The sequence below is a fragment of the Oncorhynchus kisutch genome, linkage group LG15, assembly GCF_002021735.2.
Source record: "Oncorhynchus kisutch isolate 150728-3 linkage group LG15, Okis_V2, whole genome shotgun sequence".
Taxonomy (NCBI): domain Eukaryota; kingdom Metazoa; phylum Chordata; class Actinopteri; order Salmoniformes; family Salmonidae; genus Oncorhynchus; species Oncorhynchus kisutch.
The window spans coordinates 33,761,118-33,867,431 of NC_034188.2; the positions used below are offsets into that span (position 1 = coordinate 33,761,118).

General features: G+C 44.1%; 1 protein-coding gene across 9 annotated transcripts; it reads left to right on the plus strand.

The window, feature by feature from the left end:
- Nucleotides 1–7,222: 7,222 nt before the first annotated feature.
- LOC109905215 (transcription factor COE3) lies at nucleotides 7,223–105,630 on the plus strand. Of its 9 annotated transcripts, none has more exons than XM_031790183.1 (17): nucleotides 7,223–7,929; nucleotides 18,183–18,339; nucleotides 21,025–21,088; nucleotides 22,284–22,339; nucleotides 24,622–24,695; nucleotides 28,858–28,926; nucleotides 75,052–75,133; nucleotides 75,264–75,381; nucleotides 77,266–77,399; nucleotides 77,975–78,101; nucleotides 88,600–88,688; nucleotides 96,102–96,167; nucleotides 96,552–96,726; nucleotides 100,126–100,308; nucleotides 101,816–102,022; nucleotides 102,361–102,423; nucleotides 102,548–105,630. In XM_031790183.1, the coding sequence occupies exons 1-16, from the start codon at nucleotides 7,796–7,798 to the stop codon at nucleotides 102,417–102,419; spliced, it is 1,794 nt and encodes a 597-aa protein (XP_031646043.1). In that variant the 5' UTR covers nucleotides 7,223–7,795; the 3' UTR covers nucleotides 102,420–102,423; nucleotides 102,548–105,630. The 9 variants fall into 9 exon arrangements, with proteins under 9 accessions (XP_031646043.1, XP_031646047.1, XP_031646051.1 ...); XM_031790187.1 differs by having other exon boundaries at nucleotides 7,225–7,929; nucleotides 101,933–102,022; nucleotides 102,548–105,151; XM_031790184.1 differs by having other exon boundaries at nucleotides 7,796–7,929; nucleotides 77,269–77,399.
- The last annotated feature ends 684 nt before the right edge of the window (nucleotides 105,631–106,314 follow it).

The window sequence follows — 106,314 nt, forward strand, 5'->3', positions numbered from 1 at the left end:
TGCACAACATTACACATCTTTTCAGAGATGTGAGATAATTAACTAGCTTTGAAATCATACTTTCGAGGAAAATAGACAGGTTTCTCGACAAATGCCGCGTTCATGTACTAGTCGGAACCCGGGAATTTCCGACTTGATAATTGGTTGAAGGCACGGGTATAACTACAACCAGTTAGCAAGTCTGACATTTCCAAGTTTCCTACTTCTGATTAGTACGCGAACGTGACATCATACCCTGATTTTTAGAAGGGATTGCGTGACGATTAGTTTAGCAACAGCGTGATGCAGCATGACATGAACGCGATTGGTCGACAGTCTGCTGAGCGGGGCGACAGATATGTCGATATGCCCTTGAGCAGCACTAAAGTGGTTTTCGAACAGCAACACTCAGATTATTATGGCGGTGTTGCTATTGTTTATAAAAGTTTTTCTTTATAATGTCGAAATAAACATGTATCAAACCCCCATATCACACACTCACAAACTGAAATCCGAATAAAATAAGATATTATGTGTTTACACATTGTACTATCAATTAGTGAGAGATTTATCCAAAGCGTTTTACACGGTTGATCATGAAAATTGTTATTACGTTTTTTTAATGATTATACACATCATTGTTTATAATGTTATGTTTATGATAGAGGACAATGTGTTTATTTAAACGGCTGTGCATCTACCAGGGCCAAGATATCCTGTCGCGTGCCGCAGGGTTTGATAATTGGATCTTTGTTATTCCTTATCTATAACCATGACCTTGCTGCTGTGTCTACCGTACTTCCCATTCTCTTTACTGATGATACCAATTACATTTTTATCACACAATAATTTTGACTCACTAATTAACGAAGCCAACTCAAGCATGGCCACATTTTCTGAATGGTTCCAGATAATTTGTTTACCTTTAAATGTAAAAAAATAAATCAACTTTATTGTATTCACTTATAATGTTATCACTTATAATAGTCACAAAATATTGTTTAAAAAAAAGAGCCAGAATCATCAGAAAGATGAGTGGTTTGGTTCATCAGGCTTTCTTCCTAACTCTATACTATAGCTTTTTTGGCCCATATCTTATTTCCTGTAATATAGTTTGGGCCAGTATATATGACTCGTACCTACATAAATTACTCATCATACAAAATACATTTGGAAGACTAGCCACCTCCTCTAATTACCTGGCTCCATCTGCACCTTTGTTTAAGGAACTCAATGTCTTGTCTATTTATGACGTTAATGTATGCCAATTTTTCACTTTTATCTACAAAATACTCCTACCTCCCAGCAGCCAAATACATTTAAAAATGTCAGAATAATAGTAGAGAATGATTTATTTCAGCTTTTATTTCTTTCATCACATTCCCAGTGGGTCAGAAGTTTACATACGCTCAATTAGTATTTGGTAGCATTGCCTTTAAATGGTTTAACTTGGGTCAAACGTTTCGGGTAGCCTTCCACAAGCTTCCTACAATAAGTTGGGTGAATTTTGGCCCATTCCTCCTGACAGAGCTGGTGGAACTGAGTCAGGTTTGTAGGCCTCCTTGCTCGCACATGCTTTTTCAGTTCTGCCCACAAATGTCCTATGGGATTGAGATCAGGGCTTTGTGATGGCCACTCCAATACATTGACATTGTTGTCCTTAAGCAATTTTGCCACAACTTTGGAAGTATGCTTGGGGTCATTGTCCATTTGGAAGACCCATTTGCGACCAAGCTTTAACTTCCTGACTGATGTCTTGAGATGTTGCTTCAATATATCCACATACTTTTTCTCTTCATGATGCCATCTATTTTGTGAAGTGCACGAGTCCCTCCTGCAGCAAAGCACCCCCACAACATGATGCTGCCACCCCCATGCTTCACGGTTGGGATGGTGTTCTTCGGCTAGCAAGCCTCCCCCTTTTTCCTCCAAACATAACAATGGTCATTATGGCCAAATAGTTATGTTTTTGTTTCATCAGACTAGAGGACATTTCTCCAAAAAGTACGATCTTTGTCCCCATGTGCAGTTGCAAACCGTTGTCTGGCTTTTTTTAATGGCAGTTTTGGAGCAGTGGATTCTTCTTTGCTGAGCGGCCTTTCAGGTTATGTCAATATAGGACTTGTTTTACTGTGGATATAGATACTTTTGTACCTGTTTCCTCCAGCATCCTCCAGGTCCTTTGCTGTTGTTCTGGGATTGATTTGCACTTTTCGCACCAAAGTACGTTAATCTCTAGGAGACAGAACACGTCTCCTTCCTGATTGGTATGACGGCTGCGTGGTCCCATGGTGGTCATACTTGCGTACTATTGTTTGTGCAGATGAACGTGGTACCTTCAGGCGTTTGGAAATTGCTCCCAAGGATGAACCAGACTTGTTGAGGTCTACAATCAGCCTTGGCTGATTTCTTTTGATTTTCCCATGATGTCAAGCAAAGAGGCACTGAGTTTGAAGGTAGGCCTTGAAATACATCCACAGGTACACCTTCAATTGACTAAAATTATGTCAATTAGCCTATCAGATGCTTCTAAATCCATGACATAGTTTTCTGGAATTTTCCAAGCTGTTTAAAGGCACAGTCAACTTAGTGTATGTAAACTTCAGACTTCAACTGTATCTATGAGGCTTATTTTTATGTATTTTATTTATTTGCACCAAAGAAAACATGTGATTGACAGCAATACAGATAAAATATGAATTAGAACAAATTAAACGATGTGCAGGTGTTGTTGGAAGCTCAAAAGGCTTATGTGAAAACCACACCACAAAAAACAATATATACTGAACAAAAATATAAACGCAACACGCAACAATTTCAAAGATTTTTTATAAATCTGCAGTTTCCAGCTACAATAGTCATTTACAACATTAACAATGTCTACACTGTATTTCTGATCAAGTTGATGTTATTTTATTGGACAAAAAAATGTGCTTTCTTTCAAAAACAAGGACATTTGACCCCAAGAACACCTGGTCAATCTATGTCATGGAAAGAGCAGGTGTTCTTAATGTTTTGTACTCTCATATATATATATATATATATGACTACAAAACATTAAGAACACCTGCTCTTTCCATGACATAGATTGACCAGGTGAATCCAGGTGGAATCCCTTATTGATGTCACTTGTTAAATCCACTTCAATCCGTGTAGATGAAAAGGAGGAGAAAGGTTAAAGAAGGATTTTTTAAATCCGTGAGACATTGATTGAGTGTGTGTGCCATTCAGACGGTGAATGGGCAAGACAAAATATTGAAGTGCCTTTGAACGGGGTATGGTGCCAGATGCACCGGTTTGAGTGTGTCAAGAACTGCAACGCTGCTGGGTTTTTCACACTCAAATTTTCCTGTGTGTATCAAGAATGGTCCACCACCCAAAGGACATCCAGCCAACTTGACACAACTGTGGGAAGTATTGGAGTCAACATGGGCCATGATCCTTGTGGAATGCTTTCGATACCTCGTAGTCCATGCCCCGTGTAGTTCAGGCTGTTCTGACTGCAACTTCATTCATTGCTTATGATTCACAACTAGAAGTTGTTTCTTTTTCTGGCCACCAGGTGGCGGTCTGTGCCTTTTTATATGCTAAAGGAGTAACTGACTATTTTACAACTTGGTGTTAGATATTTCATTCCCCTGGAAGTAGTCTATGGACTAGCAGAAACTGTAATACATTAAACTCTCTTTAAACAGCCATTACAAACTTCAGATAACTTTAGCCACCGCTAGCTGGAATGCCCCATGGAAGTGATGGGGGCATGTGAGTATGTTGTTTTTTAAAATTATTATGGCCAAATCACCTTTAAGTATCATTAAACCAAATATAGAGTTGATGTCAGGTGATTTGGACATTATTTTTCAAAAAAATGCTCACATGCCCCCATCACTTCCATTGATTTTTAGCTAGCGGTGGCTAAAGTTAACTGAAGTTTGTAATGGATGTTTAAAGAAAACTAAACCTCTAAATAAGTGGCTTCCAAACCTTTTTTGCTGCAGAAACCTACTTTAAGCTCTCAGATTTTTCTAGTGACATCACAAAGTAAACTAATATTTCTTGTAACAAACCTGCAGTCTCCTTTCTCTCTGGCCATCCATATGGTGTGATGAGCCAGGACTATGTCAGTTAGACTTCAGAGTGCTGGAACGATAGGTCTTGCAGGCATCATTGGATTTAGGGTTGTGACCGTGCAATGTATAGGGGGTGCTCTGCTGTATAGGGGGTGCTCTGCTGTATTAGGGGGTGCTGTGCTGTATAGGGGGTGCTGTGCTGTATAGGGGGTGCTGTGATGTATAGGGGGTGCTGTGCTGTATAGGGGGTGCTGTGCTGTATAGGGGGTGCTGTGCTGTATAGGGGGTGCTGTGATGTATAGGGGGTGCTGTGCTGTATAGGGGGTGCTGTGCTGTATAGGGGGTGCTGTGCTGTATAGGGGGTGCTGTGCTGTATAGGGGGTGCTGTGCTGTATAGGGGGTGCTGTGCTGTATAGGGGGTGATGTGCTGTATAGGGGGTGCTGTGATGTATAGGGGCGCAGTGCTGTATAGGGGGTGCTGTGCTATGTTTCTGGGAGAGGGAGTATATGGATTCAAGAAGTGTGCTTAAATCAGGGTCCCCCAGGAGGAGCACATTTTTGTTCTAACCCAGCACTAACACACCCTTGATTAGTTGAAGTAAGTGTGTTCGTGGAGGATTTGAGAATATTGTATTCTCATGGAATTCGGCTCCTGCTCTATGGGCCATTCTGGTTCAGACAAGGATGACCAAAATATGGGGTTTGTTACATGTTCAAATGTAATCTTTTTGAATATGTTGCTGTTGGAAACATTTTGAGGATGTTTTTACTTTGAAATCATGAATATATGTACAAGTGCTATATGTTTGTAGATCATTTTTGCTTATGCACTAAAGAGGACAATAACACCTTGATTCATGCCCCAGTCCATCTTCCCCTGATAACGCATGTTGCAACTCATGCCCACTAGGTGACAGCAATCGCTTGCAAACGGAAAAATCAAGACCAGTGATCAGTGAATTTTCCGTGAAATACTCTGTCAATCTAACATTGAAAGAGAAAGCCTGAGCATATGACCAAAAAAAATTGGATGGATATCATTTTTTTCTATGAAAAAAATATAGTTTGTCAGCTTTTACAATAAGTACCACAAGTCTTAAGCTACTCAATTTGAGTGGTTTGTATGAATGCAGAAATATTTGGAACAAATTTGACTCCAAAGAAACGTGCTGAAATCTATGTAGTTCCCTTACCATAATTTACAGTAGCCTATAAACATTTCCATTGGAATCATACGTAGCCTAAATGGCATTAAGTGTACCAAGAGCCAGCTGCTGAGAAGACATTGCTTATTATTGTTGATACATATGGTTATGCGTTCGATGGTTACCTGTAGACCAACGAAACTTACACGCGAGGTCGGAGTTTCGGATTGTCTCCACCGCGTGTTTTGTGGCCTCCTGAATGTCCCGTCCTAGCCTTGTAGACGGCCTTGTTGACCGCTCTAGAAAGTGCAATTGAAATATGAATGTCACCCAAAAAAATTCTACCCATATTCTTGCCCTTGAGATTGGATATTTACATTAGTTAGTCGCAACATAGAATTTTATCCTTGAAGTGCCATAGGGGGTAAAAATGCAATAGTTATTTATTTTACTGTTTAAACAAACGTTTTGTTAGGCTATAGGCGAATCATTAACTTAATATTGCTTTGGTTATTTTTAATTGATAATAGTCCACCAAAATAATGATAAAGTTAAATAAATTGTATTCTTCTTCTTCTTCTTATTAATTATAACAGTTCATTTAAGTAACAGGAAAACCGTAGCCTATCTTTATTGAAGATTTTTTAGGTCCTATTGCGGTAATGTGACTTGCGATGACACGATATAGGCCACATGTGTCAAACTCATTCCACGGAGATCCGAGTGTCTGCGGTTTTCCGCTCCTCCCTTGTACTTGATTGACGACATAAGGTCACTAATTAATAAGGAACACCCCTCACCTGTTTGTCTGTCTTAATTGAAAGAAAAACCAAAAACCCGCAGACCATCCATGGAATGAGTTTGACACCCCTGAGTTAGACCTACATACCGTGTTTTGTTGTGAGAAATTATGGATCAGGTTATTCCATCTAAAAGTAGCATCGTATGGTAATTTATCAAAAGATTTAGAGATCTTTTTAAGTATAATCGAATTAATCGAGTCTACTTGTAGAGAAAGACATGTTGGCCTCCTAAATTGGAGAGGCTAAAGTTGTGTAAATATTTAATTGTGGTTGCTTTTGGGAGATTCCTTATTACTGAAATTGGAGTTGTCGTGGTAGCCATAGGCTACTGCGTTCACGGATCTGTCAAATTACCTGAAACAATTACATTGTTACGAGTTTTTATTATTAATAACTATGAGACAGCACTATTATGATTAATATTATTATTATTGGGCTGTTGGGATCAATTGTATTACCATTGCTGGACGCAAAGGACTGCAAGTACACGGCGCTGTCAAATCTCATTGAACACGTTCACAAATACCGTTCAACAATGCCAAGAGAAGCATGATTGCGAAAAATGCCTGCACGCTACGGACCCCTCAAGAAAGACATATGGCAACAATTGTTCTGTTCCCCATCATAAGATATTAGCAAATGTTCAATCATCATGAAATATATTTTAGTGTGTGTATGATGAGGGAGTGTGTCTATGTGTGCGCATGTTTGTGTGTGTGTTCATGCGCGCACGTGGGTATGTCTTTCTAAAAACAAATGACTTCTAAATGACCATGTTGTGGAAGTCTATTGCTCCTTACAAACATAATGGATTTTATACAATCCAATGCCACAACAAAATACAGTGAATATCCATCACAGACGTCCGTGCTCCTCAGTAATTCTGCACTCAAAGGACAGTATCAATGCTTTCAAATGAGAGGTCATCATTATGCCTTTATGAGCCAATTCAAAAAGTAGGCCAACATGCAAATCGACATATTAATCTGGTAAAGCAATACGCATATTTGCGTCCACGCGTACAGCCCAGCAAAGCGTGCAATGTTGTACAGGTAAACACTGGGAAAGATTTTGCCGCGAATTCAAAAAAATGACGTCATTGATGACTTCAGCCAATGAGAAGACAGAACCGCCATTGACGTTGAAATGATTTTTTCCATATAAGGACTAGTCTCCGCCCCTGTCAAATCCATGCTTGTCCCCCTCGAGAGCACTAGAGCCGCCGAACCCGAGAGAAGGTGCGCTCCGCTGGGACAGAGGAAGCATAAAGAGACGGGGAGGGAGGGAATGAGATTTCTTGCTACCCAATCCCCCTTTTCCCCTGGGAGAGCAAGCCTTCCATGGTCCGTCCCTCCCTCTTGTTTGGTAATCATTTCATTTTACTCCTTTTTGAAGCAGTCGCTTGTTTTATCCCACTTTTCATTTCACAATCCCGTACGCGTATGTTCGCCTTCTTCTGATCAACTTCGGCATCTCCCCTCTCTTTACTCACAACGAAAAGGTCTCCTAGATCCCGGCTGATTCTTCTCCTTCGAGATGCTTAACTGTTCTAGCGCTCACCCTCTCTCCACCCTCTTTTAACTTGAGACCGGTTAAGCTTGAGCGAACTGAACTGGGGTTGGAATTAAAAATAAAGCGGAAAAACCCAAAGGGATACGACGCTCGTCTTTGGATAAGGACCGCTATCGCTTTCCCCCTTGTTGCACTTTGGGGAAGATTCTTCCCTTTTCAGTTGCTCGTCGTTAATCCAGGTGGCCTTGTGAGTTGGTTAAGAGAGAGTTCCCAGAAGGTTACTTTCATGTTCTCCATCCAGGACAGCCTCCCGCGGGGAGCCTTGACCATGAAAGAGGAACCGCTCACGAGTGGCATGACACCGGTCCGCTCTTGGATGCAGAGCGCGGGGATATTGGACGCGAACACAGCAGCACAAAGGTAGGTTAAACATCAACTAGACGCACATATGATAATCGCTGGACAGGATGCTGACAGATCACTGCAGATTGCCCGACAGTATACACTCGTAGCCTATACGAGAACCGCTCACAGGAACGCTAAAGGTATAGGCTTACTGCGTTCCGGATAGAAAAGCATCTGTAAAGACGTTAACGGTTGGCCTTTTAAGTAGGCTACTGTATCCTGCATTGATTTGCAAAATAACTCTAGACTTAGTGCCCCAATACTTGTAAACATGTAGCAATGTGTAAACAGCCTAGCATCACAAAGCGTGGTGAATGGAAGGCATTGAGCGCGATGCGCTTTCACATGATATGCCCGAATGAGCTCCAAGCAATTTGCTGTTATTGAAAACTCTTGACGCCGATAAGAAAATAACTCAACTTTACAATACGCACCTACCGTCTAATAGAACGTCATCATATCTCTCGCATGAGTGACCTAATGTAAACCAAACACCGTTCCACAGTAGTGCTGGCTAAACAATAAGATCACCTCGAAGAGTATGCCTCTGTGCATACGTTGATTGGTTCAGGAAGCCCTTACATAGCCTAAATAAACCCCCAAATGATTTATATTAGACTTTGTGTTTAACAAGTGCCAGTCCACACTTACAGCCTAACACAACTCTCATATGTAGGCCTATGCCTATATGTGATCTAGGCGTAAAGTTGCATCCATTAAACTATGAGATTTGTGTTGGCCCATCCTATTGAATTCATATGAGCATCGTTGCTTTTCTATAATTTTAAACTATACCAAGACACATTCAATCGAATATTACTCATTTAGGCTATACGAAATAGTTGTGTATCCATCCAGCTGTGGGCAACTCGATTTTATGGACATACTTGCGCTATTGTAAATGATTGATGTGAAGATTGACAGCGTGTTAACAGTTCCACTATGCCACACAAGGAGAACATATCCTTTGTATTATTTAAGCCTACCTACAAGTGTAACTTTTAAGCTGTTTTGAAGTCATAATTAATTAGAAGGGCTTAATTAATAAAATGTCATATTTTCATAAATCAATTCGAATTGATAAACTATTGATTAATGTTGATGTTTGGGTCTAAAACAAATAAAACACGGTTTGTATAATATAAATAAATAATAGGGTAGGTGATCGTATTGAAAATATTGATGATGTGAGTGTATTGGCATAAATGGATTGGTTTCACTCAAATGTTTAAATACGTGACTTCTGCTGACCTGAAATAATCTAGACCAGTTTAAAAGCCTATGCTTTCTTTAAAATCTGATAATAATTCTGTATAGGCCTACCGACAAAATTACTTTTTGGTTTTAATGTTTCTGCGTGAACATCTTTAACCATCCAAAGTTGTCATCACGGAAAATAGTCACGACAAATCTCCCCTGTCTCTTGAATTAGGGTATCGCAGATTATATGATATACTATGTTTATTATTTATATTTACTCTTACAATGTAAACAACTAAAACCGTTGCTCCTGGGTTTAGGTCAATATTTACGTCAGTTTGCGGCATCGACAATTTGTTATGGTGCACGGTGCACATGGCCGACAGTTTGACACATCCCGTTGTCTGAACTAAAGAAATAAACAGCCAAAAAGGTTAACAAGAGCAAGCCTACTGAAGCTCACCTTTACCATCTTGCATGTTCAATATGCTATTCGTTTTTCAGTGCATTTTGAGCATGCAAGATGAGACTATATCATATGCTCAGAGTATAGGCCGATCGTGTAAGTGACCCTCAGCTCTTCAAGAGGCCGCGAGTGGTGGTGTCATGTTAAGACAACAGCAGTACGTTATAATGAACTAGGATAGATACGTTTATTCTGTGTTAGTTGTCATTCTATCGCACACACAGACATCCACCCGGGAGTTCAAGTCCGATAAGCGGGTCAATTGACATGTCCGCTCACGGGTGAGCGCGTCGACGACATGTTTGTAGGCTATACTGGTTTTCTTACGGTGTCAATCCATTTTTAAGTCCACAAACTTACTTTAATGTGTTCACAATTTTCCCTTCATCACAATGCAATGATATCTTTTGGGGAAAAATCGACCCGCAGCAGCACCTGCATAACTGCAAACGTCAGTTTTAATATTTGGTGTTCACTGAATGATGCTTCATTTAATGCGACGTTTAACTGACATGCAGTTGAATTTCGCATGAATTAAACCCATGTGTCACACATTTATCCTCTGTAACACAAAGAGAATTCATAGAACTGATATGCGTTGAGTGGTCGGCAGTATACAAGTTATTGATCAGTACTGGTTGACAGCTGCATTACTTTGCATTGGTAGCTACACTTCAATTTGGCTGAACAGATACAGGCTATACGGTGGGTGATATTATATATTGTTAAAGTGCATCACTTTACATTATGTGAAATATTGAACATGTAAAATGTACACTTATCTAGATTAAGATATTGCAAAAATAAGACAAGTGTTTTTTATTAGTGACAGTACATTTATTATTTATTATACTATTTGAATTGTTTCCAAAAAATCATTATCCGAGACCATTTGCTATATGATTTGAACACATGTTGTATTTTCTTTTTATAGCAGGTTGTCAGATAATTCTCCCTCCCAGTGCATTGAAAGATTATGCATAGCTCATCAGGCATGTCCTTTTCTGTGTGTTTGACTTGTGTGGAGTGCAATGCATTGTGTCTGTGTCATTTTGCAAGGTAGATTGTTGATTTAAATGTTTAATTCTCATGGATAAGTAGCTAATGTATAGTCCAGCTGCAAAAATGTCACTCCTATAGAGGAAATTCAGGTTTGACGCATTGAGAGATGAAATCTTACCAAAAATTGCATGTGAGTTACCCATACCCAACTTATACCATGCCACGAAAAGTTTGATTTAAAAAAAGTACATTCCCCAAACCTCCATTGAGTGGCAATGCCCAAACGGTGAGTTTCTATATGTCAAGTCACATTGCAGAAAATAGTTGCATTTGTGCGTGTAGATGAAGTTTCTTGTTATGGGGTAAGGGAAACGTACTCTGTAGAGCCTCTGGCCTTCTCTGGATTCTGGAACCCTAGTGTACGGAACTGGAGACTTAGAGTTAGTTTTGTTCAGCACTAGAATGTGGTTGTGGATAGATCTGTTATGGATAGTAAAGTGTTTCATTAAGAAATGGTCATTGCTGATTTAAATGTGCAAAGCATTGGTCTGGATCGCTTTCAGAGACACTCCCCTAGCTTATGCCCACCATAACGGCCTTTCCCGATCTAACCCCAAAAACAGCCATTCCACTGAGGCAGGGAGAGGAGGGGTATGTGTGTGTGTGTGTGTGACTGAGTGGTCTGCACAACTAAGGAACAGATTTAACTTGACCCTCCCCAGTTGCCACTGTAAAATCGAGCAAAGTGAATTATGTTGCCCCTGTCTTTGTCTGCTAGGAGGAGGAGGGGCGACTTAATAAAGTGCAAGTTCCCAAGCTTAGCAGAAGACTGAGTGTTCCGCGTTCACTGGCAGCAACCGATGAGACTGATAGCCCAGGATTCTATATCCAGAGCCCAATCCGTCACTGCCTCAATCATCGCCAGTCACTGGACTCAAAATATGGAGACAATACTCCCTATTGGCCTCAGGCATATGGGACGGAGAAACCCATTTGTACAGACAGACATATTTGTGCGGTGTGGCACTCACTCATATTTCACATCACCACCATGTCGTCTTGGGAGAGATTTTTGTCCAAGGTTCATTTCACTGTAACCTATCATCATTCACAATCCCTGAGGTCAATGAATATGTCTGACCTCTTATTTCTTATTTGTTAGAGAGCAAAATAGATATCGTGAAATGAGCACTTCTCCCCTATTTCCCCCTATTCAATTCAGCTACATTTGACTGAGCCTTGTGGAATAGTGTCAGATAGTTCAAACAAGGCCCTCACAGTGCATTCACCCTGTTGCAGCGTGTTCCTGTACATTCTAACACGTTGCGCGGTGGCGACAATACGGCGACCCGCGTCAACATATAGAATCGACCCTTCGTCTCACTGCTACATCTCAGCCACCAGTTCATTGGATCCCGCAACAGAAACAAGTGTTTCTCACCAGCTGCCCCTAAACGTGCAAACAATTAGTTGGCTTGAGCGAGGCCACCATCTTTACGACCCCCATTAGAAGTGTGCAGGTGACCAACTAATGGTTTCAGCTGTGGCCCACTCATTAAGTTTGCAGAGGTATGTGTGTTGCGAGGACCAGGGTGCTGCTTTGATTTTCAGTCTAGGGACAGGTGCGCCTCGGCTCAACCTGTAGTAAACACCGGACAGGGGAAAAAGTCTAGTAAAAAAAATACTGTTGCAACCTGAGGAAATAGCTGACACCAAACAGTGAAAAACTCAAGGTGAAGATATACTCTGCATTTTTTTGCCGAATTCACCAATTTTTATAGAGTATTTGGTGCGTGCTACAGTACATGCCAAATAAAGTAACTTATGGCTTAGGTCTTGATATACAGTACAAGTTGTCGTGCAATGATGGATAGAGCACTATTTTACCCTTAGTTGATGTTAAGTAGGTGTTTGCCCACATGTTTGGATTTGCATTTAAGTTTGAACTAAACACACCGTCTGTGTCCATCATGGCTGTTGCGTAACTTGTTCCACGTGTGTGCACTGTGCAATGCTTGTGTGAGAGAGGCAGCCGTTCTAGTTGAGGAAACTGTTGGTGTTTTGATTTTCATTCGTGAACCCTAATCGTCTGTGTCATTTTTTGATTTATTTACCCAGCCAGCTCAGAGAAACATTACCCCATTGGCCAAAAGTGGTGTAGTTGTCTTGCTGCAATTGCCAAACAATTGTACGAGTTTTTTTTACCCTATGATAATGCTCTTTTTACAGTTAGAGAAGAAGGTAGCAGTATTTCTGACAGTGTGCAAAACGAGTGTGAGTGTTTGTACAGTATGAGTGTGTACCAATTAGTACACAGTGAGCAGAGTTCCATGTGTGAGCGTGTCGTAAGTGTAAAAAAAAACAAGTTGTGCCGAGGATCCACAAGCATGTCTGTGTGGGTGTTAGCTGTAGACTTGTTTGTGTGGTTTTGTAGGCCAGTACTTTTCAAATCCCTTGTAGAAGTAGTATTTTATATTATTTGAAGAGATGCTCATTCCATTCTACTTCAATAGAAAGTACCACTTTTCTGCCACAGCATTACCTGTAGGGAGGGGAGATGAGTAGGAAGGGGGTGGAAGGGTAAAGGGGCTTCTGTATCATTCTTCTGAAGTGAGGTGTAAAAACAATGTTAAACTGTGATTTTCTTTTCAATATCCGTTTCCTGGCGAGGTAATTGATGCTTCTTACACGCCAATGTAGTGGCAACATCTCTCTTCTGATGACTGAATTCTGTTCAGATGTTATCGATGCAGAGTGACACTGACGTTTTTTCAATTGCGCTTGTAAGATTGTGATGTTTGATTGGTCACTGACTGGCCAAATCATTCACTGGGTTTTTTTAAATTCTAAAATGGCATAATGAGATTCCTGAAACCTGATTGCTCAAAGACTGACAGATGTTCAACTACGAGGCAGCTTATTGCTTTAGCGATGGGATAGTTCATTGGGGCAGATAGAGTAGACCGTATACGGGATTTGTTTCCCACTTTGATGGTGTTTTTGTTTTGGATTTCTTAAGTCAAAGCGTTGTCGTAGCGACATAACAACCTTGCAATATGTGGGTAATACTAAATGGTTGGTCGTATATTGTGAGAGGGGAGAGGAGAGATGTCTAAGGGAGTGCGGTGATAGGTTTCATCAGACATAACTTCAGACTGAAAGCATCCGAGACTACCCATCCTGCCTACCGAGGGTATAGTGTTTCAAAACACACACACAGGCGAGGGCTGTCCTCCTGCCGTGTTCCAGGCTTCCACTCATTAGCTCATATTACACGGCTAATAAGAGCTAACCAAACAAGCACTAGGGAGGGAGCGGCCCTGACTGGGCAAATGTATGCCGGAGTAATTGTGTATCGGCTGCATAAATTACACTCTTCCTTATGCGCGTGCGAGCACACACACACACCAACATTTGCATATATTTCATGTGACCCTCCCCCCAACATTTGCTGGTGCAATTAGTGTAAGTCTGAATTTAGATAGGTCAATGTTCCTTACATTGGTTTTCCATGCTGTTTTATTCTGATACCCCCCCTCCCTTTTACTATCTCCTTTGGTTTGTCCTTGGTTTTATACTCAATGTTTTCTCTGTGTTAGTCCTATGTCTTTGTCACCTACTGTCCTCTCCAGGGACAGACCAAGTTGCAACCCAGAGAGGGGTGGCCGTACAACCACCACAGAGGTTGTGTGATTTACAGTTCCACTATTCATTAGATTAACACAGTGGCAGTAGGCCAGAGAGAGGAGATTGTTAATACTCTGCTTGCATCCCATTTGTATAAACAAGGCAATGGTATATGGCTCATTAGGCTGTCCTGCAGGAAGCAGCCGGCCGAGCTGGTTAAAGACTCCGCCGCTCGGTCGGTAGGTCGGTCACACCCCATCACCCAGCTGATTAATGCTGGAGGGGTGCGGGCCGTGTCCACTGTGCCCACTCTGGTGGCACAGGGGATGCTCTCTACCCAGGGGAGAGTGGAGGCAGTGGGAAGGGCAACCACTGATCGCTCCCTTAAAGCCACAATCTGGAAGATTTACCAGCTGCTCATGGGTACTATTTCACAGCTATATGTAGAACAATATATTTTATACACGTACGTGCATACAAACACACACACACACACACACACACACACAGTACAGTCAACAGTGTCCATTTTAGAAGGAGAACCCTTCTGCTGCATGTTCATTAGTAGATCATTTCAGAGCAGAAGTCTCAGTGCTTAATATCTATTTCCCTGAAGTGTGCAGGCCCTCCAGCAGTGAGGACTTTAGCCCGGGGTTACCTTTTTCATTTATCATAATTAGAATTTGCTGCATTGCATTAAGCCGATACTGCCGAAGAATGTACACTTTGACGACCATCCTAATGCTGCATGGCGGATAGCTGGACCTACAAATGAATTCAAATGATGTAGAATCTCCTTTTATTTTGTATTTTTTTTTATAGTCGTTAAAACCACAACTCAAAATCTTGTTAAATTCTCTAATGACTTTAGATCAATTGTACCAGCCCATGTTAAAACGACTAGTTCAGTAAACATACCATCCCTATCGGAGCGTTGACGCCAGCCACAGAATGGACATGGGCTTTTTGGCGTCAGCTGATTGTGTTGAGAAGTGACTGGATGACAGTTGCTGCTTCACACGTGATCTCTTCCTTCAGCGTTTACAGTGGGGGGTGAAGTGTCAACGCGCATGTAGGGTGGAGGCCCGTCAGAAGATCTGTTAGCGCTATTTGTTGTCGGTCTGTTGCCCTCTGATTTACACGGCCTGTGTAGTAGAAACCTGTGTGCCATCGATACTGTTTTTATTATACTGAGTGCTAAGGCCTCGCGCTACAGGCCGCCGCGCCCAGTCATAAGTGGATGTGGCTGCAATTAGCATAATTGAAATAATAACGCTAACAAGCTTTCTGTGTCGATAGAGTGCAGAGAGATCTGGATGTTCTGAGACTGGCTCTGGCACTGCCGCCGTGGCTGGAGGTCTCAACGTATCCCCGATGTTCTGGCGTAGCTTCATAATTGGGGTAATGGTGTTGAAGGGGGGGGGGGGGGGGGGGGGTTATACATGTAATTGGAGGTGGGAAGTGATATGATAGTGAGGGCTGTTTCTCACTCGAGTCTTGTTTTATTAATTGTTAGGTAGTTAAGTATAATTTAGAGTTTTCCCCCCAGATGATTTCTATGTAGGCCATGGCAGTAGTACGGTCACCTAATGTTTGTGTTCAGCAAAACATCTAGCAACTTCATGGGATTTTTCCCCTATCGACTTTTTAGGATTTGTTTTTGACTTTTTGCAGGATTTTTAACGAGGGTTTGCTAGATAGGAAAAAAATACCCTATCAGTCCCACGCTTAATATTTAGTAGCACTGAAACCATTGACGTCAGATAAGCCCTAACTCTCTTTCTCTCATATCTCCCCCCGATGTAAAATGCCATTCTCCCATGTGCAACCTTTTTGTCTTTGTGTCTTCAGAACAGAGTCCAGGAATTCGCTTTCAACAACTCGGTTACAAATGAGGCAGTAAGCATTGGTAATGGGGTGCAGAAAGGTCACACCTGTATTAATCTAGCGCCTGCGGACTATACCCATGAGCGCAGAGAGAAAGCAACCAGGCAACTTTCCAAAAACACTTGCTCCGCCCTCCAAGAAAAATGCAGCACGTGAATAAATATTTCGACATGAACCGCTTTGCGATTGTGTGGCACATGGAGGTGTGTGAATCTTACTCCTCAGCCTGAGGTGGAGCTAGCTTTTCACGAGGCGCTGACTGGTAAGATGCTTCGGGCGGGCGGTCACCCATGCTAGCAAAGCAGACATCCTGCGTTCGAGCCTCGACGTGAGCCCGAATCAGGAGGAAGTGGTAATTGCTAAGCAAGTAGCGTGGCGTCCATTCCACTTGGAATCTCGTATTGATCGTGGTTATTTGTTTTGTGAGTGTAGATAAATGAGATATCAGCAACCAAGTTGAACAGAGATTGATACCAAAGCATTATGATATTTAGATGTTTCATTGATTTAACAACAGAGCTCCTATAGCTGCCTGCAAGCGTTTGTTTATACATTTAGATCTGTCTGCGTTCTTAAAAAGCAATTACGCTCATGCATCCTTGAACATTCTCCTGAATGAGGAATCGATTCTTGGATCTAGAAATCAGTTTATATTGAAGCTATGAGATGAGCAGAGATGCATGAGATATCTTACAACAGAAATTGCTCTCTGTCCACGGCCTTGAGAAGTTAGGCACAGTCTTCCAGACCACAAGGTACACGTAAAGTCAATCAGTCCAAATCATTCTGCCACTGCAATCTGCCGTCTATTGTCTTCACCTGAAGACATGATTCTGCACCATATTTTCTTTACATATGTTTATGTTCATTTCCATTCAGTTTCTTTTGTATATTTCTCTCATGTAGTCTCAACTTCATTTTTTGTTGTTGTTGCAAGTGGTTATCAATGTTCACCACAATCAGCCATTTATTAGTGACAGGTCAAGAATCAGTGTGTAACGTCTCCCATTCAGCTTCTTCTAGATATCATTTCCTCTTTCTCCAAAAATCAATTGAATTACGTTCAGATGTTTAAAAACCTTCTACATTAATTCCTCTCCAAAGCTTTGAAACCTTTTCAATTTGAATTTGTCATCTATTCCACACCATGTCACCTTTTGAATTGGCATTCACTTCAAAACTTCACTTTTAATCTAAATGAACTCCAACCCTGGTTAGCAGTGTGTGTTAGCAGACATCCTCCGTCTCTAAATCAATGGTGAAAAGTGTGTGTGTGTGTGTGTGTGTGTGCGCATATGGTGCACGCCGAGTGTGTGGAGGTCTTTTATTCTCCGGGCCCAGGGGAAGCAGGGCAGAGTTTGACTGACAGGTCAGGGGAAACTGGAGTGGCTCGGTTGCCAAGCCGAATGGTACCCCACAGCGCTTGGCACGAACTGAGGCAGACGCTGCCTTCTGGAGTCCTTGCTACCCAGCCAAATTCACATTGTTGAGGTGGTCGAGGAGACAAATAACACAAAGGAACGCGTGGCACACACAGGGAACGTGAAGAGGGGGCCAAGTGTCTTTCATTTATCACTCTCTCTCTCGCTCTCTCGTCTCTACTTTTCTCTCCTTCTTTTCATTATTTGTGTTTGTGTTTTTAACTTAGGTTTTGAAAGATTACTGTTTGGGTTGTTTTGCAGTCGGTGCTGATAGTAGTAATTGACCTGACTAACATCCATTTTTTGTCAGAACAATGAACACGTTTTGAAACGTAGGTTTCTTAAATGAAACCAAGAACTGCATACTAATACTGCTAGGCTAGGACTCTAGGCCCTATTCAATCCCTACTGCTCCAGGATTTCTTCTTTGCGAGGCGTCATACTTATATTATACTTAAATTATTGGAAAACTTTATTTTAGTTTCACACAGTAAACAACATTTTGTTTTACCTGCAGAAACAGCTTGTGATTGAATAGCGCCTGCTGTGCTTTGAATTGCCCCGGTGCTTCTTGGCTACACGGTACTAACCAAATTTCATCCTTCTCTCTCTCCCCCATTTGCTCTCCCCCTGTCCCCCTCTCTCTCTCTTTCTCCTATCTATAGCGGTGTAGGTCTGGCCCGGGCTCACTATGAAAAACAGCCCCCCTCGAACCTACGCAAATCCAACTTCTTCCACTTCGTGTTGGCGCTGTACGACCGACAGGGCCAGCCCGTGGAGATCGAGAGAACCTCTTACATAGACTTTGTGGAGAAAGACAAAGTAAGACCAACACACAAAGGGGAATGGGGAGGAGGGCATGTGTGCCCAGGTATAGCTGGCATTGGGGGTAAAAGGGTGGTGTTGACACTGGGGCCAGTGTTTGTGGGATGTCATTCCTCTGCTTCAGTCTGTGCTATAGCGCAGTGATGCTTTTGAAATATAAAATGTCTAGCACAGAAGCTGTGGATACACTCACAGTTTTCTTGATGTCAAGTCGAGAGCAATATTTTTTTCTCTATATTGTTTGTTGATTTATTATGTACAGTATACTGCAATGCACTGTAATGCGTTTCTTTAGTGAATGAGATTTTTATTCATTCTATATCTCTACATTCTGTAACAGAATTATATTCTATTTTATATACACTAATTTAATTATATTTATTAGATTTGAATTTCATAAACAGAATTGTACACATTTATTTGAAGATAATATACTTTATGTAAATTATATATTGATTATGTCCACCTCATAAATAAAGATCATATTTTCATTTAATTAACAGATTTGACATATTGTAAGTATCTGTTGTTGTAATTCAATACTAATTCAAAGTATTTGGTTTCAGAAAGTACATTAAGCTCTTGAGATTTCTTACAGTTACTGAAAGGTTGTAATCCTGAGAGCTGTTTGAGGATAGAAACCATTCAGATATAGAAGCACTCACAGTTTACAAAGAACCTGTCGGGGGGCAGTGATGAGCAGAAAGCAGGAAATCTTGAATGAAGCAGTTTTGATTCAGCTTTAAATCAGATATTAAACTCAAATAGTATTTTTACTTAAGTCATTTTGATAAGAGGTTACGTGAAGGTATCTATAAAAAAAAAAAAATCTAATTTGTATTCATTAATTTGTATTAATTTGTATTATTTCAGGGTGGCAGGTAGCCTAGTGGTTAGAACGTTGGGCCAGTAACCGAAAGGTTGCTGGATTGAATCCCCAAGCTATCAAGGTAAAAATCTGTCGTTTTCCCCCTGAACAAGGCAGTTAACCCACTGTTCCCCGGTAGTTCGTCATTGTAAATAACAATTTGTTCTTAACTGACTTGCCTAGTTAAAAAAATACAAAATAATACAAGATTGGAGAGCAAATATGATGAATTGATCAGACATATGCTTCTGAAAAGCCTTTGTATTCGTTTTAAGCAGTAGTTGTTAATGTCATTTATTGTACATTCATGTGCCATCTACAAGCTCTGCTATATAGTTGACCAGTCTATGAGGCTCTCTCTCTCTGCCTCTGGTATTTGTTCAGCAGTACCTGTGCTCTCAGTGGTAATGGTAACCCACTTCTCTACCTGCCGCCTGGGCCATTCTGCCATGCTGCCAGGGGGTTGTTCTCAGTAAAAGGTTACAGAGAACAGCTCCGCCCACGGTCAGGAGGGACAGCGGCCAGCTGGCACGGCCGCTCCTCCCGTCCTCCCTGCCCGTTCCCCTCTGCCTTGACCTCCAGCCTGCCCCTGGGCCCCTGCCAAGACTCCACGGCACACTTGGCACTGCACGGCGGAGGGGGAAGGAGAGAGAGAGAGAGATTGTGAGGGAGGGAAGGAGAAAGAGACAGGGAGAGAGGGAGAGAGGAGCGGATGTGGCCTCTCTCCCGGTGCCCGCCCGTTGAAGAGGTGACACGAGATCAGTGAGAGCGACTTGGGCCACCTGGGAGCTGAGGTCCGTGGCGACCAACACTAACTGGGCACTGTCACTTAGACTTTTATACATCTCTCTGTATAGCTGTGGTAACAGGGTTGTTTTAGCTCTCACCTGGGTTTGTCGTTTTGTTCTTGATGTTTGATTTATTCCTGGCTAGACGATGCAACAGTAAAGCAGCTGGTTTGTTGTGTGCGTGTCAGTGACGGGAGTTGGAGGAAAGATGGAGATTCCATGTTGAATATCATCATGGACCTGCGGTGGGATTTTGGGCCTAGACAAATACTCAAAAATAGCAAGGGCTTAGCAACTTCATAAATATAACTCAATCAGAGAACGGTGTGGATTGTCCTCAGAGTTTATGAGAAAAGAGATTTGTTTTTAAAAACATGAACCCCTAGAACTTACTTTCCCAGAACTGTCTTCCTGTACGAATCTAGTAGACATTACAAATGTTCCCTTTAATTCATATGTTTTCAGTTGCATACCATTATTCAATATACCTGTTATTGTGGACACACAGGCAGTGTGATACACCTTAACTAACAGCTTTCTGATTGGAAGCTCATTCGACCTCAAATGAAACCACAGGGTAATAACAGTGTTATAACAGCGGATAACCAGTAATAATGCTGGTTGGTCCCCTGACCTCTTATGGGATTTATGTGTCCTCTTCAGATGATCTCTAATTGGATGCAGTGGATGCCGTATTAGTCTGGGTATTCCCTGTGGCACCAGAGTTGGGTTTAAGATTTCGATTTGTGGCCCAACATCTGCTTGGATTAGGACTGGGATGTTGGTCTCTTCGGAGAATGTCAGCGATAGAGTAGATTGAGACGGGAGCGTAGATTAGGATGGTCTAGTTCTTTTTTTTTTTACAGGTAGTTCATTTAGTTGTGAGATATTGGATGACGTACAAGAGCCTTTATGACAACACAGCAGGGGACTAAATGGACCGATGTTGCCTTTGATTTTGGGTGTCGCCTCAAAAGCTGAGAGCCGTCTTGATGATTTTTCTGTGTTTGAATTTGACTCTTTCAGGAGTACAATGGAGAGAAGACCAACAACGGCATCCATTACAGGCTACAGCTCCTGTACAGTAACGGTAAGACCATGATAATCCCTCCAAACATACTGCAGAGTTCTCTCTCTTCTCGCTGCTCTCCGTGGAAAGATTAGCTTTAGCACTTTCAGGAAAAATATTTTGCATTTACGTTTGAGTCATTTAGGAGACGCTCTTATCCAGAGCGACTTACAGGAGCAATTAGGGTTAAGTGCCTTGATCAAGGGCACATCAGCAGATTTTTCACCTAGTCGACTCGGGGATTCGAAACAGCTATCTTTTGATTACTGGCCCAACGCTCTAACTGCTAGGCTAGGACATTAAATAGAAAAGGACAACATAAATATAAACGGTAATCCTCATCACATCTGGAATTATATTTGACGAGCAAATCCTAAAGTCTGTTTTGGTCATTGGGGAAAAGAACTTGAAATTTGAACACTGATCACTGATCTGTGGTCATTTGAATGCACAAAGCTTAGATTCCTGTTGCCATGGATTTTGTTTTGAGACCACATCCCGAGAAGAAACAGAAGACTGTGGGTGGGGTACAGTACAATTCACAAGTCATCTAAAAATGACTTTAAAAAAAAAAAATGTAAAGGACAAAGAAATGGCGAGAGAACACCAAAGCCTGACGCAATTACAGGCAAGAAATAGAAACGTCTCGTTTCCCATGGTCCTTTTTGACTACCTACCCCCTGTTGTGTTTGTCGTATTTACGCTCCGTTGCAAAGCTAATAAAAGATAAGCAATAATGATTGCTATTTAATTTGTCTGTGAATGAGAACTCCAAAACGGCAGCGGGAGCGAGGGGAACTCGGCAGTAGCAGCCGGGAAATCATAAATAGTAAAAGCTAGAGAGCACAGGCTTGTTTGTTTTTGCTGAGGGGGGCTAGAAAAGCTTGGTCCCCACGACAAGCACGACAGAAAACATAAAGACACCATGGGGACACAGATAAACAGAATTCGGTGAGAAGACGCTATTTGAAATTCGTCGTTTATGTTTCTCTTTCTGCGAAAGAAGTGAATTTGCATTTGAGGCTGATGTTTAGACTGCTGTTGTTGCTCGAGACATTTCATTTGGCTAAACCACACGCCTACTTCTATGCAAATTGTTTACAGAGGAAGATGACATTCAACTTGTCGTTCTGTCAATGGACCATAACATTTCAATAATCCAAATTGGTGTCATGTGTAATTGCAGGATATCTGATACATATGTGTTGTGTTGCAGGCATCAGGACAGAACAAGATCTGTTTGTACGGCTAATAGACTCCATGACCAAACAGGTGAGCTTTCTCCTTACTCTGATCCCAGCCGTTTAACAGGTGACCAGTGAAGTGTGAACATTGTTTCCAGTAGCAGGGTTTCACTACGTATCATACTGCAAACCACCACCCATTTTGTACATAATGTAACATGAGTCAACCAATCCCACCTGGGATTAGAACCCATGAACACAGACACCCTTCAGTCATTTTACCCGCTGAGCTAAAGTGCTATCAATTTACAGTACCCCAGTGGCAAATAACTAGTCTTGACCAGTCAGGCTAGAAGACATAGGGCAACCTGGCTCCACCATACACTGTGCTGTACTGTACACTCCTTCCCATCCGCCCACCCTCCCATCCTGTCCCCAGCCCACCAGGCCCTCCCTGTCCCCAGCCCACCAGGCCCTCTCTGTCCCCAGCCCACCAGGCCCTCTCTGTCCCCAGCCCACCAGGCCCTCTCTGTCCCCAGCCCACCAGGCCCTCTCTGTCCCCAGCCCACCAGGCCCTCTCTGTCCCCAGCCCACCAGGCCCTCCCTGTCCCCAGCCCACCAGGCCCTCCCTGTCCCCAGCCCACCAGGCCCTCCCTGTCCCCAGCCCACCAGGCCCTCCCTATCCCCAGCCCACCAGGCCCTCCCTGTCCCCAGCCCACCAGGCCCTCCCTGTCCCCAGCCCACCAGGCCCTCCCTATCCCCAGCCCACCAGGCCCTCCCTGTCCCCAGCCCACCAAGCCCTCCCTGTCCCCAGCCCACCAGGCCCTCTCTATCCCCAGCCCACCAGGCCCTCTCTATCCCCAGCCCACCAGGCCCTCTCTATCCCCAGCCCACCAGGCCCTCTCTATCCCCAGCCCACCAGGTCCTCTCTATACCCAGCCCACCAGGCCCTCCCTGTGTCGCCATGTCAGGCTGTCACAGATCGATGCGGCAACGAGGTCCTCGACAAAGCGCCAGCCACGGAAACCAATCAATAGCCCTTAATGTGCTGCAGCGACGGCGCGCCGGAGACAATAATTCTGACAACAACACAAGGAGCTTTCTACCTCGGGTGCGCCACTCAAATCCCTCCCTCCTGCCTAGACCTGGACAGACAGACATGCAGACTTTGCATACTGTAGTGTGTCCACCCACAGAAAGGCAGCCATCTAGCAGCCAGAGGGGGGCCCATGTCTATTGATTGGCTGTTAGGAGCCCATTCTCAGACACTCCTATTGGCAAATTCAAACATATTACTGTATATAATGCATTTACCTGGAATGCAGTATGTTGCACACAATAGGAATACAAATAATCTTCTTTTAATAGTGGATGTGTAGGAAAATATATCTGTTTGATATCCCCCTTCAGTCTTTCTTATCATCCTCAAAAAAGCCGAATCTTGACTCTCCTTTTTGCCTTTTTCAACATGGTGGTATTACTCTCGTATGTCCATGATATACCCCCATGAAAACTCCCAGACTAGCTCCAGGGGGTGGAGCGGCTACTTGAATCAGAAATGATGATGTATAAATATCGACCCGATACCCCCCCCCCCCCACACACACACCTCCTCTCCCCCCCACACACACTCCCACTCCCTTTCCCTGGTCCCTGTTGCAATCCCCACCCCTTCTGGCGAAATTGGCAGATTTTAATATAGAGGCTGGGAGGAATCAATAATGCAGAAGTGGTCGTTATCCTAAAAGTATTGTCCCCTTGGGGGTGTGTGTGTGTGTGTGTGCGTGTGTGTGGGGCAACTGACCACCTAGGTGGACGAGGTAGGGGTACGTCATTGGGAGTGGGATGGAGCACTCCCTCCCTCTCGTCCTCCCTCCATCCCTCTGACACAGGAGGTATAGAGAGAATGAAGGAGGGAACAGCTCCTCTCAGTGGTCATCCGTCATCCATGGCCGACATGGCAGCTCCAGTGAAGGATGCCCAGAGGGTGGTCTCTCTCTCTTACTGGGGCTCGCACCGCCATCTGTCTGGGAGGGGTGGAGGGCCGGCCGGGCCGCTCTACACCACGTGGCTCTCCACAATGGGGGGGCTACTCCCTCATCGTCCCCCTCCACCATCTCTTCAGTCTAACCTCCTTTCTCTCCCTGTTAATATGAATATAGCTTACGCTAACAAAGTGTCACCCACTTCCATTGTAGATATTTAGCAGACACTGATAACGAACACGCGCACAAAGCCTTTCCAGTTATATGTAGTCACAACCTTTACAGGGCTATGATCGGATATTATACAGGGAAAGCACAAGTTCAAGTCCAGGGACCCAAAGAAGACTAAACAAACAAATATCGGCTGCTCTTTTCTTCTCCTCAGGCGATCCTCTACGAGGGCCAGGACAAAAACCCAGAGATGTGCCGTGTCCTTCTCACCCACGAGATCATGTGCAGGTGAGTGCCACTCTATTTAAAGGGATATTTCACCCCAAAATCTAATGAATGGACATGATTGGCACCATCTAAATTAATCTGGAATTGGGGTCTGCAGTTCTCCTGATGCATGTACAAGAATCTACACAACATGTACACATACCATCGACTCCAGGACATTTTATGGAAAAAATTTATGTTGGAGTGACTTTTCCTTTAAGGGATCAACACAAGGCTCAAGGTTAGTCAAATTGGTCAAAACCAGTTAATTTAATGCAACAAGAGGCATCCTTATTCCTCTGTGGGCCATCCCTTTTCGTGCTATATAGTCTTCTATATACAGCCCTACAGGGTTGCTCTCATTAAATAAGTGTAGTTGAATTGAATACCATGCTGAGTCATTATCTACCCACTGTGTGTCTGCCGGATGAAGGCCCATGTTGATGGGGGCTTTATGTGTTTGTGTGTGTTTTGATGGAGGTTGGCTGGGCGCAAGTCTGTAGGGCATTGGTTAGGGCCTGGTAGGAGTGAGTGTTAATTATGCAATACAGGAAGTGTGTTTGTGTTTGTGTGCTGCCTTGGACACTGGGGGTTTAGGAGTTTCAAGACTTGGCCCACGAGAGGCCTCAGCTGGTTGTAGGAGTAAGGGAGGGAGGGAGGGAGGGAGGGAGGAGGTTGGGCTCGACACAGCCCTTTGCCTTTTCCATTGACTCAGTCATCCCTGTTGGAACCCAATTGCATATGCATCAACTGCTATTCAAGCAAAACCTTGATCTGGATGTTTCTAGGGCAAGACAATAGAGCATTTACCTGTGAGAAGGCAATTGTTGATTAGCTGAATCAATAATTCAGCTAAGTGTTTAAACACAGTGCTGGAAGAATGCTGATTTGCCTCACCATGGAAACCCTCCGTCTGTTATTTTGATTGAATCAGGGTCTAAGTCATTATTGCACTCATCTTATGACCTAGCTGGGGAAACCATATCTGAGGGTTGTCTTCTGGTTATCTCATGCATCTTGTTTCACATTTCAAAGCCAATTTCAAACAGTGCATGGAGGAACATTCAACTTTTCAACATTTAGTTGAAAAATGGTCGATACAGAAAATGTGGGGACTTCTTTGAGTGACGGACCCATTGTCTCCTCCTTGGAGATCCCCTCTGATACGTCGCTTCATTTTCCTAATGACGGTTCCACTTGGCGTCGGTCATTACGTGATTGAGTGTGATTATTAACCATCCTTCCCCTGATGAATGCCGTGTTTCCATTGGCTAATGAGAAGGGGATGAGAGAGATGCGCTCTCTTTCTTCATCTATCTCGATCTTCCCCTCGGTCTCCCAGGTGACAGGGACGTGATGGCTGAGGTGTCTTTATCTAGTCCTGTGTGGTGTTGCAGCCGTATAAAGTAACACACTCAACCAGCAGTGGAAGTATACTGTAGCAGCTGGTAGGGACCCTCTCCGCGGCATGGCCATGTGGTCCCTGGTGGTGGCTTTGAGATTTGTCCCTTTGTCCAGAACTCTCTGAAGATAAAGAGTAGTTCTCTCATCATAGAGTTAAAAGCACTGAACCTATTGGACGGCTTGACAATTTAAAATATTTGCAATGAGTTTATTCGTCTTTAATTAGATAGACATGTCGACATTATAGATTGTAGGATCAAAATGGAGGCCTTTTATTTACAGTGTTTTAAATCACTTTAAATATCACTTTTTTCCCACATTATTTTTAAATATCACTACTTGACACGCACACAAATATCAACTTAACGATGTCAGTAGTTGATTGGCAAGTACATTTGAAGTGTCACTGTATTCCATGTAGTGTGACTTGAATTGGTTCACAATATCAACACAGCATTCTTTCATTTGAGACTGGCTCTTCCAAAACCACCAAATGGGGCTTTGTGGTAGTCAGTTGGCGTGGGCCAGTCATAGGAGGACTGTGTTATGGGTACACAGGCTAGCCAGGACTGGGCTCTGTGCGCCAGCCCCGGTGCCAGGCTGGAAGAGGGCACGTTGTGTGAGAAAGGCTTGCCACGGGCGTCCTCTCCCAGCCAAGCCGGCTGTCTGCCTGCCGTCCTGACGCATATCATTAGGTCTGGCTGTGGCCCTCATGTTTGGGCTGGGTAATTACAGCACTTGCCCTTTGAAAACAAGCCCTCCATTGACAGCCATTCACTGTGTGCGCATCTTATCACAGGCCTGTGATCCAACAGACTGGCTCTGTTCTCCATCCCTCTGATGCCCGTCTTCAGGTTCCTCAGGGAGCCTTTGAAGGCTTCTCTTGTTTTTTAAAGCTAAACTCTGATAGTTCAGCTTCGAACACTCCTTTTTTTAGTGCTTAAGTAGATTCCACTTGTGGGGATCATTTGAAGTATGCCTGGCTGACTGAAGGGACAATGATAATGATGCTAGTGACCAGCCAAGGCAGGCTGCCCATCTTGGGATGGCATTCCAGGCTCACTTCTTATTGTCGATTCGGTGTGGGTCCTTTTTGCTAGATTGACAAATCATCAAGTTGGCCTCTCTGGTTTCGTTGCTGCGGCACTCACTGGACCAGCACTGCTCAGTACTATTTCTCGGCTGTAGCTGAAAAAAACATAGTAACGCTGACTGGATATCCAGTCTAGTTGTTTTGTGGGACTCGTCTGACTTACTGGCCTGTGTTCTCAGTCATTAGCTAGCCAGGGTGTTAGCCAGTTTGGGCCCGGGGGGAAACGTCATTAAGGCGATATTGTGGACGCTCAGCCAAGGTTTGTTTTCGTGTGCGAAGGGCCCCGGGTCCCCCGAGGGGCCTGGCAGTGCTCCTGGGGTCCAGTTTGTTTATAACACTTTCTCAGTTTGAGGAGGTTGTCACCACAGCAGCACCATTGGGTTTCCAATGCTAATTGGTCTCCTGGAACTTTGCTAATGGTTCCAAGTAGCTGGGGGAATAAATTATTGTGTTGCGTTCAATGGCAACAGTCACACACAAAGACCAGGCAAAAAAACAGTACTTAGTTTATGTTTTTCTTCTACTTAGAGATCAAACGGTGTGATAAATGATTCATAAAATGGGTTAATTTGGCATTCGGTGGCTCGGTTTTAAGCTAGTTTGTCAAATGGCAATGTGATTCATGACAGCATGGGTGAGTGTGTGAGCATAATTGGTCCTCGGCAGGTCATGCAATATGAATAATTTTGAAGAATAAGAGGGTTGGTTTCAATTATCTTTAGAATAACACATTTATATTTAAAATGGGACCTTAGTTACTGTTAACAACCATGCAGAATCAGGACTTCCATTTCAATTTCACATCGCAGTGTTAGAGGCATCACTACAGACCCAGGTTCGATCCCTGGCTGTATCACAACGGGCATCCCATAGGGCGGTACACAATTGACCCAGCGTCGTCCGGTTTAGGGGAGGGTTTGGCCGGGGTAGGCTGTCATTGTAAATACGAATTTGTTCTTAACTGACTTGCCTAGTTAAATAAAATACATTTGAGTCACTGCATGAAACAAACCATTTTGAATGTAAATGTACAAAAGGCCTATATTGAATCCAAATTCATTTTCTGAATGCAATGTAATTGACACTGAATGAACTGTTAAACTACTAGAAGGTATACTACTACCACTACCAACAAATGGAAAAACTGAAACCCTTTCTTTGCACTATGCTATTGTTACACTAGACTGAATCAGAATGATTGGGAAACTGATCCTCATTGTCCACCATTGCATGGCGACCAACCAGAAGAGCACATTGGGCTGTATTCACACCCACTTTTCTGAAACGGCATGCCACCACATGAGCAGTTGGGCAGGGGCAGAGGGGCAGTGGCACAGACCTGGGCAAGGCCAGGGTGGCCATGGCGGTGTGGCAGGGGTGATGGCACGGGGGCAGGATGGAGGTGGCTCAGCACCGGGCCAGCCATCTCTGGGCGCTGTCCAAACTGTCAGCGAGTCACTGAGTGACCTTGGCTGGAGCCCTGCCCAGCTGGAGCGTGGGTCGAGGTGGGGGGATGGGGGAGAAGGGGGACAGCAGATTGCACATGGTTCCTCTCTGACTCCATAGTCCGCTGTATGCCCACGGTTACCAGAGACCGTCCAACAACTCTAGTAACAAATGATAGTAAATGTTTTTAGTAAACCTAAGTGTGATAGCGAATTGTGTCTTTTGTGTTTTTTTTCCTAGTCGTTGTTGTGACAAGAAGAGCTGTGGAAACCGCAACGAGACGCCCTCCGACCCAGTCATCATTGACAGGTAAGGACACACTCCTTTTGTTCCACGTCTTTCTTTCACAGCCACAAAGCAGGCAAGCAGTGGGACCATGCAGGTAAGCAGGACCAAGCCTTCGTGGTTGTGGCTATCATTGGGCCTGTCAGGCTGGCTGGGGTATACTGACCTCCTCCAAAAGGACAGTAGTGGCCTCTGAGGGCACACGGGTCATTACCAAATCCATGTTGGCTCGTTAGACTGAGCTTGGAGAATGGCCAGGGGACAGGAGAGCTGGAAGCTTGGAAACCAGTGATCCACATATACAGAGTCACAACAAACACATGCGCATACACACACACACACACACACACACACACACACACACACACACACACACACACACACACACACACACACACACACACGTCTTCTTACCTCTTGCTGCCTGTGTTAGGAGTAACAGTCCAAATCTACAAGGATCATGTCACACCTTGTTTTCCTAGATCAGGTTAAGATCTCAGTAAATCTCATGCTATTCTCTTTAGTCAGACCTCTAGCCAGGGTTGGGGAGGAGTAACAGTTTACCCCCCCAAAAAACGGTAGCTGTAATCCCTTACTTTACCAGCAAAAATATTGTAATCACATTACAGATCTTTTTCAAAAACAATATGATTACTTATAGGATTACTTTTACATTCAGAAAGGATGTTTGAGTAAAAATCTTTGACATCTGTGTTTTCTCAATGACATTTGAATCAGCATTGGAAAAAGTTCTTCCTGAGCGAGTCTGACCACAAGTTAGAGACCACTATGATTGACACCAAATGTGTTTAATGGATCGTGTGAACAGAACAGGAATAGGCTTTTTTAGGCTACAGTCCAAGCTATGTCTTCCAATGGTGTGACTGCTGTTGGTATCCAAAGATCATCCAACTTGAATAAATGTTTGGAGGACAAAAGCATTGGTGTAGTCTACGGGCGATACGGATATCACTTATTTACATCTCACATTAATGTGAATCACACTACTGCTCTCTCATTTAGCTATTTGCACCGTAGGCTTCGGATTATGGTGGTTGTGGATGGCTGTTTACAATTGTATTTGTGTATTTTATCCCAATAATGGTTCAATTGAAGAAGCGTAAGCTGCCTATCAATCATTGTTTTTGCGACCAGTGGACAGCCAGTGAAAAATGAGCTCTCGCAACAGCTGCATAGTGCAGACCTTTTTTGACTGCAACCGCCAACCACAGGAGCCCGCTGTCAATGTAAATGACCTGCTGCCGCTCTGCTAATCATCAGATGGGGGGAGGAGAGGAGGTAGGGGGCCCATGTGGGTAACTGGGGGGCCCTGCCTTGGTTGGGTAACTGATTCAGGGCCGGCCCTAGCCTTTTGAGGGCCCTAAGTGAGATTAGGATGAGGGCCCCCCCCCACCTCGCGGGCAAAACACTTTAGTCGCCCCCCTCTTGACAGCAGAGAGAAAGCTAATTACCTGCAATTCTACACATTTTGCTATGACTTATGCCATGTTAATGATATCTGAGTGACAGTGACTAACAACATCAATGGGGGCCCCCTCGAGGTCAGGGCCCCTGGGCACATGCCCTGTGTGGCATGTCAGTATTCGGTATTCAGCCATGGTTAATAAAAGTTTAGATAGCAGGCTAGACTATTGGCTAGACTATTTTACAAATCAAAAAATTGTTAGCTGACAAGGCTAATTGAGTGACTATCAGTAACTGACATAACAGAAAAACTGTAGATGCACAACCACATTTCTAAATTGCACCTTGTGTATCTTTCTATTCTAACTCTTAACAGTAAGCTGAGACCCCGACTGAATGTAAAAAAATATATATATATATGCTCAGGTAAAACAATTTGGCTAATCTATATTTCCATATTTCCAATTCGTATTCTTGAAGATCAAGGTGTGTTAAATTAATTGGAATGACTGTAAATCTGACAGACTTTGGATTTTAATGTAAAGATATTACCTAGCTAATATATTATTATCTGTAGTAGAAAGCAATGGGTTAGAAGGAGCCTACATAACCAACCCATCAAATAACATGCAACATCCATTTATGGCCAACTATGTAAACTCTAACATGAATTTATCCTACAATTGATGTCATTCAATTGGTGATATTAATTTGTGTGTCCTTCTAATACCTCTTAAAGGGAAAGTAATCTAAAAGTAGCTGAAAGTAATCAGATTATGTTACTGAGTGGGTAATCAAAAAGGTACGTTACTGATTACAATTTTGAACAAGTAACTAGTAACGAATGGATTACATTTAGAAAGTAATCTACCCAACTCTGAGCACATACGATTACAATGACGATACTTTCAACCAGTAAACACACACACACCCCAGTGATGATAAGTGTCGTTTAAAATGAGGGAGGACTATTATTTTTTTTATGAGCATGGCCTTATTTCTATTACAGCATATTGGATGACTGTCATTCATATTCCATTCACCCAGTTCAATGTAACATCGATAGGTTTCGGCTACTACATGATTCTCAAATATTCCTGTTACCCATCATGAGGTTGCTACAACCTAGCCTGTGAATGAAAGTTTACAACATAGGTGCACATAGGTCATTGCCTTTATCGAGTTGATCTAGGGCGTAATCATTAGTCCAACAGTTGCAAACAAGAGCTTCTATTGGACAAATTCAGGTATGTTTGTTCTGTTTGATTCCGTTTAAGAAATGTTTTTCAACAGAATCGGCGGAATGAATACACCACTGATCACACGTCAACACAGTTCACTTTCATAGCAGCCACGTTGTATTCCTTCAGCCAAGTTGGATTCCTTCAGCGCTCTCCTCCTCTCACCTTTTCCCTTCGCTTGTAGACTTCAGTGCACAACACATCAGCTCTGACCAGGGAAACAAAAACTTTCCAAGCCAAACCATATCATAACCGCTACACACAGCCTAAATCGCTGTCACCATATTTGCTAAAAGAATGTCATTGTCAACATACAGTAGCTAAGAGAACTAACGTGTTACTATACCCGCTACAATCATGCAGTAACGTTACAGTGTATAGTCAGTAAGCAGGTCAGCACTTACACCGGTGGGCCCCGGTGGCAATAAATTAGTCAAACTGAAAGCTTACCTTGACTTGGGAGAGTTCGTGTTGTGGTGTTGGATAGTCATAGCCAACTAGTTAACATAGTATCCCCCTGTTTGAGTCGAGTGTTTGAGTGGCCTAAACTAGCCAGCTGCATTTGCTAGCTAAGTGAATGTGAGATAAAACAAACCAAAATGGAAAATGGCAACCTAAATAGGATCCCAATCAGAGACAACGATAAACAGCTGTCTCTGATTGGGAACCAATTCAGGCCACCATAGACCTACATATACCTAGACATACTAAAACCCCATAAAAAAATATAAAAAACCCTAGACAGGACAAAAACACAGAGACAATACATAAACTAAACCAACCACCCTTGTCACACCTTGACCTAGCCAAAATAATAAAGAAAGCAAAGATAACTAAGGTCAGGGCGTGACAGTACCCCCCCCCCCCAAAGGTGCGGACTCCCGGCCACAAACCTAAACATATATGGGAGGGTCTGAGTGGGCATCTAACCTCGGTGGCGGCTCTGGTTCTGGACGCCGTCCCCCTTCTTTACACTGAGTCCGCTCTTGTATCACTGACCCTTGGATCATCGTCGGAGGCTCTGGACTGTGGCTCCTCGCCGTAGGCCCCGGGCTGGGGACCCTCGCAGCGTGGATCATCGCCGGATGTTCTGGACTGGGGACCGTCGCTGGAAACCCCGGACTGGGGGCCCGTCGTTGCAGGTTCCGGACTGTGAACTGTCGCCGGACGCTCCGGACTGGGTACTGTCGCCGGACGCTCCGGACTGGGTACTGTCGCCGGATGCTCTGGACTGCCGAGGCACACTGTAGGCCTGGTGCGTGGGGCGTGGTGCCAGCACTGATGGTACCGGGCTGGGGACACGCTCCTCAGGGTGAGTGCGAGGAGCAGGAACAGGGCGTACTGGACCCTGGAGGCGCACAGGAAGCCTGGTGCATGGTGTTGACACTGATGGTACTGGGCTGGTAACACGCACCTCAGGGCGAGTGCGGGGAGGAGGCACTGTATTTCTCCTCGTAGTATCGCCGTTCCGTTTTCGCTGCCTCTAACTCCTCCTTAGGACGGCGATACTCCCCCGGCTGTGTCCAGGGTCCTGCTCCATCTAATATCTCCTCCGAGGTCCATCTCCCCATTAAGCGCTGTTCCTCCTTTTCACGCTGCTTGGTCCTTGTTTGGGTGGGTTATTCTGTCACGTTCGTCGTATAGAGGCGCAGCTTGCTATGAATACATTCTTCTTTTAATAAAGAAAGCACACTAAACAAACTAATAAAACAACAAAACGCATGTGACTCTATATAGAACAAGTGCTGACATGCAACTACACATAGACAATAACCCACCAAACCAAAATGGGAAATGGCAACCTAAATAGGATCCCCAATCAGAGACAACGATAAACAGCTGTCTCTGATTGGGAACGAATTCAGGCCACCATAGACCTACATATACCTAGACATACTAAAACCCCATAGATATACAAACACCCTAGACAGGGTAAAACACCTAGACAATACAAAAACTAAACCAACCACCCTTGTCACACCCTGACCTAACCAATATAATAAAGAAAACAAAGATAACCAAGGTCAGGGCGTGACAGGACTACGCACCACACACACTTGCATGCATCACAAAAATACATATCCAGTTCCAATAGGCATATCCTCGGGTAGAAATCTGCAGGAATGGCCATGTGCCACATCCTCAACTAAAGTGTGTGTGTTAGTGGTCACCCCCCCCCCCCCCCCCACACGCGCTACATCGCTACGCTCGTTACACCCCACCCAAACAATTCCAAAATGTTTACCAGCGACAAGCCTGGCTCATGATTTAGTGCCGGACTGCCCATATCACTGCATTTTAGTGCCCTATTAAGAGATACAGGATTTATGGGGACGCAGCCTCAAGCTACTTAACCAACAGATAAAACAGTTAGCCAGGGTGGGTGGAGGGTTGCTATTGGTGACCCGCGATGCAAATCACCCCTATCAGTCGCCACTGTAAAGTGGTTAATGCCGGCAATTCATGGCCCCTTCCCTACACACACACACACACACACACACACACACACACACAAGCGCCTCTGTTTCAAATGATCCGTAGACCCTGTAAATCAAACTCTGATTCTGCTCTGCATCTTTTACCACCTCTCCTCGGATTATCGCTGATAAACACTAACACACACGCACATTATTAAATGTATGCAAGTGCACACACACTCCCTATATAGCAAGCATTTGAATATAAAATGGTGAAATTGTAGGAACTTTATTTAGTTTGGTGATAATATGTCCTCTTTCTCTCGTGATCATTATACATTACTCACATCTTATGCACGTCTTACATGCCTTCTCTATGACATCCCATTCGACATACACACTTGCGCCTATAACCAGCATAAGGGACGGGTAGGGGATACATTTGGTTGGCAGACAAAATGGAGGTTGCACTCTGAGGTGGGACCTCCATCTGAAACCAGGAAGCAGTTTGTTTCCAGTGCTGCCATTTAATGGGGGAAATTGTGCCGAGGCAAGCAGAAAGCTCCAATGGGGCGTGGTGAAATATTGGCTTGTGGCCATTAAAACAGGTGTTATTACAAGCTAATATTGCAATTAGATGGCCGGGCCAGTTCCATGAGTGGGACCATAAATTCCCAGAGACTGTCAGAGCTTACTGGGGAACCAGTGGCTAATTACTCAGTATAGACCACATGGGCCCTAACCCCTCCTTGTCTCCTCCTATCTCCCATCACCCTCTTACCTTAATGGATCTGCTGGACATGGGAGTCATACCCTTCTCTCCCCATCCCCCACCCCTCATAGCTTTCCATGATCTGTTCTATAGTACTAACCACTAGCCATCCCCTACAGTCTGTCAATGGACATTTGTTTAGGGCTGTCTCTGTTGGTGTCGGTTACTGTTTATGAGTGGCTTGGGAAGCTGTCCATCATTGGTTGGACCAGTCGATGGGGAGTTATGAAAGCTCTCCTGGAAATAGATCTCATATACTGTATATATTGAAGCCTCCTCGTTTTTCATATGATCAGTATTACATTGGAGATTTAAAGCAAAAGTCATGTCATCTATCAGGTGCAGACATCTGTTAACGTGTGGATATACACTGAGTGCACAAAACATTAGGAACACCTTCCTAATATTGAGTTGCACCCCCCACTTTGCCCCCAGAACAGCCTCAATTCGTCGAGGCGTGGACAACAAGGTGTCGAAAGGGATGCTGGTCAAATCAAATTTATTGTCACATACACATGGTTAGCAGATGTTAATGCGAGTGTAGCAAAATGCTTGTGGTGCATGTTGACTCCCATACTTCCCACAGTTGTGTCAAGTTGACTGGATGTCCTTTGGGTGGTGAACCATTCTTGATACAGATGTGAAAAACGCAGCATCATTGCAGTTCTTGACACACTCAAACCGGTGCGCCTGGCACCTACTACCATACCCAGTTAAAAGGCACAGAGGTCTTGCCAATTCACCCTCTGACTGGCACACATACACAATCAATGGCTCAATTGTCTCAAGGCTTAAAAATCCTTCTTTAACCGTTCTCCTCCCCTCCATCTACACTGATTGAAGTGGATTTTCACAAGTGACATTAATAAGGGAGCATAGCTTTCAGCCGGACTCACCTGGTCAGTCTGTCACGGCAAGAGCAGGTGTTCCTAATGTTTTGAACACTCAATCTGTGTGGACAGGTATTAGCGAACACCAATATTTATGTGTGTATGCATGCATGCACGTTTCCAGGCGCTGGACTGACTGACAACCTCCAGTGAGGGTTAACTCTGCGGGGGGTGATGGGGTTATCAGCCTCCCCGGACTCTTTCCAGCAATCGCAGCCTATTGATCGGCCAGTGAGCACATCAGAGCCGGCCAGATTAAGAGTATAGATTTACAATAAAAGCAGGACATTACTCGGCAGCCCGGGTAGAAATTGAAAGAAGAAAAAAAGATGAGGTTCTGGAAGTGGGATGAGTCAGGGCCGAGAGAGAGGAAGGGGTTGCCAGGTTGGGGGTGGGATGGTGGATGAGTCAGGACAGAGAGAGAGGAAGGGGTTGCCAGGTTGGGGGTGGGATGGTGGGATAAGTCAGGACTGAGAGAGAGGAAGGGGTTGCCAGGTTGGGGAGTGGGATGTGGGATGAGTCAGGACTGAGAGAGGAAGGGGTTGCCAGTTGGGGAGTGGATGTGGGATAAGTCAGGGCTAGAGAGAGGAAGGAGTTGCCAGGTTGGGGGTGGGATGATGGGATGAGTCAGGGCCGAGAGAGAGGAAGAGGTTGCCAGGTTGGGAAGTTGGATCGTGGGATGAGTCAGGACTGAGGAAGGGGTTGCCAGGTTGGGGGTGGGATTGTGGAGAGTCAGGACTGAGAGAGAGGAAGGAGGTTGGTTGGTTGGGAAGTTGGATGGTGGGGCTGAGTCAGGACTGAGAGCAAGGAATGCGCGGCTGGGAATGGCCATGGATGCGCAGGCCGGAGAGAGAGGAAGGGGGAAGTGTGTAGGGATGGGGGAGTAGATCTGTTGTCAGATTTATATGGGTTGTTTGCTCCGGGGTTATGTTTTGAGAGACAGGTTGATGGGTACGAAGGGCCAACTTGCTATTACATGATTTTGCATTGGGCTTTATGTAGTATTGAAGGCAGTTGCCTCCGTGTCAGCGTTGTTTAACGGCTTTTTTATCACACCTAGGCTTATGGAGGTCACCTTGTCTGGTGTTGCGTTGTGGGTAGCCTTGCTTTGTGGTATCTTTTGTATTTCGGCCTTAGAATGGTGCAGTGAGGCTATATCAGGGGTGGTGGTTGGGGGGAGTGAGACTCAGGTGTGTGCGTGTTCAGGGGGTGGGGGGTCAGAGACTGTGGTGTAGGTGTAAAATATGGATGGGGGACTGTTGGTGGCCTGGTCTTCTGGTTGAATTATTCAGTATATCCCATCCCTCACACAAGGGGGGACGGCCTACCGCTGCTCCATCACGACTTTCAGGAAACCAAACGGTCTTTAAGAGAAGGAGAGGGAGAGAGGTAGACGTCATCCTCTCGGGCTATAGATTTATGTTCTATTTTGGCAAGAATTTTGTTTGGTCTGCTGACCGATGGGGACAGGGGAAATGGGGTCGGTTGCCACAGTGAGGCGTGTATGTGTGTGAGGTACCTGCAGTGTGTTTACAGTCCTGTAATCTTATCCAATGACTGCCACCCCTCGGGATCTGCTAAGAGATGCAAAAACTCTCAACGTGAAGTTGTTTGTTGTCTCTTCTCCTTAATTCAAATTATACAGTAGCTAGCCACATTACCTTACACCTTCTGGTTGCTCCTCGACATCTACTTTGTGTGTGTGTATGTATAAATGTGTTAGTGTGTGTGTGCTAATATTTATGTGCTTGTGTCAGGGTTAGCCCAGATGACCTTGACGACTGCTCCACAGGGTAAGAGGGAAATATCAGCGCCAGTGTTTGTGGTTCACCCCTCTCGCCTTTCAGCAGGGTATCTATTCCAACACACACACACACACACACACACACACACACACACACACACACACACACACACACACACACACACACACACACACACACACACTACAGCTCCCCCAAATAGAAAACCACACAATCACAGCCACGGTCGCACTCTACCCCGGCATGATATGATACAACTAGCTGCCTCTGGTGAACAATGCTCCCACAAAAACATTATTCCTACCTCTCTCATGTCTTTGATTCCCAGAGGAGAACCACTACTCGTATCCAACCTGCATGACTCTCCAACTTATTGAATCTTTGCATTTTCCTCAAGGAGGCTGAAGCTCGTCGAGCAGTTATTCTAATACAGATGTTGCCATTAAACAATCATCCTCCATTTACCATTCAGAGGAGGGTTTCCAGTCCCTTAAAACCCAAAGGCTCTGTGAGTATAACACACTTCACTCTCCCTCTGTTGAACGGGGGCTCGGAAGCTGCCAAGTCACCCTGTTGGCAGGCGGTTGGGAACAGAAGGGGTGTTTCGCTACCTGTCTTAGCGTTCACAGCCTGTGGTAATATCCGTCTGGGTGGTTCCATCAGGCCGGGGTGGAGCCAGGGCCTCCAGCGGGCCCCCGGGGCTGAGCATGGCTGATGTGATACGCTGTGAAGTGTGCACTGGTCCAAGGTTGCCCATAAACCTATTCACCAAAGGGGAAAAGATATCATTCACCATTTGTTTTAGGATAGTAACTCCTTCCCATTTCCTCTGTCCTTGTTTACTCTCTGTTGTGGATCTGCATGTTCTGGATAGGTATAGTTAACTGAAATGGGATTGAGCCCTAATTGGAACCCACTCATCGACACACGGACTCTCTTCACAAACAGATCCAGCCACGCCTCCCAGGCACCGACTCCAGTCCACCTTCCCACCCAGAGTAGCGCTCCATGTGGGGGCATGGGAACTGGGAAAATCCCTAGTCCTGACAGGGCCCCCCTACCAAGACCTGCCAGCCGCTAAGCCCTCCTGCCCCCCCTCCAGCGCCTGCTTGTCACTAATGCTGCCGTTAGCCCTTTACTACTCGTCGGTGAGAGAAAGGCTATCGATCCCTGTTTGTTGATCCTGCTGTTGACATACCACTGGCTCCTGTGGCTTTCAAAGAGCCAACACGGGGTGGGATGTAATCTGTAAACACCGCCGGGGACCCCTCGCCGAGCCCTCCACTCCCAGCCCCACCATCGACTCAACAGCTCAGGCTTAGCTGGGATGCCGTCGCACCCCAACCACCCACCTGCTCCTCTCTTCCCAGTCCTTTACCTCACCCCCCCCCCCCCCCATCTTCAACTCAGCTGATTGTGAAACCATGGGACAGCAGCATCTTCCTATCATGAATGTATTCACCTTTGATATCGGCCAACTCCCCTCCCCACGATGGTCTCTCTCTCTCTCTCTCTCTCTCTCTCTCTCTCTCTCTCTCTCTCTCTCTCTCTCTCTCTCTCTCTCTCTCTCTCTCTCTCTCTCTCTCTCTCTCTCTCTCTCTCTCTCTCTCTCTCTCTCTCTCTCTCTCTCGCTAATCACCCGAGTGTTTCCCCAATTAAGAATGCACAGATAACCCTCCATTCCCTCCAAACCCCACTGACACACACACACACACACTCGGGTGGTTTAATCAGGAGGAGGAGTGTGGTGTGGCTAATTAAGTCGGTCCATCCATGAGCCCAGTCCTGCCAAACAGATGTGAGGAGGCAATTTGATGCAGGATAAGAGCTGCTTGTTTATAATGCATGCTTGCTATAACCATTCATAACAGCTCACAGCCCGCAGGTTGTTTTTAACACCCCTGATATAGAGTATAGCTCTTGAAACGTTGTCTAACTTGAAAATAAGAGTAGTCTGTTGTTGGTTTTCACCGTTGAGCAAGACACTTAACCTTCATAGCTGGAGCATATATTCACCTTTATGAATTTCTAACATGGGGAACAACCCCACAGATTATTTAGGTCAGTCTGCAATGGAGGGTAGTTCGTTTCATCAGCAAGCAGGTTTCGTTTATCAGTCTTTGGGTTTTTTTTCTTGTAGTGTGAGGATGCAATCTGGACGCGGCATGCCCGAACCAGCCACAGCAGTTCAAGGGAAGAAGGAAAGGAGGGAGTGAATCACTGGATGGATGAAAAGAAGAGTGTGGATGAGGAGGGAGGAGTTGGGGGGGGTGGTTGAGTGGCGAAAAGTGGTGGTGTGGATGAGGAGAGAGGGAGAGATGGCAGAGTTGGGGGGGTAGGTGGGTGGAGAAGAGTCGTGGCGTGAGGGAGTGAGAATGAGACAGGATGGGGGGGAGGAGGACGGAGGAAAAGAAGGATGGATGGATGGAGGGAGGCAGGGACAAAGAGGAGCAGATTAAGAGGGTATTGATTTCTATATAAAGATTCCGAGATTTGATATGAGGAGGGTCGCAGGAGAGGGGCCGGCCACGAGAGAGTGAGAGCAAGAGAGAGAGAGAGCGAGCACACAGGGGGAAGTCGAGGAGATCCATTACATCACCGTAAACAGTCCGATTCCACAGGGCTCATCGGTAACACCGGCGCACCGGATCAACACACAGACGTCACCCAAGGAGTTAGAATGGATGATCAGCTGACAAACTATGAGAGAGAACGCGCACATGGTGTTTCCCAATGTTTATGTTTCTTACACTTACCTCTCATAGGGCCTAACCTGTCAAACCACGCAGAATAACATCACAAAACAAATCCACCAGCGATATTACGTACAGACATTTCACCAGATGATATATACTCATGCGAAAGAGTCGTTGTGGAATCTCCCAAAGACATTTTAACTGGGGAGAGAACAGTCCGGGAGGCAGTTGATCAATCATAAACCAAACCATCAGATTGTATCTTTATTGCACAGACTGAAATTCTATACAGTATTCCCACTATAGGTTGCCTACCAAGTTGAGTTTGTTAGCGGTGGGGGGTAATGACAGTTGAAATCCTGTTGTTTCTAAGGTTTGGCTCTTTGTGTGTGTGTGAATCAACACTTTGTTATGCACTGTGTACATATCTCGCAGGGGATGCAGGATCATCTATATTTGATGCAACTCTGACGCCAGGGCAGGATGAGACCCTATTGCTTTCACCACACACACACACACACACACACACATAGACATGATAACACCCAAAAAACACAGACATAACTAAATAAATGGATTGGCTACAGTGTCAATAACATGCACTCATACAGAATGCACTCAGTCAAAAACATATAGACAAACACTTAGAAACACTTAGAAAACGTAGCAAACCCATATATACAGTGTATACCTACAGTAGATTTTAAGCCATCTTGTCTACACATTTATCCCTCTTCACAAAGAGATTCACACACACACACTCACCCACAACACAAATCAATACCAATTTATAATTCAGGATTGCTGGAGTTTGGGTTTTAGGGCAGGCTGGCTTCCAGCCTTCATAAATATTACAGTGTTATTGACTTGATCCGAATTAATTGGAGATTTTTTTTCTCTTTTTTTCTTCTGCCGTTCCCCCCTTTTCTTGTTTCAGGGTGCTGCGCAATAAAGTCTAGTTTTATTTATTCCCTTTGAGTTAGAGATGAGAGGCCTAACTGGATACAAATTTGATCCCTAGAATGAAATAAAGTGGATAATAGCTGACAGAGGACGAAGCCTTGACAAATCTAGGGAGAGATGTGCTACATGTGCCGGGATTGGGTTAAGCGGAGTAATTTGTCTGCGCTGCGTCTCGTCCGTCTGCTTCAGCGATCTGGGCTCCAACACAGGCTTTGTGCCCCTTAGTGCAAACATGTCGTCTTGTAAGACATTGATCATTGGGATCTGAGAGGCAAAATAGTGCAGAGTAGCCTTTCGGTGTGGGAGCATGGCAGACACTATACACAATACTTAGACAGGCTCTAGTGTACTGTACTACATGAGTACAGATAGATACTCCAAAGTACTTTAGCATTTATGAAAAGATGAAATAATAGAAAATGTTATCATTGTTAAAATAGCATCGCTGCTTATGTCGACAATAACAGCTTCATACAAAGCTAGTAGTACTTATATTGATTATAATAATAATGATGATGGTGAAATAAGGAAAATGACACACACGCATACACATACACACACACACACGTACCTATCACTCTAGCTTCTCCCGACCTCCACCCCCAGCTCAGATCTCCTGGGGAGACCTCTATGGTTGACTCGCTGAAAGAAAATCAATCATGTCATGAAGCAGAGTCCCCCCCCAAAAAAACACCCTACTACTTGGTGATGTAAAGTCCAGTGAGCAGAGCAGCCTCTGTAGCACGCCCTAACAGTATTCACAAACACCGGATGCATTTTACCTCTACCACACACGCACATACACACATACAATCAAAAGACACACACAGACACAGACACAGGTGTAGACTGGTGAGCGGAGGGCAGAGTGGAGGTTTAAGGCAGGGGCTCTGGGGAGGAGGGATTTGGGAGCGGAGTGTGTTCCCTGCAGTCAATACACAGAGCTCCTCAGCTCAGCAGGCCCTCTTTTAATCTTCTAATCAGGGCCTGGGACCACTGGTACACTGGGAAGGAGCTGGGTAAACCCAATGAGAACACGCACACGTTCAAACACACGCTCCAAATGTATTTAGAACTCATTTAGGTTGAACATGAACCGATTTGTATAGTTGTTATTTTTGTTACGCACTCTTATAAAGGCGTTATATAAAGGCATGATAGCAGTTGAGACTTAGACGTCACATCTTTGTTTCTGTCACAGTAGTCAATATTTTCGTTGGGCAAGCAGGATGCAAATGAATGATATTAGCTACCAATATGTGGTCAAGCTTAGTTTTACTTAAGATAATTCCTATTTGGCAAAAAAAAGACATCTTGCTACCCAACTCCAGCAGCCAGCAGCAGCTCCTCTCAGAACCCATAGACACGTCAGCTCTATTCTCCTATACGGTAAACCCCCCCCCACCAAGTGAGAGTGTGAAATACTGTAGACAACTGAACTAGTATGTCTGTAGGCATGTCTGTCAGTCCGCCCACATGGGTACGTGCCCACACTTGTGTATCAAAAACAAATATGTATAACGTTAGTTTTAGCATGGTTCCTGAGCACTCAGTCTTCATTGGGAGTTTCAGAACCCAGTGAAACACAAGTTGGACTTTCCTCTGCAGCTTAATAAGAAAGTCTGCTCATATCCCAGCAGCTGCAGGTTCTTGCTGTGTTGCAGTTATGCCAGTTATGTCCTTTTGGCTTTTAAAGGATTGTCTGGTGCCGGATAATCATGACTGAAATATTGGGTGGGTTGGCGAGGGGGGTAGAGGGGGGCACATTTGGCACAGCAAGCAGGGAGGAGGGAGGCGGGCAGGCTCTGCCCGGTCGTCTTTAGCTGCAGTAAAACCCTCTTAGTGGGTAATGCCATCTGGCCCGGGCCCCTGGTGGAGGCGTAACGGGCCCAAAAACTTGGGGTCGGGATGCTTTACTGCCCAAGCCTGCCGTCTGCAGATGGCACCAGCCGCGCCAGTGGAAAACGCCAAGGTCGACGCGTGTGGCACGGGAGTGGCGCAGCTAAATGGCACGGAGAGAAATATGTGGATGTGCCGGACTGATTTTAACATCAAGCCAGGGCTATGCTCGACTAAGATGCTATGCTAGCTACATTACTTAGCTCTATTTCACTGTATGTCAGTTCTGTCACTGCTAATACCTGTGTGTGTGTGTGTGTGTGTGTGTGTTATGCCCAGAGGTCTGGCGCCATAGTCACAGTTCTCCTTTACTACCAGGGTGGCAGCTGGCAAAATGAATAGCCATTTTAACACCAGTGAGCACAGAACAGGCGCGGCGCACAAAGGAATTTAATAAGTGAGAGAGAGAAAGAAAGGGAGAGAGAGAGAGAGGTTTTCTCTTTTATTTCAATATGATGTTACTCCCACTCCTCCTTCTCCCCCCTCTCCCACTCCTCCTTCTCCCCCCTCTCCTCCTTCTCCCTCCTCTCCCACTCCTCCTTCTCCCCCCTCTCCCACTCCTCCTTCTCCCCCCTCTCCCACTCCTCCTTCTCCCCCCTCTCCTCCTTCTCCCTCCTCTCCCACTCCTCCTTCTCCCTCCTCTCCCACTCCTCCTTCTCCCCCCTCTCCCACTCCTCCTTCTCCCTCCTCTCCCACTCCTCCTTCTCCCCCCTCTCCCACTCCTCCTTCTCCCCCCTCTCCCACTCCTCCTTCTCCCCCCTCTCCCACTCCTCCTTCTCCCCCCTCTCCCACTCCTCCTTCTCCCTCCTCTCCCACTCCTCCTTCTCCCTCCTCTCCCACTCCTCCTTCTCCCTCCTCTCCCACTCCTCCTTCTCCCCCCTCTCCCACTCCTCCTTCTCCCCCCTCTCCCACTCCTCCTTCTCCCCCCTCTCCCACTCCTCCTTCTCCCTCCTCTCCCACTCCTCCTTCTCCCCCCTCTCCCACTCCTCCTTCTCCCTCCTCTCCCACTCCTCCTTCTCCCCCCTCTCCCACTCCTCCTTCTCCCCCCTCTCCCACTCCTCCTTCTCCCCCCTCTCCCACTCCTCCTTCTCCCCCCTCTCTCTCCATCCTTTTCTCCACAAACAGGCGCATGCTCCCCCGGCTCTCCACACCGCCTCCAGCTAAAGATGAGACTGAAAATTAATTTGGGGGGTTTCATTAGATTGGCTTTTTGGCCCATTTCCCTGAGTTAGTCCCTGAGCAGAGAGCCCTGGCATCGCTCTCGCCAGCCCCCTCCACCCACCAACCCCTGCACCCCCTGCTCATGCCTGTCACAACTCGGGCCGACGAGAATAACCAGGAGTGGGTGGAGACAGGGGGTAAAATCACGAAAAAACTGAGCGAGAAAGAGCCCACTATGCTTTAGTGATCATTATAAAGAGTCCATACCCCATGCCCTTAGGAATCTGTAATGCTACTTTGTTACTTGCGTGTGAAAAATCTCTTGCCTTGGGCTCTATCTCCTAAAGCTCATCACCTAAAGCACATCATATCTCAATTCAGATGTTCAGGTACAAACAATCGCAGTGTGTGTGTGTGAGAGCGAGAGAGTCAAGGAATTTTGGCGGTCATTTTAGCCAAATTTCCAACCTTTATTTCCAACCCAGTGTTCTAAAATCAGACTCTATGAATAGCTTATTGTGTGAATTATTGGATGGATCCAACAGTTTTACTGTGCCTCTGTTTCGATGTTCTTTATATGGTACAAACAACAAGCAATGTTAAACCCACTTCAACACCCTCTCTGCCAATTCTCCCCTCTCAACACCCTCTCCTGGTCGTCATGTACCAAAACCTCAGCCGTGATTTTTGTTGTGTTTTCTCCCCAAAGTGTTTTTGAGAAAATTCTCTCGCTTTTTCCTTCAGACAGACTCTGGTAAATTGAGTTTTCAAGGTGAATGTCCCATTACTGGAGAAGGTTGACAAATTAATTTGGTGGGCGCCTTGTTGCAGTGTGGCTAGCGATAGAGACCAGGCTGTCAATTTGAGAAATGAGGTCTGGCTCATGGAGCCAGATGGGAGAGAAATGGAACAGCACATTAGCTAATTACTTATGCAAATCACCCCGGTCCTGCACCTTAACTTAAGCACACTGGATGATACTTAGGGAGGCTGGAGAGTTTTAGATAATGTTAATCCTATAGCCCGTCACCCCTCTCTAGTGAGGCTCTTCACCTGCTGAGGTGGCTCTATGAGGGATTACAAACATACCGGGAGAATACACGTGTATGTGTGTGTGAGTGTGTGTGGTAACACATGGGAGCACACATATACACACCTGGACTCGCTAGCATAAACGTATATGTCCTCTGTGCATACACACACACACACACACACACACACACACACACACACACACACACACACACACACACACACACACACACACACACACACACACACACACCAACACACAGACTAACAATAGTCTTTGTCCACACCATTTGTTCTTTGTTATAATTTTTTCTGGTAATTTTGCTCTCCACAGTTGATTCCAGCCCATCTGCTGAGTAAACCTTGGTGTGTTTGTTGTTAACTTACAACATGAACCAAGCCTCTGTAGCCAGGTGTTCATTTAACGCCTAACGGCAACACTGAGAAGACACCCATGAGCCTGGTTTTCTACGTTCACTGCCTAGCCATATAACTGTCTTAGCTTTGCCAAAAGCCTTCTTCCGCTATGTGCTGCTGGCGATGGACAAAATGTAAAGTACAAAACAACCACGAAACCTAATGCTAATGACAAAATACACAGAAGTAATACATAGTTCAAATACATGCAATGAAGTCATTTAAATACTTCCCCATTCCCGACACTCTCAGATAAAAGGGTTCCAAATGGGGTTTTTCGCTTGTCCCCACAGGAGACCCCTTTTTGGTTCCAAGTAGAACCCTTTTTGGTTCAAGGTTGAACCCTTTTGGTTCCAGGTTGAACCCTCTGTGGAAAGGCTTCTACATGGAACCCCAAAAGGTTCTACCTGGAACCAAAACAGTTCTACCTGGAACCAAAAAGGGTTCTTCAAAGGATTCCGCTATGGGGACAGCCGAAGCACCTTTTTTTTCCTAAAAGGGTTCTATCTAGAACCTAAGAGTGTACTCTGTCCGTCTGGCATGAGTGAGCTCTTTCCCAAACACCTGAGTAGAGTAGTGCAGGTAGGGCTCTGTAGGCAGAAGACACGGTACCGTAGGGGACTGAGGGTGTCCATCTCCACCTGCATGCATGGCGTTACTCCCCGCATCGGCGCAGGGCTTACTGGAAGCTTAGCTAGCTCGACGCGGACCCCCTCCTAATCACACGGTGCTAATCCCACCTGTCAAAACATCCCAGCGCCCCAATCAAAGATCCAAAGATCCAGACCCAGTCCCCTTAATTAGCTCTTCTAGCCCTGGATAGATGCTGGGAAGAAAATCTCCAGTAAAAATCAACGCTGTGTTCCACCTAGAACCTCTTATCCTCAGGAGGAGAGACATCTGGTAATATAGAGCCAGGGGCAGCGGGACACCTAGTCTGAAGAGGACATGGGTGTGTGTGTGTGTGTGTGTGTATGCGTGTTGGTGTATATGTATCAGTAGGGGAGAGACTGAGAAAGTGTGTGTTTGTGCAGGCCAGTGTGGGTGTAGGCATTGATCCATCGATTCGTGTTTGGCTGACAGGCCCCAAGCGAAAGCTTAAGTATTATTAATGGTTTGGCTGTTTAGCTGTCAGTCATTAATGAAAGCACTCTCACTATTAGCTTCTCCTAGCCTGTCACTCCTGACACACACACACACACACACACTGGCAACTCAATAAGACAACAGAAAACTCTCAGCTCCGGAATGTCCACTTAATATGAAGGAAATTGTGCTGACGGCAACATTTGATATGAAGTGTGGACAAGCCTTGTCCTATCATGATCTAATTGTAATCTATGATGACCAATGTTTGGTTGCATTAGGTCTAATAAAGTTGAGAAGATTATAACATGACAAAGGTATTTTTTCACCTCTTAATTCTGATAGACAAAAAATTACCTGGGCCAACATCTGGATTTGCTAATAGTAGATAACAGCAAACTTTGATTAGTTTAGCTACTTCTGTACCCCTATTATAATTATCTGTTTCATTTAAACAACTTTTATTTCCATAAGAGTGCTTGTGCTCCTTTTCAACCTGAGGAAACATTGGCGGGTCCAAATGTCTTAGCAGAGACCTCTAATTGACATTGGTTCAACATGCAGATTAGAAATGAACCTGGAATTTACCTCTGCTGTTTTTCCACCCACCTCTCACAGAGAGACCGTGAGTCCGTGACCCTAGCTCCTGTTATAGACACAGCTGCATTCACACTCGGCACGTAAAGATAAACTTGTATGGAAGACCCTGATGTTAGTTTGGTTGATTCAATCTCAATTGCTATTCAGGAAACAAATAAAGCTTCAAGTCAGGAAGTGAGAAAATAATGATTCTCCAAGAGTTGTGGTTGATGGTAAATTCACGAACGGGAAACGGAATCGACGTCAACACCACTGATACTGTCACAGACGACACATTGTTCAACATTTACTGTACCACTGTCTTTATGATCTGTGGTTTGGCTTCCAGCCCTTTTCAGGAACATGTGTTATCTATTTAGAGAGTCGAACCTCGGAATGTTGTGTTTTTCCCTGTAGAGTGAGGGAGCATGAGGAGGAAGTGGCTAAAGTTTCTCTTGGGAAACATCGCTGGCTCCAGCTGATTTCAGACGCTGTCCCATGCTTCTCCCATGGTGAGGCATGACTCCGCAGCCTTCTTCTCTGCACAAACGGAAACACATTTATGCCCCCTGACCCCAGGCACATGGAGGACTCTGAGGCTATCCAGAGCAACAGAAAGGCACCATTTCGGCTCCAGATAAAGCCAGGCTAAGAGCAGGGTTAAATTAAGTCTCAATTATACCATGGTGTTGGAGAGGCGACCCATTTGGAAGGCAGTTTCAGCATTTCTGTTTTGACAATTTGACGCGGGACTGTTGTCACGTTGGCATAATGGATTCGGGAGACAGACTCACAAATGTGTAATTAGGCTTTTTATTTAGAACCAAATTACGGCGTGCCGTGTAAAGGCACGGGGACAAAGACCAAACAAACACGTAACAAAAACACAGGGTTGGAACTCAAAACAAAAGAGCGAGGAGTACCTCAAATAATTAACACACGCTCACAATGATTAACACACGGGACGAGACCCGTAATCATCTGCACAGGTTCTCAAAACACACAGCGCAGGTACTCACACACACCAACGGACATTGTAACAATAATCGAAAGCCCAATGGACACCAAAGGGCACATATATATATATATATATACAAATACTAATCAGTGGGAATAGGGGACAGGTGTGTGTAAGGAAAGTTGCGGAGGGTTCCGTGACAACTGTGAGCATTTGGATAGGCAACACTAAAAACCTAACCTATGTTGAAAGTTTGACAAATAAAAAACAAACAGTCCTCAGACCATGAAACTTTGCATGTGTCTGTCCTGTGTTCTTCTGTACAGGAAACAGATTCGGCTTTAAACGAGGTAACCAAATCAAGTGCTTTTATTTACATATATTTTATTGACTGCAATAATGCGCTCAATTGTTGTGTGAGTCGTGTGCTAATCTAACATGGGGAAAGAACACCCATTAGGCTTCCTACAGTACATGCCATTGAATGAACCCCTTTATAGGGTGGGGTCTAACTACTGTGCTTGTATGGAGGGAGTCAATACGTGTAAATACCAGATAAAGCAGGGCTAATGAGACCAATCATTTCTGTGAGTGTGTGTGCGTGTGTGTGTGTGTGTGTGTGTGTGTGTGTGTGTGTGTGTGTGCCTGCCTTTACTTCACGGGCTCTTATCTGCACAACAGTCCTATACGCCTCCACCGCTAAATGGACCTCAAACAGAGATCCCAAACAGTCACTTCAGTACAAACTGCCGTTGTCATCCGTAACTAAAACAGTCACATTCAATATGCATAGTAAAGGTAGAGTCAAACATTGGAACCACTTTCCTATGAGCCAGATATGGAGTAAGTGGGTTTAGTTTAGCTTTGGCTGGACATCAGTGGCTGGTTTGGGGCTGGAAACGGCTCTCCAGATGCCCATCTGTCCAGCTAACGTTGATCCAGGGGAGATATGTCCTTGGAGTCGCCCCCTTGGCCAGGGGTACAGCTCACTGTGGGCCAGGTTTCATTGGGCAGTGGACCCACTTCACCAATAGCATGCCAGGTTGCACTTTCCCATGGCTAGCTGTGAGTGGGCGGCCGTCGGGCACAGTGGCACCCTGTGGCCAAACTGGCAACTTCCCCTCTCTCTCCTCTCCCTTTCTGACGGAGGTGTAAGAGATGGCACGGTCACGTCCATTACCTCATCCGGCTGTTTTCAGGCAGAAAGCAGAGAATCATATCCTTGCTTTATTGTTGATTATTAATATGTTTGTGTTAATATGCAGATATGATTTCCTATAGAGAAATCACTTTTCCCTTCATATGAACTATTTACATTGAATAGAGAATGTAGTGGGGCTTTGTTATCGCCTTTTAGTCATAGCCGTGGTGTGTTGGAATGTGTAAGGTCCGACTGCAGCTTCCCCCTCTCTCAATATCTCTCTCTCTCTCTCTCTCTCTCTCTCTCTCTCTTTCTCTCTGTGTCTGTGTCTGTGTGTGTGTGTGTCTGTGTGTGTGTGTGCGCGCGGCTGGGTTATTAAAAGCTGTCCTGTGTGACTGAGAAGGAGTGAAGGGAGCTGGGATCTCTGCTCATTCAGTGAATCCTCCAGTCTGAGACCTAACTTGTCATCAGACACACTAGCTCCTTCCCGCTTTAATTAATATTTACCTTTCCTAGAGGATCCACGTTCTCCCCTTCTCAATGATCCCACGTTGTGTTAACACCTCAGAAAACAACATTGAAGCTTTAGGATAGTGTCAGGTTGTGGAGCACTCTTTAATGGGGGGGGGGGGGACATTTAAGCCGCGGAAAAGGCACCGAATCCGACAGATGTTTGATCAAGATTTGATTTGACCTGTCTGTTGAACTGCGTTGAGATCTGACTTATGAACCGTTTACAGTCCCTTCCTCCTTCCTGTATGTTTTCACGGTGTAGAAGTTGACCAAAAAAGAAAGAAACCCACACACTGCTCTTGCTAGCATCACTGCTCTTTATTAAACTTTACGTATCGGCCTCAAGGCCTTCGTCAGAGCAGAGTAGAAGATGAAAAGGGACATTTATATATTTTTCATCCAGAACTGTAGGGATAAGTTTTGGTATTTTCTCTAATTCAGTTGTGCACGTTTCCCTTTATGCTCAGGTAATGCTGTGCCAAGTTCAAACAGCATAGAGTAATTTTGTGTAAATTATGTTCAATTTTCCCAAAGCATTGTATTGTTTTTTTCACACCAGTGTAATGCTCTTGACTGGGGAAACCTCCTTTCATCTTCTATAGCAGAGCCTTTCCTCTGATGGATTGGCCTGGGACACCGCCAAATGGAAGAGTGAGCTGATATGCCCATTTAGGCTACTCTATTGTTTTAAAGCAACCCTGAGAAAACGTACAAATGCAACGAAATCTACAGCCCACATGCATTTGCTTTGTAGTTTCTTTGCCAAATAACCCCACAGGTGAAGCAGTGTGCGGTTGTTTGGTATTGCACGGGTGTGTAACCTGACTCCAACAAGCCAGTTCATTTAAGGTAGTACAACTATCAGTCCTAATTACATTGTAAGCTGTCTACATTGTTCAGGTCGTGCTGAGTTCGTTGCATGCTGTGACACACGCCTGCCCTCTGTTTTTGAAATCCGCTGACAATGCGGTGTCATCTCTGACTGCTGGCTGTGAAAAGAGACGCCAAACAAAAAGGCAAACCGAAACAGGAAGCAGAGAAATTTAACAGCAGTGACTTCCTGCTCTGGCAACCCGCAGGTTTGTTTACTGGTGGTGCCATCGCTGCCGCTAATCAAAGGCGGGGCCAGGAAAGTGGGGGAAAAAACATAGATTGACACCAACCGTACAGCACTTGACAAACGGCCTCATTGCGTTTGTTCAGCGAAATGAAACACTCTGGACTTTTTTCACCTGCTCAGGCAAGCAGCCGCGCATATGGCCCGCGAGTTAAAAATAAAGACAATGCGCATACATTACCATACATAATGCAGAACGACCCCCATTTAATATGCAAATTCCCTGAAATATTACTGAACACCTTCTGTTCTGAGCGAATACATTTGAATTTGCAATTAGAATTATCTTGTATAATTAATGAAAAGCGTCAATTTTTGGCTGCTTACTAATTTGATTAAACATGTTGATGGGGCATTTAGGGAGCCAGCCGAATTGGAAGCGAAGCTAGACCAGAACTAGGAAAAGAACCAGAACGTGGTCCAGTTCCCATATGACCTTCCTGACCCCGATAGCTTGTGCTTAAGTTGCAGTCGGCTTGTGCGCACTGGTGGCAGCACTGGGATACACAAACCTTAATTAGCCAGGTGGAATGTGACCCGTCCGCTTGTCCGGAATGGCAAAGAACAAATTGCCTCAATTGCACAGTGGCTTTGCCTACAAATCAGGGAGTGTGTGTGTGTGTGTCTGCCATGTCTGTTCCTATGGCTCACAAAGAGGAAACTGAAAACAGGTAGATTTAACCCCAGTAGTTCTACTGCTTCTCCTTTGGAATTGCTATAAAGCTCAAGTTGACTGTTGCAGTTTCCGATCCAATGAATCGTGAATAAAATGTGTGTCCATGTAAGTTTCACATCTTTTACACATTACAGCTATTGTTGATTTACTGATAAATCATAGGTTTTTTGTAGTAGCCTGTTCAGGTTTGGCAGATTGTTAGTCATTTTTATCCCCCTAAGATATTTCCAGATAAATCCTATGGGCTACCTCTATTTTTACAAAGGATATTATTTGCACAACAATACAATCTAATACCCAAACTAGTCTGCTCAAGAATAATTTCTTCACAGTCCAATTAAATCTACTCCCACAAAAAGGATTTCATTGATTACCAATAATTCTAGGCACACATTTTTTACAGGGCATTAAATACTTTCTTTAAATTATGTTATCTTTATGGAAATGGTATCTAGGCATTTACATGTAATAGTGAACCTTTGTTTTATTGAGTTATTGAGTGGGATTGTGACTGTTTCAGGATAGTATTTTTGCCATATATGTTACACTGGACACTATTGTCATATGTATCTTCTCTGACGTGCCATGTGCATGGAATGGACACTGAAGCATGCCAGAGCAGAATTCGTGCCATGGCAGCGTAATGGCGGAACCGTGGCCAGCCAAAAGGGAGTCCTCTGAGAACATTACTGAGCCCTAGTCATGGCAGGGGAGATGCCAGCTGATTAGGAACCATCCTAACCACCCTAAAACGCCAAACCACTTCACAAAAAGCTCCAATCAGGCAAATCGGATGAAGACATAAGCTTATTCCCAGGGACTTGGTGACCCTTTTGACCCCAGCTCTCAGCTTTGTGTTGTTTGTTATGTCTGGCTTAGTCCTTGTATTGTATGTAATCCATATAATACACACACACACAGACACACACACACATAGTCTTGTATAACTAACCATGTGGGGACACACATGGTATGTTATTATGTGTTTGTATGCACGTGTCTTTGCCTCTGTTTGTGTTGCAGTTCCCGCTGTTCCATATTTGTATCTGTTTTTTTAATCTAATTTTACTATTTGCATGAGTTACTTGATGTGGAATAGAGTTCCATGTAGTCATTGCTCTATATAGTACTGTGTGCCTCCCATAGTCTGTTCTGGACTTGGGGACTGTGAAGAGACCTCTAGTGCCATGTCTTTTGGGGTATGCATGGGTAACCGAGCTGTCTGCCAGTACTTCAAACAGACAGCTTGGTGCATTCAACATGTCAATACCTCTCGCAAATACAAGTAGTGATGAAGTAAATCTCTCTTCCACTTTGAGCCAGGAGAGATTGACATGCATATTATAGATTTTAGCTCACTGTGTACATCGAAGGGCCAGCCGTGCTGCCTTGTTCTGAGCCGATTGCAATTTTCCTAAGTCCCTCTTTGTGGCACCTGACTACGACTGAACAGTAGTCCAGGTGCAACAAAACTGGGACCTGTAGGACCTGCCTTGTTGATAGTGCTGTTAAGAATGCAGAGCAGCGCTTTATTATGGACAGACTTCTCCCCATCCTAGCTGCTGTTGTATCAATATGTTTTGACCATGACAGTTTACAATCCAGGGTTACTCCAAACAGTTTAGTCTCCCCAACTTGCTCAATTACCACATTATTCATTACAAGATTTAGTTGAGGTTTAGGGTTTAGTGAATGCTTTTAGTAATATTAAGGGCTAACTTAACTTATTCCTTGCCACCCATTCTGAAACTAACTGCAGCTCTTTTTTAAGTGTTGCAGTAATTTCAGTCGATGTGGTAGCTAATCTGTATTTTAAAAAAGATTTCACCTTTATTTAACCAGGTAGGCAAGTTGAGAACAAGTTCTCATTTACAATTGTGACCTGGCAAGATAAAGCAAAGCAGTTCGACACACAACGACACAGAGTTACACATGGAGTAAAACAAACATACAGTCAATAATACAGTATAAACAAGTCTATATACGATGTGAGCAAATGAGGTGAGCTAAGGGAGGTAAAGGCAAAAAAAGGCCATGGTGGTAAAGTAAATACAATATAGCAAGTAAAATACTGGAATGGTAGATTTGCAGTGGAAGAATGTGCAAAGTAGAAATAAAAATAATGGGGTGCAAAGGAGCAAAATAAATAAATCAATAAAATAAATACAGTAGGGAAAGAGGTAGTTGTTTGGGCTAAATTATAGGTGGGCTATGTACAGGTGCAGTAATCTGTGAGCGGCTCTGACAGTTGGTGCTTAAAGCTAGTGAGGGAGATAAGTGTTTCCAGTTTCAGAGATTTTTGTAGTTCGTTCTAGTCATTGGCAGCAGAGAACTGTAAGGAGAAGCGGCCAAAGAAAGAATTGGTTTTGGGGGTGACCAGAGAGATATACCTGCTGGAGCGCGTGCTAAAGGTGGGTGATGCTATGGTGACCAGCGAGTTGAGATAAGGGGGGACTTTACCTAGCAGGGTCTTGTAGATGACATGGAGCCAGTGGGTTTGGCGACGAGTATGAAGCGAGGGCCAGCCAACGAGAGCGTACAGGTCGCAATGGTGGGTAGTATATGGGGCTTTGGTTACAAAACGGATTGCACTGTGATAGACTGCATCCAATTTGTTGAGTAGGGTATTGGAGGCTATTTTGTAAATGACATCACCGAGGTCGAGCGATTGGTAGGATGGTCAGTTTTACAAGGGTATGTATAGTGTTGAGTCATCTGCATACATAGCTTTACTCAAAGCCAGTGGCATGTCATTAGTAAAGTAAGGGGCCTAGACAGCTGCCCTGGGGAATTCCTTATTCTACCTGGATTTTATTAGAGAGGCTTCCATTAAAGAACAGCCTCTGTGTTCTGTTAGACAGGTAACTCTTTATCCACAGTATTGCAGGGGGTGTAAAGCCTTAATACATATGTTTTTCCAGCAACAGACTATGATCGATAATGTCAAAAGCCGCAATGAAGTCTAACAAAACAGCCCCCAGAATAATTTTGTCATTGATTTCTCTCAGCCAATCATCAGTCATTTGTGTAAGTACTGTGCTTGTTGAATGTCCTTCCCTATAAGCATTCTGAAAGTCTGTTGTCAATTTGTTTATTGTAAAATAGCATTGTATCTAGTCAAACACAATTTTTTCCAAAAGTTTACAAAGGGTTGGTAACAGGCTAAATGGTTGGCTATTTGAGCCAGTAAAGGGGGCTTTACGATGCTTAGGTAGGGAAATACATTTTGCTTCCCTGCAGGCCTGAGGGCACACAATTTCTACTAGGCTTACATTGAAGATGTGGCAATATCGTATGCCATTATCCTCAGTAATTTTCCATCCAAGTAGTCAGACCCCGGTGGCTTGTCATTGTTGATAAACAACAATACGTTTTCACCACTTCCACACTTACTTTACGGAATTCAAAATTACTATGCTTGTCTTTCATAATTTGGTCAGATAAACTTGGATGTGTAGTGTCAGTGTTTGTTGCTGGCATATCATGCCTACATTTGCTCATCTTGCCAATGAAAAAATCCTTAAAGTAGTTGTAAACATCAGTGGGTTTTGTGATGAATGAACCATCTGATTCAATGCATGATGGATCGGAGTTTGTCTTTTTGCCCAAAATGTCATTTAAGGTGCTCCAAAGCTTTTTACTATCATTCATTATGTCATTTATCTTTATTTCATAGTGTAGTTTCTTCTTCTTTTTATTCAGTTTAGTCACATGATTTCTCAATTTGCAGTATGTTTGCCAATCGATTGTACAGCCAGACCTATTTGCCATTTCTTTTCCCTCATCCCTCTCAACCATACAATTTTTTAATTCCGCATCAATCCACTGAGATTTCTGCAGAATTAGTAAAGATGTGACCAATACACATTGATGACTTCATTCCTGTGTTGTTTGTAACTACCCTGGTAGGTTGATTAATAACCGAACCAGGTTGCAGTTTGAAGCTTTCTCTTGAGTGGTCAGCCTGATGAAAGCAAGTCAATATTTAAATCACCCAGAAAATATACCTCGCTATTGATATCACATACATTGTCAAGCATTTCACACGTTATCACCTATGGAATCTTCCCACCAGAATGGGTTTTAGGTGAGGCAGATGAACCTGTAGCCATATTACTTCAACAGTTTTAACATGAGATCCTCTCTAAGCTTTGCAGGAATGTGGTTCTGAAAATAAATGGCCACAACTCCACCTTTGGCATTTCTTTCTTTTCTGTGGATCTTATAACCATGTATTGCTACCACTGTATCATCAAAGGTATTATCTAAGTGAGTTTCATAGATTGTCCAAATATGAATATCATCTGTTCCTAGCAAATTATTGATTTCATGAACTTTGTTTCTTAAGGTACATATGTTAATGTGGGCTATTTTTAACACTTTCTGGGATGCTTGATTGTTTTTCCTGCTTTTCTGGGAAGCTTAGCAGAAGTAGACATCCTCAGGTTATTTATGTTAGTGCAGGGAGAGCTGCACACATTGGACTTACTGCTAGGGCACACCACCTCAGTGCTAACAGTATAACTCTGGATCATAGGCACATGATTACTGCATACAATAGCTGTAGGATCAGCAGAGGCATTCAGGGCAGTAAGAGGGACATGAATTAGGTTACTTACATTGTGTCTTCCAGCGCCCCTGGGATAATGTACATTTGCTGAAGCATTATGACAACTCAGCGACACAATGGTAGGGATTAAATGAGCTGGGCTTGGGTCATTTTCCATAATCCCTAACCCTAAACCTAACGCTAACCCATACCCTAACCCTAACCCTAACCTTAACCCAAAAACCTAACCCTAACCTTAAAACTAACCCTAGCTCCTAACCACAAACCTAATTCTAAACCTAACACTAATTCTAACCTTAACCATAAACCCCATAGAAATAGCATTTGACCTTGTGGGGACTAACAAAATATCCCCAGTTGGTCAAATGTTTGTTTGTTTACTATTCTTGTGGGGACTTCTGGTCACACACACACACACACACACACACACACACACACACACACACACACACCCCCACACACACACACACACACACACCCCCACACACACACACACACACACACACACCTCTTGACTCCCATCTGAATGGTTGGAGTGGAGGGATAATGTGAAATCCAGAGAGGGAGCACACCCAGCAGCTGATGCTGAGATAATGCTTTTGTCACTGAGGTATTTGGCCATGGCTGTGTGTGATTGAGGGTATGTAGCTGTTTTTGTAAAAGAGCTGTGTACAGGTGACCCATGTGTCTTGAGCGTAGTGTGTGTGTGTGTGTGTGTGTGTGCGCGCGCGTGCATTGTGGTCTTGCGCACGTATGTATTATCAGTGAACCTGCGGTGCTATATGTTGATGTCTGTGCAACGGTTTTGTCATTTATGGGTATGTGTGCTGGAGTCTGGAGAAAGTATTCATGTCCGGGTGGGCACATTTACGAGTGTGTATGTGTGCCTGTACTGTGTGTGTGTTTTGTGTTTGCGCCTGCATGCCTGTGTGTGCCTGGGATGGATCCAGGGCTGTGCACCTGTACTGCTCTCAGGGCTTCGTTTCCCTCTCCACTCTCCTGTGGCAGACAGCCATGCTGGAATATCTGCAGCTTTCCCAACAGCTCCGTATCAATTACTCCTCACTTGTCACCCACTTATGAATATTTATGATATTTGTAATAAAGTGCCTCTTCTAACTTGGTCTTTGTTTCTTGCTGGCCATTGATTGATGCCTGTTTGTGTGTGTGTGTGTGTGTGTGTGTGTGTGTGTGTGTGTGTGTGTGTGTGTGTGTGTGTGTGTGTGTGTGTGTGTGTGTGTGTGTGTGTGTGTGTGCTCATCATTTTTTAGGTACATAACCCACGGCAAAAGAGCAAACAATTGTTTTTCAAAATCATCTTTTCCCTTCTTTTTCATCATTTATTTACTTGAGTATATATTTGAAATATGAATGACAATTTCATACACAGGAAATATCTGTGAGATGCATATTTCAATGCTCCAGGAAGCAGATACAGTAAGATACTGTGTGTCCACATCATCGCTCTAAAGAGAGACTTAATTCCTCTCTGGCACTTTGGCATCTGGATGCTATTAGCAGTGAATGATTTCATGAGTAATCCACTTACACTGACTGGAAATATGAAAAGATAAATGTTGACTTCAATCCTGCACTCTGGACAATAAAGGAAGTAACGCTCCTCGCTGATGAAAGCAGCCTATTGTTTTTGAAATGAAAATAAAAGTTTAAACCCGGCATAAATTAAAATTCAATGGATTATTTGATGTTTCATTACTGTGGTGCTGAGGTCTCATTGGGTGGGATGGTTAGAGTATAGAGAGGATCTGTTTCCTTTTATGTTCAGACTCATCTGCAGTCCATTGTAGTAGCAACTCTATTCTCCCACACTGGGAGTGGAACTCTCCAGTGTAGGTCAGGGGCAGGTAGGATGGATTTCACTGATACGCCTAGCAGACAGGTCTTTTGGGGACCTCCTTTTTTTTCACAGGCTAAAACAAAAGAGAAAACAAACAAAGCTTGAAAATAGAAATGTCTATAACTGTCATTTTTTTGTATTAATATATTTGACTTGTATTATTTATTTCCTGAGGAAAAAAGTTTCAAACTTTGTGCTAACAGGTCTTGCTTAACATTATTGCTAAGGCTAGTTCAATTGAATCTGGACCATAGTCGCCAGACCCATTTCCCTTAAGGACAGACTCAAAAACTCACATACCTTTTGGCTCGGGTTTTGAGAGCAAAGTATCAAAACGATAATCACAATTTAACACCCATTTCTCCGTACTTATACAAGCAGCAGGAAACAGCATGTGTTCATGAAGCTAAAGCTGTTGGGTGAGACTGGGAGGAGGTATTGGGGAGTGTTTTTCAAGGCTGCAGCAACTGCCCCACCTAAGCAGTGTCCAGGGCCAGGCCAAGGTAGAGGCAGATGGTGTGAGGGAGAACCCCTTGTCCCTGACCACGTCCCTCCCAAAGCAGCTGAGAGAATTCCTGGGCCAAACAGATGGAGAATATCATTGGGCTTTCGCTCTCTGTGATTTAAAAACCTACGTCTGGAAATGAGACAGCTCCAGTTGGAAGAGGAGCACAACACATTTTTTCCCCCTTCTCTACCCAAGCCCTGCCGCTGTTTGTTCCAATTAGGTGTAGCTTGGTGCTATGTTGACGCCCGGCTGAAATTTCCTCCCCTTTTATTTGGGCTCCAGTCGTGTTTGATTAAACTTACCGTTTGAGACGTTCTAACGTGGTTGGGTTCTCCACCGACTTCAAAGGCGGGACTAAATTACATTTACTTTGTAACGGTTGCATCATTATGCTGCTTCTATCAACATATCACCGGCTGTATATCTGTTTGTTCCTCCTTCCTTCCTCCCTCCTTCTTTGTCTTATCTCCTCCTCAGCACACAAAGAGTACAAACAAACAGAACAACCAGGAGGTTGCCATGTTTTTCCCTAGTCAGGTGACGGGAGGAAGTCTCTCTGTTGTTGATGAGAGGCGTTCTCAGCGTGTTCTGTCTCCATTCACAAACAATTGAAGGGGCCGGCGCTTAAAGAGGTTAAAGTGGCAGGCGCGATATTCTAATGAAACGCTTGAGAGGCAACCCCCAGGCCGTTTATTCAAATGGGAGAGTTATTTTTAATTTTGGTTCAATAAAGCAAGACGCTCACTCGTCTCTGCCTAGATACTTAATTAAATACTTGACGCCGTGTATTCGTTTTTATGACGCCAGGCCTCGTTTGGAATAGTACTAGCCATAAAGAGAAACATTTGTCTGACAGACAAAGTAAGGGATAAATCACTCTTCCTCTGAAGAATAATACAAAAAACTGAAATTATATTACTTAGTAGGGTCCATTTCTCAGACCATTATAATTTGCATTCTTTTTCTAAGAGACGTTTTCTTATTCGCTAGTTCGGTGGTTACATTTCTCTCCTATACAGGAAGTCCATATACAATACACTTGTGTTCAGGCCTGCTTAATGACAGGACTTGCATTCAGTCCCTTCTTCCAGTTACAATCTGCAGTATAGATACTCTTTCACAGTTTTTCCCCCATGTATATCTCCTCCCTCTCCTCCAAGTAAGATGTCTCCCTGCAGACCGTTTCCATGGCTCTGGCTGTGCTTGGTGTCTGCCTTACATCCCCATATTTCTCACACTGTCTCCCAGTCTGCAGGGTCTAAACTGGTGGCATCTGCTAGTCCGTCTCTCCCTCTGTTTACCAATATGCTCCCAGTCTGTCCATAGGCCCCTCATTGACTGAAATATATGGCTTCATCTCAAGTATACGGTGAATCTCCCTCTCCCTGGGCCTTAGCATGCTACAGCAGTGGATTAGGCCTGATTGATTCTACCATGCACTGAGTGTGCAGTATGCACCTGTAGGCTCCTTTAAAATCAGAATAGAGAGCCTTTATTGGTGAATAACAGGCATCATTTGGTGAAACATCTGTCTTTTCTGTATAAATTGTTAGAATCATCAGGTGTATAGTGTTCAGGTCTTTGTTACTCCTGTCTGTGTGTGTGTGTTGCCACTCTACAAGCACACCCCTCTGCTCAGTCTCTCTACCTCGACAGCCTGCCTGCTCTGGCGCTAGGCCCGAGGCCCACTCTGCATTAAAAAGCCTGCAGGCCCCGGTGTGAAAAATGGGGCCATTTGTGCTTGTTTGTAAGTCCTGTCAAGAAGCAGCACCTCTGGTCCGGCCGGTTAACAAATTGGATGTTTAATCTGGTGACATTCCTATCTGGGCCAAGGGCTAATGTAGGTGTCTAAGAATAACCTGGGCGGCAGGCGTGATAGATGGTAGCCTATTATGGGCTGTATTTAAATCTGAGAGGACAATTCCTCCGTCGCCGCCCCCAGACTGACAGCTTGATTTCAGTGCTGGGGGCCTGGATGGAGCTGTCAATCAACGTGTCAGGAAGGGATTTTCTTTTTTTCACCTTCCGCCTGCATTCGGCGGACAGGTTGTTGGACAGCTCGTCCTCTCTCTCGCCGAGACGGTGATTGTAGACATGTGAGGGAGGAGAGGCTAGCTGGTAACCACAGGTCTGTGGTTTTGACCAGCCGACATAGGGGAATGTGCTCGTGTTCGACTCTCTGATGCCTAGGAAATGGACAACTCCTACCTCCTAGGCTCTTATAGATCTGGAAGGATTGGATAGGTATAAGCAATATGGTGGAAGTTCCACCCAGCCTATCCTATAGCAAGGACCTATAGCCTGAAACAGCCTTTGACCTCAGATGTTTCCAGACAGAAGCCTCATCTGTCTTGGCACTCATGTCAAAGGAAAAATACAACATTTTGCATCAGACTTACTCAAAGAGACTCAATTGATGCTCCAACAGTCCTGTTTCAAGCTGTCACTGGACCAAGTTGATGATTCAATGAATATTCAACACCACCTCTATGAAAGATATAGAGCTGCTTCCTCATTCAGCTCCATACATCGCTGTTCAGGGCTTTACCTGTCGTTGTGGTGATTCTCCCCCTGCTGTGGAACGTATTGTGTGTGTGTGTGTAGCCTATACATGCATGCATGCTTGTGTGTGTACCCTCCTGCTGTTTCACTCATCACAGTGTGTGTGTGTTTGTGTGTGTAGCCTATGCATGCATGCTTGTGTGTGTACCCTCCTCCTGCTGTTCCACTCATCGCAGTGTGTGTGTGTGTGTGTGTGTGTGTGTGTGTGTGTGTGTGTGTGTGTGTGTGTGTGTGTGTGTGTGCGTGCGTGCGTGCGTGTGTTTGTAGCTTATGCATGCATGCATGCTTGTGTGTGTACCCTCCTGCTGTTTCACTCATCACAGTGTGTGTGTGTGTGTGTGTGTGTGTGTGTGTGGGTGTCTGTATGCGTGTGTGTGTAGCCTATGCATGCATGCATGCTTGTGTGTGTACCCTCCTCCTGCTGTTTCACTCATCACAGTGTGTGTGTATGTGTGTGTCCACCTGCTGTTTCACTCCTGCTGAATCCCTCAGTGTGAGCTCTCAGCCTCTGCTTTTGATGCACTGCGTTTGTTGTGGTTCTATATCTGATGCTCCCCATACACAACCCGACCACATCTGTTCACCGTTCCCCGCTTTAGGGTTTTACCCTACCTCCAAAACACCTCAGAGATAACGACAACATGTCTCTTCTACCGTTTCAAACTTTCCTAACAGTACTGAGGTTGAAAGGTGTTCTATCTAATGTAATTACACTCATATGTGTTTTCCAAAACTCGCCAAAATTGGAAAAGAAAAACATGAAATAATTGTTTGATATCAAGAATGTTGTTTCTGAACAAACCGTGATCTTTCTGATGCGTGATTTGACGATATGTTTCTCGGCACAGGAAGCAAACGACAGATTTTTGCAGCTTGCTACAATTTCTAATGCATGCCGGGGCCATGAGGTCACCGCGAGTCACAGTTTTATTTTCTCTCGTTAGAGCATTATGTCGTGGAGTGATTTTGATTGGAAAGATAAATATGTTCTTTGCCATGGCAACAAGGCCAAAACACAGCTGAGGAAGGACCAGAGGAAACCCGAGTGCAGCGGAGAAGTTTGTGTGTGTGTGTGTGTGTGTGTGTGCGCGTGCAATGGGTGGGTTTAAGTACCAACAGACAGGAGGTTGTGGTGGAACACGTACTGGTTTACTTGGCCAAACAAACTCCATTCTCTCTGTGCTCCAAAGCAGTTTCTCACATCCACCCTCAGAATAGAGCCAGCCACACTTGCTGCATGAAATAATGATGGGATGTTCTGTTCATATCTGTGTTCAAGGAATTCTGCATGTGTTTTTTCATATGATAGATCTCACACTATGACATTTTTCACGGTTTCCGCAAGCTGATAACGCTTCACTGACACAAAGCTCTCATTAACAACACTGCTTTATTTTAAAGGATCATGTTGACTTCAGCATAATAAATTAAATATAGATATATTCTAGGCAGATATTAACTCTGATCAAATTATTTATCATCTTCTCATACAGTAGCAGAGTTGTTGTATCCTTTAGTGGAAATGGCCAGCTGCCAATTTACCAGGTTCAGACAAAGTCATCTCAAAAATATTCAGCAGTAATGGATTTTATGTCAACATCATTTTTAATGTTGAATAATCGGTGTCTGATCAAAGATGAAAGGTGAGGTAAAATCCTGGTGCTGGCTTATATTGCGATCAATTTGATTTGGATATTTAAGGCCATCCGTTTGTCTGATTGAGCCCTCCTCTTGTACTGTGTTGATTTCCAGGCAGAGAGACGGCCTTCCTTGATACGTCGGAAGTGAAAACAAACCCTTATAAAATACATAATGTGTCCGCTCAATATTTTAGAAGGAGCAAATGAATTGTGCATGACACTCTTAGCAGAATAAACTGCTTTTGTATCTCTGGCAAAGTTCGGGGAATAAGGGACCAGAGTCATAATGCGTTGTTAAGACAATAGACAATCGAGCGTGTGTGTGTGTTTATGTATGTTTCAGAGAGGGAGAGAGGGAGAGAGAGAGAGAGAGAGAGAGAGATCTGTTCCAGGGACTGTTTTAGTGCCTCATCAAATATTTAGTTTGATTGTACATGGTCCTGTAATTGCCATCTTGGCTACTAAATTATTGATGGCATGTAGCAGAACCGAGGAGGATCCTAGTCTTGGAGCGTTGTCAGAAGGGGACACACACACACACACATAGACACACACACACACACACATACACACACACACTGAGACATATTGTTAACTCCATCCGTTTCATACACTAATTAGCTATACAGGAGCTTCCTCAGAATGTGTCAGTAATTATTTGAAGAGGGCATTTCTTTTCAATACAGTAGAGTAAATATTAGATACTGTAATAAGACTGTGTGGAATATGGTTCCTTCTGATGTTGGGGAAAATGTTCCTTGAATTTAGCAGAACAACAATAACGAGTAGATTAAATCAAATGACAACCGATTGGGAAACAATTAGCGACAATGCTAATGTCATTTCAGTGTCACTGGGCAGACTGTAGATCTCTGTGTCTAACCTAAGTGTTTGATGAGGAACTTATCTCAGTTATACTGTGAAGCAATTCAGCAGTGTGTCATCTCTCAGTTGATTTCAGCCTTAGTTTTGAAATTGGAGAAGTCGACCTCAAAGAATCTGAGGCGCTATCTCATTGCCTCCTGGTGCTGCTCATCATAGAGTAAACAGCACCGCCTGGTCCTGTCTTTTCATAGGCATCAAACACGCAAAGCAAATGGTGGGGCAGAATTGGAAACGCGGCAGCTTTTAAAAATACCCCTGCTGAAATATTGATTTCTTATTTTTCTTGCCTAACGTAATAAATGAGAGACTCTGGGAATGGTGAAGGTGTGTGTGTGTGTGTGTGAATGTGTGTGTGTGTGTCTGTGTGTATGGAGTCAGGAGGGCCTTGTAATTTGAGCCAGACATAATTGCTTCAGTATAGTGCTGTGGGTGTGGTCCCAGGATGACATCATCTAGAGTGGACCTCAGCTCACATCCGCTGTAATGAAAATGATGCTGAAGTCAGATGCTTATTCCCTGCTCAGCCTCATTCAGCTTTAGTGTACATCATATGTAGCTATTATCTCAAGCTTTATTCCTTTGAAACAATGATGTTACACAACCGCTTTCATCAAGCGTTTCAATTTTTAGAGGGCCTGCATAGTGATTTCCTGTGCCCTTGTTCTTTGTTTAATGTGTTTTGCCCCTTCCTGGCCTACTGCCGCTTTGTGCAGCTTCTGTGCCAATGTTATTTGTAATGCTATTGTACTTGGGGCTAACTGTATGCAGCGTCCCAATAGTCACATCTCCTTTCCTTATGTTCACAAGGCCTTATAAGGCCGAAGGTCTTGGAAAATAAAACCCGAGATGGAGTAGTACAGATGTAGGATCTTCATTTGATCAAGCTTTTGTTGCTGAGATTTTTCCTGCACTTGCAACTTGTGGTAAATTTGAGTTTTAAAAAGTTTGTCACTTCCAAATTGTAGACTTTATTTGCCATAATAAAAAATGGATCAACCCCTACAAAAAAATGCCCATTAATTATAATTCACATAATAATTCATGTTTTCTGCTGTAGCAAACTGGCTCAAATTAAGATCCTACATCTGTAGACCATCCAGTCCTTACACCTATCAGCGATCACAAAGGAAAGGAGACAAGGACACAAAGAGACAAGGAAAGGACGCCTTGAGATGAATGTGGACTCAGCCTAAACTGAGGCAGGTTAGCCCAGCAGGACTATAGCAGCAGTAACTCCTGCCACAGCCACGGTTCCACATTAGAGTCTGGCAGGCTCACACACCCCCTTGTAATTGATTGTAGGGCAGCATAATGAGGTGGCGGCTTACAACAGAGACACTGACTCTCTCATTATCTTTACCTACTTTTTAAGAGCAGAAGCGAGACGTCGGGAAAAACTGTCTGGAACTAATAACAGAGCCCTGGCTGTAGATGGACATTCATTATTTATGATGTTTTAATAAGTTCTCGATAGGGAGGGAGGAAGGGGTTGAACGGAAAAGGAGAAGTTACTCCCTGGCTTTCCTCCCTTAGGGATGGATCAAAATTTACAGAATGGTTACTTGGAGGAAAATTGGGGAGGGTCATGCTTTTTCAATTTCAGTCAAGGGGAAGGTTTAGTATTGTTTAAATCTAGTCAAAGGGAGGGTCATGTAATTGGAAATGAAATGTAAATATTTCTCAGTGTTTTAGAATTAGTTTCTTATTAGGCTATATATCGACATGTGCAAGATCCTGCTCCTCATCTCTGATTCTCCGCTGGACTTTGTGATGGCCACTCCAATACCTTGACTTTGTTGTCCTTAAGCCATTTTTCCACAACTTTGGAAGTATGCTTGTGGTCATTGTCCATTTGGAAGACCCACTTCCTGACGGATGTCTTGAGATGTTGTTTCAATATGTCGACATAATTTTCCTAACTCATGCCATCTATTTTGTGAAGTGCACCAGTCTATCCTGCAGCAAAGCACCCCCACAACATGATGCTGCCACCCCCGTGCTTCACGTTTGGGATGGTGTTCTTCGGCTTGCAAGCCTCCCCCTTTTCCCTCCAAACATAACGTTGGTCATTATGGCCAAAAAGTTATCTTTTTGTTTCATCAGACCAGAGGACATTTCTCCAGAAAGTACGATCTTTGTCCCCATGTGCAGTTGCAAACCATAGTCTGGATTTTTTATGGTGGTTTTGGAGCAGTGGCTTCTTCCTTCCTGAGCGGCCTTTCAGGTTATGTCGATATAAGACTCGTTTTACTGTGGATATAGATACTTTTGTACCCGTTTCCTCCAGAATCTTCACAAGGTCCTTTGCTGTTGTTCTGGGATTGATTTGCACTTTTTGCACCAAAGCACGTTCATCTCTAGGAGACAGAACGCGTCTCCTTCCTGAGCGGTATGACGGCTGCGTGGTTCCATGGTGTTTATACTTGCATACTATTGTTTGTACAGATGAACGTGGTACCTTCAGGCATTTGTGGAGGTATATAGTTGTTTTTCCTGAGGTCTTGGCTGATTTCTTTTGATTTTCCCATGATGTCAAGCGAAGAGGCACTGAGATTGAAGGTAGGCCTTGAAATACATACACAGGTACACCTCCAATTGACTCAAATAATGTCAATTAGCCTATCAGAAGCTTCTAAAGTCATGACATGATTTTCTGGGATTTTCCAAGCTGTTTAAATGCACAGTCTACTTAGTGTATGTAAACTTCTGACCCACTGGAATTGTGATACAGTGAATTATAAGTGAAATAATTTGTCTGTAAACAATTGTTAGAAAAATTACCTGTGTCATGCACAAAGTAGATATCCTAACCAACTTGCCAAAACTATAGTTTGTTAACAAGAAATTTGTGGAGAGGTTGAAAAACGAGTTTTAATGACTCCAACCTAAGTGTATGTAAACTTCTGACTTCTACTGTATTTAGTGGGGTCTCAATCAAATGATCCATAGCTCATAGGCTACGATATGCATGCTCGTAGAAGCACAGAGCAAAGTTATATTTTTAAGATAGCTGCTGGGTTGGTGTAGGCAGGGTAGCCTAGTGGTTGGAGCATTGGACTAGTAACCGGAAGGTTGCAAGTTCTAAACCCCCGAGCTGACAAGGTACAAATCTGTCGTTCTGCCCCTGAACAGGCAGTTAAACAACTGTTCCTAGGCCGTCATTGAAAATAAGAATTTGTTCTTAACTGATTTGCCTAGTTAAATATAAAACTAGACTGCATTACACACTGCAGTGGATATTCTGAGCCCTGGCCTGCTGCCTAACCAATGGCTGTGCTGTGTAGGCCTACGGTGGTAGATAAGGAGAAGAGTTAAAGGCTTCTTAGGAAAATATTAGTTTTTTTTGGCCTTGCCTAAAGCCTATGTTCTGTTCAGTTTGAGGTGGAGAGCATGAAGATTAGAAGGAGGACCGGAGGTCCACTTTGATAGCTTGTTAGTACTATAATTATTTATTTTTAAAATGTTTCTTGCCCCTTATGTATGTATCAGAGTTATTGACTTCACAATAAGCCAGATGCGAGTAACTTACATTGTGGTGCTGAGACTTGGACAGCTCATGGTGCTGAAAGTAGGCAAAATCAAGTAGGCATAATTCATTTAAACCGTCTTGGTTTTAGTTAGACTGCTAACAACAAGAGGACTTTGTGTTGGAGTCTATTTCTTCCTATTTATGAAATAAGAGGTAGGCCTACCTGTTTCACAGACAAAATTAGGCTATAGTGCTACACCCATAGATTTATCAGTCAATTCCTCCACCCACCATTCACTCTTTGAATAGCCTACCTCCGTGTCAGTGAATTGCTCTCAAGTTAAAACTAAGTCTCGATTTGAGGGGGTATGAATGGATATGCCGTCGGCCTATATTTATTAATGAAGATGGAGAAAACCACAGGCCTACCCCTTGATAGCTTAAGATTTAGAAGAAAATAAGATGGATCCGATTATGTGACCCACTACCACAATTCAGTTGTATGTAGAACATTTTGAAACAGTGTTTTTTTTTTTTTTTTACATTGGATAAAAGTAGAGACTCAGAGCTAGAAAATGGTATATCATACACTGCAGTTGAGAAACAATGGGAAAAATGGCCCGTGAATGTTTTGGTGCACCTACTGGAGAGCTCTTCCTTGTTTACACCTATTCACCTATACCTGTTCACACCGTCTTAAGCCTTAGCCCCACCCATCTCTAAGGATTCACATGAGGCCATACTCTATGCTAAACAGAGTGAGTAGTGTTGTAAACAATCAAAGATTTCAAGACTAAAAGTGGTACAAGTGGTGGCCTACAATAAGGAAAAACTCCAGGCAAAAATACACTTTATGTAGTCCTTGGCCTATATCCTAATCTGACTTTGATGCAGGTCATGTTGTTCTTCACATTACTGTCTGGTGAACACACACCATATACAATCAAATCTATGTTTATTTGTCACATACAGAAGGTGTAAATGGTACAGTGACATTTTTACTTGCGTGTTTGCATAGTAGCAATATCAAAAACAAAGTGTCCAGATAACAATATTTTATCATTATTAGATGACTCTTACCCAGGCACACTTGTCTAAATTGATGGGTCATGTGAAAGAAATGCTGTAACCAACCTCCAGCCATATCTAGCTAAGTGGATGAGTCACTATTGTCTAGACATGTACACATGTTCATGAAATACAATAGATGGCCAGAATCACACCTGGCGGTTTTGATGGTTCATGTAATCATCTGGCAAAGTGGGGTCTTTTGTTTAGACATGTAGCTAGCATGATCCCAACTCATACTACTACCAATACAAACATTGTCATAGCTGTAGTATGAATCTGCAGGTAGAAGAAGCTAGACTCTTACCCATATCAATGGATGACCGCTTCATGGCAGACTGGAATCATTTAACTCCTACATCTTGTTTGGCCAGCATTGTGTCAAGTCACTCCGGTTAACACTGACCGTTGCGTATGCAGAAAGTACCCCATCACAACTTTTTCCAACAGATCTTTGTTGACAGCGCCTGCTAAATTCAGGGCGTCAATATTGTTGAGAAAAGTAGCAATTTTTTTTATAGTTCTCGATTTCTAATGTTATATCTTTCAAAAAGGCTGCATTGGAAAGGATTACCAACACATACTGAGCAGCTCATGTTATAGACAGAGGCCATGCTACATGGCAGACCAATCAGAACTCATCTCCTGGCATGTCCAGCCCACTCATTATCTCAGCCAATCTAGGCTAGTGGGAAGGTTCCTGACTTTTTCCATGGCTAAACCAACTAGGCTCGTAAATTAACAATTGCATTTGTATTTACAGCTGGCATACAAGTTTGTTATTAAGGCACATGAAAGTTCACATGTTCCAGAAGGCATATCTGCCCAAAAATACATTCTGATAAAAAAATATATACATATTTTCAAATGCCTCTCCTGTGAAGTAGTGATGTGCGACATACACCTAGCTTCCTGAAACGAGTCACATATAAAGTGATCTATAACAACACTTTGGTCCGCGATGCTTTATGCTAGAAACAAGCTCTAAAGTACCTGGGAAAGACATAACTCCGATACATATGGGGATATCATTGTTTTGTTTCTTTGACATTTAGAGGCTGACTTTGCTTGGGAAGTAATCTAAATGATCAAGCTATTCACTTTCTGTACAGTAGAATATGTTTAAACCCAGACAGCTCTTAGGGAAACCCTTGTGACCTTCTTTCGTTGGGTTAAGCCACGGAAAAAGAGTAGCCGTCTGTTGAAGCATACATTTTTCTGCGTCGGAAGGCCTGCTGTCTGGGGTGAAAAAGTTAGCCTAACTTTTGAAAGTACCATGCTCAGATTCCTAATGAAGTCTCAGATTGAACATATAATAACTCGTAGGCCTCTCGCTCTGTCCATATTTAGCCTGTCATTTTGGTAATTAGCGTGGTATTAAAAAATATTCTGATAATATGTAAAATGAAGTAGAATTGTATGAAATGTTTACAAAAGGCTATTTTTTTCTCAGACCTGTAAATATGATGATAGATTCATGCAATGATTTTACTATAAAAGAGATCTTTCCACCCCTACTTTTGTCCACGTGGTCTGTCAACCCACAACCTTCTGACCTGCAGCCCAGCACCCTATCAAAATTCCTGCATTGCAATTTAATGCTTACAAGATAAAGACATTTTCTACAACTGCATATATAAGGCTCTGATCTGTCCAAAAAGTGAGGGTAAACGATAGACCTGTTCTCTGCTATATACTTTGTTGTAATTATAATTTTGCGTATAAGGAAGGTCTTCCAGCATTCAGAGAGGGTTTACGTAAAATATTTTTTGCTGAACGGAGGCCCATTCATTTTCATTTTAGAGACATTTGATTTTCTCCATGTAACCCTTAGTATAAATAACGTTAATTCCCTTATTATTCTTATACTTGTATATTTATCTGAGGTTTGAAATAACATCCAATCAGGTGTGTATGTGCATTGGATTGCCACAGATACAGTAAAGACTGAAACTGGAGAGGTCAAGTCAATCAAATCAAATTTTATTTGTCACATGCGTGGAATACAAGTGTAGACTTTACCGCGAAATGCTTACTTACAAGCCCTTTCCCAACAAAAAAAGTAACAAAAGTAACAAAAGATTAAAAAGTAACAAAAGATTTGAAAAATGTTTTTAAAAAAGAAGGAGAATAACAATAACGAGGCTATATACAAGGACTACTGAGTTAATGTGCAGGGGTAGTTGACGTAACATGTACATGTACAGTTGAAGTCAGAAGTTTACATACACCTTAGCCAAATACATTTAAACTCATTGTTCACAATTCTTAACATTTAATCCTAGTACAAATGCCCTGTTTTAGGTCAGTTAGGATCACCACTTTATTTTAAGAATGTGAAATGTCAGAATAATACTAGAGAGAATGATTGATTGATTTCAGGTTTTATTTCTTTCATCACATTGCCAGTGTGTCAGAAGTTTACATACACTCAATTAGTATTTGGTAGCATTGCCTTTAAATTGTTTAACTTGGGTCAAACGTTTTGGGTAGCCTTCCACAAGCTTCCCACAATAAATTGGGTGAATTTTGGCCCATTCCTCCTGACAGAGCTGGTGTAACTGAGTCAGGTTGGTAGGCCTCCTTGCTCGCACACGCTTTTTCAGTTCTGCCCACAAATTTTCAAAAGGATTGAGGTCAGGGCTTTGTGATGGCCACTCCAATACCTTGGCTTTGATGTCCTTAAGCCATTTTTCCACAACTTTGGAAGTATGCTTGGGGTCATTGTCCATTTGGAAGACCCAATTGCGACCAAGCTTTAACTTCCTGACTGATGTCTTGAGATGTTGCTTCAATATATCTGCATAATTTTCCAACCTCATGATGCCATCAATTTTGTGAAGTACACCAGTCCCTCCTGCAGCAAAGCACCCCCACAACATTGATGCTGCCACCCCCATGCTTCACGGTTGGGGTAGTGTTCTTCGGCTTGCAAGCCTCCCTCTTTTTCCTCCAAACATAACAATGGTCCTTATGGCCAAACAGTTCTATTGTTGTTTCATCAGACCAGAGGACATTTCTCCAAAAAGTATGATCTTTGTCCCCAGGTGCAGTTGCAAACCGTAGTCTGGCTTTTTTATGGTGGTTTTCGTGCAGTGGCTTCTTCCTTGCTGAGCGGCCTTTCAGGTTATGTTGATATAGGACTCGTTTAACTGTCGATACAGATACTTTTGTACCTCTTTCCTGCAGCATCTTCACAAGGTCCTTTGCTGTTGTTTTGGGATTGATTTGCACTTTTCGCACCAAAGTACGTTCATCTCTAGGAGACAGAACGCGTCTCCTTCCTGATTGGTATGACGGCTGCGTGGTCCCATGGTGGTCATACTTGCGTACTATTGTTTGTACAGATGAACCTGGTACCTTCAGGCGTTTGGAAATTGCTCCCAAGAATGAACCAGACTTGTGGAGGTTAAAAAGGGGGTCTTGGCTGATTTATTTATATTTTCACATGATGTTAAGCAAAGAGGCACTGATTTTGAAGGTAGGCCTTGAATTACATACGCAGGTACACCTCCAATTGACTCAAATAATGTCAATTAGCCTATCAGAAGCTTCTAAAGCCATGACATCATTTTCTGGAATTTTCCAAGCTGTTTCAAGGCTGGAATTGTAATACGGTGAATTGTAAGTGAAATAATCTGCCTGTAAATAATTGTTGGAAAAATTACTTGTGTCATGCACAAAGTAGATGTCCTAATCGACTTGTCAAAACAATAGTTTGAGAAATTCGTGGAGTGGTTGAAAAATGAGTTTTAATGACTGTAAACTTCCGACTTCAACTGTAGGTAGGGGCAAAAGTGACTAGGCAATCAGGATAGATAATAAACAGAGTAGCAGCAGCGTATGTGAAAGTGTGTCTGTGTGAGTGTGTATGGCATCAATATGTGTGTGTTTGTGTTTGTGGTATGTATGAGTTTGTGGGTAGAGTCCAGTGAGTGTGCATACAGCCCGTGCAAAAATGTTAGTGCAAAAATAATCAATAAGTGGGTCAATGAAAATAGTCCGGGTAGCCATTTGATTAACTGTCTTATAGCTTGGGGGTAGAAGCTGTTCGGGAGGTTTTTGGTCCCAGACTTGGCGTTCCGGTAGAGAAGGGTCTACTGGTTCAGGGAGAGGTTGAAAATGTCTGTAAAGAGACACTTGCCAGCTGGTCAGCGCATGTTCTGAGTACTTGTCCTGGTGATCCGTCTGGCCCTGCGGCCATGTGAATATTAACCTGTTTAAAGGTCTTACTCACATTGGCTACGGAGAGCGTGTTCACACAGTCGTTCTGAACAGCTGGTGCTCTCATGCATGCTTCAGTGTTGCTTGCCTCAAAGCGAACATAGAAGGTATTCAGCTCGTTTGGTAGGCTCGCGTCACTGGACAGCTAGCGGCTGGTTTTCCCTTTGTAATCCATGATCGTTTGCAAGCCTTGCCACATCAACGAGCGTCAGAGCCAGTGTAGTAGCATTTTATTTTGGTCCTGTATTCACTCTTTGTCTGTTTGATGGTTCGTCGGAGGTCATAGCGGGATTTCTTGTAAGCATCCGGATTAGTCTCCCGCTCCTTGAAAGCTGCAGCTCTAGCCTTTAGCTCAATGCGGATGTTGCCTGTAATCCATGGCTTCTGTTATAGCATAGTATAACATACTATGGAATATTTGAACTTAAATATATGGTAAAACATTGTTAAAATACTGTTGATGGGCCCCAGTGCTGAGCGGTGCAGCTGCCAAAAGCCTGAGAGTCATTTTCTCCCACTAACTCTCGTCTCTCCTGATGTGATAATGATGTTTCACCATCATATGTCTCGTATAAAATTCTCTGCCAATTTGGAAGCTACAACAAAGTAATCGCTGCAAGTTTCAAGCATGACACTGGTTTCAAAAGGCTTTTCAGTGCTCATACTCTTAAAATAAGCCAATGGAACAGGTGTATAGTCATTATATTTCTGATATAATGAAAACCCTGGTGGTTTATAAACAAGGGATTGAAATGGCTCCAAATGTACAGAAATATATTTCATACATTCAATCTAAGTGAAGTTACCTGTTGAGTTTTCTGATGGGATCGGGTAACCTTTTCAAGTGACCAAATCATTGTGCAGCTGTGAAGTAATACAGTTTACAGCACAAGTCTGGCCTGAAAACTAACCCCTTTCTCTCGCTCCCATTTCTCAAAGTTGAGATCAACATTCAACCTCCGTCCTGTCATCTTCTACAAGCAGCTACTTCCCCCTTTGCTTCCGAGCTGCTATCGCAGAACCATTCCAAAGGGAACCAGGCTTTGATCTGGTGCCTCTTTTCCATGAAGAGACCTGGAATCTTACATTCCTTGTCAACTCCTGCCCAGTGGCAGATGGAGGATCCGGGGCCGCCGAGACAACATCACATGCTCCCCCCTCCACAGACCTCACCCTCATCACTCTATTCCTATTTTTGTGTTTTTTTTTTCTGTTTTCTTGTCGTTTTGGAAAGCTGTGGTGAATCTTAACTCTGAACTGGCTCTACCCAGGGTTTCTAGGAGGGTATGTCCCAGATTCTCATTTTTTTTGTGTGTTGCAAGTTGGTGTGCTTGCTTGGCTGAGCTCTGCTCTGGTTCAACGCCATTGGAAAAAGAGTGTAGCTGTAATATCGGCGTGGCTGGTTGGCTTACCAGGCCCTTGTCTCCAGCTGCGTTTTAATTCAATCCCTATTGATCTATATCTCTCCTTCCAAGGACTCTGATATCATATGAATTGGGCTTGGGGATGGGTTCCCCATGTTATTGTATTCCATTGCCATAAAGGGCATTAGTAGCCTACAGTGCACCCCAGATCCAGTTTCAGTCAATACCGGCTAAATAGAGTAGCAATTTCTTTCTTGTTCAATGTGTCATTACAAAATGGGCATATTTCTTTACTCAACAGGGCTCTTTTGAATTCACACTCCCTCTCTCTTTCTATGCTTATCACTGTACGGCCAGTGATATTTAGATATATATTTTGATTGAGCAATGAGAAAATCCCTTCGCTCACCACTGTGTGTTTTAAATATATTGTTACTGTCTTGTTAGGGAGAAATCGATGCTCTCTTCAGATAGCGACCATTTATATCTCTCTGAAAGGGCTGCTCTCCGCGACAGGAGACTCCCAGCATCCTTTGCAACGGAAAAAAATGGGTGGCTGCATTGGACGAGGTTATCCCTTGGTTAATGTGACATGGCTGTCTGTGACCTTGCCGGTTGTTAACTGCCCGGATTATTATTGTGATAATGTGGCAATTAAAAAGAAAGCGCTCCATCAAAATAGGGGGCTTCTGGTCCAGAAGATGGATGTGCAGAGATTACATGGCAGTGGGAAATGCATTAAGACGGCAATCCATTTTTACTGTATGGCTGGGAATCTTTGCTCCAATGGCTGGGTTCTTACGGCCCATCCTCGTTGATATCCATTCCCAATCAATACCCCTCTGTTGCCGTAAAAACAGTCAATTAACACATGGGAGAAAGGATTGGACATAAAGAAGGTCAAATCAAAAGCCAACCCTAATGAGACACCATGAGTCTGGAGGGAGAAGGAGTGTCATTTTGTGTTTATTTGAGAGAGAAAAAAATGAAGAAAATGCTTCAAAATAATAATAATAATAATAATTTGATTCAAGTATTTTGAAATGTTTACTGAGCGAGATGTCCCTAGTTTGATTTTGAACATGAATAGCAAATAAAAAGCACGGTTGCATTTGATTGTGTTAACTATTTTTCTCCCAGCATGCATCACATTGAAAATTGCATCAACATTGAAATGTGATGAACAGTTTTCAGTGTTTGAATAAAACCTCTTGATGAAACAGAGTTCTAATGTAGTATGTATGTTTTTTTACAGATTCTTCCTGAAGTTCTTCCTCAAATGCAATCAGAATTGTTTGAAAAATGCAGGGAACCCACGAGACATGAGACGGTTTCAGGTAAGGCCATATTTATTGTTAAACCTGCCACTATAGTTCCACACAACATACATTTTCTCATTCGTCTCACAATGCAGGTACACAAATTGAAAACACAGTATATCGTTAAGGTTCTCTGTTTATCCCTCAGGTGGTGGTCTCCACTACGGTGAACGTGGATGGCCATGTTCTTGCTGTCTCCGACAACATGTTTGTCCACAACAACTCCAAACATGGCAGGAGGGCCCGACGCCTGGACCCCTCTGAAGGTACAACGGCCTCACACTTACAAACAACATGACACTTTCTCTAAAACCTCAATGCATCTTGGTGTCTTTGGCCACCTGTGTGCCAGTGTCTAAAAACTTTGGCTGTGGTGAAAATGATGGTGCGCCATTTTATTTTGCCCCACTGAACAACTGACTTTTAATTACATCATCCTCTTTATTGGACTAAATGAAACCATATCCTTATGTCTGGAAAAAGATGATGACATCCTCTTTGAATTGGGAACCTTTTTTATTACCAAAGCCCTAAAAAAAAAACACCCCAGAATCACACTGTAAAATCTACCTCACCGCGTCGTTTGCGGTTATGACGTAACATGGTGCCATATTGTGAGAAAGAATGGTACTCTTGTTCTTACCGGCAATATTAAAACATTGTCCCCTACCTGCCTAGCGACCACACGGCCTAGCACCTGGCTAGGCACAGGGAAACCGCTTAAACTTATCGCTTTGAACTAACTTCTTACAAGTTTCTGAGTTGACAAATGACAAGAGCATTGGGACACACTGGATAAACAGTACTTAGGCATTCATAGGAACACTGGGAGAGAGAGAGTCACATGGGTGGTCGCCACTGACGGCAACAGAGCAGAGCAGTACGGTGCCATTGTGTGACTGGAGTCAGAGCGCCATTGTCTCCCTATGCAGACTCGAGAAGGCTATCATGGAAGTCAAGGCTCCACTGAGGGAGTCTCACCGTCTTTCATCTCAGACAGATTGGGATGTTTTCAGAGGCGATAAAGCCAACATCTGCTCCTGTCTTTGTTCCATCCCCCCTACGCCCCCCCCCCCCCCCCCTAAGCCCCCGCCCCCCCCTCGATAAATGTACAAAGTTTCCACAGTCTGTTTCACAACATTGTGTTTTATTCATTTGTGAGAGTCCCCCCATTTGACTGTGTGTTTACGGCTGTGACAGGGGGGAAATTAATAGCGATGACAGTAGACTACCGAGGAAAAGCCCCTTCTCCAACAACACCCTTGACAAAAAAAACTCCTGTTAAACGGTGTGAGAGACTCTGTCAAACAGTATCCCATTGGTTGAAGCACATTGCGCTCATTTATAATCTACTGGCTTCAATTGTCATTCAAGCCTTAAAAGTCTGTTTCCCATGCCTCCTCTTTCGGGATCATCTTTACATTTGAGAAGGCTACACTGTTCCACCACTCCCAGGGCACAGTTAGAATGACTACCTTTACACCATGAACCAGTAGGCCTATGCTATTCAACTCAGCCTAATATCAATTGGATCGGTATCGGTCTCTGACAGACACGCGATCTGCTTGCAGACTGTGTGGCAAATGTATCCCACCTCCACCGCAAGCCACAGTCATTATTTTGATCACTTGCCTCTTTCCCCTTTTTTTGCAGTGCAGTGGCTGTTTTGGCCAGATATCCTGTAGACAGGACCGGTTAGTCAGCCTGTCTGTCTCCGTTCTGTTGTGCCTACACACAGTCTGGCCAGGCAGGAGACACTGTAATGTTTCTGTTGTGCCTACACACAGTCTGGCCAGGCAGGAGACACTGTAATGTTTCTGTTGAGCTTATTGATCCTCCGCCATCAAACAAAAATAAAATCATAACACTGCATTTTTGATGACTGAGCTAATTGACATTGTGGACGGCATGACCGTATGTAATTAGACATCTGTTTGGGGAAAAAAACACACCAATTGTATGTCATTTGTTAATGCTACCCTTGCATTGTATTAGTCATATTGCAACCCGGACAGTGACTTAACATTCCTCTGAGCATATAACACATTTTTGGCCCAAAAAGTATAACCACTCCGTTTGTCAAGTTGGGTGATTTTAACGGTCCTGGTAAGTAGAAGTCATACCCGTTCCTGCTGTCTGTGTTTCCGAAGCAGCTACGCCCTGCATCAAAGCCATCAGCCCGAGTGAGGGGTGGACGACCGGGGGAGCCACTGTCATCATCATCGGAGACAACTTCTTTGACGGACTGCAGGTGGTCTTCGGTACTATGCTGGTCTGGAGTGAGGTGGGTCCAGATACACACACACACACACACACACACACACACACACACACACACACACACACACACACACACACACACACACACACACACACACACACACACACACACACACGGACGGACGCTAGGTGAAAGAAGCTCAGAGAAAGACGCGGTGCATAAGACAGGGCATAGAATATTGGAATATGTCCAGAGTGCTTCAGAGATGACAGAGGCTGCCTCAGTGCTACGCCTGGCTCACTCTGTTAGTCAGGCAGATGCCTCCATGCCACAGAGTCTCTATCTGAAAATCTTTACACATAGTTCATGACAGTGTGTATTCGGTTGGGTTTACTGTGCTTCGTGGTTTGGCCATATGTACTGACTGAACTGGAAGTTGCTCCAGATATTATTGTCTTCTAAATTACTTTTAAAATGATCAAATTTGAATTTGCTAGACAGAGTTGTGGATGATGCTGTAGATGCACCTTTGAGATACTTAAGACTAAGTGCGTCTATTGTATAGTAAGAAATGACCATACCTCCCACAGTGCACTGCTCTTAGCGTTTAAACGAGTGTGTGTGTTGATGTGTTCCAGCTAATCACGCCCCACGCCATCCGGGTCCAGACGCCCCCTCGCCACATCCCAGGGGTCGTGGAGGTCACGCTCTCTTACAAATCCAAGCAGTTCTGCAAAGGGGCGCCAGGACGCTTTGTCTACACTGGTAAGATCACCGTTCCTTCCTTTTTAAAATCTGTTTTACCCTCTCTCTATATCTCTCTGCTTCCTCCTCTCCTCCCCTTTAAATCCCTTTGGTATCACTTCATCTGAAGGTCTGTTTTACCCTCTCTCTATATCTCTCTGCTTCCTCCTCTCCTCTGTTTTTATTAACATTAGTACATAGCTTAACCATTATATTGAGTTTAAAAAAAAATGGGCATTGGGACTGTCACCACATCTTCCTATAGAGTTTATTGTTCTCCATGCTATATATTACAATACATATAGTGGTGGCGACATTCCCCGTACTCCTCTGTCCTTTCAAGGTGGTAAACATTTCCCCTTGTGCAAGGGCATTGAGTCCTACCCGTCTTTGTTGCTGGAGCTTTTCCCCAGGTTATCCTTCAAGCCTTTGTCTGATGTCCAGACTGTTATGCCGGGCGTGACTGCCGCCAGAATGGAGTATCGCTCCCTTAAATCAGCGCTTTACTATTCCCGATTATTCCATCGGAATATCCAGATGCCATTCAAAGTAGCAGAAAGGTCAGATGGATGGCTGTTTAGTGTGATAAGGAAATGTCACTGTGTTGCCGATGAAAGAGGGGACTGTGTTAAGGCTTTCTGTTAAGCACAGGTTTATCGCTGCGGCCTTCTCCCCTCTGTTCAAAGCACCGCTTAGTTCCCATGCAAGTGTGAGCGAAGCAAATAGACAACTTCACAATGGGCCGTCCAACCCAGCTTACGGTTCCTTTTGCAATGCTAATACCTGATTCCGTTTGACGATATGACTGACAACTGCTCGGTGTATTGCTTTTATGGACGGGTGTGGTGAATCGAGACCTCCTGTTACCTCGTCCTGTACGTCTATTAGGCCGAGGGACGGACGGGTTCTGTCGAGAACCCGTGTTGTGGATCCCTGGAAGGAGTTGTAATACTTTATGTGGTCACCGAAGTACTCAAATGTGGTGAGCATTTTATGATTTGAAGTCGATAAAAATGATAAAACAAAAACTATTTGACTTGATCGATAGCGAATCAACAAGGCTGTATTTCGCTGGTGACTCCATTCCTAACACAGACAGGTGCCTGCACCATAATATTGTTTTAAAAAAGGCTCATTAGTCTCTAGTTCTTCTCTCCAGATTGAGACCCATATTGTGCACACATCAACATTTAATCTGATTTACACATACATATTTCAAGATTGTCTGCGCGCATTTCTGGAGCGTGTTTATTGTGCCAGGAGTGTCTTCTTCATGAATGCAAAATGAGGCAAGCTTTTAAATACTAAATCGGCAAGCTTGTGTATAATTGAACAGGAAAGAGAATGCATCCAGGCTCAATGATGTCATTTCCTCTGGGGAACTTCCAGATGCCCAAGTGAGCTCGTCTTTCAGTGCGTCCCCTCCACAAAAACATAGCCCTCTCCTATCAAACAGTGGTTGAATAGCGTAGCAAATCAGCTGAGTTGTAGAGATGACACACCAAAAGTTTGAACTAATGTAACACATTATTTTGTTTGATATCATGCCAAAGAAAGAGGGAGCGATCCACACGTTGTGTTATGACAGAGGTACACACGGGTCTAAATGTTTTATTCCTTTAAACTCAGCCGAGGGAGACAAAAGAGACCTAGATAAGTTCCCATTCTGTCTTCCCTCTGTAGCAGAGAACGGTGTCTCCGGGCTTTGATCCTAGGCATTACAACTGTTGCCATGGGCTAGAATGGCAGTACAATGAACCTGAGCGAATTGCGCTCCTCGGGGCACTCCACTGTTACCTGACACTTTCTATGTGACTGCAGCTTATCTACCGTACAGAGACATGCAGGACTATGTTGACTCTGTCACTGCCTTAATATGTCTGGGTCCACATTGACTTATGAGACAGTGAGAGATTGGTCTCCTTGATATTGGAACTAAAGAGTTGGGTCTAGTGTCTAGACAGATATTATAGGTGCTGGATTCTCCTATAACCAAACAGACAGACAGACAGACCAGTGGCTTCTTGGATTGTTTGCCCTCCAGTCAGAATCATTCATTTGAGCCTTCTCTTGTGCAGTACTTGAAATCCATATCTCACACACATGATATCCAAATAGAAATGTGATGGTTTCTCTCCCACACACTTCTCTCTCTCCTTTTTATTCATGCAGCTTCCTCTTATTGCCAACTGCACATCTCCATCTTCCCCCTCTCTCTCCATCTCCCCTCCTTTACCCTTTCTTTCCCTAGCCTCCCTCTCCCTCTCTGCCCCCTCTCTTCTCCCCGCCCTCCCTCCCCCGGACTTCCAGACTCTCTCAGGGGTTGTATATCCCCAGGTGCGGCTCGAGGAGGGGAGGGTGAAATTAATGAGGGGAGCCTGGAGGTATTGACTTTCCTGGGAAAACACAGCTCTCTAAAAATCAGTGGCCAAGTACTGCAATAACTCAGCACCCATCGATTCCCCTTCCCCATAGGCCACATTGATCTATGCATTACAAGCACTGAGGCTGGCAGCATGGATCCAGCACCACCCTGCCTTAACACCACCCCACTAAATACTGGAATGATGATACTGCTACTATTACTACCACTGCTGTTACTGGACCACCATTACTACTGCTAACACTACTACCACTACCGTTACTACTACTACTACTACTACTACTTTCTAGTACTACTACTACTATCTAGTACTACTACCACTACTCGTGGAAATGGTACTATTTTTAATAGTGTTGTTACTAATTCCTCTGCCATCACGGATGATAATATTCATAGGAAGTGAATGCCGTCCTTCATGGATGGCAGTGTAGTGTACAACACACGCGCTGTGCCGGATCCATTTCATGGTGTGATGCATGGTTTGAGTCTGTGACTACTATTTCACTAGCCTGGGGGGGGGGGCAGCAGCCTCAGGGGGTTCTCGTGGCAAGCCTCATCTTGTCCAAATCCCCCCCAAACAACTAAACACATCTGTCTAGAGGGAGAGGACGTGTGACCCAGAGGTTGGGTGTTAGAGTGAAGGGGTGTGAGAAGCCAGTCCAAGCTACATGGCCTTTTATTTGGGTTAATCTGACGTGTGGCAATCCAGTGCTGGTTCGGATGAGGTCATTCGGAAAGAAGAATTTAGCCAATGACAGAGACGGCTAGCAGGAGCTGCTGTTGGGACCTGGTTGTTGTGTGGCGTGAAAGGAGGCCTGGCACCCTGGCGGCCACTACCTCCCAGGCTAAACCCTTAAGAGGTTTTCAGCATGGGCAGTCGCTGTTTTCTCTCAGGGCATATTGCCTTGGAGTTGGGCAGGGCCAGTGTTCCTATCACAGCGAGGAGAAAAACAATGGTCTACTCTGTACTGTACCTTACTGCTCTCTCTCTCTCGCTCTCACACACATACACACACATACACACACACACACACACACACACACACACACACACACACACACACACACACACACACACACACACACACACACACACACACACACACAGGGGCTGGCCACATGGAACATATTAGCAAAAGGTTCCATACGGTATGCTGAAGGTCTTGTGAACATGTAACAAAGGAGCGAGAGTTATACCTCGGCTTCCCCGTAGTGTCGAATTTGAGCCTCTGTAAAATTTTCGACTTACTCGACATGGTGTGTTGGTCCTTCCCAGCCCTGTCGGCGATCTCTTTCTGTAGCACTGTACGCTGACTAATTGACTACTGCACTTTTATTGTTTAAATACTCTCACTGTAACACATGGAGGTAATTATGCGCACGTATGCGTGGTATCAACTTGCGTGCAGTATAGGAAGAAAAATGAACACTTTTACACAATCATGTGTTAATTGTTTTCCATATTTCCATATTTGTTACACAGTAGATTTCCCCAAGATTGAGCATACATACCCCCCCACCCCCCCACCCCCCCCACCCCCACCCCACCCTGTACCTACAGTATTGCACTGAACCACTGTTGGATCAAACATTTAGTTTCTTCACATAGACACAGAAGAACATCACATCGATGGTTGTCCTCTAGAGCATGGAGAGAAGTGGAGGTGACAGCAACACAACCACTCCCTTCTGTTGCCTCTCTCGTCTCCTGTGAGATCTGAGAATGACGCAACCCCTGTGATTAGAGTGTGCATCCGCTTCAGCGGCGAGATATGTTAATCAGCTAGTGAATAATTACCTCCTTGGTGCCTTGATTAGACCGGAGTGACAAGGCTGGGAAAGTGTGTGCCTCAAAGAAATACCCCCTCACACACACCTGAGAAGTTATTCTTTTTGAGTCACAGCCTACAATTCCCCCACAGAAATGCTTATTATCTGACATTAGTTCTGCTAGTCCTCCTCCTTGAAGATGAGGAGATCTCTGTCTTTGATATATGAAATGTGGCATGTTTCTGTGGAAGAGAGGGGAATTCCCTCAGTGGAGAACACTGTTCTGTCTAATAAAAGACCGGTAACTTCGGGGAATCTAGAGTAAGTGTAGTTTCATCACTTGTAGCATTAAATGGATGTGATAAGTACTCATTGACTTGGGGCTGAATCCAGACATGAGTTATGTCCCATTGACATCTGTGTAGGATTTACAGAGACATACGGAGACAAAATGCGGTAAACTGACTCATTGAAAATACAGTTCAGTATTTAGAACCCTTCCCTTTTTTGACATTTTGTTTTATTCTTAAATTGATTAAAAAATAATTTTCCTCATCAATCTACACACAATACCCCATAATGACATAACAAAAACAGGTTTTTAGAAATGTTTTCACATTTTTTAAATACCTTATATACATAAGTATTCAGACCCTTTGCTATGAGACTCGAAATTGAGGTGCAGGTGCATCCAGGTGCAGGTGCTTCCTGTTTCCATTGATCATCCATGAGATGTTTCTACAACTTGATTGGAGTCCATCTGTGGTAAATTCAATTGATTGAACATTATTTGGATATGCACACATCTGTCTATATAAGGTCCCACAATTGACAGTGCATGTTTGAGCAAAAAACAAGCCATGATCATGCCAAGAAGTGTCTGTAGACCTGCGAGACAGGATTGTGTCAAGGAAAAAGGTCTGGGGAAGGATACCAAAAAACATCTGCAGCATTGAAGGTCCCCAGAAACACAGTAGCCTCCATCAATTCTTAAATGGAAGAAGTTTTGGCCAGTCAAACTGAGCAATAGTGGGAGAAGGGCCTTGGTCAGGGAGGTGACCAAGAACCCTATGGTCACTCTGACAGAGCTCCAGAGTACCTCTGTGGAGATGGGGGAACCTTCCAGAAGGACAACCATCTCTGCCGCACTCCACCAATCAGGCCTTTATGGTAGAGTGGCCAGACGGAAGCCACTCCTAAGTAAAAGGCACATGACAGCCCGCTTGGAGTTTGCCGAAAGGCACCTCTAGGACTCTCAGACCATGAGAAACAAGATTCTCTGGTCTGATGAAACCAAAGGTGCTTCAACAAAATACTGAGTAAAGGGTCTAAATAGTTATGTAAATTTCAATTTTTTATTTGTAATAAATTAGCAAACATTTCTAAAAAATGGTTTATGCTTTGTCGTTATGGGATATTCTGTATAAATTGATAAGAAAAAACAATTTAATCCACAAAATGTGGAAAAGGTCAAGGGGTCTGAATACTTTCCGAATGTACTGTACCCATTAAAAGATTCCCTCTTTCCTCTGAAGGTCAGGTGTGGTCTATCGTTTTTCTCTCTCTTCAAAGCTATGTGGTCTAGTGTGGTGTCAGACAGGGGTCACTGGAGGTCATAGGAGTCATATAGACTACATCAGTCAGGCTAATTGTTACCATATCACCAAAGTGTTTTAGTCTTAATTAGAAGTGTGTGTTTGGTGAGGGAAGAAGCCCTTTCATCTTCCCTGGTGGCTCTCCACTTTAAAGAGGCCATGTCTGTCTGGGGCCAGTCTGTCTGTCAATCACAGTTTAAAGTTCATGAAATTTCTATGAGCATCGATCGCAAGGGGGCCCGGATGATTGATCAAGCCTCTTGCTTTGAATTTCTCTTCTCTATGCTCTCACTGTGATGGGATGTGTGTGTTGTGTGTGTGTGTGGGCGGGGGGGGGGGGGGGGGGGGGGGGGTGATGTGTGTATGGTTACCCGTAGGTCTATGTATTGAGTTTGTACAGTGTGTTATATATACAGTGCAGAATATAATGCTGATGGAGTCCCGTTTGGGGAAAGCAACTGTTTTTACACAGACAACAGCGTACCGCAGTCCAAGCCAGAGTTTGGTTTTACATCACACGTCTGTACGTGTCCCAGTGTGTTGCTATGTCATCTTACTCTGAATGAGGGACAAATGAAAGAGCGAGAGAGAGAGGGGGGGATGAAAGAAGTAAATCAATAGCATAGTGCACGTGTGTAACAGTAACAGGGCGGCTTTAGATGCTGGTCGCCCGGTCGGTGCTCCACAACCCCCAGCCGACGACACACAGCCGCACTTGACCGACTCAGATCAGGCTCACACTGTTGGTGCGTCCGACAATTTCTTCCCTCAGAAGAGAGGAAGGAAATGATCTGATACACACATCTGTAGGCGACAGGGGGCAAACACAGCGATGACCTGCATCAATCATAACATGAATAGAGATGATAGGAATGGAAAATTGGAGCCCATGTTGCTCAAGCCGCTTCAAATCCCCTGTTCTGTCAGCCGGGCGGTGGGGATGGGCTGGGGCCTTGATGGTGTATCTCATATGAAATATGGACTCCATTTGAAATGATACGTGCAATATAGGGAAAGCCACGGAGAGCCTATGTGTTGAGTGGTGGAGCAGGAGAGTGGAGATTTATGGGTTTGAGGATGATCCTCATCGGGGACATGACTGCGCCTTCAACAAGGATATCACTGGAGTGAAAGGCGTCAAGGCACCGAAAAAAAAAGATTCCCTAAAGTGCATATTCCATCCATCAGCTATATCTGGTAAATGTGTACAGAATCAGCTAGCAGCCAAGTAGAAAAGCAGAAGCCACCTAAGCGGTTGGAAGGACAGCGGCGATGAGGGAAAGTAAATAGAAAATAGCTCAACATAAATAGATGTAAACACGTTGGAGTATGAGGATGTAAACATGTGTTGAGTAAATGTATACATATTTTGCCAAGGCACCACTTGAAGCATGCAAACCCTATAAAGCTTTGGAGCCTTAGTCTCTACACCCCGTGAGACTGATTGTAAAAAAGAGCAGTGAGACTTGTTACGTTCCAATAATATTAACTGGCTTCCTTTTCCCTCTCTCCCATTCTGGACCACCAATCTGAAAGGACTTGATTTGTTTAAATTCTGTAGTTGGAACACCTATCCAATCACTCAGTAGCAACAAAGGAAAGGAAGCTATTTAAGAATATTGGTGCGTAAGCCCACCTTAACTCTATCATGTTTCCCATATTTGTTCGGTTCAGGGGTGTAAGTAAGCGTCCCTCTGATCACGTTGACCTTGTAGAGGTACACTGTTCTAACTCTGACTTAACCTCTTGCTCCTGCTAACTGAAGTCATTTGGGTCATTTGGAAGGCAGCGCTGTTTGAAATAAGACAGAGAGCAACATGGGAATTGATTTTGAGGGAGCTTTAGGTAGCCTCCTCCTAAACCTCTAGAAATAGTTGAGGACATCTGGCTCGACACGTGGAGGTTTTTCACACGGGTTGAAAGGTGAAATGTTACACATGTACGATCAAATCTACAATCTACAAATCTCCATTTTTGTTCACAAAATAAAGACTTTGCTACTTGTAACAATACTCTCAACCTACAGAAGAGGAAGAGTTGTGCATTGAATGAAGTCAGAATGATATCAGAGTATTAAGGTAGAAGACATGACACTTAAGGCGTTGATTGAATTAACATTATCATCTGTAATACCAATTAATGCTACATGGTCTATCTGACTTTAAGTGCCTCAAATTTGGAGCTCATTGTTTTCCTGAACCCGAAAATGTCTGTCCTGCTTGTGCTGTGCTGTGCCCTGCTGTCACCAGCACCATGTTTCCCTATCTAATACAGTTCTGTGCTTTGGGATCATATTTCACTAGAGCTCCTCTCAGGCTTGGTTGAGTGTGTTAGTGGAAATCCCATTCACCCTCTCCCTCCCCTTTGTCCCAGTCGAGTGGTCACCTAATAACAACGCTCTGTTTAGTGAGACCCCAGTCGACCGTTTGATCACTTTCATAGAGCGAGAAATAGAGAGCAATAAATGGATGATTAAATAAATAAATAAAAGTATACCCTCCCGCCCACACCTCTCTTTCTCCCTCCCTCCCTGTCTCTCTCTCTCTCACTCCTACTCCCGCACTCCTACTCCCGCCTCCTCTTCCCAGCGAACTGCATTATCTTTCCCCTTTGAAAAAGTCCAAACGTCAGACACCACAAAGACGACTGGGCCCCCGAAGAAAAAATCTATACAAATTACGATGGAGAAAGTGGCACTGATGGCTGGAATTGCAGCATATGTTTACACTAAATCAGGCAATCTATCTTCATATGGGGTGTGTAATACGTAGGGGGTCAGGGTTCGCGCAGTGCGCCGGCGCTCTCCAATTACTCGGGCTCTTTGCGAAGGAGGCTGCCGTATCGATTGGCTGCGAGAACAGGGGCCTGCAGGTAGCCAATGGGGTGCTGGGGTCAAAGTGCAGGGGGATTTTAATAAGGGGAAGTAATGGACTTAATTTCTGAGGGGCCTGGCAGTAGAGGACGAGATGTCTGCCTCACTACCCTCTTGTCTCCCAGTCGAGAGGTTCATTAGGAGGCAAGCTTTATGAGATTACATTCTCTCTCTCTCTCTCTCTCTCTCTCTCTCTCTCTCTCTCTCTCTCTCTCTCTCTCTCTCTCTCTCTCGCTCTCGCTCTCGCTCTCGCTCTCTCCCTCTTTCTTTCTTTCTTTCTTTCTTTTTTTTGCTCTCTGTCTGGTCTGTCTGGTCTGTCTGTCTCTCTGTCTGTCTCTCTGTCTATCTCTCTCTCTCTGTCTCTCTGTCTGTGCTGCTCATTCCCTTTTCTATTGCTCTGTCTCTCTCTGTCTCTGTCTCTCTCTGTCTCTGTCTATCTCTCTGTCTCTGTCTCTCTCTGTCTCTCTCTGTCTCTCTCTGTCTCTGTCTCTGTCTCTGTCTCTGTCTCTCTGTCTGTCTGTGCCGCTCATTCCCTTTTCTATTGCTCTGTCTCTCTCTGTCTCTGTCTCTGTCTCTGTCTATCTCTCTGTCTCTGTCTCTCTCTCTGTCTGTGCTGCTCATTCCCTTTTCTATTGCTCTGTCTCTCTTCCACTGGTTCTCTCTGATAGTGTCCCACTCTCTTGGTATATTGGCTGTTTTTCAAATTTTCCCTGATTGTGTTGAAATTCCCTTTTACAATGCTCAGCCCTAGCTCTCTGACAAGGCCTAAGGAATACCTCATTATCCAAAGACGTGTTTGGTTTCAAAGTAGACTATCCCCTTCATCCCGACAAGGGAGAAATTGTCCATGAGAGTGTAATCTGTTTGGGCCTTGCTAACGTTCCTCTCTAGGTCCCTCTCAGGGGACAGGGGCAGATATTCAAAATGGCAGCCTGTGTGGAGAGGGCACGTCTAGGCTCCGTCACCCTTCAGATAACATCCTGACCCAGCCGCAGCCTGAAAGCCCTTTTCTCCTTCCCTTGGTGTGAAACGAGCCTCAGACAAATTTGATTTAGCAGCTCGCGGGTGCCCATTCCTGAGGAAAGAAAACAAATATTGTTATAATGGTAATAACATCTATTTGCCGCTCGCGACAAACGGCAACGGGCCTTTGAAAAGACCCCGCGCTGCCGCCACCACCTTATTCTTATTCATGAAAGCGCCGGTTATGCATATTAGCGCAAACTAGCTATTCTACTCACCGGCATTTGGTGTGTCAATCATCCTTACGGAATACAAGAGGCACCGGTGACAAAAGCGGAGAGGGCAAGAAGGCTGACAAATTGTCCCCAAAGTCAAATTTGACAGCCTTTTATGATTAATGGGCTTGATTATGGAGAAATATCTCTCTAACTCATTTCCGGCTGTTTCTCTTTTCTCCTTCGTCTCGAAATGGAGAGGAATGGAGATTGCGTTGTTTGCAAATGTGTGTGTGTGTGGGGGGGGGAGATGAAATAAAAAGGGGGGTACCTGAGAGGCTTAGAGTGAGGGAGGTGCAATTGAATTAGTTAGGAATGCCCCGTGAAAGGGATAGCAACTGGGACAGGTTGAGTGGAAGGTCTCAAGCTTAATAAATAGAATAGACGAAAGAGAGAGACGTGATGGTGGAGGAAGAGATCGCCTGACGCCGGGCTGACACTCAAGGCTATTGTAGAGCACATGTATCAAGGCAGGACAGCTAGTCAGGGGAGATATTCCTCTAGAATGTGACATAACACCTTCATAAGGCCTACATAGGCATACAGGCGTGGAATTGAAAAAACAATGCACATGTGACATTGGAAGCTTAAGAAGATCGATGCATGTTTGAGCTGCTTCACTCAGCAATGTTCCAACCTTGATAATTCTCTCTCTTTCCAGCCTTGAATGAGCCCACCATCGACTACGGCTTCCAGAGGTTACAGAAGGTCATCCCCAGACACCCAGGAGATCCCGAGAGGTTACCTAAGGTCAGTGGCGTGCCTCATAGGACACCAAGGAGTACATCATCCCCTGTTGTTACTCCAAAGACCACCCAGACTTTCGGACCGCCAAATATCTGAGTTTATAAACCTGATTTGTTTGATTTGGATTAATTATGAACCCTCTGCCCTATGAACAGGCTCTGATGCCAAGGGGCACATTGTTCTGATCTCTCGTACAATTGGAAACAGGTGGTTATGGGATGTCGTATTTGGTGTTTGAGACAGTGTTCCTGGTCTGGTTGTTTTTAGGTTTGAGGTAGCAACAGTCACTTATACATAGACATGAGTGTATGCACGGTTCAACACTGTCTTTCAGACACACTTGATAAATACTTGCGTACACACAACGACACACACACTTAGGCACAGACTCAGGTAGGGCAGCCGTCAGGTGCCCTGGGCGGTTTGCCGCCTGGTTAGTATGAAAAGATTATTTTCCCCCTAAAAGGTGTTCCACTAAATGAGTGAGATTGTTTTGGGCAGAGAACTGCTGTAAAGGGGGATATGATCAGATGGGGCCTGACAGTCTAAAGCAGCTGCCAAATTGAAACCATTTATCAAAATCTGACGTCTGAGATCCAGTCACCAAAAAAGTAGTTTATTTGTAAATTGATACTAATAGTGAGCATATATTGTCTGGCCCCTTTGATGCCCTGATTTGTGGCGGAGGGAGAATGTCCCCATCAGCCATTATATATTTATTTATTCAAAAGAAAACTCAATATGCAAATAGATTTCCTCCATCTTCCATCCAGCTGCGAGCTTTCCCGACATTTTAGACAGAATGAAATGGCAACAAGAGTAACACCTTAAAGCTTGCCATTCGTGAAGTACCTCATTGCTCTCACCCAATGTGACTTGTCAGGATAGACTCACAATATCACTCGGGAACAGATAGGTTGACATTTCATCCCTTTGTTATCCTCTCTCCTTTCCTTTTCCTGGAGGACAGAAAGGTTGGCCAGGAGCGATAGTAGAATGTTTGTCTCTTAGGCAGGGAGCAGAGCTCCCCTAAGCTACATCCAGAGGCTATAGACACCAAACCCTGCTATTGGAACCAATTAAAGTCAAATGTAATTATTTATTTTTTACAGGAAGAAACAGAGCATGTCTGGAATGGTGGGAATAAGAGGTATTCCATGTAGATAATGATAGGGGGGAAACACTAATATAGGAAAACACTGGCCATCGTTCCTCTGGGCTCCTTTGGTTTTGGCGTTTTCCTTTGTCCCCGAGAAACCCCTGTTGAGTGATTTCATTAGGAGGTTGGCAACCACACTTCTCCAACGAGCCGGTGTCAAGAGGTGGGACCCTAGCTCCAGTGATGGACAGACAGACCAGCCCGGGGCTAAAGCATGGCCAACTGGTCACTGATGACCTCGGAGGCTGGGGCTGGATCAGGTTCGCCTCTAATTTCATTTCCAGTCTGCCTTGGCTGCAAGTGGACACTTCCCTGTCCAGATCTATGGAGGATATGTGAAACGAGTTCAAGCTCTAGCCTCCCCTCATTGCTCAGCATGGGAGGCACTCCGTTCCAGGACCTTTGCGGTAGAAGACCCAGACCCATTCCCAGGTCACGGCAAGTTTAACGGCCTATGAATCCTCTTAAATAGACACCTGGATGGTGATGCATTCTTTACATGCGGAGGGCCTATTTTCCTAAGATACGGCCACACGGGAAGCCTGTTTTCATACAGAGCAGACAAACAAATGGAGACAGAGCTTAAAAGAAAACCGAGGTGAAGAGTTTGCCGTCTTATCGGCCAAAATGTGTTAACGGCAACAGCAAAAAATTGGCTCATGTGAGTTTTCATATGTTCATGGAGAATATGTGTTTTCCACCTGTTTGGCCATTGCATTGGAATTAACTGCCAGGGTTAGGGGACAATTGTATTTGAATGCAATTGTTAGTGCGAGGATGGAATAAAAGCCTGCACACCCTGTAGCTTTTCAGCACCTGAGCTGTGTGTGCGCACACCCCTGATCTAGACTGTGTACTTGAAGAGATCAGTTTGGTGGTATGGTGTGGAAGCGGTAGCTAGCCATAGCGTCTCCTGTGTGTTGTATCTAGGTGGTATGCAGAGCCGGGCTAGGGGGGATTTATCATTGTTAAGGGACCTGTCGGATGACTTCTTCTCCAGGGTCAGCTGATCTCTTCTCTCCGGGCACCTCTGGATCCAGGGAGCCAACCTCCCATAATTGAGCCCCTGGAAAGCAATGGAAGAAAAAAAAGAAAGTGGAATATGTCTGGAGACAGACGCAAGGAGGACTGGGGCGTGTTGCAGGGGCGGGGCTCAGGAGGGTTGGGTGAGGTGGGTAAAAGACTATATGACGTATGATCAAGGTGCATTCCATAACGTTTACATATGAAAATAGCACTTATCAAAGTACCGTATATCTGTAAAAGTAAAGGAATTCAATTCCTCGAGAGTAGTACCTTCTCTTACCGTGTCACTAAGATGTTTAAGAAATACCTCACCATTACAACACGTACAGTCAAGGAGAAGTGAATTAGACTGGGTTTCCAGTCGATAGGTAATTCATTGTAATTTAACTTATCCATTTTCTCAAATTCCACAAATCAATTGGAGAGAAACAATCCTCATATAAAATGATCTGCATTTTTCAACTCGTGAATCAAATCGGAATTCATTTCCTCAATCGACCTGACTTGAAGATGACGCCAGCCAGTTCAGGATAGAGGGATTCTATAATTCCTGCTCTTTCATATCGTTCTCCTTGTGAGTTATTCCACCTGGAGCTCTGAAGTACCCTAAAGAGACATCCACTCTCTAGATGTGTGGTCTGTCGCTCCAGAATGCTGGATGTGCCTTTCCCTCTTGGCCCTGAGACAGACGAAAAGAGAGCATGGTGGATGAAATGGTTTCCCCCTCTGTCTGAGGTCGTAAAAGAGACATATACTAGCTAAAACCTGTTTTTCCCCAAGTCTAAGTCATCAGGGTAGAGGTTTCCAGGATAGAGGCTGGGAACAGACCCGTCCTACTCTCACAGAGGGAGGGAGTCTCTTGTTGGGCCAACTTCTTATCCCTCACTGGCAGTAGCCCCACTGAGGATGAAGGAGAGAACACTCCTTTCCCTCCCTCCTGCCCTGTCTCTGTCTGTCTGTCTGTCTGTCTGTCTCTCTCTGTCTCTGTCTGTCTCTCTGTCTGTCTCTCTCTGTCTCTCTCTGTCTCTCTCTGTCTCTCTCTGTCTGTCTGTCTGTCTGTCTGTCTGTCTGTCTGTCTGTCTGTCTGTCTGTCTGTCTGTCTGTCTGTCTGTCTGTCTGTCTGTCTGTCTGTCTGTCTGTCTGTCTGTCTGTCTGTCTGTCTGTCTGTCTGTCTGTCTGTCTGTCTGTCTGTCTGTCTGTCTGTCTGTCTGTCTCTCTCTGTCTGTCTGTCTGTCTGTCTGTCTGTCTGTCTGTCCGTCCGTCCGTCCGTCCGTCCGTCCGTCCGTCTGTCTGTCTGTCTGTCTCTCTGTCTGTGCAAAGTGCTTGCATGCATGTGAGAGTGTGTTTTCTGGATGCTGAGAGTATAACATCACAGACTGTACATTACTCCTCCATGGTTAGAATTCAACATGTACAACATGTTACTGTTTTATTCTTATTCTTATCCCAGAGTATTCAGTGAATCTTTCAACCCTTGCATATTCCATGTTTTATGTTTATTCATATTGCAAATGGGTCATTCCAAAAATCAAGGTATTACCTTTATATTTAATTCAAGTGACACTCACTTTATACGAACACTAAACCAGCATTTAACACACTATGGAATCTCTCTGTTCATTGGCCGAGGTGATTATTGAATGAGCCGACATGCTGCTCCTAACCCTGCATCCCTCTTTCCCTCCGTCCATCTCTGAGAGGAAGTGCAGAGCAGCCTGACCCCCCCCCCCCCCCCCCCCCTCCCTAGAGGTGTGGGCCAGTGATAAGAGATTATGATGATAACTGGGAGATAGTGCATTACCGTATTGATTGTGTTAAAACACCCGCGCTCTGATTGCCGGCACTTGGGCTGACAGGAATCCAATGGCGCTGTCTCTCCGCGCCGCTAAAAGGAGGAGTGTGTGTGCGTGTGTGTGTGTGTGTGTGTGTGTATGTGGATATGTGTGTATGTGTGGTATGGTTCACGGCAAGGCAGTGCAACGTCCATATCTCACCTCCACACACACACATGCCTCACACCCCCACCCCAACAGCTACAGTACCACAAGGCCCAGGCATAGATAACCCTTGCTGTTATGTCGCAAAGTGCTGTGATGTATTTCCAATGGTCCAAGTCAAGTACTTCCTTTTGCATTTGTTTGAGAGATTCTGGTTACCGTAGTTAGGGCAGTTGTTATGATCAGAAAAGGGCCACGCACTTCAAACAATTGAACACCCAAACACACAAACGGAGTTGCACCAGCGAGCAGTAAGGCCTCGAAGGCGTCATTAACTCGAGAAAGGCTGTTGTGTTTGTCGTTGCCTAATGAAAATACAAGTAGAGAGACCGTCAGTGGCAAACACACACACACACACCAGTGTGTAGAGGCAGGAATGTGTGCGTGCGAATGTTTATGAGTGCATGTGCTTGTATATTGCTGCGTGTGTAAGTGTTTGCGTACGTGTGTGTGTGTGTGCGCGTGTGCCTGTGCGTTTGAGGCGGCAGGGCGGGAAGGGGTTGCCAAAGTTCCCTATGGCGGGCAGGGTGTTGCAGCCGCCAAGCCTCAGAGACATTAACTAACTTCTGTTTTATAATGGAGATTAATGAAGCGAGCGCATGCCAGAGGGGAGGAGAGAGGATGAGAGGGGATAGGATGAGAGGAGAGGAGGAGAGGAGGGGTCTGAGACACTCCTCACATGGGTGGATATGTTGGCAGTGCCAGGGTGTGACAGATTGTGCCCTCTCTCAGTGGATAGGGGTTTGGGCGTAGGGACGAGGGGTGGGATAGAGAGTGACAGGAGCTATATTGCTTGGTTGCAGTGGGGGTAGCGGTGTGTGTGTGTCTGTGTGACTTTGTGCCTGCAGGATAGCTGCGGGGTCAGTAGGAGTGTGGGGGTAGGCAGGTGGGTCGGCATGCCCACTAAGGAGAGGCACAGAGAAAGGGCACACTGGCACGGTGGATCTCAGATAGATGTGAAACATAATTTGATCACTTTTTGTTGCAGAGAGTTTTCCCTGAAATGCTAACTTTAGTGTATTTGAGGTTTAAAAAGGCTTCTAAAGTTTGTAAAAATGTATCAAGCCCTACAAAAAATGTCCGTTATTTATAATCCACATAATGATATACCTTTCCTGTTGCTGCAGGATTCTTTTTGTGCTGTAACAAGCTGGCTCAAATTAAGATCCTACATCTGTACACACGCACGGACGCTCAGACATACACACACCCATACACACACAAACACACAAACACGAACACATGCATACGTTCACACGTACTCTTTCAAAAAAAAAAAAGTGCACATGGTAGAAAAAACTAAACCAATATGTTAATAAAACAAGGGAATCTAATTTCCTTTCAAGCATATATTCAGGAGAGAATACATGAAGTTAAGAAAAACGCACACACCCCTTCCTCACTGTAACTCAAGTCAGTATGCTTGCCCATCTGGGCAGATGGTTTTTCCTCGGGCCGATTCGACTGACGCATTTTTCCTGAGGTCATATTTTGTCGTGGGAAATGGGGGACAGAAAAGAAAGAGCGTCCTCGTTCACTCTTTCCCTGTCAAACACTGAACACAGGGCCAACAGGGAGGGAATAGTTAAATGATTCAACGATAAGGAAAACAGTTATTCCCGGATACATGTTCACCACAGCACTGCCCATTTCCTTTGACAGCGTTTCGGTCAAGTTCAATTATTATTTTATTTTTTTACAACACAAGGAAAAGTCTCGATGTGTTGTAGGAACCAATCACGCTCCAGAAAAGCAGACAGAGGCCCCTCCTCGTTGTAATACCCCAGAGACCTCCAGCAGAGGCTCCCACAACACCAGCTCTCATCCACAGAGCCCTGGAAACAACAACCAACCCAGCCCTCTCGACCTCACTCACTCCTCTTCTCTGTCCTCTTCACTTCGCATCTCCTTTCCACTCTCATGTGGTGACGTCCCATCCTCCTCTCCTCTCCTCTCCTCTCCTCTCCTCTCCTCTCCTCTCCTCTCCTCTCCTCTCCTCTCCTCTCCTCTCCTCTCCTCTCCTCTCCTCTCCTCTCCTCTCCTCTCCTCTCCTCTCCTCTCCTCTCCTCTCCTCTCCTCTCCTCTCCTCTCCTCTCCTCTCCTCTCCTCTCCTCTCCTCTCCTCTCTCATTCCTCAAGTGAAAAGGCACAGGACCTTGTGTGAGTGTTTGTCCCCCAATTTAGCCCCGGCGATTGTCAGCGACGCCTCCTCCGGCAGACCCTATTTATCTATCTATCAGGCCTGTTATTGTTATTAAGAGCCATCGCCACGGCGACCCACTGGGCTGCCGGGGAGAGATTGGACACTTCCTCCTCTGGGTGGTGGGAAAACAGCCCGGGGGCAATGGAGGAGGTGGGGATGGAGGGATGATGGTGGGAGAGAGAGAGAGCAGGAGGGAGGGGTGAATTAAGCATCCAATAAACAGATGCAATGTGGCTCTAATAAGCTGGGGTCTGAAGTGGCGGATCGGAAGCACTGAAGGCAGTCTGAAAGTGTTAATGGGTTCCCACCACCTCAGGCTTCTTCCTTCCCCCTTCCCTCACTCCCTCCAGGGTGCATCGGCAGCCATTTTGATTAGAGGCCTGGTAACGATGCCCTCCGATCATGACAATTTGTTACTATGTGGTGCCGTGACAAAATGTGTGCTCTAACAAAAACGTAAACCCCCTGCAAGCAGAGACATAAGAGGTTGGGAAGGGAGTGGTTGGGCCTAATACTTGAGACGCCTAAGTGCTGACTGGGAGAGAGTATAGTGTGAGTGTGGGTGTGTGAGAGAATGGGAGAGGGGAAATGAGATGCAGACAGCTGCTTTCTCTGGGTTGTTTATCACACATAGGCCTTGCCATTAAAGCTAATCTCTGACTTGTGCTCTGTAAAACAATGATTACATTTGAATGCTTTCCCCATTTTACGACCCCAACTCCCCAACATCCAGGTCCGACTCTTACAGCAACCTATTTATAACTTTCAAACAGAGTTACAATGCAATGGAATGATTTACACTCACAAAACCAAAACATCCCAGATTGTTTTACCGCTTACATGTTTTAGGTTTTAATGTTCTCGGTTTATACGAGCAGTAAAAACTATTCTTCAGATTTTTACTGTTAACCATCAACAAGTTCCAGGATTCTGAAATTGTAATGAGTGTGGAGTCTTTCATGTAACTCGGTATCATACTGTGTTTTTCTTCAAATGAACTGTAGTATTCAGTAACATGTGATGTCATTTCAGGAAGTGCTGTTAAAGCGATCAGCAGATTTAGTAGAAGCCCTGTACGGAATGCCCCACAATAACCAGGTATGTAATCATATCGATTTTTATTGGCTCTCATCCTTTTAAACATACCCCTGGCATTTATTGAAGTTTTTCCTTTTTCGCGACTCTAAAAAACCTGTTAAGCGTTTTTATTTTCTTTACAGATTACATGAACATCCCATTTTATATTTCAAGAACAGCCAGGTCACAAGGACCTGGGAGGCCAGGATAACTATCTATGTAGTGTCTAGATGGCAGAAGTAGGCTAAATGTACTGACTAAGAGGAAATAAAGGGTAACATGGCCCAAATAAAATATATGATCAGGTTCATTTCTGGTCAAAGAAATACTCAACACTACACATAAAATCTCTAAACTCACAATTCTCTCCACCTTCTCCCTCTCCCTGTCCCTCCTTCCCATCAGGAGATCATTCTGAAGCGGGCAGCTGACCTGACCGAGGCCCTGTACAGCGTCCCCCGCAGCCACAACCAGCTGCCTTCGCTTAGCGGCTCAGCCGCTCACTCCGGCATGATGGGAGTCAACTCCTTCAGCAGCCAGCTGGCCGTCAACATCTCCGAGGCCTCGCAGGGGGACCAGGGTGAGTGTCACGACCCCCCACTATGACCCCTCACGCCACAACCCTCACCCTTCACCCTCTGATCTTCTCACACCTTCTCTGTGTATTGGTGTCCCCTGTAGATATGCTCGTCCTATGTTTCTCTTTAATATAAGCTTCATGGCTATACTTTAGCTGCTTTTAGCAGCCATATACGTCAGGCGTGGCCATTTGTGCGTATATACGCTCAGTGAAATGTGTGTAAGCCTTTGTATGTATCCCTCTGTGTGTTTGTTTTTGTATGTATCCCTCTGTGTGTTTGTTTTTGTATGTATCCCTCTGTGTGTGTGTTTTTGTATGTATCCCTCTGTGTGTTTTTTTTGTATGTATCCCTCTGTGTGTTTGTTTTTGTATGTATCCCTCTGTGTGTGTGTTTTTGTATGTATCCCTCTGTGTGTTTGTTTTTGTATGTATCCCTCTGTGTGTGTGTTTTTGTATGTATCCCTCTGTGTGTTTGTTTTTGTATGTATCCCTCTGTTTGTTTTTTTGTATGTATCCCTCTGTGTGTTTGTTTTTGTATGTATCCCTCTGTGTGTGTTTTTGCATGTATCCCTCTGTGTGTGTGTTTTTGTATGTATCCCTCTGTGTGTGTGTTTTTGTATGTATCCCTCTGTGTGTGTGTTTTTGTATGTATCCCTCTGTGTGTGTGTTTTTGTATGTATCCCTCTGTGTGTGTGTTTTTGTATGTATCCCTCTGTGTTTGTTTTTTTGTATGTATCCCTCTGTGTGTTTGTTTTTGTATGTATCCCTCTGTGTGTGTTTTTGCATGTATCCCTCTGTGTGTGTGTTTTTGTATGTATCCCTCTGTGTGTGTGTTTTTGTATGTATCCCTCTGTGTGTGTGTTTTTGTATGTATCCCTCTGTGTGTGTGTTTTTGTATGTATCCCTCTGTGTGTTTGTTTTTGTATGTAGCCCTCTGTGCGTGTGTTTTTGTATGTAGCCCTCTGTGCGTTTGTTTTTGTATGTATCCCTCTGTGTGTTTGTTTTTGTATGTAGCCCTCTGTGCGTGTGTTTTTGTATGTAGCCCTCTGTGCGTGTGTTTTTGTATGTAGCCCTCTGTGCGTGTGTTTTTGTATGTAGCCCTCTGTGCGTGTGTTTTTTTATGTAGCCCTCTGTGCGTGTGTGAGCGTGGACGTGTTTAACTATACTTGTTGGGACCAACAGGGGACATTTTGTTAGTCCCCACAAGGTCAAATGCTATTTCTAGGGGGTTTAGGGTAAGTGTTTGAATGAATGTTAGGTTTAGAATTAGGTTTAGGTTTAGGTTTAGGGGAGAGTGAAAATAGGATTCTGAATGGGACTGAATTGTGTGTCCCCACAAGGATAGTTATACAACACTGTGTGTGCGGTAGAGAAAGGGTGTGTGTGTGCGTGCGTGCGTGCGTGCCTGTGTGTGTGTGTGTGTGTGTTAGTATGGGGTAGAGAAGGGGTGTATGAGAAGGGGAGGTGCTAATGAGTTAAAAAATGCAGACGAGGTGGCATGAATAAAGCAACCAGAGTTTAGACACTGAAGACAGCAGCTCGGTCAAGATTTCAGGGAGCAGAGTGTGAGTGTGTGTCTCTTTTTTTAGTGCATGCTTGACACTATTGTTGCAAGTATGAATTCACTCTTTATACAATTCCAAAAATGCAGAAGCATGTTATTATGCATATATTATAATGCAAAGCCCTCCACACACACAGGCATGTATGCATTCACGCACACACACAAACACACACCCCTATCCTAGAGAGGGCTGTTTCCTTTGACAAAGCAGCTCTGTGACTGATGCACAGGAAATAGGTCTGAACGTGTGATGAACAGATTGGCTCACGTCGGACCTGAGGATACAGGCAGGAAGAGGAAATGCGAGAGATATCTTGAGATGTTTTCTCTCCCCTGACACCTCAGCATAGTTCCTCCCTTCCTCCTGCCCTCCCCTTGTCTGCTTTTCACATCAACCACCGAGTGAACACCTACAGTAATCTATGAAGTCATGGGAACAGGACTGCAGTCATCGTGAAAATACAGAATGTCATAGTCTATGTCCATAATCATTGGAACATTGCAACCCAGAATCAGACTTTTCCCCACCTACTGTAACTCCTCTTTGAGCTCCTAGAAATGATGTACTACGACTCAAATATTAATTTGATTTTGTATTTTTTATTTCACCTTTATTCAACCAGGTAGGCTAGTTGAGAACAAGTTCTTATTTACAACTGCGACCTGGCCAAGATAAAGCATTAATATAGAGGGCGGCTCATACGCCAAGCTTAATGAAAGGACTGAGCAATGCAATTTACTGAAACAATTCCAGACGAGCGTTATGGATCTGCTTTACATCACGTTGTGTGCAAAAATGGATTATATCATTCCTCCTCTGGCATTTGTCTTCAAACTTGCATCCACTCCAGTTGTTTTGCTTCACATTGACAGTTTCCTCTGGAGCGAGTATATGGGTACTACCCGGCCCTTGTGGCGCGTCTCGGTCTCGTTGACCTCCAGAGGCTGTCCGCGATAGCTGGATAGGGTTACTGACTGCTCCCCCTAGGCTAGGCCTGTCCTTCATCTCTCCCCCCAATAGTGGAGAGGAGATGCCTTAACTCTCTCCCCCCTCTACCACCCCCAGCCCTTAGTTGATTGGCCCTCATCTAGGATGTATTGAATACCCGTTCTCCCTTCGTTATAGCCCTCTTGCCTTCACGAGGCACTAGGGCTCCTACCCATCTGGAGGCTTAGAGACAAGGGAGAAAGGCACAGTTGTGCTCTCACTTCCTCTCCATACTACTTTCCCTCTCTCTCTCTCGCTCTCTCCCTCTCTCTCCCTTTCCCTCCCCTTTCTCTCCCTCACTCTTCTTCTCTTTTCTCTCTTTCTCTCTTCCCACTTCCTTGTTTGAGCCAACACAATTCCCAGCAGGAGAGCAATTGATGGAGAGCTACCCTGGGATCAGAAAGAGTGCAGGCAATGGGAAACACATGTCAGGAACAACAGTGGAGGGAGGGGCAGCAGGGACAATCCCTTTCAAAAGCCACACTGTGTCCGATTCAACTCTTCAATTCATTGGGGAAACATGGAAACTTCACACTATGGTTCCATTTTGAAAGGCCCTACTCTTACCAAATCGAATGATCACTTTTGACATAATATTTATTAACCCTTGTTCTGATTTGAAGTGTAAAGGGAATTGTGCTCAAACAGGTAAGGGAGAGGGAAAATGCTGTCTCGGGTGGTTTTAGTTCTGGAGGTGAGCAATGCAAATTGGAATACTCAATATTAGAATAGTAAAAATCAGGTCCATGCTTTCGGAGTTAGTCAATGGAATACAAATGTGATGTTGTTCAAACTGCACTGTGCTGATGCCATTGGATTAACTATAGCATTTCCTCCTTTCGTCCAGGTTACTCCCGTAACTCCAACAGCGTATCGCCCCGTGGCTACGTCCCCAGCTCCACGCCCCAGCAGTCCAACTATAACACCATCACGTCCACCATGAACGGCTACGGAGCGGGCATGACCAACCTCGGGGTGCCAGGCTCACCCAGCTTCCTCAACGGCTCCGCTGCCAACTCCCCTTACGCAAGTAAGTAAAGCCTTATTTGGTCCCAATAATCATTAATATATCTGATTGCATCTCAATGCGTCACGTCTCAAGGCATGTCACATTCCGTGTGGGGGGGTGGGGGTCATTTGGGTAGTTATATATGTGGTGGGATAGCAACACAAGGTTTCATTAGGACAGTAATACTCTGATTCAGTCCAGGAGGGATGCAGTGTCGGCTAGTTATCTCCTACTTCCTGTTTGCACAGTGATTGGCATAGACCTGGGGCACAATGTGTATGGACTCGCACCAATTTAGTATTGATCAATTCAGTAGAGGCACAGAAACAGAAAATACCTGCGTCTACTGCCATTCTGGAGGACTGGTGTTGAGGACACCTGCCTTGGAATTCCTCACACACACACATGGCGTAGATGACATCACAGGGATTCCTCCTCTCTCCCTCAGTGCTAGAACCCTTCTGTGTCTCTGTCCCTGATCCTTTCTTCTAATTAACATGCTCAGAGTCACGATTCCACTCGGAGGTCACAGGTGTTTTTGAACTCTGTCACCCACGGGGACTTTTTGAGTTGCTTATTGTTTAGGTTACAGCATCACAGATCAAAGTCTCCCAGAGGCGTGTGTAGAGCATGGCAGACAAAACAATGCCACAGCGTCTCAGTAGTTGTCGATTCTGGATACGAAACTGAAAGTCGGTTTTGTTCTGGCATTTTGACGCGGAGGGTTATGTGTTGTCTACTGAAAAGAAAGGTTGGGTTTGTCTGTCTGTACCATGCATTGTACAAGTCTTCATCTGCTTTGCCTATACCTTGTTCCATCTCCTTCATTACTTACCGCTACTAACATTCTAACACCCTCATAGTATCATTCATGCTTGGGGTCAAACCCATTAAGTTGGATTAAGTAGCAAAAAAATCTCAACTGTGATGTTACAGAGCAAGTATAAGTCAATAGTTCAAGGAAGACGAAACAAAAGAACTATTCACATGTAGGGATGCACATAGTTTGCATTTTGCCATCCATTTTAGAGTCCCATTTAGAATTTGTGAGATATGGGACTATAAGCTGCTTCAGGGATTCATACCTTACTGGAATCATATTTCTTGTGGTAAAATATGCAATAACTACAGAGACTAACCGAGCCATTATTGGGTAGAATGGGGTATCAAATACACTGTGATTATGATCAAATTGCTTTATTATCACAGTCAGCATTTCATACATGAACATTCTACACATACTGTACACACATCCACACAATTCTTTTTTTGTTGTGAACATGGATGGAGGTTGCTGCTACCCTCAAGAACAAGGTATTGTCGTGTCAAGTCTAAAATGGGCCTCTTCAAGTTATGGATCAACTTTGCAAATATTGTGCACCTTTTACTCCGGGCTTGTCACTCCAGACCTTGACCCTTCTTCAGACAGGCATCCATTCCTCAGCCCCCATGCATGCCCTCACTGTTACAGTTCATCTCAGTCCACTCACTCACCAACCTCTGTCTGTCTGTCTGTCTTCTCCGTTAGGATCTACCACCTCCCCCTCCTCCTCCTCCTACTCCTCCTCCTCTTCCTCCATCCCTCTGTTCTCCGGTGGACCCATAGGCCCTTATTCATTCTCTCCTGTCCATATGATCTCTGCAGTCAAACAGAAGAGCGCCTTCGCCCCTGTCGTGCGGCCACAGACCTCCCCGCCCCCCACCTGCACCACCACCAATGGCAGCAGCCTACAGGGTGAGCATCCCACCCCTCTCCTGCCTCTCAGTCCCGCCCACTTCTGCCTGGGTTATTGTTAGAAAGGGCGTTGTCATGGAGACCCTGTAATGCTAGAATTCACATGACGTAATGATGTGGCCTGAGGTAGTAGTGGATTGAAGGTCAAAGTTGATCCATAACTTCTGGCTCTTGGTAAAGTAGATTTTGGAATCTGAGACTGAGACTTTTCAAAACATTCATCACAATCAAATAATTTGGCTGAGAATCTTTGTTGACATAGAGTGACTGATTATAAGTCAATGTAACATGACTGGAAAAGTTATTATATTTGAAAAATATAATTTTGTCATTCTTAGGTTTTGCAGCAAATCCATATGCATATCATAATTACCTCAACACACGGCTTTTCATTTAAGAGGGTGTGTAATGATTTTCTATGGGATATCCTTACAACATTATATTACCGTTTTATCGATGCAAAATGTGTTATGGATACAAAACGTCTCCCCACTTTATTAGGTAACCAGCGTGTCTGTCTTTCAGCCATGGCAGGTCTAATAGTCCCACCTATGTGAAGAGGGCCTACTGCCAGATTGACCACATCTCCACTAGCTCACAGAATCTCTACAGCATCAGCTTAAATCTCATCAACCTCCAAAACAGGACCATCAAGCCTCTTCACTCCTGGAAACAGAACAGCACAACAAAGAAAATCCAAGTAACCGAAAACCCGTAAAATGACGCTAGATTATCTTTGACGCTAGATTATCTTTGTGTTGGTTCAGTAGTTGACTTCATCGTCACTTTCTGTGTTTTGCATTTTGGGACTTGTAAGCCATTCCTTGCCCAACAGGTAGCATTTCCACATAGATATGTATGAAGGGTTAACTAATCTGAAAATATAGCAATGTGAATAACAAACTGTGGTTTTGAAAGGCAGGTAGTTACTCCTTGTCGTGTAAGCATTGTCCGGCGTCCTACGAGGTTCATTTGCATGTCTGAAAAACTATTTTGACTGGATCTTCTAATGAACCTAGTTCGTTGTCAGTCATATAACCACTGTGAGCAGGTAGAGTCTAAAGGCCTACAGTTCAAAACAGTCAACTATGGAAAAAGTGCAGAAGCCATGAATATCCAACACTCTGTCAATTGTCCGACTCAAAATCGGTGGGAGTTTCAGTGAGAATTCCCCACAATGTCGATAAAAAAAAATCAGCTTCAAAAAGACAACTGATATCTAATGTCGTAGTCTTTTAGCATTTTAATTTGTGTACCATAGCTTTTAATAATGTGCGTTTATCATATCTGAAGGAAAATGCAGTAATTTTCTAATCTAACGAAAGGGTTGGCAAACATTCTGCCAAGGAGCAAATAGCAAATGTTGTACTAAACAGCCCGAGGTTTTGAGGTTAAAGGGTTTTAGATGTCTACCATTTTTGAAACATAGTACAATAGATATATTTCCGGGTGTGTTGATTGGTAGATTTTAACCAGAAATGCTTGCAGCAGTTTTAATCACATTTAGGTACCAGATTTCTTGTTATTCTTCTGATTGTGCTTATTTTGTATGTATTTATAAAGTATGTTTTGGGATTCCTTTTGTGATTTAGGCCTGAATGATAGTCTTAAATATATATGTAAACACATTTGATGTCTTAATACCTTTTAGATATTGTAAAAAGATTGAAAAAGGAGAGGAACAACCCTTTTGTAAAAATGAAAAAAGTCAAACATGACATGGTCACCCTGTCTTTTAAAGCAGGATATACGCCCCACCACTTTTGTATAAAAATGGTTTTCCGATACTATATTTAACTTTTTTTTTTTTTGCATACAGCATTTGTGTTCTCGCCAGTTCTCCTTGTCCTTTGTGTATTATTGTGAAATGTGTATTATCATGGTTATTTCTTAATGCACTATTTTAGTTGGGGCACTTACAAGAGCAATGCATCTTAGCAAGCAAGAAAAAAAATACAAAATAGGAAAACAATGACAGAAAATGGAGATTAAAAAAAATACAAAAGACAAAGGCTAGTACAAATATGCACCAAGATGTTTCTGTTTTGTTGTAGCCATTCTTCGATTCACATTTTTGTCAGTGTGGCTAAAATGGCAAGGTTGTTTTCATGTGAATTTCTCTTTTTCAAAAACTCTTCCATCGTAATCCTCCATACTCCTTACTTAAAATTTTAGGCGTATCCATTTTTTTCGTTCATTGGTTAGAATTAAACTCCTTTCCCATCTTAACTACGGACCCAAGCCTATTCCTTGTGTTTTGGTGATAATGAATGTAATACACATGCCTGAATCAGCAGCGAGGTTGAAACTCAAGTACGCCCTCCAATAACTGCTGTGGCGGGACCACTCAAGTGTAGGGTTCACCGATCTCAAGGAACCTTCCATTGATGTCAGTGTTGTCGGTGGTGTTATTGTCGTTGCACACAATCTGTATCATGTACTTATGCAATGTGTATTTCCTGTAAAGCAAGCTATCGCTCCACATTTCAGTGGAAATGGTTTTGAAACGTAAAAGAACACAAGACATAATTGATGCCTTACAATAGAACACGCTCCAATACAATGCATTTTCATTATTTTGATACTCTTAATTGAAGTGTGGTCTTAGAATATAAAAAATATTTTAAAAATGGAGTTATGCTGTTGCAGATTTATTTATTCCTTATTTTACCAGGTGAGTTGACTGAGAATACGTTCTCATTTACAGCAACGACCTGGGGGAAAGTTACAAAACATAGTAGAAATAAATAGATGTCTAAGAATTAGTTATAGTTGTCGTTCATTTGATGGTTTTGAATAATCATTTGAGCTGCAGTGGATGTAGTTTAAACTAGGATATGTTGAACGATACATCCTCCAAATTTCCACATAGCCTGTGTAACATAATGATAGTGGGACAATAGGTCACAAAAATCAATGATGCGCCTGATTAAACCTTTGATTTTATGCTAATTCTGTGCAGTGATTGACATAAATCAGCTATCATCGGGTGGCATCAACATGTAGTCATAATGTGGGCTTGTGAAGACAAGAAAAAAGGGAAAATCTGTTGCACCACTTTGAGAGAGACATTTTTCAATTACGAGAGTCAAGGCCAGCTCATAGAATGTCATCTGAATTCAATATTATGGACTTCTAAACCCATTTTCAATGAAAACACACGTTTTCTCTTCGAGTTAAATCTTGGCTGACTTCTCACAATCCTCCCCTTCACCCCCACGTATCCATTCCATCCCTATACTGAGTTTTCAAATAGCTTGCGATTTTTTTTGTGTTTTTTTTTGTTATAGTTGTAGAAAGCTTGCTTTTTGCTGCCCTGGTTTTCTGCAGAGGTTTTTTAAATTGCAAAGTGTACTTTCTCAATGTTTTATTCAATATGAAAAGGGGAGAGGTACTGCATCTTTGTCAAATATGAAATGTACCATCAAAGTATACTCTATCAAAGCACAATGTTTAATTAATGTCTCTAAAATACAAAAGGGGGGTATCCCCCCCGCTGTTCCTTTTCTGTCTTTGACCATGCTGTAAATAGATGCATGTTTTTTTTTCTGTGATCCAGTGCTTTTTGTACAGAAACAAACTAATAAAGAATACATTTGGCTTGAAAACTGTCTTGTATTGTTGATGTTCTAGGTTCTGCATTGGAGTTCATTTTGCTCAAGTGTGGCTTATCTCCAGATCTACCATAATCTATTCCCTCACATAGCAGAGGGCAACAGGAATCACACCAAGTACTCCTAGCTCAATAAGAAACTTTCCAGACAAGCTCATCCTTCAAAAAGCTTCAACCTTTTGGACGCTCGTTCTAGCCAACACTCAGTCTATGGGAGATACGTGTGCAATAGCCTCCAAAGACCACGTTTTATGATGAAAATCTTGGCTCTCAAACCCTCGAACTAGGCTTCTCAGATGACATATTGACCAGTGTGTATTTGAATCAATCATTCAAAGTCTGAGTAAGAGCAACAATTCCTCCCTCTATAAATGATAGCATAACATCAGGCAAAAAGATAATCTCGATGGTTGCAAGCCTGGAGGTTGACTCTTATGTGTACTAAACTGTAGAAAGTGACTACACAGAGAACACACAAGACAATTCCTTTGTGCACGCTAGTGTGCATTTTTGCAAAGAGTTCATGGGTTTGTGTGTATGCATACCCGTTTGATACTGTGTGCAACGTGCACGGGCTTCCTCAGAGGTCGTAGGGTGTGGCCGCTTCCTGAGATAGCTGCCCTTAACTCTGCCCGATAGCTCTTTCTGACGCCATTAGAGTAGACCAGCAGAGGTCTTT

What these genes read in the sequence shown, in the direction of transcription:
- LOC109905215 (XM_031790183.1), top strand. Translation starts at nt 7,796, where the DNA reads ATGTTCTCCATCCAGGACAGCCTCCCGCGGGGAGCCTTGACCATGAAA. An exon ending in GAGACATGAGACGGTTTCAG is followed by an intron (nt 75,134 to 75,263) that starts GTAAGGCCATAT and finishes TTTATCCCTCAG; the next exon opens with GTGGTGGTCTCCACTACGGT. An exon ending in GAATGCCCCACAATAACCAG is followed by an intron (nt 96,168 to 96,551) that starts GTATGTAATCAT and finishes CCTTCCCATCAG; the next exon opens with GAGATCATTCTGAAGCGGGC.